This window comes from Amphibalanus amphitrite, unplaced genomic scaffold (assembly GCF_019059575.1).
Source record: "Amphibalanus amphitrite isolate SeventyFive unplaced genomic scaffold, NRLGWU_Aamphi_draft 000574F_arrow, whole genome shotgun sequence".
In the NCBI taxonomy this organism is placed as follows: domain Eukaryota; kingdom Metazoa; phylum Arthropoda; class Thecostraca; order Balanomorpha; family Balanidae; genus Amphibalanus; species Amphibalanus amphitrite.
The window spans coordinates 337,583-442,318 of NW_024882068.1; the positions used below are offsets into that span (position 1 = coordinate 337,583).

Below are 104,736 nucleotides of genomic sequence, written 5' to 3' on the forward strand. Positions count from 1 at the left end.
AAACATGTGTCACGGGGTGCGAATATCAGTTTTGATTTTCGGGGATAGGTATGTGCCTACCCGGTTGACCTGACCTTGACCCTGACCTATGCTTGACTGACCCCTACATGAAGCCGACACTCTTGTAGGCCTTATATGATGGATTGTGCACCGTTTTGACAGAGTTACTGACGAGAGGCGCCCATTGCGAAGTACTGAAGTCCATGCTACTGAAAGCCCGATTTTAGGTGTTTGACCTGACCTTGACCCGACCTGTGACCTCAACATTCAACTTTAAAGTACTCATCTGAAGCGTCTTGTCGCGTTCTTTCGTTTGCCGCCTCGTGCGTTTCGCTGCGCCTATTGGTTCTCGAGTTATCGGCTGGGGGCGTTTAACGCCCCCAGCCCCCAGCAAACGGTGGGTGGCGAAATACCCCAGCAACTGCCGGGTTAATGTATTTAGGCCAGGTCGGGTCAGGTCAGGTCAGGTCAACCATTAGGTGACCTGCCGGCCATCCATAGCAGGTGTTGACCACTATTGACAGCTTCGTAGCATACGAGGGCACCAAAACTATTTCATAAATCTCCAAATGGGAATTCGAAATCAGCCCCAGAAACTACCCTAGAAACATGTAAAACTCGAAATAGTGAGGCAAGGTCATCAAAGGTCAGACTTTGACCTGACCTTCACGGGACCTTGAAACCCACACCAAAAAAAGATTGGAAATTGCGCGGATAATGTGAGCCTCAGCCGACATACGCCAATTCGCAATTCCGGTCGAACATGGTCTCGAGAATCAGACCACAGGTCAAAGGTCATTGGGGTCAGGGTCATTAAATTTTAAGAGTATGTGTAAAATTGATTAAATCGAGGGTACTGAAAGTTTCGTCGCGATCGGCCGCTTTTTGCGCGAATTATTCGCGTAAAACCGGGAGGGGGTCCATTCGACCCCGCTATACCTATGTAAGTGCGAGTGTTAAGTCACTAAAAATCTGTCTTTAAAGTAAAAAAGTTTATTCCTCGAGCTGAGAGGCCAAAGTTGTACAGTTAGAGTAGGTACTTTAACACATCATGTAGGTATGTGCTTACATGCATGCATACATTCTTTTTTTATAAATTTAGTCCGAACCTTTTGATGGGAAGGATTCACAAGGACAGAGCCACCGCTAAGCGAAGCTTGTTGCGATGACCCTGCCCTCTACTCTCCGATCGCGCAATTCCGATTCTATGGCAGAATTTAGAGTCCAAAGTTTAACGTGCGCACAAAGCCGCGCACGGCCGGTCCCCTCGCTGACTTCGCCTGGCTACGGCCTGCCACCAACCGCAACCATACCTGTCAGGAGGCCCATAAATGTCGAGCGCCCGTCGCGCTTCGAACCCGGACTGTCATAACCGGGAACGCGTGCTCTCACCACGCGGAATCCAACGCTCTAACCAACTGAGCTACGGGACCGGCAAATTCTCGAATTAAACATCAATAATACCCACTAAAGACATATTGCTCTTTGGAACGTCGCTTTCGGTATGGGGATATCGTGGGTCTGAGCCAGCTGACACGGGTGACACCCCCTCAGTGGGGTTCTGGCATGGTCTGCGTTGGATCACCCACCACAACAATGGGTGGTTCCTCAAAACCAGCGTAATTCAGACCGGTGTGAGGCGGCGACGTGAGGCACGCAAGTGCGGGACCGTCCCCATGCCGTGGCGGTCCGGGTCAGGGGAGCAGCCCCCTCCCCGCGCGGCGGGCGGTCGCCCATTCATCCGCGACCCCTGCCCCATGACTGAGGGGTTGACAGAGGGCAAACATCACGTATTTAAACTGGGCAAACGCCAAACAGACGGTGTTCTACGCTAGGGACATCTCGCGGCTGTGATTCACGATACTGCTTCGCCAAACTGCCTTTAGATGGTGGGTCAGTCGGTGTCCGTCTGCTGCTGTGCGCCGAGAATTAGCCCTATAAATTACCATGAATTACACCTTCTAGTGTGACGATACAGTCACATTATCATATAGGTCGCGTTTAGATGCAAATGAAGAAACGACTGCGTTGAAAAAATATGTCATTTCATCGAACGCTGAAATGCTCGAAGTGCTCGCTAAAAAATGAGCTCGCTAACTGAGCCCTCAAGGTCGGCTGCCGTGTTGCATTGCATTTAAGCCAAAAACGCGGACTGGGTGTAAGTTGTCGAGAAACAATTTTTGGCCTGAAGTGTTGGCTAAAGTATTATCTACATAGATCCAGGGAACATATTTGCTATCTGTGATGGCTTAGGAGATATTGAATCGTAAGTCCTCCGGTGTACCCTGTTTTGCGGCGGCCCACGTGTTAAAAGCTGCTGAACATTTTTACTTTGACCAAAAAACGCGGGCACAGTTTTGTCTGTACGAAAATGACTTTTGTCCTATCGCATTCCACGTGGGCTGAAAATTCAGAAACCAGGGAACATATTTGCTACGACCAGTACTTTTCACGATTCAGACCGAAACGTGAAAAAATAGCCCCAAAACCCTATGACGGGCACGTCTCCGCGGCGCCCGGCCGCGGGTCGCTAGTTCCCGAAACGACACACCATGCAATGGTGAAGTCTGTTTTTCGCCACATATTATACTTTGGCTCCTAGAGGCATTCAAAGTTTTTTTTGGGGCGAAGGGGGACCCCCTTAGATTTTCATTAAAACTGGTCCATGTGTACAGTTTTGGACGCTGATTCCAACGGTGAAGTCTGTTTTTCGCCACATATTATACTTTGGCCCCTAGAGGCATTCAAAGTTTTTTGGGGAAGGGGGACCCCCTTAGATTTTCATAAGAACTGGTCCATGTGCACAGTTTTGGACGCTGATTCCAATGGTGAAGTCTGTTTTTCGCCACATATTATACTTTGGCCCCTAGAGGCATTCAAAGTTTTTTTTTGGGCGAAGGGGGACCCCCTTAGATTTTCATAAAAACTTGTCCATTGATACAGTTTTGGACGCTGATTCCAATGGTGAAGTCTGTTTTTCGCCACATATTATACTTTGGCCCCTAGAGGCATTCACAGTTTTTTTTTTGGGCGAAGGGGGACCCCCTTAGATTTTCATAAAAACTGGTCCATGGGTACAGTTTTGGACGCTGATTCCAATGGTGAAGTCTGTTTTTCGCCACATATTATACTTTGGCCCCTAGAGGCATTCAAAATTTTTTTGGGAACGGGGACCCCCTTAGATTTTCATAAAAACTGGTCCATGAGTACAGTTTTGGACGCTGATTCCAATGGTGAAGTCTGTTTTTCGCCACATATTATACTTTGGCCCCTAAAGGCATTCAAAGTTTTTTTGGGGCGAAGGGGGACCCCCTTAGATTTTCATAAAAACTGGTCCATGGGTACAGTTTTGGACGCTGATTCCAACGGTGAAGTCTGTTTTTCGCCACATATTATACTTTGGCCCCTAGAGGCATTCAAAGTTTTTTGGGGAAGGGGGACCCCCTTAGATTTTCATAAAAACTGGTCTATGGGTACAGTTTTGGACGCTGATTCCAATGGTGAAGTCTGTTTTTCGCCACATATTATACTTTGGCCCCTAGAGGCATTCAAAGTTTTTTTGGGGCGAAGGGGGACCCCCTTAGATTTTCATAAAAACTGGTCCATGTGTACAGTTTTGGACGCTGATTCCAACGGTGAAGTCTGTTTTTCGCCACATATTATACTTTGGCCCCTAGAGGCATTCAAAATTTTTTGGGGGAAGGGGGACCCCCTTAGATTTCCATAAAAACAGGTCCATGGGTATAGTTTTGGACGCTGATTCCAACGGTGAAGTCTGTTTTTCGCCACATATTATACTTTGGCCCCTAGAGGCATTCAAAATTTTTTGGGGAAGGGGGACCCCCTTAGATTTCCATAAAAACAGGTCCATGGGTATAGTTTTGGACGCTGGTTCCAATGGTGAAGTCTGTTTCTCGCCACATATTATACTTTGGCCCCTAGAGGCATTCAAAGTTTTTTTGGGGCGAAGGGGGACCCCCTTAGATTTTCATAAAAACTAGTCCATGTGTACAGTTTTGGACGCTGATTCCAACGGTGAAGTCTGTTTTTCGCCACATATTATACTTTGGCCCCTAGAGGCATTCAAAGTTTTTTGGGGGAAGGGGGACCCCTTAGATTTTCATAAAAACTAGTCCATGGGTACAGTTTTGGACGCTGATTCCCATGGTGAAGTCTGTTTTTCGCCACATATTATACTTTGCCCCTAGAGGCATTCAGATTCACTTTCAGAATCACATTCGGACCCCCTTAGATTTTCATAAAAACTGGTCCATGGGTACAGTTTTGGACGCTGATTCCAATGGTGAAGTCTGTTTTTCGCCACATATTATACTTTGGCCCCTAGAGGCATTCAAAGTTTTTTTGGGGCGAAGGGGGACCCCCTTAGATTTTCACTAAAACTGGTCCATGTGTACAGTTTTGGACGCTGATTCCAACGGTGAAGTCTGTTTTTCGCCACAGATTATACTTTGGCCCCTAGAGGCATTCAAAGTTTTTTTGGGGGAAGGGGGACCCCCTTAGATTTTCATAAAAACTGGTCCATGTGTACAGTTTTGGACGCTGATTCCAATGGTGAAGTCTGTTTTTCGCCACATATTATACTTTGGCCCCTAGAGGCATTCAAAGTTTTTTTTTTGGGCGAAGGGGGACCCCCTTAGATTTTCATAAAAACTGGTCCATGGGTACAGTTTTGGACGCTGATTCCAACGGTGAAGTCTGTTTTTCGCCACATATTATACTTTGGCCCCTAGAGGCATTCAAAGTTTTTTGGGGCGGAGGGGGACCCCCTTAGATTTTCATAAAAACTGGTCCATGGGTAGGTACAGTTTTGGACGCTGATTCCAATGGTGAAGTCTGTTTTACGCCACATATTTTACTTTGGCCCCTAGAGACATTCCAAGTTTTTTTGGGGCGAAGGGGGACCCCCTTTGATTTTCATAAAAACTGGTCCATGTGTACAATTTTGGACGCTGATTCCAACGGTGAAGTCTGTTTTTCGCCACATATTATACTTTGGCCCCTAGAGGCATTCAAAGGTTTTTGGGGCGAAGGGGGACCCCCTTAGATTTTCATAAAAACTGGTCCATGGGTACAGTTTTGGACGCTGATTCCAATGGTGATGTCTGTTTTTCGCCACATATTATACTTTGGCCCCTAGAGGCATTCAAAGTTTTTTGGGGGAAGGGGGACCCCCTTAGATTTTCATAAAAACTGGTCTATGGGTACAGTTTTGGACGCTGATTCCAATGGTGAAGTCTGTTTTTCGCCACATATTATACTTTGGCCCCTAGAGGCATTCAAAGTTTTTTTGGGGCGAAGGGGGACCCCCTTAGATTTTCATAAAAACTGGTCCATGTGTACAGTTTTGGACGCTGATTCCAACGGTGAAGTCTGTTTTTCGCCACATATTATACTTTGGCCCCTAGAGGCATTCAAAATTTTTTGGGGGAAGGGGGACCCCCTTAGATTTCCATAAAAACAGGTCCATGGGTATAGTTTTGGACGCTGATTCCAATGGTGAAGTCTGTTTCTCGCCACATATTATACTTTGGCCCCTAGAGGCATTCAAAGTTTTTTTGGGGCGAAGGGGGACCCCCTTAGATTTTCATAAAAACTGGTCCATGTGTACAGTTTTGGACGCTGATTCCAACGGTGAAGTCTGTTTTTCGCCATATATTATACTTTGGCCCCTAGATGCATTCAAAGTTTTTTGGGGGAAGGGGGACCCCTTAGATTTTCATAAAAACTAGTCCATGGGTACAGTTTTGGACGCTGATTCCCATGGTGAAGTCTGTTTTTCGCCACATATTATACTTTGCCCCTAGAGGCATTCAGATTCACTTTCAGAATCACATTCGGACCCCCTTAGATTTTCATAAAAACTGGTCCATGGGTACAGTTTTGGACGCTGATTCCAATGGTGAAGTCTGTTTTTCGCCACATATTATACTTTGGCCCCTAGAGGCATTCAAAGTTTTTTTGGGGCGAAGGGGGACCCCCTTAGATTTTCACTAAAACTGGTCAATGTGTACAGTTTTGGACGCTGATTCCAACGGTGAAGTCTGTTTTTCGCCACAGATTATACTTTGGCCCCTAGAGGCATTCAAAGTTTTTTTGGGGAAGGGGGACCCCCTTAGATTTTCATAAAAACTGGTCCATGTGTACAGTTTTGGACGCTGATTCCAATGGTGAAGTCTGTTTTTCGCCACATATTATACTTTGGCCCCTAGAGGCATTCAAAGTTTTTTTTGGGGCGAAGGGGGACCCCTTAGATTTTCATAAAAACTGGTCTATGTGTACAGTTTTGGACGCTGATTCCAACGGTGAAGTCTGTTTTTCGCCACATATTATACTTTGGCCCCTAGAGGCATTCAAAGTTTTTTGGGAGAAGGGGGACCCCCTTGGATTTTCATAAAAAACTGGTCCATGTGTACAGTTTTGGACGCTGATTCCAATGGTGAAGTCTGTTTTTCGTCACATATTATACTTTGGCCCCTAGAGGCATTCAAAGTTTTTTGGGGCGAAGGGGGACCCCCTTAGATTTTCATAAAAACTGGTCCATGGGTACAGTTTTGGACGCTGATTCCAATGGTGAAGTCTGTTTTTCGCCACATATTATACTTTGGCCCCTAGAGACATTTAAAGTTTTTTTAGGGCGAAGGGGGACCCCCTTAGATTTTCATGAAAACTGGTCCAGGTGTACAGTTTTGGACGCTGATTCTAACGGTGAAGTCTGTTTTTCGCCACATATTATACTTTGGCCCCTAGAGGCATTCAAAGTTTTTTTGGGGGAAGGGGGACCCCCTTAGATTTTCATAAAAACTGGTCCATGTGTACAGTTTTGGACGCTGATTCCCATGGTGAAGTCTGTTTTTCGCCACATATTATACTTTGGCCCCTAGGGCATTCAGATTCACTTTCAGAATCACATTCGGACCCCCTTAGATTTTCATAAAAACTGGTCCATGGGTACAGTTTTGGACGCTGATTCCAATGGTGAAGTCTGTTTTTCGCCACATATTATACTTTGGCTCCTAGAGGCATTCAAAGTTTTTTTTGGGGCGAAGGGGGACCCCCTTAGATTTTCATTAAAACTGGTCCATGTGTACAGTTTTGGACGCTGATTCCAACGGTGAAGTCTGTTTTTCGCCACATATTATACTTTGGCCCCTAGAGGCATTCAAAGTTTTTTGGGGGAAGGGGGACCCCCTTAGATTTTCATAAGAACTGGTCCATGTGCACAGTTTCGGACGCTGATTCCAATGGTGAAGTCTGTTTTTCGCCACATATTATACTTTGGCCCCTAGAGGCATTCAAAGTTTTTTTTGGGCGAAGGGGGACCCCCTTAGATTTTCATAAAAACTTGTCCATTGATACAGTTTTGGACGCTGATTCCAATGGTGAAGTCTGTTTTTCGCCACATATAATACTTTGGCCCCTAGAGGCATTCAAAGTTTTTTTTGGGGCGAAGGGGGACCCCCTTCGATTGGACCCCCTTAGATTTTCATAAAAACTGGTCCATGGGTACAGTTTTGGACGCTGATTCCAATGGTGAAGTCTGTTTTTCGCCACATATTATACTTTGGCCCCTAGAGGCATTCAAAGTTTTTTTTTGGGCGAAGGGGGACCCCCTTAGATTTTATTATAATATGTAGTGATTTTAAGTATAATATGTGGCGAAAAACAGACTTCACCATTGGAATCAGCGTCCAAAACTGTACACATGGACCATTTTTTATGAAAATCTAAGGGGGTCCCCCTTCCCCCAAAAAACTTTGAATGCCTCTAGGGGCCAAAGTATAATCTGTGGCGAAAAACAGACTTCACCGTTGGAATCAGCGTCCAAAACTGTACACATGGACCAGTTTTAGTGAAAATCTAAGGGGGTCCCCCTTCGCCCAAAAAAAACTTTGAATGCCTCTAGGGGCCAAAGTATAATATGTGGCGAAAAACAGACTTCACCATTGGAATCAGCGTCCAAAACTGTACCCATGGACCAGTTTTTATGAAAATCTAAGGGGGTCCGAATGTGATTCTGAAAGTGAATCTGAATGCCTCTAGGGGCAAAGTATAATATGTGGCGAAAAACAGACTTCACCATGGGAATCAGCGTCCAAAACTGTACCCATGGACTAGTTTTTATGAAAATCTAAGGGGTCCACCTTCCCCCAAAAGACTTTGAATGCCTCTAGGGGCCAAAGTATAATATGTGGCGAAAAACAGACTTCACCGTTGGAATCAGCGTCCGAAACTGTACACATGGACCAGTTTTTATGAAAATCTAAGGGGGTCCCCCTTCGCCCCAAAAAAACTTTGAATGCCTCTAGGGGCCAAAGTATAATATGTGGCGAAAAACAGACTTCACCATTGGAATCAGCGTCCAAAACTGTACCCATAGACCAGTTTTTATGAAAATCTAAGGGGGTCCCCCTTCCCCCAAAAAACTTTGAATGCCTCTAGGGGCCAAAGCATAATTGTGGCGAAAAACAGACTTCACCGTTGGAATCAGCGTCCAAAACTGTACCCATGGACCAGTTTTTATGAAAATCTAAGGGGGTCCCCCTTCGCCCCAAAAAAACTTTGAATGCCTTTAGGGGCCAAAGTATAATATGTGGCGAAAACAGACTTCACCATTGGAATCAGCGTCCAAAACTGTACTCATGGACCAGTTTTTATGAAAATCTAAGGGGGTCCCCGTTCCCCAAAAAAATTTGAATGCCTCTAGGGGCCAAAGTATAATATGTGGCGAAAAACAGACTTCACCATTGGAATCAGCGTCCAAAACTGTACCCATGGACCAGTTTTTATGAAAATCTAAGGGGGTCCCCCTTCGCCCAAAAAAAAAAATTTTGAATGCCTCTAGGGGCCAAAGTATAATATGTGGCGAAAAACAGACTTCACCATTGGAATCAGCGTCCAAAACTGTATCAATGGACAAGTTTTTATGAAAATCTAAGGGGGTCCCCCTTCGCCCAAAAAAACTTTGAATGCCTCTAGGGGCCAAAGTATAATATGTGGCGAAAAACAGACTTCACCATTGGAATCAGCGTCCAAAACTGTGCACATGGACCAGTTCTTATGAAAATCTAAGGGGGTCCCCCTTCCCCCAAAAAACTTTGAATGCCTCTAGGGGCCAAAGTATAATATGTGGCGAAAAACAGACTTCACCGTTGGAATCAGCGTCCAAAACTGTACACATGGACCAGTTTTAATGAAAATCTAAGGGGGTCCCCCTTCGCCCCAAAAAAACTTTGAATGCCTCTAGGAGCCAAAGTATAATATGTGGCGAAAAACAGACTTCACCATTGGAATCAGCGTCCAAAACTGTACCCATGGACCAGTTTTTATGAAAATCTAAGGGGGTCCGAATGTGATTCTGAAAGTGAATCTGAATCTGAGGCTGTCTTGACAGACGTGTAACCAATGCTCCTTCCAGTATATATTAGAGTTCAGTGGTCTCAGTAAATGCCGTGAATATCAAAATATATTGGCTTGTTTTTACTCGTGGGAAAGTTGTAAGGGTTGTAAGACTTTGGTCACGAAAAAAGAGCAGTGGAGCATACCTTCAGGTTCCAAAGGTATGCTTGGATAGTGGATACCTTTGGTAGGTATCCAAAGGTATGCTTGGATACCTAAAAATTCAATTTTAGGCATGTACTGAAAAGTTGGCGTTAATTAGATAATAATGGCGTGAGACATTTGCGAGAAAAAAAAAACAGGAGGAGTTGGCGAAATCCCCCCCCCCCCTCCTCCACTGCGGTAAGGTCCTGCACCTTCTCCGAAGGTTCAGGTGACATCCTTCACCAATATTTTTGGCGCTCCTACACCCATGGCGCTACCGTTCAGCGCCTGCAGGTATGCTGCACCGCATTACTTCATCCGTAATTCCAGAGCATATTTTCGTCTGGACAGCGAGTTGCGGTGAAGAGTCCGGAAACGGCGGCGATTTCAGGACAGCAAGAATCGACCGCCATTGGAATGATTCCTTTACAAACCGTGCAAATGCAGATGAATACCCGGTCCAATGTAGGCCTAGCTCCAATGCCGGTTCAATGCTTTTAAAGGAAATAGTTCACTTTTTAACATGGGTTTTGAACTGGAATAGCAGTTCCGTAGCTTGGGCTGAGACGAGCATAAATCAGGAGCTTTTACAGCCCAACGATCACCCTAGGCAAAGATATTCTATTTCTCGTCCCGAAAAAGGTGTCTTGCGTTGAGGATGTGTGCCTTGCATATATTTCCATCCAGTATGAAAAGAGCATGGGTCCCGAAAATTCTTCAGAAACTAGAGAAATTATCTACGAGAACTCTAGAGAAATTCTCGTACTGATCAATTAGGACATTCAGGGGAACATTATCAGATCGAGCAGATCGCCCAAATGCCGGTGGCTGCGATAATTTCTCTGTTTCTGAAGAATTTTCGGGACCCATGCTCTTTTCATACTGGATCGCGTGTGCCTTACAGAAACTGAAAAGTTCTTCCTATATCAAAATATAGAAAAAAAAATTTTGTTATAAAAAGGTTTTATTTTCTTTGCTGATTATTTTGAACATAAAAAATCATAAATCGTTGCAAAAAAAAAATAATTTCGTGAAAGTGAACTATTTCCTTTAAGTCTCTTACAGGGCCCGGTCACCTGTCCTGTCAGAGGCTCTTGAGAGCATTTACTGTGAAAGCGACCAAGAGTAGGTACGCACCATTCAGATATAATTAACATCTGCTAATTGACCAAAACTAAAATGTCCTATCCACCCGCACTGGGACGAATATGTATCCTACATTGAGCACATACCTGTTATTTTTTCGCAATTTCCTAACGAGCGGAGATAATTATTGCTCGAATTAATGGGCCGTAACCGAAATTCCGAGAGTCGCATTCACAAAGCCCATGTGTTGAAAACCGCCAAACTTATTTCTCGCCTATTTTGTAAACGTCACGACTCACGGTACAGTTTTCGAAGCATCATCATCGAGAAGTAAGGCCACCTCATCTCGATAACGATGACGGTCACACAATGATTACGCCCCTGACGAGTATGATATTGCTCCAATTCATGAATTTTAAAAGAAAGCGCCGGTGGCATTGCTTAGCATACGTAGGTTATGCGTAGGAGGCTGGTACGTTTTTTTAAATACAGTAGTACCTATCCAGTACCTATCCAGTACCCAGCCAGCCTTCCCAAGTGGGGCCCCAAAATGGGACCCATCTGGGCTGCCCACCTTGGACCCAGATGGGAATGTCATGGGCGTCCAGCTGGGTCCCATCTGGGCACCCATCTGAGGCCCGTATTGAGCCCGCATATGGGCTTTCCCAGTTGGGACCCACATGGGCAGCCCAAGTGGGGCCTATATGGGACCCAGCTGGGATATATGCATATATATGGGTCCCACACGGGCTTTCCCAGTTGGGACTCACACGGACACATGCAAAAAGCGCACATGGAATTTAATTGGGATTTGGTGCCTAGCTTATGTCGTCCACTATTTCCGCTTGAATCCCAAAAACTAGCAATATGGTCAGACGTGGGAGAACCGCGTACCCTTTACCTCTCACTAGATCCCCAGAGATTCGAAATCAACGACCTATGGAACATGATGCGGGGACCCTAACCACTACACTACGCTACCACTGCAGGTAGGCGGCCGGCGGCCGGTAGAGAACGGAAGCGTGGATGCGTACCTATTGTGAAAAAGGAGAAGAGTTTGTAACGATAGTGATAGAGGCCCGAGCGGTCCGTCAGCGCCGTATTGCGTCTATTTATAGTCACCAACTGCCGGCGCGGCCGCCCCGCGGCCGCGCCATCACACAACGAACGCCGGCGACACAGTATCAGCGACCTCGCAGGGACGCGGGCAGGTGTGTGCCCAGGCGGCTGTCAGATCAGGAGTCTGTCAGGGTGGCGGCACAGATCAGGCAGAGTAGCGGCACAGTGGAGGCGCTGGCCAAGTCCAGCACGTAAAGTTAGCACATCTAGCCCATCTGGGACCCAGTTGGACGCCCATGACATACCCAGATGAAGCCCAGCCCACATTCGCCCAGATGTACCACTTCCAGCCCATGTGGGCCCCATTTGGGATGGCTGGCTGGGGTATAGTCTATAACTAAGTAGTCAGCATGCTAATACCTTGTTTAAACAAAAAACGAAAAATGGTCAAGTTGACTCGCAGCCATCAACTCCAGTACTAGCGTAAGCATTTCAGTGGACAACAAAATATGCGATCTTAATTCACTACTATCGAGTAACGACTCCACGAGCCTGGTAAAAAGATCAGCTAACTAAAAGATTATCACGCCTTAGCATCAAACCTGATAACTGGCAGGACTACCGTTCGCATTGTGCACTATCACACAATCCATTTATTTTGACTGGACATGCATGATAAGAATACAAAGCTCTGCACGACGCAATAAATCGATCAAAGACATCGGCCATACACAGTCAAATACAAACAAGGACAGCGGCACGAGGAGCACGGAGCAGCCGCCGACCGGCAGTTGAGAGCCATAACCCTCCCGCCCCTCCCAGGGCAGGGCACCGTCCCCTACGGCAGGGCACTCCCTCCCAGGGCAGGGCACCGTCCCCTACGGCAGGGCACTCCCTCCCAGGGCAGGGCACCGTCCCCTACGGCAGGGTACTCCCTCCCAGGGCAGGGCACCGTCCGCTACGGCAGGGCATCGTCCCCTACGACAGGGCACCGTTCCCTACGGCAGGGCACTCCCTCCCAGGGCAGGGCACCGTCCCCTGCGGCAGGGCATCGTCCCCTACGGCAGGGCACTGTCCCCTACGGCAGGGCATCGTCCCCTACGGCAGGGCATCGTCCCCTACGGCAGGGCATCGTCCCCTACGGCAGGGCATCGTCCCCTACGACAGGGCACCGTTCCCTACGGCAGGGCACTCCCTCCCAGGGCAGGGCACCGTCCCCTGCGGCAGGGCATCGTCCCCTACGGCAGGGCACTGTCCCCTACGGCAGGGCATCGTCCCCTACGGCAGGGCATCGTCCCCTACGGCAGGGCATCGTCCCCTACGGCAGGGCATCGTCCCCTACGGCAGGGCATCGTCCCCTACGGCAGGGCATCGTCCCCTACGGCAGGGCACTCCCTCCCAGGGCAGGGCACCGTCCCCTACGGCAGGGCATCGTCACCTGCGGCGGGGCATCGTCCCTTTCGGCAAGACACGGCCCCAGACAGTGGTCATCGACCCCAACGGATGGGTAACATCTCCCAAAGTAAGGACACTAGCCCAATCTGACTGAGGCATCCCCAGCGACATGGCACCATCACTCTGGCCCTCCCACCCGACAAGGGTACCAGCCAGGCGTACAGAATACCGACCCCAGCGACCGCGCGCCATCTCCCACCCACATAACACGACCACTCCCCTTCCCGGCAAAGGGTTACCGTCCCGGTCTGCAGGGTGTCGGTCCCAGTAACAACGTACCATCCCTGATCCCTTCCACTGCTGTCTATTGCACGGGTCCCTCAGTCGTGGTCAGAGAAGGCCAGACAGGTGAGCGCCTTGGTGTGCCCCTTGTAGGTGCGCACCACACTGCCCGTCTCCAGGTTCCACAGGCGCGCCTGCTCGTCGGACGAGGCGGTGAACAGGTACTTTGAGTCCGACGAGAACGCGCAGTCCCACACCCAGCGCTGCGTCTCGTCCTTGTTGCGCCACTCGAGCGTCTTTACCAGCGAGTAGTCTTTGGTGGACCATATTTTGGCCGTGTGGTCGGCCGAGGTAGTGCACAGCAGCTGGCCGTCTGCCGAGAAGCGGCACTTGAGTCCGTATCGGGTGTGCGCCTCCAGCCGGCGTTTGGGCGTGATCTGCACGGGCGCCTGGTCGGTGGCGCCGTCCGACAGGCTCCAGATATAGCAGCTGCCGCGCGAGTTGATGGCGGCCATCTGACGGCCGCTGCTGTCGATGTCGATGTGCTGGAACGCCGCGTCCGGCTCGGGGATGAGTTTGTCGTGCTGGTCGGAGCGCAGGTCCCACTGGTGGATGGTGCCCGCCTGGTCGCCGATAAACAGCTCCACCTGGTTCGGGTGGAGCACGATGCACGTCATCGGCTGGTCCACCTGAAACACGCGCTGGCAGTGCAGCCCACCGGTCTTCACGTCCCAGATTTTGGCCGAGCGGTCCTCGCTAGCAGTGAACATACACCGGCCGTCGCGCAGGAAGCCCACGCCCACCACGTTCTTACTGACGCCCTCGAAGTTGATGATGGGGCTCATGTCTGTGGAGTTGACGTCGTACATGCGCACGTGCTGGTAGCCGGCGGCGGCCAGCAGCGTGCGGTCCGGCTGGAACGTGAGCGCGTTCACCTGCGAGTCCTGGTGCTGGCAGGTGCGCTTGCACACGCCCGTGTGCGGCTCCCAGAACTTGATGGTGTGGTCGTAGCCGGCGGTGGCCAGCAGAATGGCGTCTGACGAGGACACCCCGTCGGAACAGACGCTCATGGTGGCGGCGAGCTGGCGACCTGAGACAGACGGGGACACCGGCGGGTCGTCAGAACACTGGGAAGGGATGGCATCTTAGGATGGATCTCACTGTAGGCCTAAAATTGATGATCAAACAGTATTGAAGGTGACAATTTGTGCAAGAACACCGCCCAATGACCATTTTAATTACTGTTTTTTCTAACTAAAAATTAAACTATGGTAAATAAAAATATCACATTAAACATTTTCAGTATCAAATTGAAGTATGTCTATTGTCTACTGTCTAGCATGCCAACTAATGTCATCCTAATCCAAATGACATATGTAGGTTGCCATCTGAATAATAAATGTGAACAACAAACTGTTGACAGTTGACAGTATACCCAATCCCATCATTCACAGGATACAAAGCGATACTTTATCACATCAAATTGTATGCCCATGGTCAAGGGACAAGGGTATCTTAGGGGAACAGAGTATCTTAGGGGAACACAAGAGAGAGAAAGAGAGAGAGAGAGAGAGAGAGAGAGAGAGAGAGAGAGAGAGAGAGAGAGAGAGAGAGAGAGAGAGAGAGAGAGAGAGAGAGAGAGAGAGAGCAAGAGGAAGAGTGGATCAGGGGGGTGAATTGGTTCTATCCATTACTACATTTATACTTTGATTATGGATAAAAACTGGGAGACACATAGGCATACAACATCACATGTAAGGCCACATGTAAGGTAAGGCTACACTGTGCATGACCGTCCAGAAAAGTATGTGCATATTCTGCAGACCAAGATCTGTGCTTTTATGATTTCCTCAATATCAGTGTCTGCAGTTTTCCAGAACTTATGTGAAGTAGGCATTGTATGCAAACCTCAGCATGACATCTAGCAAGTGTTAAGCCAATAAATGTAGTTTTGCTAGTTGTTATTACATTTACTTCAAAACATATTCATTTTGTAATATAATTGGTAAGCACTAGCCACTAGGCAGTTAATTAAACATGAAAAATTATTTATTATTAGATAAGTCACTTGGATTTCCATTGTGTGCACCAAGTGCACCAACATCTATCTCATCTCAAGTAAGCATGCAGATTCTGCAAAAAAGTTTAGACATCTGAAGTTCATAGTTGATATGGACACTCCTGACCATCCAACATTTTCCTGGACTGAACATCCATGATTTCCTTGACTGAATGTCAGTGACCTGCAGGGTAGCCTAGTGTTGCCCACCCAGTGTATTTCCTAGGTAAGTTGAAGTACCTGGCCCTGCTGAACTTTATCTGTTTAACAATTTCCTGCAATACCCGACATAATGTAGGTCACAGGCTTAATTTCCTGGAAGCTGGAGGATCACAAATAGTGCAGCTTGGGCTTAAATATAGTATCAGGCACCTCATTGGCTACATCTCAATGACCATGTATCCGCGGCACAAGTTAATCCAACTTTTCAAAGCGGATTTTCTCAATCATATTTAGCAGGGGTGTGGAGCCGGAGCCGGCACATTTTTGCCCGGAACCGGAGCTGGAAATGGAGCCACCATGACATTTCACTTGGAGCCAGAGCCGGAGCCGGAGCCAATTTCTTTTCTCTGAAGCCAGAGCCGAAGCTGTCTGAAATTTCCACGGCTCCGCATCCCTAATATTCAGCCATAATTCAAAGCTGTAAATATGAGAGTAAGCGTGAGGTAAAATCACAAATACGCTCTTTTTTGCACAAGATGAATAAAATGCTAAAAAAACGCACGTGATAACGTGATATTTCGCTAAATTGATTTAAGAGTGTCATGTCATGGAACCGCAGACTCAGATTGGAATGATAATAGACCAAAACTAGGAAGATACATTGCCTGGAGATTCCCTAACTGCCTACCTAAGCAATTTGATGCATGCCTCCAATGTGCAAATTTTGTTAGAATCAACTTATTTTAATAAAAATCGAATAACTGCTTCTAACCAAGCCAACCCACAACAACCACGAATGCCAACAGCATAGTTACGTCTGGACAACGAGTTGCGTTGGAGAGGCCGGAAATAGTGGCGATTTCAGGACCGCAAGAATGGACCGTCCAGGGGGTGTCGAAGTCTAGTAGGAAAATCTGGCAAATTCCCTGCGTGACGTCACGTCGGGGATGACCGACGGTACCTTGCACTGAAAGATACGGCAGAACGGCTATTTTTGAAAAATGATTAAAAATACTTTTGTGCTGTTATGACGCATAAAACGCTTATCAGCATGTTCCTCATCATGTGATAAAGGCATATCCGTGGTCGAAAATAGCTGAGCCCCTCCCAATTTTCAACCACCGACCTCATAAGCAAAGGATGTAAGCGTAATCCTTAAGGGCGACTTTCCTATACATATCCGTACATATGCGTCCTTATGGAAATCGGTAGTGTGGCGATTGGCGACGCGCGCGACATCTGTGTGGCGACCAAGTGGTGACTGTGGCGACACCTGGTGGCTGCTTTTCTGCTGTATGTAGGCATTGGGGTTTTGCCAGATGTGGTTCCTACTGCTACACTACTATGTTGACCCAATACTAGAAAAGTTATTTTGCTAGTAAAAGGCAAGCAAATTAAAAGTTGATTTATAAAATTGCTTATAAATGATTACGAGATAATAATAAAGAAATTTTGATTGAATAATAATTTAAATATTAAACCGTGAAACTATATTCTGGTAGGTTTAGTAGAAATAAGTCCGTGCAACCTTGTATTTAGCAACTGTCGGCCAAATGTCACGTGACATTTGACCTTGACTCGGCACCAAAATTTGATGACAAATACTGCGCGGTTGATACATTTGATGGCGTCAACAAACTGCTTGCTCCAAATCTTATACAATTTTAAGCTTGTATCAGATTTTCAATCTTTTCTCTTGTATTTTGCTGTGACCTGCCTAGTATTTTATTGCAGATTGCAGAGCTCTTACTCTGATTCAGTTTTGTGTTGCTGCAAGATGTAGGTACATTTAGGAGGTTTCCAAGAGAGGAGAAGATGAGGGTCGCTTGGGTGAGGGCTGTCAGGTAAGATCCAGATGTGTCCTTGGTAAGATCCAGATGTGTCCTTGTTAGCTGTATTGATAAATGCAATACATTATGTAGTAATGATAAATGTAATAAATGTTATGTAATGACAAGCACAAACCAGGAGCTTTTACAGCCCAATGATCACCATAGGCAAAGATTCCATTTCTCGTCCTGAAAAGTGCCTTCTTGAGGAATTTGCTGAGGAATGCAGCCATGTCATCGTCAGCTAATCAGCATTGGCATGCTGCCCAGAAAAACCAATGCCAATACCAATACCAATGCGCATACCAATGCGCCAATGGGTTTGAATTTTACAACATGATTAATCAATGCAAGCTTCCGCGTCAAACAATATTTTCTATAGAATATTGGGTAGTTGTAAAGCAGGCGTCACACTACTTTTAGCAATGAAGGAGAGGTGCTATACCCAGAGATGCTTTCTAATTGAACCAAGCCAAAACAAACCTAACTAAACCTGACCTAGCCATACCTACAACCTAAACTCTACAACCTAGGTACCTACAACTTAGAACCTACAACCTAACCTACAGCACCTCTCCTTGGTTGCAAAAAGAAGTGTGACGCCTGCTTTACTACTACCAAATATAGTTCTTCTTTTATTAAAATACAGAAAATATTATTTATATAAAGGTTTTATTTTTGTGCTGATCATAATGAGCATAACAAATCAAATCCATTGCATAAAACTAATTACAGGAAAGAGAACATGAAATCCATTAAAAGCTTATCATGTTTACCACAAGTTACCTAATGAAGGTAATGCTTTGACCTGGTAATCCGTTGAGTGTAATGCCGCAGGCAGCTCTAAGGGATGTGTTGGGATGGGTAAGGAAAATATTTTTGGTTGAAGAGGTGTGTTATAGGCTACAGGCCAAATGCATACCTCTTTAACAAAAAAAAAGAAAAGATGTAGGTACTCTTACCTAGCATATATTCCAGTTACTATGTACAAAAAAGACGTGCTACGAATGTTGCTAGCGAACCACTGTAGGTTGGGTTAGTTAAGGTTTGACCATGTTCTGAAGCATTGTAAATAATCATAATTGTTCACTCTTAGCACCTCACATTGATATAAAGCCAATTAACTACATTTTGATTGCTAGGTGAGGATGTCAACCTTCTGATTCTGGATTCTGGAGCCAAAATAACATGATACAGTGTCAGTGATACCATCTTGTTTAGAAGCTGTGGCTGTGCTGTCTGAGTCAATATCTTACCTCTAAACACAAGGCATTTTGTATGTAAAAGTCCACGTGCAAGAACAGTATGCCAGTTGTTACATTTGTTGCATCTGTCATTTACAGACGTGCAGATGCAGTTCCCAGGAGCACTTCCCAGCTCTGTTCCTGTCATTTTGAGGAGGGCAGCTGCATCCCAACACTCTTCCAGTACAACGGGACATCGGGTACCAGATTGCTCATTTCCGGTAAGCACTAGCCACTTAACTTCATTGTTTGAGTCCAACTCATATGCCAGGTTGCTTACCATACCAGTATATGCATAGTAATGATGCAAGTCTTGAGCCTACGGGCCCGGGCGGTGTTTCACGGGACGCTGCTACCACGCTGCTATCAAATTGCGCGAGCTGACGTCACACTTGTGGTAGTGTTGGAGCAATGGGCCTGTTCATGTCTCCATGGAAACCCAATTTGACACGTGTAAAAGCATCGTGCTGCTATCACCGGTGAAACAGGGCCCCGGTGTCGGGCTTAAAATCGGACCCGCCGGACTTTTGCCGGGCCTAAGCTCGAGGAGGCCGGGCATATGCCGGGCTCGGCAAGGGCTTGCCTGTGTTAAAGGGACAATGCCACCTTCCAAAAAGTTAATAAATTGGCATAAAAGTGATGTGCCATAAATCAGAAAGAGCGAAATTTTTAGGTTTACATTTTGCACGAAGCCATCAAAGCGATGCAGCAGGCTAGTCATATGTATTACTTGTTGCACACTCATATCTTGGGCAAAATGTATTGATGACAAGTGGAAGAAGTGGAAAAACGGTTTTAGCCTTTATTTGTGTATTATGTGTATACCTGTCAGCGCAGTGTGGAAGTTGAAATTGTTGGTTTGGTAAATCTTCATAAAAAAACATAATAGTTGTGGTTCAGTTCAAAGTTGATTCAAATTCACAAACTCAGTTTTTGTGATGTGGTTGCAGGTCGCCTGTGCTACACCAAGCTCAGAAAGGGAAAGCGGATCACACAGCCACCATCAGCGCGCTAGAACTCCAAGGAGGATCTGCGAGCGGCGCGCCAGGCGCCGTCGGAGCAGCCCCTGGTAGCGACAGCCGCCGCGCCGTCGGAGCAGTCCCTGGGAGCCACGGCCAGCCGCTGTCGGAGCAGCCTCTGGGAGCCGGCCGGCCGCCGTCGGAGAGGCCTCTGGGAACTTACCTGTAACTGACTGCGGCTGACGTGTGTGTCCGTGTGCGCGCGTGTGTGTGTGCGTTTCCACTGGCAGTGATAGTGACAGGTGAACGGTGTTCATGACCGATGGCCGGCGGTCTTTGTTGTTATTCTGATAATACGTATGAGACATTGTTTTAATATGTTTTGTTCTGAAACGTTTCCAAAAACTGAATCACTTCATTATCATTCTACTTAATTAAAGCATGTTTACCAGATAAAAGGATTTGCAAATCAAAGGAAGTAAAATTGTGTGAAAATTTACTCAGTTGCGCAGCTAGCCAACACACATTTGCTACTGTCAGGCCGCTATGGAACATGTTCAAAGTAGCTCAACGTATTGAATGACTCACTGCTCCCCCCCCCCCCCCCGCCAACGTTGGCGCGCATTGGGCGCAGGCACAAGAGTGGTATCAACGACCGCCGTCTTGAGCTGCACCAGGGTCTGCTGGCTCTTCGTCATGTATGGTGCATTGTTCAGATATCCCCGCTGCACGCTGTACGCTGTACGCCGCTGTTTCGTTATAATATTTTCTGCTCGATTTGTTTGAAATATGGAAATATGTATAGACACTGGATGTGCAAAGCGTCCGTGTAGGACATCTACTTGTTTCAAACTGTCCCGGAGCATCCATGTTTCGGAAGTGCACGGCGTCGATGATGGCGAAAACGAGAGGTGCAATAATGTTGTAGCGGAACACCGGGACTGCACACAACTCACTGCAGTTGTCGACGTTTACACCGAATTATCTTGCTCAGCTCAGGTTGGCTTTGAAAACGGCAGGGTCATCGGGCGGGCTTAAAGGCGGTTAATACAGAGGACGGGATGGAGTGAAGGTTCCCGTTCAGGCGGTAAAGGGGGGGGGGGCGTCAAAATACCGGACTGTGACCCCTCAACGTGCGGCCGCCTCCCCCCTCCCCCAACTTTCATGACAACCATGTTAAGGACGGGCGTACAACTGTAAGCACATGTTGCATTTCGGATGTTGTGCCTGTAACAAATGCAAAGTTTTGCATTTTTTGACAATCAAAGCTCATTTCCTCCCAGCGAAGTAGATATTGAAACAATTTTTGAAGAGTTGATCTACCATTTGCCTATTCCGGCGACCGCCATAAAAGCCTCAAAAGCGTGTGAAATTCAATGGGCCTGAGCTGGGCTGGGTTCGGCGCCCATGGGCCCCGCTTGGGATGGGCTGTGTTCTGTGGGTTGGCTGGCCCGTGACGAACACTGCACCCTCGAGCCCGGCATAAACTAAACATGGCCGGTTCATAGTATAAAAGTCCGGCTGAGCCTTCTTTCAGCTTAGCAGCAGCATTCTAGTATTTGCAGATACCGTGCATGTTTCATACAAGACACAATTATACCTACAGATTCGCCCATGACAACCCCGATTCGTTGTTTGCCCGCATCAATAGAACGGAACACCTATCAACTACTAGCTCCAGCATAAACGTATCAACATGGATGCTCGTATAGTCCTATTTACCTTCGTATCCATATTTGATCTAACTGCTCTTTCTGGCACAGTTCAACACAAAACCTTAGTTTGTTGTCTGGAATAGATCAGAACAATACCTATGGGTGTTGTTGGTAGGTAGTTAAAAAGTAATACCTAACGGTAACGGGTGACCTAATACACCGATCACTTCCACTCATCGGTTGCAGTGACTGAAAATGGCTTTAATGTAATTCAAAACTGCATTTATACTCCGGTTTTCAACACTTGTTCGTTGTATTTATAATTAGTGGTGGCTTCTCTTCCGTCATAAGCGCGAATCGAACCTAAAATGGGCCTGTACTTATTCAATTTTGCCGATAAAAATATATTTTTGGTACCGTTAGAAAGCTTACACACGACTGCATGTGGTGCTAGTTGTATCTTTGAAAAATTCGTCCTAGTTTAGTCAGGAGAGCTAATCAAAAAGTAGGTCCCATTGTATCCCTATGGGGGCCGAGAGCGAGTCGGCACCACAGTTACCGGGAGGTGCCCCCGCCACAACCGCACGTGCGGATCCCTCGAAAAACAGCGAGTCCGCCGGTCACGTGACCAGGCTCATTTGCCGACACTGTATTTATATACACTGTGGTATTTAGGGCCTTGGGACCGTCATTGGAATGATTCTATCAACAGCGAAAATTGTTTAGAAGCGAAAACTGCGCAGTCATGACAAACATTGAACCATCTCTAAAACACTGCCTTAAAACACTGCTAATAAAAAGCACACAATTAGATTTTCCAACCGTTTCCAATCAACCCCAAACCCACATATAACTTATAAGGTTAAAGGGACCCTCCCACCTTCAAAAAAGTTTATGAATTGGCATGAAAGTGATGTCGCTCGGTTCAGAAAGAGCGAAAACGAATATCTACCAAATTTCACCGACAAATATTCACCGGTTTTCAAGATATTAAGCCTAAGCTACACTAGCATGAATTTCGACGTTTTTTCGGTTTCTGCGGGATTTCGGTTCGCGTCGTAAAGTTCGCCTCATAGCGAAAGCATTGCGCAAGCTACACTGCCAGTCTGGCGTCCCGTGGAACGAAAACCCGCAAAAACCGACGAGTCGGAACCGAAAAAAAGTTCAGAGCCGTGAACTTTTTTTCGATTTCTGCGGGATATCGTTCCACGCGACATTTTATGGCGCACAGCGGCATTCTTTTGTTTTGTTTACTTCTGCCTTTTTTGAAGTGACAGAAGGTTGAGTAGGTGTCAGTTTTCATCCGATTTGTGTAGATTATAGTCGTATTTTCTGTGTTAAGTTGTTCTGGATATTCACCTACCTACGCATCAGTATGGAACGTGCAATGAGAGATGAAGATGGAGAAATGAGTGGAGGTAATTTGAATGTTGTTATAATCAAATGAAAATCAATCTGTAACCTCACCCTACTAATGTGTTTCACATGAATTGAATTGTTATAATTAAATTAATTGGGTAGTTTGGTGGCTCCAGCATTTCAGTTGCACTGATGGTGTGGAAAATTCAAGGAGAAATATGAAGCTCAAGCTTTGATTTGTATTATTTTTGCACGCATTAACTAAGCACATGAAAAGAATGTGAAATCGCCCTTTGTGAAGTCTCCCGAAATTGCACCTTGGGCTCCATACTGAATGAAGACAACACCATATTGTCACAAACCAACTATCAATCTAGAACATTGTTCACATGATCATGTAAAGCTAAAAAATTAGCTACATCATGAGCAGAAATAACAAAACCTAAGCTAACCTGACCTAATTTTACCAACGTAACATAACCTAGCCTGACAACAGTAGCGGCGGAACACCTTCAATTAAGGGGGGGGGGGGGCACTGCTGACTTTTGGTCCCATTCTTTCCATGCAATGCCCATAGGGCTAATGTTAAAATGCCAGAATCAAAGGGGGGCATGGTGCCCTCCCCGTTCCGCCGCCTATGCCTGACAACATGTGGCTGGGTGTTAAGATATAAATGTTTTGTGTAAATAGTAACAATTATAAATGTGTGGTCTTATTCGTCAACCTTGGAAGGATGTGTTTTTTTCCATTTTAAGAATTAAAGTTAATAAATGGTGCAGAAGGAGAAAATCACTAAAATAATTGTTGTTATTAGGTACTGAATGTTTGACAACCTCCAGATCACTGGCATTTCTTTGTTGCAGAAATGGACTTCAACGAATCAATAATTGAAGCAGTCAGGAAGTACCCAGGTTTGTGGGACAAAAAGTCGAAGGACTATGCAAAGAAAAAGACTGTAAAAGATCTTGATTGGCAAAGAGTGGCAGCTGAGTGCAGATGTGATGGTGAGTGCTGACTGCTGGCTACCTACGCAGCTGAGGTTTTCAGTTGATATCACTTGAGCTTGCAATAATTGGTGGTTACATGCCTTGAAATGGGCTTTTTCAAGTACACTATTGAACTTAAATGGTCTAAACATCATAGTCACGAAGAAGAAAGGGTATTTAGATTGAATTTAGAAGATCAAGATACATAGAGATGCCTTTATTGATTGGTTTGGCACAATCAGTGTGTTTTATTTTGCAATATATTATACATTGATATCGATCCAGACTGGAAAGCATCAATGCACTATGCCTGACGCCTGTTAGACCCTCATCCGCTGAAAACTGAAATTCTGCGCAGTTGGTTTTGCGCCGAAATTTCTCTGTTGTTTTAGCCGACAGTTTGATGCCTGTTTGCGCCAAAATTAAGCCGTTTTTATATTCTGCACAGTGCACACCAATTTAGTTCTATTGGTGACATTTTGTTCTGTTGGATGAAATGAAATGGTAACAATACTCTCCTTCCATCATCAGTGCAAGCTGCCAAAGAGAGGTGGAAGTCTTTGCGGGACTACTATCTGGCCAGAAAAAGGAAGACTCTGCCCAGTGGATCAGCAGCACCTGCAGGTGGCCATCAGCACCTAGGACCCTATGGGAATATGCTCAGATTTCTGGACCCCAGCACCCAGCGTGGGCCGTGAGTATTAAACAGATGTGCAATATCCATACCTACTTTGTCCTCCATCCAGCCATCCTTTGACTTTGTCCATCATTCTATATTGTCACACAGGTCAGAATTGACAGTTTGTCATTGTCCTGCTGAAATATTCAAGGTAATAGTTCCATGCATAGTAACTTGGATGTACCTTTTGTTACCATGACCTCCCATAGTGTTTATTTTATATTTCTTATCACTCGATTACTTATGTTCCTTGTTCTGAAATGCAACCATGATTTCCTCCATGACTTCATCAGCTCGCCTGCCTGAAATATGTACTGAAGCCATGTTCTCTCATTTTGTACCCAATGCATATTTCACATCAGTTCCTTTCCCTTATCTGCCGAAACGTTAGTGTGTTTCTATCCAAACTTAATCATCAGAGTTAAGGAATTGCCCCATATTGATTTAACCCGCTCCAGACTGGGGAGAGGGTGGGGGTGGGGGGGGGGGTGGACAGTGGACACCCCCGAGTGGTTTTTCGCAGATATCTGAAAAATGGCCCCGCCGTTTGTCGCTACGTTGGTCCAGGAGCCGAGACTGGGTGATTTTCAGAACCCCACCCCCGCCGGTCCGGCGCGGTTTTCTCCATTCCACATTCAACGTCCCAAACCTTTCCTTATTTCCATATTTTTTCCTTTTCAGTACAACCTCATCCATGACCTTCCGGCTGGATTCACATGGAGGCGGAGATGATCCTGGAGGTGATCCTGGGGCTGAGACCAACACTCACCCTCACATCCTGTATCTTGAAGATACCCAATATGAAATTGAAGTGACTGAGGAGAACACAGACGACACACCGCACTCACATGATACAACACAAAACACATCGCGCGCTGACTACACTGAAAACACACCGCGCGCTCTGAGCACACGAAACGCACCGGCACAAAACACATCGCGCGCTCACCACACTCAGCACACAACGCGCGCTCTGGGCACACAACACACACCGGGCACACAAGGCACACGGCTCGTGCACGACACAACGCACGCTCTGGGCGCACAAAACGCACCGACACAAAACACGCAGCGCGCCCACCAGACTCAACACACAACACGCGCTCCGAGCACACAACACACACCTGGCACACAAGATACACCGTCCGCTGACGACACACACACACCGCGTGGCCAGGACACACAAGGTACATCGGATACACAAGGTACACCGCGCACCACATCGGGCACACGAAGCAAGCGCAAAACAACAGACATAGACTATGCTATCTTGGAGGAGCTAGATAGGAGCAGGAGACAACAATCTGACAGGGACTACACATTCTGTATGAATGTGTATGCTGAGCTGCAGCACAGGAGTGAGGCCACCAAAAAACTGATCAAACGTGCGTTCCAGCAGATCCTTGATGAATACGAGGACTGAAGGACACCCATAAGTCACTGAGACTGCGACGTGTTTGTATGTGTGGCTGTGGTTGATTTTTTTTTTTTTTTGTTTAACTAACTGGTGCCTTGACGTTGATGCCTACGTGTGCAGACAACCTGTTTTGCCGTATGTATCTCTATGGATATTTATTTTGTAGCTGACGACGTTTGTTATGTATTGTCCTGGCGTTTATATCCGCAGGGATGAAGGACAGACTGCCTTTTCTGCGATATTTACCTATGGCTGTTATTGTTCAATTTGGAGTTGACAACGTTTGTTTTGTCGTTGCGTTGATAGCCACAGCCCACAAGGACAGACAGCTTTCGTTAAGTCGTCTGTCCCTGTGATATAAGTTGTTCGTTTTGGTTAGCAACAGCCAACAGTAGTTTGTTGCTGACATTCATTCAATACATGGCTTTGCCGTGCTTGTTGATTGTTTTTGAGAGCAATTGCCGGTAACAGTGACATCATCTTTACGATATACACATTCAATCGTAACCATCGTCAGCTTATATTTCAAACTTCACGACACATTGAATCGATGCTTGAATCGTCAAGTAAACGGCGTGAAACAGTCAATCCGTTTCGACCAGGCACTGAATAGTTCAAAATTCAAATCATCACTTTTACAAGAACGGCACATCCAACATCATACCGCTTCTTATGCGCTCTCGCCATGGGAGTCACAGCGGCAGTGGTTACACACACACGGCGTACACGCACACATGATACACCCACAGTTCTTCACTAGCGGCGAATGCTGTTCAGCTGCCAGGGGACACTGCCGACGCCGCTGAAGTACTCGACGTACTTCTCTCGTACTTGGGCCGCCTGCTGAGGGTGATTGTGAGACGCGCCTGCGTCACGTAGGTCACGGAGACCGGGGATGTCTCGTCGCTCTTCAGGCGTGACGTAGCCGTAGGCCGCTGGCCCTCCACGTCTGGTCTCGATGTCCTTCTCTCTCAGGAAGTTATGCAGGACGCAGGTTGCCAGGACGATGAGTTTAACGGCCTCCACGTCACACCCGATCGGACCCCGGAACACCCGCCACCGTTGTGCGAGGATCCCGAACGCGTTCTCGGAGGTCCGACGGGCGCGGCTGAGTCTGTAGTTAAAGACACGTCGTTGGTCGTTCGTCAGGCGCGACCCAGGAAATGGCCTCATCATATGTTGCCGCAGCGGAAAAGCCTCATCTGCCACGAACACGTGAGGCACGGTCACTGCGGAGCCAGGGAGCGGCTCTGGGCCTGGCAGAACAGGCGGCCCGCCGTTGTCTTGGTCCTCCAGCAGCCGACCCAGGTCGCTTCCTCCCCACACTCCCCCGTCACTCTCCTGACCGTGGCTGCCCACGCTGATGTAGCGAAAGCGACACTTCGCGTCCACCACAGCCATCAGCACGATGCTGAAGAACCCTTTATAGTTAAAGTTCATTGAGCCACTGTTGGCAGGCTTGTCGACCATGATATGCTTTCCATCAACCGCCCCACAGCAGTTGGGAAACTGCCACTCCTCCTCGTAATCCAGGGCGTGCTGGCGCCACTGCTCGGGCGACGGTAGCCCCATCAGCCCTGGTCCGAGCTCCTCCCAGATGGCGCGGCATGTCTCAGGGACGATCAGGCGGATCGTGGCGAAGCCTATGCGGTAAGATTCTGCCACAGACTTCATAGTCCCACCTGACGCCAGGTAACTGCAAAAGGTGTACACATATGTAGTAATTAAAAAATGTCAGTCCTTTGTTACGTCATTGCGCCTATGTCATATTCGTAATTAGTCGATTGGAAATTGAGGCACCTTTTCTGGTTATGCAAGCTTATGTGTTTCATTGAGAATTATACGCGCATTGAAAGTATGAAGAGGCTTCAGGTCTTACCGCAGCGTTGCCGCCAGGCGCTCTGCTGCCGAGATCGGCTTCCTCAGGTGCGTGATCTCCTTCGTGATGACGGGCTCGATCTTGCCGAGCACCTCGTCAAATTCATTGACGCTCATCCTGAAGTAGCGCCGATGGCCCTCAGGATCATTCTGGCGCAGTTCCTGTACTAGCGTGTGGAACTCGCCGCACTCTTCTCGGCGCAACAGCACCGGGCGAACCCACAGGCTTCGTCGCTGTCTCTCGCGTTCACGGCGCAAAAATAAAACTCTTAATAATGTTTGACGATCCATTTACTGCGGCTCAACTTCAACAGATCAGACAATACGACGTACACAAATGCGGCTGCTGCATAGCACGCATTCGCAGAGGCCGCTCCGATTGGAACGAAAAAACGCAGAAACCGAAAAAACGCAGAAACCGAAAAAACGCGGAAACCGAAATCCCGCAGAAACCGAAAAAACGTCGCTAGTGTAGCCTGAGCTTTAGACTTTCACTTTTGTTTACTTTTTTGGGATCTCCGCTGTTTCTAGCGACTTTATTTTAGAAGTGCGGCGTTTGCGGCAGATGTTGCGCGCAAATAGCATATACCACCGCGTGCTACAAAACATTTTAGTCAAACATTTAAAAATCGTTAGATATCTGCGCTGACGTCACACATTCAGAGGGGTATTCCTAAGCATTAGCCCCTCTGAATCAAAATGCTGCAATTTTGAAATTCAATATTTCCGATTTAAGGCATTTCTCGATGTTGTGAGTGCCGAAACCGGTAATTGTGAGCCAGGGACCCCATTTTGGCTATCTCAACTCAAATCTAATGTTAAGGTGGGAGGGTCCCTTTAAGTAATTATAAATTATAATGTCAATGAATTGCAAATGAGCCACTCAATCATACATTTGAAGACACCGTAAGGTTATTTCCGCGGCCTTCAGAGGCCAGCATCACAGCCTGCCTTTGCAGGGGCTCTCCGTCGCCCCGAGGCCAGCGTGAGCCCTTGGACCTGCGATGGGTCCTAGACTCCTAGAGGCCCTCGTGAAGACCCTTGGAGACTCACATGGAGCCGTGAGAGGCCAGCGTGGCCCCTGGGGCCTCCGTGGGGTCCCTCAGCGCTCGTCGTGAGGCCCCTTAATGTTTCAGGGGCCGTAGAGGTCACCGTTTAAGGGCCCTGAGAGACCGTCGTGGGGCCTTCAGAAGCCAACGTACAGCCCCTGGAGCTACGTGGGATCTTCAGAGGTTATTGTGAGGGGCGAGGGCCCTCATAGACCGTCGTGAAACCCTCAAAGATTAGCATGAACCCTGGAGCCTGCGTTGAATCCTAGGGGCGTCGCGCGAGGGCCCTCAGAGACCAGCGTGTCCTCTGAAGCCTGCGTAAGAGCCCTCAGCTATCGTCGTGAGGGCCCTCAGAAGTATCATCTCGAGAACCCTCAGAGACCGTTCGTTGTTGAACCCTTAGAGGCCAGCGTGGCCTTTGGAGTCTCCGTGGGAACCTCCATGGGAGTTTGCTGTGAGGGCCCTCATAGGCTGTTGTGGGGCCCTTCGGGGGACATTATGGGACACCAAACGCGGCTTGGAGCGCTGAAAGCCGGTGTGGTAGGTACCTACCCATAGACCGGCGTGGGCGCTCCTGGGTCCTGGCCGTAATCGACTTTCCCGATTATTCCAAATCGGCTTTCGTTTCCCGATCGGCTAGCTTTCAGGAGAAAACGTAAGGGTTCGACGGGCCCCTGCATGGAATCTCTCTCCCCTCCCAGTAAATGGATGGGGTGCAGCTGCACCCTCTGCACCCCTTCTTCCGCCGCCCCTGCAGTGGTTCTCTTGAGTTGAAGGATGGGTGCAACAATGGCGGCCAAACCTAAAATATTTTTGTCCCTAGGCTCTGGTATTTGGCGGTCCTGTGCCCTTACATCCTCGGCAACCACTACTGGCTGACATGGTTTCGATACCAGTGTCCGTCAACCACTTTCTCAGATCCGTCTACACTATCCCCGCGTTCGATGTCTCTCGGACGACGAAGATTCTACGTCGTCCGGCCAATCCCGTCCAAGGTCAGCGGGGGCTCGGTTGCGGTTATGGAACGTGATTGGCCGGACGGCGTAGAGTCTTCGCCGTCCGAGAGACATCGAACGCGGGATTTATCTATCCTCAAGACCAGTCCATTCGCATCAAGGGACCATGTTCTCACTTCTCACTATTCTGTCCGGGATGGGATGGCGGTCAGGCCGGTCACTTGGAGTTCCCAAGGCATTGTAAGATAGTTTCCTCATAAATAGTTATATCTATTATAGCCACCAGTGGACGGTATTATGCCGAAAAAGTCAGTCGTTCAATTCAATTATATGCTTATCATGTGAACAGATGATGGGTTAGATAAAGCTTTCAGCAACGATTTTCAACAATGTGTATTGACTAGCCTCATTGAATGGCGCTCGACCACACCACAGCATTCCACGTGAGCCCACGTCGAGTCGAGACGAACAGTTGACCGGCTCACTCATGGCTCATCCTGAACCCCGCCCACTACTCATGAGCAGTAACGTTGAGGGAGCAAACGCACTGAATGGCGAGTCAGGACACTGGGCGGTGAGCACCCAGCCAAGAAATATCCAGATGATAAATTATCCGAGTATCCACCGGCCCTACGGCTCACGACATGAACGGTACGGGCCCGAACTCCCAGCGACCAGCGCCGCCTCGCAGCAACAGAACCGGTAAACGGCTGCGGTTGTTGATCTGCCGAGCTATTGCGGAGCTGTAGCGCCCGGGGCAACATACTTAGCCCGGGGCGCGGTCGGGCAGAGGAGCTCAGCCGGCCGCCGCGAACAGTCAACTGTTTACCGGGCCGATAACGAGGGGCACGCGTGCTTGAACCGGGCGAGCGGCTCGGTTGGCGGATGAATGGGCAGCCTGCTCCGAGTCGTACCGACTGCGAACGGCACTAATCGAGCGCTAATCGTCCGAGGAGCGAGCCTGCCCGACGGGTGGAGAGACACCCGTTTTTTGGGTCATATACCACCAGCACCATAGGCAGGTAAAACACTGTGTGGTTGCTAGACGGAGAGGGATACACTTCTACTCATAGCTCTAATAATTCTGATTCATGACTCATGACCTGACCCAACAAGGTCACTAAACCATCCCCATATTGGCCTTACAGCGTCTAACGTATATGCTAGGAGGGTTCGTATGACCCATCCCCCGGCCGTTCGGCCCCTGATCGAGCTAGATCGAGGAAAAAAACGTGTTGCTTGTGACGAGAGGAAAGCGAGGGGGAGGGGTACGAATAGACCACCTATGTTTGTTACAAATGTCTTGCGAAAAAAAGCGGCGGATCACAACGAAACTTTCAGTACCCTCGAATCATCAATTTTACCAGCACCTTCCCTGAACATTCCCTGACCCATGTGACCCTTTTAGTTTTTATCGAGAACAGGCCAGGATAGTCGGGGCCCGATGAGAGATCAGCGGACCAGAGTCGACAGATAATCTCCGAGTCCCAGGCCCCCGGGCCCAGACCCGGCTCAGTGAGCTGTGGGAACTAGCCACCAGCGCACACACCACACAGGACACGGGTGTTTCACGGTTCCGGTTTACCCACCCAGCACGGATCCGTCCGTCCGCCTCTCACCGAGCAATCGTTTACTTTTTTTTTTTTGAATGGACGTAAATCAAAGCAGCGAATAACTCATCAGGTCTTACGGATGTGTTCGACAAATATTGTAGACGCGCACGGCGCAACATAATATATTTAACAGTATTTTTATTCGGAAAGAGTATTAACGATGAATTGTTTATTGATAAAACTTAACTAAACGTCCCGTCCCCGCCCCCCGTCTCCCATGATCGGCAAACGGCGAGACTAAACGGCACGCTGCAAGGGAGAAAAACCAGCCAGCCTGGCAAAGAGAAACACACGGGAATAAACCAAACAGGCGAACACGGGATAAAAAACAACCGTCTGATGGGAATGCAACAAACTAGGCCAACCGGCCGTTTTACAGCTAACCTTACCTACGGGACGGATCTAAGGCCAACCATTCGTGTTTTTGGAACATGCAGCACTGACCTAGACCGACCAACCAACCCTAATCCGAAATGGTACTTAAGGAATGTGACGTCTTTTTGGCATTCATATGAAAAACAAATCAGCCGTAAGATATTAGATATGAAACAGCACAGTACAAAACCTAACGTCGCCACGATCGCTTACGGCAAGCACACATTAACACGATGACGAGCGAACTGAACGGACAGCACTTCGCACCTACTACCGCGCCACCTGGGTAAAGCAAGCGACCTTAGGTTGTGCAGCGTAGGTGGCAGCATCCGCGGGAGCCCGCAGGTCAGACGGTTGTAGCGTGAGGACGAGGAGTAGTCGGGGCAAACATCAACCGACATACCTCCCAAGTCTGGCGATCGAGATTGGAAATGATACTGAACAGTGTAACATGCAGACAGTACCTACCATCTCAGCAGTACAAACAATGTCGAAAAATGAAGGTAAGGAATGCTGAATAAGGCCCTGGGTCGGGAAATGATCGTAGCCACGTAACATAACATAATGTCACGCTAATAATATACTCGTATCTATGGCAAAAGGGCAACAAAGCTCATCTGTTAAGAGTTTATCACTGCACCGAATTGCTTCAGTTCAGTCCAATGCCATGGCGCACAGAGTATAGATCGTGTGCGTCAATGCTAAGCATTTTTGTACCGTGTGGAGGTCGATTCGGTAGGAAGCAAAGTGCCGACCTTCGTACCGCGTGCAAGCCAGTTCGACCCGCAGTCTGTGCCGTGTGCACTGTGCAGGTCGATTGGTACCTTCTCTATACCGTGTGCCCTGTACAGTGCGCAGGTCAGCTTGGTGGGCGCGTGGACTCCGCTGTGTCCGGCACTCAGTACGCCCTCGGTGCCCCGCCACCGGATCGATGGTCCCCCGTCTCCCAGCAGCGCCCTGTGTGTCCATCGGTGTCCTGGCGACCAACACGGCCACAGCCACGGCGTCCTGCGCGGCTAGGGTCAGTCGCTGCAGCCGGGGACGGGACAGTCGCCGCAGCCAGAGACGGGACAGTCGCCGCACCTGGAGACGGGACAGTCGCCGCAGCCATGCCAGACGTCGGTCTGATCGTGGGCGCCAGCCTGATGGGCGTCGGCGGCCTCTCCGTCCTCTACGGCACCATCATGTGCTACAAGTCGCCGGTGAGCCTGCCGCGCCGATCGGGTCGAGAAGGGGGGTGTTTACTTGTTTTACCTCGTAATTGACGATGTGACCGTTCTAAGCTCGTGGCTAGCTGGCGGGGTAAAATGGTTGGCAAATGTACGATGCAGACTATAAATGCTCTTTAACTTCTGATTCATTTATATGGTTTCGTATGAAGCTATTTCGATAGGTGACAGGTATCCAAGGAAAGGGCCGGACATTTGCCCTACCACAACAACCGAAACCAACGCAATTTTGTCGTTTTCTTCGCACTGAAAGACTCGAACACTCTTTTGGAATAGTTCCTTTAATTTATATTCAGCAAAGCGTAACTTCGAAAGCGAAATCCGAGTATCTTTTAATCAACAACCTTTAATGGAATACGACCCCGCAGCGCTAAATGCCGCCTTTCTGAATCCGCCAGTGCCGGTATGGAGGTTGTGGAAATACGACGCGTTATTCAAAAGCTTCAAGTTCATTGAGAACTGCGTGTTCGGCGCCGTGTGCCACACCGCGTGGTGAGCCGCGACCTCGAGGCCGTGCGGCATCGAGGCCAAACGGTAACGCTGGGCGACATATCGACCGGCCGGTAACCGGCATGGAAGGGGCATTACTGCGTTAAAAGACCCCGCTTAGTTTGGTGTTCGGCTCGGTCTTAGGCAACGCAATTGCCAGGCAATGATTTAGATATTGCTAGGAAGTGGGATGGTAAAACTCGTTAGGTAAAGTCACGTGAACGTTACATACAGAGATGGACATTGAGCCGTGTTGAATAGACAAAAGTTCACGTGTGTGCTTTGGAAAGTTCGCCGCATGGATGAGCGATCCTGTTTACAGAATGACAGTTTACTGTTAGGACTCGGCAATTCGATCACATCACGCATACACGAAGTAAATCCTACAGGGTTTGCGCCGCGTGAATTCCATTTCTGACACGCCTGCCCGCTTTTGTATCAATTTGTAATAAATATTGAAGCTGGGTAGCCCTCCGGTCTTCCCCGAAACCAGCGAGCCATTCAATCGCCTCGATTGGTCAGTCATGAGCAACAATGTTCTGTCAGCACCGGCCGATTACTGCCGTAAATCGACACTGACATCTGGCTGACCAACTGCATTTGGTTTAGCACGATTGTTGAGATCACCAGCGTGTTTAACACATAGATCTTACAAACAAGGGCAATTATTAGGATTTCCCTTTGGTCGCAGTAAAAAGAGAACAAATTGTCTAAGATGACTGAAATCTTGCAAAGTGCCTAAGATGTCGTAAACCGTATCGCTCAGAAGATGAATGTACACGCCAAAAATCACATCAGTTATCAAAAAGTTTCATCTCCGCACTCAGCAGACCAGCAGAATTCACGTCGTGCAAAACGACTTGCATAGTAAATAGTCGTGGACTGTTCACGGTGCCGATTGATCCTCTTGACGCGCACTTGAATAAGGAATATTCCGTAATGCGGTTAACCAGGGAAGGAGAGAGGCGAAGGGCTCTACAGAACCTCTCTTGCGCGACCCTACTCGCCAGAGCGCACCTTCTGATAATGTGTCCCGCCCCATCGTGCCCACAGAATCAGTACTACAACAAAGAGGATATGGAGGCTATGGTCGCCGCCACTGTGCTGGCAGAGAAGACGTCTCAGGAGAAGAACGACAAGTATTTCGACGACCCTATCGAGAAAGACGTCGCCCAGAAGAAGCGGAAGGTGCTGTCGTCCTAAACGAACGGCTGTCATGTCCCTTCTCGGAATTCTTGCGATCAGTCATTTTAGTTGTGTCTGGCGTGGGACGAAGATGGAGTCAAGGCAGATGACGGGGACAATGCCTGTGTTCACAATACCCCCAGTTCGCTCGGCGCTGCCGGTCACCCGTGACACAGGCTCGCAGCTATCGGCCACGAACACGACTATCTTACGGAAATAATGACAAATAACACGAGAATGCATTACTACATAGAATCCTCGTTCAAGTGACCGTCTTGGGCATTATTTTTGGTGGGTGTTCATGTTTATCCCTCAAGAGATTTGAAGCTCAAGATAAAATAAAAAATATAAAATACAATGTTGTTTATTGAAATATGGACACTAAAGTGGCAACCTAGTTACAGGTGAAATGCACTTTTTCCTTTTGTACTGTCACGCACTAGCAAGTCAAGACATAAGACGGACGGCCAGCAGAAAATATGAGCACGATCCACACTACCCTCCTTCACGACAGTGTAGACCAGGCACAACCGATACACGACGCTGCGACACACCTTCACTTTCTGGCCGGTTGACGTGATGATATAACGAAGAGATTAGGTGAACGAGGAACCTCTCAGTCGTCCCGTTCACTGCGCCTGCTCCTGTTCGTCTGACCACTCCTGAAAGAAAGGCGGACATCAGTACAAACGACAACAGCGGCTCACAGCTCAGTATGAGCTGGTCATAAGTCAGACACATCAATGGTCGCTTGTGAATCACCGAAGGAAATTTATTTTGTGCACGATATACTGTCAATCAATTTACATCAATAATCACCTTCCGAACCCGAACTTCCGAACCCGCGATGGTCGTAGAAAGACGGGGTAAACGGCAATAAAAAGCTCTCAACAAGGCGGATCTTAAGAGCCCAAATTATTTTGCTTAAGTAGGTCAGAGGTCAGGTCAAAGTCAGGTCAAGGGTACAAAATGCAAGTTTCTACAGTATCGGCCTTGCACCGTAGTTGCCGAAGAATGGACTGAGACTGATTGCCCAAAACGTGTTTTAGACTACCAAGACAATATTCGTTGCATACAATGTCATTCAAAGGTCAAGGTCAAGGTCAGGTCAGGTCAGGTCACCAAAAACAAAATATAGAAAAGGGCATGTGCGACACATGCTTTATGGGTCATTTTACTCATAGAATTCCATGGGCACACTCAATAAGTGATATGGACCACCTCTGGATGAATTTCAGGTCAAAGTCAGGTCAAGGTCAGGTCAAGTGAGGTCAAATTTTAAAGTTGGTTGTTAAGGCCTAAAAAGGTGTCTATCTGATGCAGTTTTTCACGGCGAATCGAATGGTGCTACTTTTGTTTCCGTAAGAGGTCTAGAACTTCCAAAAAATCATTTTTTTTTTCAAAATTTTGAGTGTCGTGATGTCATAAAATTTTGAATAACTCCCACATTTTTGAACCGATTCTTCTAAAAATTGGTATGTAGGTGCACATAAACCAGTTCTCTGACATATATTCCGTTTTTTTCGATACACTACTCACAATTTTGGATTTTATAATTATTTTCAAAAAAGTTTTTTTGAAAAAATATTGGGCCAAAATCCAAAACTTTCAAAAACCGAGATAGCCATTTGATAGACAAAGTAGAATCACGTATAACCTTTTTTGTTTCGTCTTGATTCCTTTAAAAATGAAGATGTTAGCGGCGCTTGAAATTTTGCCGTTTTTGAGGCGAAAATGGCGAACATGACGTCACTAAAACGTCAATTTCTCAAAGTTTTCCGACGGATTTCGCTCAAATTTTCAGGGAAAGTGTCAAATTGACGTATGATAAGGCACTGAAAGACGTCGCTGGCGTAACGCGTTTAGAAGTTATTGGCGAAAAACGGGAGGGGGGCAGATTCTGCCCCCTCCCCCAAGCGGGGCGCAGGTTAACCCTCGCCCGCCGAGGGGGAGGGGGGCCGGGGGTGACGACTGCCGCCCCCTTCCCCCATAGGGTCTTTTTCGCAATAGCTCCGAACACGCTGGCGATAAAGAGAGATGAAACTTGGCATTCCACGATAGATCGACGAAAGCCGTACACCCTCATATTTTATTTTTTGCTTAAAATTGGTCTAATGGCTTGTTATGGGCGGGGAAGCCAGCTGTGCCAAGGATTTTTTCTTCGAACAACTGTTTCCGAGATATAGCCTCAGGCAATTCCTGGAGGTCACGCTGCAACCCTATGTTTGGCGGCTTATAACTCAGAAACTATTGGTTTTCTATGGTAAAAACTTTATATGGTTCAACTTGCAATCAACCAGCAAACGTTTTGGCTATCCCGGATTTTCGATTTTTGAAAATTTTGATCACGTGACATCTTGATCTTTTTTTCGAAGAGTGACATTGATATTTTCCCAGCTGAAAGTCGCAATTTTGTCTGATGACGATTAAAGCCTTATCAATTGTCATTCATATGCGACAATAAAAAAGTGGCTTTCGGCCTGCATCAGGTCTGCATCGGCCTGAGATCAGGTCATTTTTTGACCTGTCCTTTATAAGTCAATGGCAGAAATATCGGCTACCACCGAAACGCATCTGACCGGTTCAAATACTTTTGAATCATGTTGAGTTAGGCTATTATTGATGACACTGGTGCAGCCTTGCATCAGTGACCCGCTGAAAGGTCATCCTAGGTCACGCGTTGAACACACAATAATTTTCCGTTTTTGGCTGTACCTTTTGATCTAATAAAGAAAGGGACGTAGAATAGGCACCAATCCGTTTGCTTTCACCTAGCGCCAGTTCGTTTTGAATCTCGATACCGATGACCTGTGGTCAGGTCAATTTCTTGACCACCCTATTATAAGTCAATTGGGGAAAAATCAGCTCCCTTATTTTTACACTAAAACGCGTCAGAATTGCCTAATATACCATGAGTGACTCCATATGCGACTAACTTTGACTACCTTGAGACCTTTTTTGCTCTTGGTCAACTGTGACGTTGGTCTTGGGTCATGTGACGTTATTAAAGGTCACCAAATGTTTTTTTGCTAATAACTCCTTACAGGTTTGAGATACAGCCGCGCGGATAGGCTCATTGTGTTCAGCTCGTCATGGCCCATCGAATGATATATATGATGACCTTAAGGTCACGTGACCTAAGGTCAACTTTTGACCTTGACCCTTCGAGGTCAACATACACATGTTTCGATGCGGATCGACGAGAGGATCACGATGGTGCTATTAGTTTGTTCCTAGCTGGGATACTTCGAAAGTTATTCGAGAAAAACTTCATATACATGTAGTGCCGCCATTTAGACTTTCTTTTTACCCCTGTGACGTCATCTTTGACCTGACCTGAAAATGACCTGAGTAAAAATTGTAGACCTTATCCATGTGTACCCTGTGCCGTATACCGCTTGTCGCTATCTTGCTTTGTTCTCGAGATCTCGCTGTCGGTCCCGCTCGTAATAATGGGAAGGTCATAAAAATGACCTGACCTGAGGTCAACGCAGGCCGAAAGCCACTTTTTTATTATCGCATATGAATGACAATTGATAAGGCTTTAATCGTCATCAGACAAAATTGCGACTTTCAGTTAGGAAAATATCAAGGTCACTCTTCGAAAAAAAGTCAAGATGTCACGTGATCAAAATTTTCAAAAATCGAAAATCCGAGATAGCCAAAACGTTTTTTGGTTGATTGCGAGTTGAACCATATCAAGTTTTTACCATAGAAAACCAATAGTTTCTGAGTTATAAGCCGTCAAACATAGGGTTGCAGCGTGACCTCCAGGAACTGCCCGAGGCTATATCTCGGATACCGTTGTTCGAAGAAAAAAATCCTTGCCACAGCTGGGTTCCCCGCCCATCACAACCCATTAGACCAATTTTAAGCAAAAAATAAAATATGCGGGTGTAAATTTTAAGTTTTTTTGGTCGATCTATCGTGGAATGCCCCATTATACCTGACCTTTGATTCAAGCTAAATCCTTTGACACCAACCGCATTTTCGGGTCAGTCACTGACCTATGGCGTCATAGACGAACCTCTGCACGGTCTTCAGATGTCGCAACTTCGTAACGCCCTCAGTGCCAGATGAGCAGAGGTCTCACAGCTTGTCTATCTCGTTTTTTTTCTTTCTAAAGGTCACATGAGGTCAGGTCGATCACGTGACTTCACCATTATAAGTCAATGGGGAAAAATTATTCTGGCGTCGGGAACGATATCAAATTATCCTGCCCACACGGAATCGTGATATCATGCACTCCTTGCAAGTTAAGATGCTTTACTTTTGCATTGTTGATCTTGCATGGCGTCATTTATGACGTCACAAGGGTCATAAGTTATTCGTCAATAACCCCTGATCAAATTGAGCTAGCGAGTCGGGAAAGACACCAATGGACTCTGGAGACTGGAAGGCCAGCCGAATCGAATGATATGCAACACCACCTCCTTCGACCAGCTTCGTGACTTTGAGGCTTCTGACCTGACCATGACCCGAGGTCAACACCTTAAGTTGACTTCACCCAAACAAAAAGTATACCATTCGACGCGCCTGTGCGAGACGAACACGATGATGCCAAAATCGCGGCTCTGCGGCCGTTTTTTTTGCGAAGTTATTTACCAAAAACCAAACCCGTACCTTGGGCCACTTGACCTGACCTCAGAGGTCACCGGTTGACCTGAGATCTTAAAATCAGGTATCAGTCGGTGCGTCTCGTAACGGCGCACAGGGTCGTTTCTTCCGCGATGCACTAGCTCCACCAGGGGACGCTCTAGCTCCACCATGCTTAAACTCACGCTTCCAAAATCAGATGATAACTTTGTGACACGGGCGGTTTCGCGCCACTCACCTGAACAGCGGCCACGACTCCCTCGGCCTGTTCGAGCACCTCGCGCATGAGCCGGATCTCCTCTCGGGCGGTGTCCAGCTGCTCGTGCAGCTGCTGGTTCTCCTGGAGGGCCTCATCCAGCGCCTGCTGCCGGCTCTCGGCCAGCTGCCGCCAGTACTCCCCACTGGGCTCCTCGGCAGCTGCACGGCACACCCGCACACCACTTCACTTATACGGACACACACCGCTTTACTCGTACAAACCTACACTCACGCCACCAAATGAAAACCGTGAGAAACTAGCTACACGCCAGATGGATCGTAACTAGTGTCGCCACGCCAAAGCCGTAATCACCACGCCATATGTGGAAGGCTTTTGATGTCAATACATACATACATACATACATACATACATACATACATACATACATACATACGTACATACATACATGCATACATACATACAACTAGGCACGATAGCATATGTGACACTTAAGCGTAGGTACTATCAGCTTATTAGAAAAGCGAACGGTAGGTTGCGTCTGATTTTGCACAGAATATCTCTATTAGCATAATAATGGTCTAGGTCATAAAGAGACCAGAATAGTATTAACTTCAACTAATTCATCCCCAAGTCGTTCATATCGATATAAACGCTGCGCTGTTACAACCAGCGACAAAAAGAGCCAAACAGATGTGAAAATAACTCCCAACCAACGTTAAGCCCTCAACGTCGTAGCTACGGTAGCTACTATCAGGCCGGAGCGAGCACAGTGGCCACGCAGCCATGACACAGTGACCCAGTCCAGGTGGGCTACTCACCGGCGCACATATCGGCCACCAGCCGGTCGACGGCCGACTCCTGGCCTCGCGGCGGCTCATAGGGATCGGTCTGAGTGCTCACGGTGCAGCGGGTGACCGGCCGGGCGGCAGGAGCGGCGCGCTCCTCAGCGGCCGTCTCCTCAAACACCCGGAGCCTGGTGACAGCAACGTACATCAGTTATCAGAGAATGCATGGCGCTCTAGCTAGGAAATGGTGGTAGGACAGTCTCCCAGGGTTCTGAAAGAAAGGTCTGCGGCCGGAATTCTGACTTGTCACTGATCATCAATACCTAACTGGCCCAGGGTATGTACTATAGTGCGACCTGGACAAAATGCAGCTGAATGCCTTCAAAAATCCACTCGTAAGCGGACTGCAGAAGACTTGGAGTTTTATCAGTGTCAAGATCTCAGATGCTGGACAATCTGGTGTGCGGGATGCTTTAACATATTAATCATGAAGTGTGTCAGGATAGGAGGAAAATGAGTTGCAGACACACGAGGGACCGATCATCACATGTTTAACTACAAAGCGGTGGTAGAAGAAATCAATTTCGAGACACACCGTGGAGTATCAGACTCCCGAGAGCAAAAGCAGATTCGTGTTGCGCTCCGGTGTTCGACAGGTGTGATCAAAGTAAAGGTGTAACAATAATTTCACATGACTGAGATGGTGTGTCGCTGGTGGGATCATCCACGGTCAGTTGAGGTCGGTGGGCAAAACAGATCATGCTCAGCTATGTGGCCATGGTAAACTTTGACTTCAAAGTTCCCGCGAGCTCGGAATTTGACGATCAGTAAACAGATTAAGACACATTGAACAAGCTGTGTATGTATATGGTGGGCTCTGAATTCCTCAATCTATCGACTAAAAAGAACTGAAAATAGCAGCTAGCACCCAACTTTCCCTATCACAGTAGATGAAAGCAACATTTATTGTTGACCTGACCTGAGACTGAGAGGGTTTGACAGGTTTGACATTTGACAGGTAAAATGGGGTATCTTTCACTTGCAACATGACAAAGGATCTGTGAGTTCTATTGCTCAGTCATTGCATTATTTGTAACGAAATGAAATACTACATAGGCTGACCCATAGTCCTGGGGAGTGCCCTTCTCCCCTGGACTGTCAACAATGATGAAATCATGAGGTGCCACCAATGCTCCTTCCAAAATTTATACAACTAAGCATTGTTAAAGGCTCAGACAGATAACATTCAATGCTTATGTTTATGCCAAATGTTACATATATTAGATAGCATGCCAAACAAACACAAACACATCTTACAGTTCACAAACAAATGCCAATACACATATGCATTTTAGAGGACAAAACTGGTATATATGTAGATGAAATCTGACTCTGAATGGAGGGTTAGTAGGTTGTAGGTTGTAGGTTTTGGGTTAGTAGCTTGTAGAATTAGATCTGTAGGTTGTAGGTTGGTAGGTCCAAGGTTGAAAGTTAGTTGGTAGGGTCAGGTCAGGTTAGATATGCTTTTTATCTTCACTGTACTTCATCTTCACACTTACCAGCAAAAACTTGATCAGCATTACCTAAAATACAATGACCCGACACATCTAGAGAACAAACTGGTTAGGAACATGATTGTTTGCTACTTGTACTTACCCATGGTGTTTTCTGGGTTTCAGCAAAAGTGTGCTACTGGCATCATTTTGTCCCTGAAATGTAATGAGGATTTTACATGTCAACATCAGCAATAAAACACAAAAAAACATATTCTCTGTGCTGAACACATGACCAGCATTATTAAGTAGGTAAACAAATTCATCACATTTGTCCATACACTAGACAATGCTGAGTTCATTTGGCAAATTTAAAAAATAACAGTAGCTCAGTAAAATAAGCAAGTATATGTACACTTAACAGTTTTCAGCTACCCATAATTCTCATCTTAAGACTCGACTGACTATAGGTACAAAATAAAATAAGTGATTATTTCTAATATAACCACTTACCAGTTTGTTGGTTTTGTTAGACAAAGGAGTTCTCCTAGAACTCTTAGTCATCTTCCCTTCCTTACTACTAGCTGGCAAAGCATTCTCATTTTGGACTTGCAGCTCCTTCATTGTATATTTTTTAACTTTCCCTCTGGACTTGAATCTGATTCTGAAATGCACAACTTTGTAATGATAGTAAAGAATCAAATATATATGCCTATGCCTGGAAAACTTGGCTTTAAGTGGTGGGCTACCTACCCTCTTCTCAAGCTTCAAGTGGTGTCCCCTGGTCCTTGTAAGTAGGTAGGGTTGGGTCAGGTTAGATTATGTTTTGTTCTTATCTTCACACTTCATGTAACATATTTGGATATAGAAGGTCAAAACATATATATATATATATGTTGTGTTATGGTCCAACCCCCGCACGGCTGCTGGCCGCGCCTGCGCGCGCCCCTGCCGCCGCCACCGCTGGCCGCCCCGGCTACATGCCTGTGAGCGCCTCTGCCGCCGCCAGCTGACTGCGCGCCGAGCGGCAGAGCTGGCGCGGGCGACGAGGCGCGGCGCTCGCCATACTTGTTATCTTTTTGGACTCTTTCGGCCTGAACGTATCGCAGTAAAATAAATCGCGTTTTCCATTGATTGTGTGCTCTTTCACTCAAACGAACCAAAACATAACATGGCGCGCTCGGTTTTGTAATTACGTGACTGAGCAGCTTACAGCGCGATGAAGAAAATTTTGATTCAAGAACTGACGGCGCTGCTGGAGAGGCAGACGGAGAGAGCCGCCGAGGCCGACAAGCGCCTGGAGCGTTTGGAGAGGCTGCTGTACAGAGAGCCCTCCGCGGGGACCGGGACGGGCACGACGGCCGGAGTGTCAGAGTCGGGGGCTGAGCGAGGCGCTGATGAATCCGTTGGACCAGCTGCCGCCGCCCGCCGGACTGTCTGCCTGCCGGCGTCGGCGACTCCGGCCCCGCACCTGAAGTCGACCTCGACGTGCAAAGCCCGTGTCGAGTGCAGTGTGCGCGACAGTGAGACAAGAGCGGTGAGCAGGCTGGAGGACTCTGAGCCGACGCTCAGACACGCCGTGACAGTGGGGGAAACGTGGAGTGCCCATGCCACGTGCCAAGACCTCTGCGGCACCAAGGGACATTTCGTGGCCCACCTGCCGGCCTACAAGAGGGGCCGCAGGCGGCCGAATGTCGCCCATGCCGCCGCCGAAACATCTCGTCAGTTTCTTGAGCGTTGCCCTACCTGTGGCCGTCGCCAGCACGCCGGCGGAGACACGTGTCGCGCCGCTGGCGCCATCTGTCGTGCGTGTGGCGAACCAGGACATTTTGAGGTAGTGTGCCACGAGAGGGCCACCGCCGCGGCCGATCGTCCAGTGGCGACCTCTGCAGTGACGAGAGTACGCGACTCGCCGGTGGTGGCGCCAGTAACGGTAGCCGCCGGCACTGCCGTGTTGCCGCCGCAGGCGGACACGGGCCGCACCGGGAGTACTGCAGCGCAGCCCACAGAGCCGGACGGAGCTACGGACGCCTACGGAGCCTCGCCGCCGCCGGCGGGAGGCATCCCAACTTGGAGCACGGACCGAGTGCACGGAGCCTCGCCGCCGCCGGCGGGAGGCCCATCGGTAGCCACCGGCGCCGCCGTGTCGGTGCCGCCGGCAGACACGGGCCGAGGAGCCGGCCGTACCGCGGCGCAGCCCACCGAGCCGGCTGGCGCGCGCGGAGCCTGCCCGCCGCCGGCGGGAGGCTGGCCGGCGCAGACCATGGAGGCAGCCCCCGGCGTGTCACCGCCGCAGGCGGACACGGACCGCACCGGCCGTACCGCGGCGCAGCCCACCGAGCCGGCTGGCGCGCGCGGAGCCTGCCCGCCGCCGGCGGGAGGCTGGCCGGCACAGACCATGGAGGCAGCCCCCGGCGTGTCACCGCCGCAGGCGGACACGGACCGAGCTGGATGTACCGCGGCGCAGCCTACAGAGCCGGCTGACGCCCACGGAGCTTCGCCGTCGCCGACGGGAAGCCTTCCAACGCGGACCAGCCACGGAAACGAAGCCGCTGGTGACCGGCTCAAGCGTCCAACCCGAAACAACTCAACAACTCAACAACTCAACTCTCGCAGCACCGCGCTCAAAAACGTTAGCTTGATTTGGCAGCACCTATGTTTGATATGGTAGCAACTCTTCCCTAAAATAGAAATGACACTTTTACATTGGCAGTATGAGTTACTGCACACTCAGCAGAAAAGCTGGAAATAATTTTTCCTTTCCATTAATTAAATAGAAAAATAAAATAGAAAACTTATAAAAATGACAATAAATATCTAGTCTTTGGTTCAACTCTTGTGGAGTTGTTCTTTTACGATGTCATGAAACGCTGATTGGCTGTTTTCTGCTACGTATGGGTGCCTGTGACCAGTGGGGTTCCTCAAGGGTCACTCCTCGGGCCAATGCTGTTCATCATATTTATCAATGACTTACCCGAATCCGTGCAGAGCTCCATCAAGGTCTTTGCAGATGATACCAAAATCTTCGGAACACCATCGTCCACTGGAACAAGCTCAATCCAGCGAGACATTGAAGAAGTGGCCAAGTGGTCGGAGAAGTGGCAACTGCCGTTCAATGAATCAAAGTGCAAGGTCCTTCATCTCGGCCCTAGGAATCCTGGGCACTCATACACCATGAATGGTCTCCAGCTGAATACGGTTGAAGTAGAGAAGGACCTGGGGGTTCAGCTGGATTCTGACCTGAAGTTTCGTAAGCAGGCCGCGTCTGCAGCTGCAAAGGGCAACCAAATGCTCGCACTGATAAAAAGATCGTTCATTTGCATTGATGCGACTACCCTGCCGATTCTCTTCAAAACGCTGGTACGACCCCATCTAGAATATGGGAACCTCATCTGGGGGCCCTTCAACCGAGCTGATCAGAGGCTGATTGAACGAGTGCAGCGGAGAGCAACCAAACTGGTCCGTGAGCTAAGACACTTGCCCTACCAGGAACGCCTCCGGCGACTCAAGCTCCCATCACTATATCACCGAAGACGGAGAGGAGACGTAATCGCCATCTTCCAGATTTTGACGGGAGGAGTCAACGTTCGGCCGGACCAGTTTTTCGAGCAGGCAGTCTCATCTGTCACCAGAGGACATGCTCTGAAGCTGCTGAAGCCTCAAGCTGCTTCAAGACCCAGGAGACACACTCTGTCGGTCCGCGCCATCAACGACTGGAATGCGCTTCCTGCCTCTGTGGTCCTCTCTACGTCTGTCAATATCTTCAAAGCCCGTCTCGACTCTCACTGGGGTGATGCATCCTTTGACATCCCAGCCCAAGATTCATGACTGTCTCTAGTAAGGAGCTCGATGAGATCAGATCCCTACAGGCCTTATAGGCCTCAAAATTCTGTATTGGTAAGGTAAGGTAAGGTAAGGTATGCAACTGCTGCAATTGCCCACTCCGAATCAAACAGGTGAGCGAAATAATTGAAAGAACTGCGCTGAAATTGAGTCATTTTGAGTCATTTTCAGCTAGCTTTGGGGCAACATCAAGGCCATAAATGGCAACATAAACAATACATTAGGAGCTTGGCACCCCGTTGGTCAGTTTATAATTAAGTGCGAATTCAAATTTGGCATCCGGAAAATCGAATAATTTTCCGGGATCAACGGTGTTAAAAAAACGGTGTCTTAGGCTGACACTGCCCATGCTGATGCGTACAGCCAACCAAAACTGAAACTCATCCATTCAGACAAAAATCTGGCGAAGTGCCAAACAAATTACAAATCAATATCAATATACCAATATCAATATATATTGGTCATACAATACCAATATCAATTAAACCATTGTCCCCTGACAGACCCTGGACCCATCACAGGTTGAGTTGGCGATCACAATGAGAGGCAATTTAGATCGACAAAAAGCATGACGAATATGGAGATGTTTATTTTGCCCATGCGCCTACCGTCAAGAAACGTTTGTTGTAAACATAGGGGGCAGAATGGGGAGGGCACCGGGGCACCGTGCCCCCTTTGATTTTGGCATTTTAACATTCATTAGCCCTATGGGCGTTGCATGGAAAGAATGGGACCAAAAGTCGGCAGTGCCCCCCTCCCCTTAATTGAAGGTGTTCCGTCGCTACTGGTTGCAAAGGATGCCACATACTTCTTTTTTTATGAATTTAGCCCAAACCTATTGAAGGGAAGGATTGACGGTACTCTTAAAAGTTAAAGCAGGCATCATTGTTTTTTGCCACCAAGGAGAGGCCTATACCCAGAGATGCTTTCTAACCAAACCAAACTTAACCAAACCTTACCTGCAACCTACAACCTAAAACCTAAGCTACAGCACCTCTCCTGACCCTGCCCTCTACCCTCTGATCACACAATTCCTGTTCTATGGCAGAATTTGGAGTCTGTAGCACATGGGCCCTAAGTATGTGCAGGTGAGGCACATACTTAGGGCCCATAGGGGTGTGCTCACACCAGCCGTGCAGCCTGCAGGCGAGATTATTCACCAGGTGATAGCCGCGCACAGCCGGTTCCCTCACTGACTTTGCCTGGCTACGGCCTGCCACCAACCGCAACCTTCTTGTGTTACATGATGCATCTGATGTAATAGTTTGGTTTGCAGGATGAATTTTGGATTTGTATTTTGAAGAATTTTTAAGCATTAATAGGGAGACATGGAGGGAGCGCTAAGCAAGTGGACCAATGTGATGAAGGGCTGGCAAATCCGCTGGTTTGTTCTTGATGAACAAGCGGGGCTTTTTTCCTACTATACGGTAAGGCATTATTACATCTGGGTATGTTGCTGCTGATTTCCTTATTACGTATATTCAATATTGTTAGTTGAAAATGCAAATTCATTGTCTTTATGATGTTAAGTGTATATTCATTTTGACAAATGCTATTCAAATAACCCAAAAATGTGGGCATACAGGTTATCACTCCTAACTCTTGTATCTTGCCTGCACTTATAACTGGAGGGGGGGGGAGGGTTAGGGGCGCGCCGATTACGAGGTCATTTTGGCACTTATAACTGTATCATAAAGACATTCTCCAGTGTCTTTTTTGTGAGCGTATATATTGAGCTTGTAACTCAACACCTTTTCCTCGCTGCCCTCCGCAGTCCAAGGAGAAGATGATGCGCAACGCGCGCCGCGGCTGCGTCCGGCTCAAGGGCGCCGTCATCGGCATCGACGACGAGGACGACACGCTCTTCACCATCACCGTCGACGGCAAGACGTTCCACCTGCAGGCCCGAGACGGCGACGAGCGGGACGGCTGGATCCGCGCGCTCGAGAACGCCATCTCCCTGCTGACGCACAACAACCACCGCATCAAGGTGTGTGTGTGTGTGCCCCGGCGTCTGGAAGAGGTGCTCAGAGTTCCAAATTTAGATATCTACGATTAAGTTTCTTCATTCTTGCCTGCACTAGGGTGGGGATCGGGCAATACAATTTGTCCCAAGTTTTTTTTATACGAATCCTGAAGACGCGGAAAGAGATAGGGTCTAAATTTGCCATGGCACTGTGTTCATTTTTTTTCTTTAACATGGCCTGGAATTTTGTTTGCACTGCCTGGTCACTGGGCTAGTTCATCATGCATGAGGTCATGGTCGGCCCCAAATCGACGAACGTTGTGATATAGCTGTTCAGCTCCCATCTTTGTGCTTTGCCGGCTGCACTGTTTTCCCTATTTAACTCCCATTTATGTACCCTGCCGGCCGCGCTGGGCCCCGCAGTTCCCGTCCAACTCCTATATACCCTGCTAGGCGCTGGGACCCCCGGTTTCCCGTCTAACTCGTCTATACCTCTCCGACAGCGCTGGGACCCGCGGCTGCCGCAGCCGACGATGGCCGACTTTGACCGTCAGCTGGTGGAGAGTGACGCCTACCTCCAGCTGCTGATTCAGCAGGCTCAGGCGCTCGAGCGCCGACAGGCAGCCTGCACCTCCAGCCAGGAGCGCAACCGGCTGACCACTATCATCGACAATGTTAATGTGAGTGGCGGAACGCTATCTGTGGTCTCACCTAAGGCGTGTGGCAGTCGAAATTGGGTACCAAACATTTTATGTAAAACATTTTATGGAACATCTAACTACGCCTGACACATGATGTTTCAAAATACACTGACTCAAAACATACGACCGTTTGGTGGATAACTGTGTATAACGTCAGTCATTCAATTATACGAGCCTTTCGAGCAGCCCCTAGCTCTGAGAAGCTGTTGGGCTGGTGTGTAGGAGTGTTGACCGGTAGTTATCAGTACCGGCCGTCGGTGTCCTGTCCGTGACCGAGGCTGGCTCTGTTCCAGGACATGCTGGATGCCATCAAACATACGATCGTACGCCTTCAAATAGCCAAGGTGAGCGGGTCGCTGGCATTCGGGGTCAGTCCAAATAACTTCGTTTGTGTTCTACCTGACCATGACCGCGGACAAGACTCGCTATCTAACTCCGACCGTCGATTGTTACCCTCTTTTTAATACCGATATTTGAAACGTTGTATTAGCTAGGACCATCGCACATTTATTTGATCCGGGCCGTCATAGGGAAGGGAGAGGTCTTTCATTTGACCCAAATAGTCGTAACCCACAGCGCTCACTATATGACCTCGACCGCCACTAATGGACGTCATTTTATGACCCCGACCGTCCTGCGTACGACCCTCACGGACGAGCAAAAGTCATTTATCCAACCCTGACCGAGGAGTACCCCATATTTCTGTGTCGGCCGTAAGGGATCCTTTATCGGCTGCCAGCCGCCGGACGGATGGCCCGGACGGATGACCGACCCTGACCGTCTCCGGAGATCATAGGTCCTCTATCGACCTGCGTGCTCTGTATGTTTGTATGTCTGTGTGCGGGCCGGCGGTCAGAGCATCGATCGGGCGCGGTGCGCAGGCGCGCGCCGCTGGCTGTGTGTGACCGTGCTGGGTGCCCGTGTGTGCTCAGAACGAGGTGCAGCCGGTGGTGGGCGTGTACCAGCCGAGCAACGCCACGCCGCTGCCGCCGTCCGCCGCCCGGTCCGATGCCGCCGTCCGCCGCGCCATCAAAGAAGGTCAGTGCACCGGCGGCGCAGCACGGAGCGGTCGCTGCGGGGAGGGGGGGGATGGGATGGAACTAGTGCTTCCTCATTAACCCGCGCCCTGGTGGGGTCTGTTTATAACGCGACCTGGTGGGGGGGGGGGGCTATTTTTTGCCCCCCCCCCCTCGTATCTCCGAAACTACTGGACGGATCCGCAAAATTCAAACGGCGTTCGAAAGGCCTGTCAAATTTGTCGAAGGAAACCAAATTTCATTGACCTCGGGGTCACCGATGACGTCACAGGTCAGGTCAAAGATGAAATGTTTCACCGTTCACGGGTCTTCTAGGGAATGCGCTATAACACCGAGGAAAACGCATTTTGTCGAGAATCAGCGGTAGGGCGTCAGTTGCCTAGTAGATATGTTGCTATTAGAGGTCACTGGCAATACCAGGTCAGGTCACAGGTCAGGTCACCAAGGGTCACAGGTCAGGTCACATGAGCCCAACTTTACTAAGGTTGTGTGATACATGTTTTATGGCCAATTTTTCATTTCCAACTCAATGGTGTGGGTTATAAGACTATCAGGTACGTCTTAGGTCACTTTCTGGTGAAGTTCAGGTCAAGGTCAGGTCAAGGTCAGGCCAAGAAGGTCAAATTTTAAAGTTGATAGTTTTGCATAAAATGGGTATTGATTCGATGCAGCTCGTCACGGGGAGTCTAATGGTGGTCTTTGTTTTGCGCTACGGGGTCTAGAATTGCTAAAAATTGAGTTTGAAAATTTGACGTCATCAATTTTGAACAGTTTTTTCACTATAACTTCGCCAAAAAAAGAGGTATCAATCTCAAATTTGGTATGTGGATGGAAGGTGGTAAGGACTATCACATATATTCCGGTTTTTGCGAAATTCAAAAAACTTTTTGGATTTTTCGATTATAATATCCAAAAAATCTATTTTTTGATTTTTGGGGGTTAAAATCCAAAAATTTCAAAAATCCGAGATAGCAGTTTTGTAGCCCTGTCCAATCTACAGCTTTTATGTCTATATCATTTTTCTGTATTTGCGAAGCTATAGGCCTGACAGCTCTTCCCGCGAAACCCTTTTTTGGGTCGAAAACGGCAGAACATGACGTCACTCTGACGTCATTTCCGGTCAACCTATCATAGACTTTGGAAAAATTTTTGGTCACAATGTGTAAAATTGATGTCCGGGAGGGTACTGAAAGTTTGGTGACGATCGGCGCAGCGGTTCTGGAGATATATCGAAAAGTCTGGAGGGGGGGGGGCAAAAAATAGCCCCCCCCCACCAGGTCGCGGGTTAACGGGTCCGTGGCCTGGGATGAAGATTAAAGATAGCGTGTGATGGCGCCATCGTGTTTTAGACGTGTGGCTTTTCCTTTTAGTTATCTGGTCATAACTGGGTCATCGTTGAGAAATATTTATAAAGGAGTGTGTTAAATTGTTAACAGCAGCTTATGTCGCTTATGAAATAATCCAATTTTACATACGGGTATAGTTCTGCGTAAGCGCAGCACTTTATACCTTCCACCATACGGTCTATTGCCATAATTACGACCGTCATTAATCACGCTGATCAACTTCGTCCAGGGTTGCGGTCGTATTCTGATGATGGCACTTAGCGTACAACGTGAGCTCAACGAAGGTACTTTTGCGAGATAGGATATGTGCGTAGGTTCCAGCGGGCGGACGAAGATGTGTGGGGAGTATCACACTAGGACAGGATGCGTATTCTTCCTGTGGCGGAGCTGTGACCACTCAGGACTGCGTGTGCTGGTCCCGTTTGTCGATCGAGTGGCGCACGCTGAGCTCGGGTGCCTTTTGTTTTGTTTGCCGGACGAGTTTGTGTGGTCCTCGGCGTTAGCCGGGCGCAATATCCGGTGGTAGTGCCCTGTTTTCCTGGTGTGGTAGTCTATCTTTCGTCGACCCAAAGGGAGTGAGGCGCCAGAGCCATGTCCGTGCTGAGGCTGGCCAGTCAGCCGGCGCACCCAGGTGGGGAGGACAGGGAGGGAGGGGCACCGTAGTGCCAGCTGACCCAGCAGCTGAGTGTGTTTTCCGTGCCGGAGATGCGTAATCTGTGTGACTTACGTGCTGTTCTCCTACCGGATAACTATTATTAAAGTTAGCCCGAGTTGGATTTATGTCTCCATCAGCTCTCATTGTGAGTTGTGACTTATCCGTACATTGGCCGTGGTCGGTGCAGTTTATTTTATGTACCTCTTGGTGGTCAATGTCGTGCTGCCTCCATCCATCCAATGTCCAGCGACCGGTGCGTGCGGCTCGTCTTTCGTGACGGGAAAGTGCTCTGTATTTCCTTGTACCGCCCGCGGCCGATCTGGGACGCCTTGGGCAGGTTTGTGTGGTCTGTGATGCCCGTAACATGTGTGTGCCCGGAGCCAGTCCGTAATACCCTGGACCTGTCTGTGACCTGTCGCCCTGGGCCTGTCTGCGACGCCCCAGGCCGGTCTATGATCTCACTGTGACCAGTCTGTGACGCCATGTAACCCGTAAGTGACCCTCCTGTGACCTCCTGTGCCCGCTGTGTGACCCCGTGTTACCGCTGTGACCTCCTATGACCGCTGTGTGACCCCGCAGCCGACGAGAACGCGCCAGGAGTGCTGCGAGACACCGAGGTCGGCACCGGAGTGGAGATCGGCTCGGAGGTGCGCGAGGCAGCCGCCTCCTCTCGGGAGCCACCAGGCCGTCCGACAGGTAAGGACCGACCGGGTGATGGTGGGATGAGACTTACACACGCTCCGACTGCGGGCGGTGCTCGTTGTCGCTTCTGGTATGTCAAACCAAGGAAATGTTATCTTTTATGCGAGTCTCGGCTACCCGACCAATGCATGGCGATCGCCAAGGCTCAGTCACTTGTTTGCACACTGGCTAGTTTTGCACTGCTAGTTTTCCTTTCTATCGTGCGATATTAGTTTGTCCGATGTCTTCCCAGCCCGTGCCGAGCCGTGTTCGTGTCGTGTGGTAATATTGTTCGTGTGGATTATCCTCCTTCCCTTTCCGGGCCGTAAACGATCGTCCGCCGTGGGCGGGCCTGCTGCGATAGTTGCGACGGTTCGTTGCCATGACAACGGCCATCTCTGAGCGCGACTTGGTCCGGTAGTACTTGTGCCGCTTGTGTTAACCTGTCCTGACTGTCAATGACTGTCAAATGTTTACTATTCTCCGCCCGCTATGACTGTAGTGACCCCCTCGCCCCGGCTGTGACCCTTTGGTGAGTGCCTCCACTCGTTGTAATGCTTCAATGACACTATCCCCGTCCACTACGACGTGTGGCGACCCCTCTCCCACTGTGACCGTCGTTGACACTACCCCGTCTGCTATGCGCCCTCAGTGACACCACCCCACCATGTGTGACCGGCAGCAGCGACCACTCTGGCCCCGACCTCGATCACACGATTCGTCCAGGAGGTTCCTGAGACGTCCTACTCGAGCTCGGAAGACGAGGATTGGTTCGACACGGAGGACGCCGCTGGCAGGTCAGATGGGTGAGGGGGAGGACTGGCACGGGTAGGACACCACGGACAGGTCAGAGAGGTTGTGGGGAAGCCGGGGGAGGAGTGACACAGCGGGTGTGCGGCGTGTGGCAGGTCAGAGCACTCGGCAGGGTCTGTGTTGTGCCTGCTGATAGAGTATAGAGGACGCTCCTGGTATGCTCACTGGGTAGTGGGTAGTAATGATATGCGGCGCAGTCTAGAGAGGTTTACAAGCTCGGATTACACATCTAGAAGGCCAAAGGAGGGAAAGGACTTGAATGATGGGTGGATGAATATGTGGTACACGACAAAGTTAGAGTGAATGCTCAGCAGGTGCTTCCTGATAAACATATAAAAATGCATTATCATTTATTTGTCCGTGCCTCAATCACCAACGCCCTGATCCCCGACCCGTTCCGTCAGATACCCGCCCTGAGCTCTGACCACCAGACCAACCACAGCCACCACCGACCTGACCTCTGACCTACCCTCAGTCTCACCGCTCTGACCTGACCCGCGCCCTTCCCAGACCCAACAGCCACCATACCTGATCTGACCCACCCCACCCCGCAGCGGGCAGCCACCACCGTTCTGACCAGATCCCCACCCTCCCCACAGTCACCACCGCGCTGACCTCTGACCCGCCCCGCCCCCTCCCTCCAGCCACCACCGGCCGGCATCCCCGGCGCGGCCCGTCCGTCCTCCGGCGGCCGACGGCGCCGCTGCGGGAGCGCCGCCCACCCCGGCGCCGGAGGCGGGCCCGCCCAGCGGCGCCGACTATGACGCCGCCTACGAGGAGGAGGAGGGCGACCTGGGCTCGATGGAGGGCCACGGCTCGGTGGTCAGCCACCTGCTCAGCCAGCTGCGCATCGGCATGGACCTGACGCGCGTCGTGCTGCCCACCTTCATCCTGGAGCGGCGATCGCTGCTCGAGATGTACGCCGACTTTTTCTCGCACTCGGACCTGTTTGCCAGGTGGGTGTGTGTTGGCCTGTCCTGTCGCTGGTAATTATGTCGGGTGGGTTTTTCTCCACTGGTATTAGCGGACTGAGTACTGACCCTCTGCCGACACTGGTGGGACCGATTGTCCCGCCACCTCCGGACGTGGCACCGTTGGCGTGTCCTGCCTCCCCAGCCGCTGGTAGTGGCGCCACTGGCGACAGAGGATACTAATCGCGCCGGTTCTACTCTACATTTAAATTATCTGAACTTTATCATCTGAAATTCGTCATGCTGCCAAACAGTTCTCACGGTTTTATATGTAAATATCCTTTGTTATTAATTGGAAGGTTATCGATATTGATAGGCATGGCGCACTGTCTTTTCAGTATTGGTTTCGCTGTAAAAAAGAAGCATTCATCAGGCATTCATGGAAGGGACCTGTCTCTTTGTTTCAAACTTGGTTATCAATAAGAGGTCTTTAAAAAGTTAAGAGGCCCATGTCTCTCCCGCGAGGTGCAGCTGATTTGCGCGGAGTAACCAACCTTCTGATGGAATCCCCTCCCCTGAGGTGAAATTAGTGCTACGTGCGTTGTGCATTGCGCTATTGCGAACTCACTTCCGCTGCTTTTACCGGTCTGACCCTAGCCGTTCCTGGCCGGAGCAGACTGACTTCCCTCCCCTACATAGTCTTCCTGACAGTCTGCACCGACCCGGCTGTCACTACCCGGATGGGTCTGATTCGCTGACTGACGGAGGGGAGGGGGACACGATTCGATCCCAGGGAGCGCCCTGGCGGCGCAAATGGTACGGTGCACGGTCTAAATGCCAGATCACATCGAACACGTCGTGTCCAACTGATATAGCTCGCCGAAAAAGAGTGTGTCGTAAATGTGTCAGTGCGTGCGGTAGCTCCACGCAGCTCATATTGCCCACGCACTATTTCGAAATTCCTCCGCGGAACCTTTAGTCGCTGCCGGCTTTAACTCAATGTCATTCTAAAGGTCGCTGAATCCCGAAGCAGTTTGGTGATGGATAATGTGCACTTGAGGTTTCTTTTTACATGCCACCCGTTGATTCAATGTCATTGCGGTTAAATAAAACCATCTGTTAGATTTACATGCATATACAGAGCAAGCATTGATGTTTCAATATTCCATCAACATGCGTTGCTTTCTGAACATTTTCCCCAAGATTCCCTTACTACTCAGGTTGGCTCACTAGGGAAATAAAGGTGCCGTGGTGACGTCATCAGAGGAAATCCTTCACGTTCAAATGAAGGGGTCATTTGAATTGCTGATTCTGGCTCGATATAGTCCTGTTTTCTTTTTTAGTTTCAGCTTTATTTATCGTAATTAGGCGAACTCATTGTTACATTGGTACAACTTTTGATGACACATAATCCTTGTTTTTTCTCCAGCTCGCTCGAAAGATGATGAAATTTGCATGCATGCCTATGGGTGAAGGGAGATTCTACCGCCTTGGTGACGTCACGGTAAAGGGATTCTCGAGCTCGTGAACGGGGGCTGATTTTCCCTTATGATACCGTGCCTTGTTCAGATCTCGCATGACAGTTTATTTATATATCTGAGGAAGGAAATGCTTTCTTGAAGCCATAGGGCATCGAACATACCAAAAGTGTTGGGATAAATACTGACGCGTAAATACTGATAAATACTCTACGATTTGAGTATTTTTTATGGGCTTATTATTGGCTCGTAGACGAATGAGGTGTAAAGTTTGCGATCTGGTTATCTATCCCAAGCGCGATATGTGTGCGATATGTGTCGACCGCTGCATTATTGGATCAGAGGTGCGATCAATAAAGTACAGGGGTGTGCACTAGAATCCGGAAAACTTAAACTTGGTGTATCATATAAACTTTTTTAAATATATCACTCTTCTTTTCCTCATAGGTTTGTGATTTGAGTCGCCTTCGATCGGAAACAAAATAAGTAGAAATGTCCTCTGAGTTAGAGCGCCGCACCGCAATTTTTGTGGCCCTCCGTTGCGGCCGCGCGCCCAAGGAAATTTTGGACTTATTTCAGTTCCCGAAATTGACCGTGTACGACTTTGCGAAGCTGCTCAAAGAGTCTGAAGAGACGATGAGTGAGTCTCTGACTCCCAAGAGGAAGGAACAGGGCCGATTCGAGGTTCGGAAGCGGAATAAGGACTTCTTGGAGCAGCCCGAGGCCATTATTGGAGAAGGTCCGAGCCTGCCCATGCAGAAGGTGACCTCGAGGCTCAATCTGCGCAGGGCAACAGTTCTTCGTGCCATTCACGAGGATCTCCGATATCATGAGCTACGTTCTCGAGGTGAGGCAGATGCTCTCAGAAGTCATAAAGACCAGGAAACTCAGAGATGTGAGCTGCTCATCACTTCTTTGAAGCACAGAACTGCCGGCCGGATCTGCTTCTTTCTCTGCGAGAAGATCTTCTGTGTCCGACTCCGGTCGACCACTAGCTGTGGGGCGTCCTTGAGACTTGAGAGAGAGTCCAACAAAGGAACTCACAACACTTTCGACTCCCTGAGGACCGCCATTATCCAGGCCGTGACCAACTTGACCCGGGAGCAGGTCACCAACGCCTGCGGCAGGTTCCGGCTTCCTGTGGAGACTGTGATTGGAGCTGGAGGGGGTTAAGTCGAACGATAGTGCAGAGGAAGGATCAGTCTTCGCTATAAAAGTAAAAATTTTGAAGTGAAGCCTTGCGATACCAAATAAACACTTCAGTTCTTTTCCTTAGTTTTTTTTTCCGGATTCTAGCGCACACCCCTGTAAAGTCTAATTCAACCTTCGTGCATAGTGCATGTGGATTGTGGAACAACAAAAAGGCATCGCATTTCTTGTCTAAAATGGCACATCTAGATGTAATAAAATGTTCGAAGCGCATCACCATTGCATGAAACATTTTTATGCGACCTGACCTGTGACGTCATCAGTCGTCAGTGATATCCAGTTAATTGAAACCTGGCTTATTTCGTCACATTCCTCAAGATAACCTGTTTCTGGATTAGCCTCGCACATCAGGATGGCTAACCCATCTCTCCCCCAGTAAGTCGCGCTGTGTAAAGCGTGGGTTAATGGATGGAAACTGTTGGCATTTCTCGTCAAATCTTTTCGAGCGTTTGCCCCATCTTTTCCGCGTAAAATGTGTAACATCGTCTCTTGGTGTTAACTACGCTATCTGAGCATGTCAGTGGGTCTGATTTATGTAAAAACTAGAAATTGTCCATGCAACCTAAAGCATTAATTGGTTTTTGACTTTCCACAAAAAGGTAAAAAAGGTATTCCACGCACATTAACCCGAGTTTATATCACGGGCACAAAGATGTTCTGATGTCAGATGTGGAATGATGTGAATAAACAACATCGTATCCTCTTTGCTTCATTTGTTTTTGTTTCGAATGAAAGAAACATGACTACTGACAGTCAAGTAATGTTCACAATCACGGTGGTCGGCGGATGATGTTTCCGTATATTTGTTACAAGACAAACGAAAGGAAACCTCAGAAAGCTGCCATTTGAAAGCCATCTTTGTAAGTAGTTTGGATTCTGGTAAGATGGTTTATTCTCAGTTTTCCTTGACCATTTATTTCAGTTGGATTATGACTCAGTTACGTAGATGAAAACGTTGAGCTTTGGTGGACAGTTTGTATTTTACTTGTGTATATACAATCGGACCAGTGAGTGTCACACATGAGATGGACTATCCACCCGTCAGAGGCACTGCTGCGGTTCCGTTTGAGAGCCGCGCGCGAATACAGTCCTCCTGAACAGTGGACACAACGCTCCTGATATACTCAGCGGTAGGCGTGGCGCCATTGAGGCGATGGCGCAGCGCCCACATGGGGATGAGACTACATAAGGTGTGCCGTCGCGCGGCGCGACGGTGCCTAGCCGGTGAGCGGATCAGTCAGCTGGACCTTGGTGCCGCGGTCATTCTCGGTCTTGAAGCGGCCGTCTCCGCTGCTGGACGCTCCGTGGCCGCTGCTGGAGGCAGAGGTGCCCTGCGCCTTGCTGCCCACGCGCACGGCCGGAGCCTGCTTGCCCTTGCCCTTGGGCAGCGACACGCCGAGAGCCTCTCCCGGCAGCTGGGCGACGATGTCGCGACGCGCCTTGATCGCGCCGTTAGCGCCTGTCTTCTGCGCGGTGGCGGCCCGTCCTTCGGTCACTCCCCGGCCGCCGGTCCTGGTCCTGGTCTCGATGCCGTCGGCGTTAGCGATGGCGTCGGTGCGCGCGTTGGCATCCTGTCCGAACAGGCCGTGTCCCTGGGAGCCGGCGGTGCCGGAGACGCCCGAGTTGGCCACCACCTCTCCGTCGAGCTGCAGGTGCGGCGTGTCCAGGTCGACCGTGCCCAGACCGGAGCCCTGCGTGGAGCCGGCGCCGGAGACGGCCGCGCCACCCTGACTGCCGCCCTTCTGCAGTATGTCGGACGTGCTGGTCAGCTTGAAGACGGGCGTGTCGGCTGGCGCCGACGGCAGGCCCCCCTGGCCGGGCAGCGCCAGGTCGGGACTGGGCACGTCGAACTTGACGTCCGTGCCAACGGCGTTGATGGCCGAGAACGAGCCGGTGCCATCGGTGGAGGCCGAATGGCCGATGGAGCCCTTGGCGGCGCCCTTGTGCTTGCCCTTGATACTGAACTTGCCGTCTGGCGTGCCGAGGCCGGTGACGATTGAGCCCGAGATGCCGCCGCTGGTGGAGCCGCCCTGGCGGGTGGCCACCTTGCCGACGGCGCTGCCACGGCCGTTCGACCTGGACTTGACGCTTAGGCCGTCCGACCGGCCGCTGGACGAAGTGCCGGCAATGCTCTCCTGCGCGAATCCGCCGTCTCCGACCAGCGCGCCGGCGCCGGACACGCCCGACTTGGCGGCGGCGCTGCCGTCGATCTGGAGTCCTGGCGCGCGGAGGCCGGCCACCAGACTGCCGCCGCCCTGCGTGCCGCCGTTGGTCGAGATGCTGGCGTCGCCGACGGCGCCGCCCTGCTGCTTCAGCAGCGAGTCGGAGTCGACACCGATGTTGGGCGCCACGCCGCTGGGCAGCGCGTCGTCCGGGCTGGGTACGTTGAATTTGACAGACGTCTTGCCGGCGTTGGCGCCCTTGAACTTGCTGTCTCCCGAGCTGGTGGCGTCCAGTCCGCTGGACGAGGTGGCAGAGCCCTTCAGCGCGCCGGCCACCTTGGCGTGACCAGACTTTCCGCCGACGCGCGCCGCGCCGCTGACACCGCCGTTAGCGCCCTGCTTCTGGGTGACACCGGCCGTGCCGAATGATTTTCCTGCGCCGCGGCTCGATGTGCTGATGTCCAGGCCCTGCAGTCCAACGGTGCCCACCGTCTCCGACTCGGACTTTTGCTTGAAGCCGCCATTGCCGGCGGCCACGGCGGCGCCGGAGACGCCCGAGTTGACGAGCGCCTTGCTGCGCGCCTTGAAGCCGCCCGGTCCGTCGATGGCCAGGTCGAGGCTGCCGGCGCCCTGTGTGGCGCCGGTGGAGCTGACCGCGGCGCCGCCGCGCGTGTAGCCCGTCTGGCGCTGTCTGGACTTGCTGGATAGGCCGAGCTGGGGCTGCGCCCGGGGAGCGGGCGGCTCCTCTGACGGCGGCGGCGGTGGCGGCGGCTCGGTGGGCGGCGCCTGGTCCTTGTACGACGGCACCGGCACGGCCGCCGCGCACGCCACGCAGATCAGCAGGAGATGGGCCGAGAACATAGTGACGCTGGCGACTGGCTCTGGCAACGTGTCGCCGCCGGGGCCGCTATATAGGGTGGCGCCGGCGCCGCCCACGCCGCCCACGGACCGCCGCCGCCGCGCGCTGCGACGTATATCCATCAGCGCGGCCGCCAACGGCTGTCGCCAGGTGGCGCCGTTGCGGCCGGCCCAGAAAAGGTCAAGGCTACCCGGACATAGGGCCGGCGCTCGAGCCGCCGTTTTCATTGGCGGCTCTGCGAAACTTCCTGAGGTCGCGCCCGACAATTATAATGTCAGGTTAATAATCTGCTGAAAGGCAGAAATGGAGTTTAACCTTACGTAAGCGCGAACCACGACGTGAATTCAACGTTATTTGCCTACTAATGATTGCTCTTAGCGATATTTTTCTCGAGATTTGTGTAGTTTTATGTATTTAAAGACTTATTTTTGTTGCAGGAATTAAACATAATATCATTGAGTGTCCTCAAATTCACCGAGCAGTGTTACACCCTCCGACTGTAATTCTTTCTACCCCGCAGTATCTCCGACTTTTGAACACCGTGCAGTGCTACACCCTCTGGCTTTCCCTTCTCTGTTTATGCTGCAGTATCCCCGAGTCCCGACTATTGAACACCGTGCAGTGTTACACCCTCCGACTGTATTCTCTGTGCACCCTGCAGCATCCCCGACTGTCCATCGCCGCGTGGCAGTGTTATACAATCTGATTGTACGAGTATTCTGTTTACCCCGCAGTATCCCAGACTATTAAACACCGTGCAGTGTTCCACACTCTGACTGTATTATCTGCCTGCAGCATACCCGACTGCCCTACGCCGCGCGACCGGCTGGTGCAGGTGCTCAAATGGTACCTGTCGGCGTTCCACGCTGGACGCAAGTCCGAGGTCGCCAAGAAGCCCTACAACCCCATCATCGGCGAGACGTTCAGGTCAGTTGAAGCGCGTCGAAAGACGGATGGGTATAGAAAAGTGTGTATCTACCGAAAGGTAGCGCAAGCCTCAAGCTATTCTATTCTCTAACTAATGTCTGTTGATGTCGGTGTACTCTTATTGGGCGGTGTCTCGAGTTGTATTCGGTCTTTTCCGTGTCTTTAACAAATACGGAGCCTGTGGTGGACCCCTCGCAGGAACCGTCACAGGGTCCGCGGGTGCCACGGTCTCTGTAACCGTCACGCCGTGTCTGTCTGTCACGACACCGTCACTGTGGCGGCCGTGACATTTGTCGGCGCTGATCTGCCGGCGGCTCGGTTCTGCTCCGTCACGCGGGTCGTGACGGGCTGTTTCGTCACGCGGTTCGGTGGCCTGTGCCGCGGTGACGGTGACGGTCCCACGAGTCGTCACCGTTACCGAGATGTCGGCCGGTCGAATCGAACTCCGTCCCTGCAACTTAGCAGACGTGGAAATCTGCTCAACAGCGTATCGGAGATTCTTTTAAATACGCGTTTAGGAAATAGCTCACTGCTAGTTTGTGTTGTGGCCGATTGTGCCATTATCAAAATTGCAGCAGGCCCAACCGAACAGTGGGGCAGTGCTCGAATTGGCACCGATGGCTGGTGAACTTCGAGGGCGCATAAAACTTTAGTGATCACCGGACATTTATCGATCCTTTTCAACCTTATCGCTCGACATTCTTGCGAAAAGAAGTCATCGGACTCTCAGATTGCCCAGATTTTTAGAGTAACAGATAATTACAAGTCAATGAAAACTGGCTAAGGTCACCAATTGTGCTACCACACACCCTTATAGCTATGACAAAGATCACTGGTCTCGTGATCTTTGTGGCCGGCCCGGTGAACCGTCCCCCCTTCCGTTCGCCTTTATATTTCCCCTTGACTGTGGAGCTGTTCGTTCGCCGTTTTTCATCAGTAGGCTACCAGCTTGCTGGCGTTTTTCGGCCTCTCATAGGCTGAACCCACGTTGTCTTTGCGCCTTGCGGTTCACTAATTGAGGTCAAGAAACGCCAGCATGGGTAAACCGATAAATTTGGTACAGCATGGGTAAATTTAGGTAAACCGGCAGGATGCTGAAAAAATGACAACGAGCGGCGTACATGTCTCTGCCGCGTCACTAGCGTCGCCCCGACCTCATGTCACTGTGCGCTGTCAGCCGACCGACCCGGATATCCGCGTGTGATCTGACTGCGCCACCCTCGCTGACTGCGCCACCCTGGCTGCCGCCCTCAGGTGTGTGTTTGACGTTCCGGACCAACCGGCGACGGCCGGCCGGCCGCCGGTCACCGATGGACCAGTGCCCTGGGGAGGCCGGCACCAGGTCTGCTTCGTGGCCGAGCAGGTGTCACACCATCCGCCCGGTGAGTGAGGGCATGCTCAGCTTATTCAGTGAGTGAAGGTTCCCTTACCGCGCAATTTTGGGTCCACTCACCCAGTGAATGAGGGCTCACTTAACCCATGAGGACTCGCTCGCCTACTGCAGTCCGCTCTTTCGATAAGTGCGGGTCCGCTCACCCGATAAGTGAGGACCCGCTCACCCGATAAGGGAGGGCCCGCTCACCCGGTGAATATGGGTGTGCTACGTTGATTGGGAGGGGTCCCGGTTCATGAGGGATATATGAGGGATAACGTTGCTTATCACGTCTGAGAAGGATGGCGCGGAGCTCTACCATCCTTGCGTGAGCTACGCACGTTGAGTTAATTCCAAATCGACTGATGCATTACCAAAGCTGGCTTTTGGCTGGCTCAGCAGCAGTTACCAGCGCCGCCGGCTGACTGACCCAGCAGTCAGCACTGTGCCCCTCAGCGGGCTGGGCTGGCGGCGCCGTGTGGGCGGCCGGCTAAGGTCAGCGCCGGCCGATGTGACAGTGCCGACCGGTTCGGTGTCACGCGGCTGGCCCCTGGCGCCAGATCGCCCGACGGGCCAACGGTCGGAGGGAATCAACTGTCTGGCTAACCCTCAGTCCTCAGGGAACCCTGCAGCCCTGAATGGAACAGACATTCTACCCGTATGCTCAGCAAGCTCTGTTGTCTTGTGTCATGTGTATTGAATCATGAATGTGTCATAGATGACCACTTTGCTCCAAAATCCAAACATTCGCTATTTTCCGAGTTTTTTTTTAAATTAAAACGCTTAGTTTATAAACAGTTTTCAACTTTTCAGCGTGGTCAGATTTCTTCACGCAACTTATTAGTACCTAAAACCTTTTAACTCGTTCCAATGGGTTGAAGAATGGTTTCGCTTAGACGATAGAACTGTTCAAAAGAGGTGTCTGGCTGAGCTACTAAGTTCCTGAGCTTCCTATAGTCACTGAATGCCTATAGATGTCGGTTCTATCGTCGGGTCGTGACACGGACGTAGGCTCACCCTTCCAATCCCCCACCTTTCTCCTCCCACCTTAGCTTTTCGCCTGCCACTTGTCATTTATTATGACACTGGTGCCTGTCATAATTGATGCCTGTCAGTATATACGGTTAAACTCGGATGTGTGCTTGTATCCCTGACTAGATTACAGTATTATCGCCTGTATTATCCAAGTCTACTTAATTGTATCCATTCCACATAGTTGACGTGTTCCTGTTCCGATTGCAGTGTCTGCGTTCTACGCGGAGCATTACGACAAGCGCGTGTCGCTGTGCGGCCACATCTGGACCAAGTCAAAGTTCCTCGGCCTCAGTATCGGCGTCCATAACATCGGTCAGGCGTGCGTCTCCGTGTTGGACAGGGATGAGGAGTACATCCTCAGCTTCCCCAGCGGCTACGGCAGGTGGGTGCTCCGGCTCCGGCTCTTGGTGGGACTAGTCTATGGTCAGTGGCAGTGACCATACGTCAGCGTCTTGTATGATTTAGCCTCAGTTTCACGAACAACAACGCTTTTGTTCGCACCATGCTTCCATCAGCAACACTGTTGATGACGCTGTTGAGTCAAAAGAACATTATGACTGCCTTTTACGACATATGGGCAGACTGAATCGACGAAAGACTAATGTCTCAATAATTAACCATTGTTTTTATCTCGTCCTAATCGTATTATTTGTTTACGAGTTGGAACCCACAAGACTACCAGTCCTTTCGGTGTCCTGTTCTGTCAGAACTGACCCGGCCGGCCTCATCTCTAGGTCGATCCTGAGCGTGCCGTGGGTGGAGCTCGGAGGAGCCATCACCATCTCCTGTAACAAGACCGGCTACTACGCCAACGTTGAGTTCCTCACCAAGCCCTTCTACGGCGGCAAGAAGCACCGGATCGTGGCCGAGGCGTTCGAGCCGGGCGCGCGGCGGCCCTTCCTGCGCGTGGAGGGCGCCTGGAACGGTGTGATGCAGATTAAACAGGACGGCGCGGTGAGTGGGGCGGAGAGGACGGAGCCTGTGGTAGGGCGGCTAGAATGTCGGGGACGGTGTTGGTAACCAGAGGTGTTAAAGGAGTGTCAGAGATAGTGTGGGAGAGCCAGGGACGATGAGGAAGAATTATGGTGGCTGTGGGAAAGCCAGGAACACTGGGGATGGACGCCAGGACGTGCATCAGGGTTGGAGGAGCGGGAGGATAGGAGAACAGGAGGTCGTAGTGAAATAAGGAAGAAATGCGTGCACCGGGTGCGGTCGAGTTACTCACCACCACTGGCTTCCTACCAGGGTTGTGCTCGACTCAAAAAAATTTGCCGACTCGACTCATCATTCAACTTCAGAAAGCCCTGACTCAACTCTGACTCAAACAAGGAGCTGATTTTTTCCTTTGACTCGACTCATGACTCAAGCGGCTCAATGAAAATATGAGTTGACTCAAACTTGACTCAAATTTTTTGTTGAGTCAAGTGTGGACTCAAAATTGACTCAGATAAAAAAGTTGTTAAGCGGGGGGGGATGAAAAAAAATCTGGTAGCAGGGGCCTAAGTTATTTAGGGGGGGGGGGGGTAGATGAAAAGCTTATATATGTTGTTTCTAGAAAGATGAGTCAGCTGACTCATGTTCCTAAATGTTTTTGACTCAACTCAATGTCAAAAGTTATTTTACTGACTCAACTCTGACTCAACTCAACACCTTAATATTTTTGTCCGACTCAACTCTGACTCAACTCAACAGCTCAACATTTTATCCGACTCGACTCAAACCTGACTCATTTGAGTCAGAGTTGAGTCAAATTTCTGACTCGACTCATGAGTCAAGCACAACCCTGCTTCCTACACAGCTCTACCCCTGCTCTAGTTAGCTTATGTGTCCACGGTCTCCATTTGACTTCCCTCTACCCCTCTCTCGGCTTCAGGAGCCGACCACGTTCATCGACACGCACACGGCGCCGCTGACCAAGAAGAAGGTTCTGCCAATCGCCGAACAGGACGAGTACGAGTCGCGCCGGCTCTGGAAGGAGGTCACCTACAACCTCAAGTGAGCGACGCCGGCCGGCAGACATGCTCGACCACTCGGCCGCGCTGGTGTCCCTGGGTTTCCCAGAATAAATTGTAGTGGGCTAAAGATGTGGGACGGCAAGGGTTCTGAATTAAGATGTCTACGTCAAACTACTTACAAACTATGCAGTTTTATTCAACGCTTAGACTATGCTATTTTTCTCAATATTGTTTGTACATCCTGAGCGCTCGTTGAATGACACTGTCCCTGTATGTAGATGGCCGTTTCTGATGGCCTAGACGCATATGGACGCCTAGCCTGTCTGATGGGCGATCTTGCTCCATTTCTTAGGTATAACAACATAGACGCGGCCACGGACGCCAAGTGTTTCCTGGAGCAGCGTCAGAGGGACGAGGCCAAGCAGCGGAAGGAGCGAAACCTACAGTGGGAGACCAAGGTACGTAATCGGGGAATGTTTAGGGGATGGTGTGTCTGGTATTGCGGGTTATCCATCTCGGACTTGGATAAACATAGGGACTGAATGCTGCGCCGAGAGCACAGGCCGGCAAGATAGGGATAAGTCATGCTGTTCTGGCTGTCGAGTGGCGCCTGGACCACCAGCTTCAGTCAGCTGTGTTGTTCAGCTCGATCTAAATCACCTGCTTTCGTCGAGCTCCGCCAAAGCCGGCCTAATCAGAGCCCCACTCTCCCTCACTTCCTCCTTGTACAGTGTCTATCGTCTTCATACCCATCAACACCTTACCTCCCTCTGACCCGCGCCGCCCTCTGCGCCCTCAGCTGTTCCACAAGTTCGACGAGAACTGGATCTACGACCGTCCACTGCAGCAGCGGCTGGCGGCCGGCGGCGGTACGGCGTGAAACCGGCGGCGGCGGCCGGCGGCCCACAGCACCGTCTCCGACCAGCACCACAGCTGAGTGGGCGGCACGGGGCTCCGGCCGGACCGCTCGGGGCGGGGCACTGAGCTCTCATACGGAGCCGGAGACCACTGCAGACTCCGGCGCGTGCAATGGATTAATATGTACTTGTTGAGTACTACCTGGTCAAGAAGAATTACTGCCGCGGAGAGGCAGGATTGTTCCTTCAGTTTAGTATCATGAGTAGGAATCAATATTCTCCCTTCCATTTGTGGAGCGGTCAGTTATGTGACTGGCCGTTGAGTGAGGCCGGCCTGCGGTCACCGGCGACTGTGATCTGTCTCCGGAGGGCGGCCATCCGCCGACAGACTCCTGAGAGGCTTCCTCTGCTCCGAAATGGAGGGACCCACTGTAGTCAGGTCCGTTATACCGAGTATGGTCCTCAGTTGTGAGTTATTTGGGTACCGCTGGAGGCTCGCTGTATCGAATACGGCCCCACGTAGCGGAGGTAGTGTCCTGTGCGGAGGCTATCCAAGGGCGGGCGTACCGAGGGCCGCCCGCCGGGTCACTGGTGTGTATCTGGGGTACGGTTATCGATCGAAGGGACCGTGACAGTGTCCCGGGCGGTTATTCTGCGCATCTCAGCGCCGTCAGGGACAGGGGGTGTATCGCGTGGCGGTCGTGATGGGCACAGTCTGCAGTTTATTCCATTTGATGGAGGCATTTTAGCGAGTGATGGGCGCGGCCGGGTGGCGGTGGTGGTCGCCTCTGTATCAGTCAGTTACGGACGCGCGCGGCCGACCACCCTGTATCGGAGGTGGAATGGTCTACCGCACTATTCCGGTGGCTTATCATTGTTCCGTATGTGCTGTGATATGTGAATACGAATTGAGACATGAGATCGAGCTTGTTTCTACGTGCGGAGTTTTACATTGTGGAACCAATGGCGCGTCACCTCGTATTGAATGGATGTGCTGTGTCAGTCGGCAACGGGTAGCTAAAACACAAAGTTGGTGATGTTGCATATTGCATGATGCTACTGTCCGATTCGGAAACTACAGTTAGCCTGCAGAACTGCAGGTGAAAGTTCAACCTATCCACGTAGCCTCAAACGACCCGTTCTATTGACTCTCGGACCTGGTCAAATTGTGACTTCAAACGGCTACAGATGTTCTCATCAGCCGCGCACCAGGGTCAGCTATGCATCATGCACGAACTTCACAATATTGTATTTAGGACAGGAACACCTCGAGCACCACCCGGCTATTCCCACAGAGTCGGATGCTCTGCCGGTTTCAGTCGACTAGACCTGCATAATTAAATCTGCTTTATCTCGATACTTGCGCCGAGTTATTCATGTTTCCTCAAGCAGTATCGACGTAACGGGATCCTGGAACACTGTTCCGTAACAGTCGGTGTAGGATGACCTGAACAGTGTTAAAGAAAACAATGTTGGCGACAACTCGGTCTGCTTCCAATTCTAAAGAAAGCGTTATCCCCCTTGGCTCTCTATGCAAGATTTAGGAAATTTGGCGTGTAGGTACTACGTGCTGCGGCGCTACGCAAAGACAAAACAGGGCTCATTGGAGACGATAATATATATTTTTTCACGGAAGATATGAAAAGAAAATAACGAGTAGTTGGTACGATAATGTTATATGGAGCCCCAAATTTAAGAAGGATAAAGACGCACTCGAGCAGGTGCAACGGCGGGCAACGAGACTGGTGAAGGGGCTGTCTCACCTGTCATACTCAGATCGTCTCAGAAGCCTCAATTTGCCTACCCTTGAATTCCGAAGGCAAAGATCAGATATTATCGAGACATTCAAAATCTTAAAAGGCTTCGACACGGTGAACTACCAAAGAGAGTGCTCGTGTTGTCGCAACAGCATGTTCAAGAACTCTCTTAGCCGTACCACCCGAAGTCATGGTCAAAAGCTGCAGGTTCAGCATCAGTTGGGACCTAGGAAAGCCTTCTTCGCGGCACGAGTGACTCGGGCGTGGAACAAGCTGTCTAGGAACACTATTGAAGCACCAAATGTCGATGTCTTTAAGTTCAGACTTGGGAAAGAATGGAAGGACCACCCCGACAAGTTTAACTACAACTTCTCCTACTAATGCTCAAGAGTGGCTACTCATCGTATTAACAACAGTAGCTACTGTCACTAACAACAGTGGTCGTCATTTTATGGCGACAACAAGCATGGCAGCCAACTCGTCTTCATCAGAAGAGGAGGAGGCGCCTCTTGAGTAAAGGGTCTTATTACTCGAAAGGGTATCTAATGACCTTTACTTAAGGTAAATACTTAAATAATGCCTACCCACTAACCGCTCATCGTAATGCGCATGAGAATAAGACACGTGTAAGTGCACTGTCAATGTTCACTTTATGCAGGTTTTTATTGCAACGACAGAAAACCTTAGCTTGACAAGTATTCGCTTTATTAACCGACAAGTACCGTAAAGTGGGGCTATTTGAAACGGGTTTTACAGTTTTTGGCCTCTCCCTTTAAGGCGGTTCATATTTCTTATAGCATGTAAATTGCAAAAATGTAGTTCCCTGTGAGCTCTTTCATATAGGTGCATTTTGCTTCAGCTAGTGATAGTAATTAAGGATATTTTGTTAGTTAAAGCCTGTCTCAAATAGCCCCATAGGGTGGGGCTATTTGAGACACTTTTAGTTACGAAGAAATTGAAGAAAATTGGTCACGCTAGAGATAATTTTTTAAACGCCATGCGATTGGAAGTTAAATTTTGATCATTCTGGCAAAAATTATTTTTGCAAAGACAGTAATATTTCCTTTGTATTCGATCTTTTCCTTTTTCGTAGGATGCTTCATTTCGGTAGGTTATAAAATTGCATCACTTTATGCTAAGGCTATCATAATATGATGTGACACTAAACTTTCAAAATGACAGGATGATCATTGAGGACCATTTCAAAGTCAACGACAGTAAAATTTTGAAAGAAAGTTTTCGTATATAACCCTGGTGGCGTGAAAACAGATATACTGAAAGTCGGTGGGGCTATTTGAGACAGGCTCGCTACCTAATGAAGCACACTGTAATGAATCAAACGAGCTAAAATCTTTCCCAAAACATTTAAGTGAATGGTCTGCATGATTCCTTGTTCAATTGCACATCTTCGTGCGAAGAAATAACAGAAAAATGTTAAGCGGTTTTGATTTTATGCCGATTTTCCTCGATCACTGCACGCTGTATCAATTGGCCGGTTACCCTACCACATCAAGTGTACTTGCATAGGCTCACCTAACAGGACGTTCTTGTGTTAAGTAATCTTCAATGGTGTTTCTGGTCAACCAAGGCAGACATGTGTTGATTGTCACTAAGTCAGTGACTGATGAAGCACATTTTAAGCACATATTCATCAGAATAACTAGTTTGGTCACCAGCTAAAGGGTCATTATGTTATACTACGAACATGTAAATATTGCTTGCTGCTAAAAGTACCCAACATGAACCCACTGCACGTTTATGGCCACGACCGATTCAGCGGTGTTGCTCATGTCGAACGTTCGATGCACTTCAAGTCGATGGTGATAAGTCTTCTCGGGTGCAATGGCATCACCATTATCAGTAGTTATTAGGCATATCGGTTGAGGTTTGACCAGGTGGGCATCATCGGGATTCTGAGACAATGGGTTACGCAATCGGCAGTAACGTTAACAATGTATAATATTTTCATGAAAAATGTGCTTAGCCTATAAGTAAAACGCTAGTAACGATAGATCCAGTAGCGAAGCTGTCAAAACTTCAACCATGTTAAGCTGCAGGTAGGGGTCCTTTTCGAGCAACTTAAATTGTGCGTTTTTCTGTATTTCGTATTCTATGCTAAATTTCTTTCAAAACTTTTCGAAATTTTCAAAAATGCTATTCAGGTCATTCACTGTCCAATTCCACATCAGCCTAAGCAAAAATGACGAAAAATATCAAACGGTTTTCATTTTACAGCGGTTTTAATAAACCACTACCTTACTGTCTCAAATAGCCCCACTGTCTCAAATAGCCCCACTTTACGGTACCTAAACGATGAATCCATCGCCCGTGTTTTGCAAGTGACATAGACTGCATCGAAAATCGTGTCATGGTTAGAATAACGGTCTGAGTGAATCAAATCATCTCAATTTCCCAGCACGTTATTATTCACGCTAACCGCTGTAACCAAAATGCGTAGGTAAATTGACGGTGGCATCAGTAATCCAGCCACTGGGTATTCGCGGCGTTACATAAGCCATTTAGGTAGTAAAGACACTCTTCGCTCACGCTCTGACGGCCGCCGGTCGCTGCCGACGGTATTATACTCCACTCTCCAGTGACGCCTACAGCACCGGCCGCCGGCGCAGTTCACCGCATTGTGCGCAGCGGTGCACACTGCACACTGCACAGCGAGCGGCAGCGCCTCTCGCACTGCTCACACGGTGATTAAGCGCTCACTGTTCACACCGAGTTCACGGTGAGCGCCGATCTCACAGCCTCACACAGTGGCTTAATGTTTACTGTTCACACCGAGTGCACACTGCCCAGACAGCCGTCACTGGATCACTGCTCAAACAGTGAATTCGCCACTCACACCATGCACCGTGCACACCGCTGCGCCGGTGGTCGCCGCACGGTGCAGACGAACGCCGCCCGTCGGAGCCAACTCGGTCATCCATGCCATCCCACGGTTCGCTTAGCTAGCGGCTCGGTTCCATTGCAGGTCAGCCGGCCGGTAATGGCTAACGGTCCGGTCGGAGGCGCCTGCGGCGGTGTGCAGAAGCGCCGCGCCCGGCTGTTGCAGAGCGCCAGTGACCGACACGGTCAGCGAAGCAGCGCAGGTGGTAGGAGGAAGTGGAGAGGCTCAGGGCTTCACGCCCCGTCCAAGTGCTAGTCACGAAGGCGAAGTCGAGCAGAGCGCAGCGGTCGCAGTGGCAATGTGGCGATAGCAAGGATGATGTCAGTGTCAGTGCTCTGTGTTCTCTGTGTTCCAGTGGCAGTGCCGGTGACCGTACGGGTCACTTAGTGACTAAGTGGAGACTGTGTTTAATAATTGGTGTCAATGGATCGGCATCGTTAACAGCGTACCAGTAGGTACCGGGCTTGGTGTATCTGCTGGAATGAGGAGTTATCAGTGACAGTGATCCGCTGTACGGGTCACCAGTATCGGTGAAATGGGTGAATTGCAGTGTCGCTGTCAGTGAACAGGTGACTGACAGTGCTGTGGTATCAGTGACCGTACTGACAGCGAGCCACTGTAAGTGACAGTGTACCGCCCTCGGTGACCTGCGGGGTCACGTACTTCAGTGAACCAGTGACGATAAAAGTGCATAGTTTTCGGTGGCTGTGTGGGACGTGGATTTACTACGTGCGCTGTCGCAGCTTGGGGTCACCTGCTACGGACAGCCACTGTCGCTGACCGTGTAGCGGCCTCAGTGACCTGCGGTGTCACCTGCCAGTGACAGTGTACTGCTGTCAGTGACCTGCGGGGTCAGGTGACATGGCGTCGATCCTGCGTCGGCTGGTGACCACTATCCGGCCGCGGCAGCTCGCTCTGGCTATCGCCGTGTCGGTGCTGCTGATCAACGTGTGGACCATCAGCCGCTCGCCACGCTTCAAAAGGTTAGAACATAACGGGAGTGGATGTGTAATCAATCGGTATTGGCATCATGTAGAGCAGTCCGGATGCGGGATGTGTCAAGGCGACCATACCCGACTATGTATGTTGATTTGCCAGCTAGATTGTCTACTTTGTTGAGTTTGGCTCTTTCGGTCTATCGAAACCATCTCAAAGCCGTATGCTGAGAAGGAAGGGGGGGGGGGGTAGACATTTGACTGGGTCGACAGCCGACACTGCAGTGACGAAGCACCTCTTGATGAAACGGGAATGCTCCGGTGGGACGGTGTTTGAGTGACGGAGTCACTCAAACGGTCGGTTCTGAGAGATATGTATATTTTTAGCACCGCTGAACTTCACTGTTAGTCCCGTGCTCTAAAGCTATTCGCTAACTCCATCGTTCTCATACACTTGCCACCAGTGTCCACACTATCCGATCGTTCACTAGCTAGTACCGTTCGTGGCTAGCTCGACGGCCCTGGACCCCTGGCCGTCCGTTTCTACAGAATAGCCTGGTTGTCCGCCACCTATCGTCTGCCCAAAGACCAACTCGGTCGATCGGTAACCGCTTTCACAGAATAAACTCGGTCGTTCGCAAACTCCTATCGCCTGGCCACAAATTAACCCGGTCGTTGACTAACCCCTGCCGGCAGTGCCTACATGCTAATTCGGTAGTTTGTTGCCCCTTACCGCCAGTGTTCACAGCCTGACTCCATTGTTTTGTAGCCCCTACCGCCTGCCTCCACAAACTGCCGTTCGCTCACCTCTACCGCCCGTGCTCTCAGGCTAGCTCGATCATTGGCTGATCCCTGCCGCCCGCGGCCCGCATCCACACCTTAATTCGACAGTTTGGTGATGACCCCTGCACTTCCCGTTTCTATAAGCTAACTCGATTATTCAACCTCTCGAGCCGAACGTGCCCAAGGGCTAGCCCGATCGTTCCTCAACTCCTACCGCCCATGTCCACAGGATGACTCGGTCGTTTTCTAACCCCTGCCTCCCGTTTTCACAGGCTAACCCGAACGACAGCGCCACCGGACGACTTCTCTCTCAGACTGAATGTAGATGGCGTCGCCGTCAGTCAGGATATAAGCTCGCAGTTCCCGGCTGGTGCATCCAATGATAAGAGAGAACAACTGTCCCGTGTGGTCAGAATGTTCAACTTGGTTGAGACGGAGCCGTCGAGTAATATTTGGTAAGTGGCTAATAAAAAGATAATGTCCGAGGCTCTTGGTAATTACTGAGCCTCATGTAGTTCCTAATTGAGATTCGGGGATTAAATTCTTGAGTTCCGTCACTTTGTCCATAACACCGATGAGCTGTTTTTTTTCTGCCATCTGCCGTTTTACGGTAAAATCCCTCCGGAAGTTCATCGATTCTCTCCCAGTTGAGCCACGCCACTGACCTCCCCTCCGCCCGTCTCCCCCTCCCCTCCCCAGGTACGCCAGTCGTGCTAGCGAGAAGTCATTCTTGGAGGACGAGCTGGCTGCACTTCGGGAGGTGTTCGACTTCTTGGAGCACCCGACAGCACACTGTGCCAACCTGACGCGCCTCGGCGGCCGACAGTACCCGGAGGGTGGCCACGACGGCGACAAGATGGCCTGTCTGGACCGGCCGCTGACACTGGGACAGCCCGGCTGCCTCGTCTACTCGATCGGCATCAACAACGAGTGGTCGTTCGACCGGGCGGCCGCCGCGCTCGGCTGTGAGGTGCACAGCTTCGACCCCAGCATGAAGGACCAGGCGGAGGGCCGGTTCGAGCCGGGCATCACCTTCCACCGGATCGGCATCGGAAGGAACAACCACACGAGCGTCGACGGCTGGTCGATCCTGGTGCTGGACCACCTGATGGCCTCGTTGGGCCACCGGCGGCGCACCATCCAGTACCTCAAGGCGGACGCCGAGGGCGGCGAGATGGACATGCTCATCGACCAGCTGGTCGACCTCAAGAGCATGTACCGCATGTTCGTGCTGGACCGGGTGGAGCAGCTCGGCCTGGAGCTGCACATGCGGCTGCTGCCCGAGCGCGAGGCGGCCTTCTATCGCGAGGTCCGCGCCGTGTTCCGCCAGCTGCGCCGGCTCGGGTTCGATGTAGTCCATTCGGAGCCGAACCAGATAGTGCCGGAGAGGTACCGGTTCCCCGGCGTGGACCGGCCCGTCAGCCTGCTGTATGAGGTGCTGCTGGTGCGTCGGCGCCGCGCCGCGCCGCACTTTGACGCCAACGTTCACTACCCGTGTGGCTCCAAAGAGCGCTGCGACCTCATCGATGGTGTAAAGAAGTCGGTACGCGCGGTAGTGCCGGGCACGTGAGGGTGGATGGTGCCGCCCCGGCACACCGCTCTCACCATAACTAGCAGAGAGAGCGCCAGACGGCCCTCGGTGCTCTGCCCGTCGACCGCCACCTAACGAGCAGAGCGACCGTGGCGCCGACAGCGGCTGATCGGGGTACTACGCCGCCTTGGATCAGGGATGCCGAGTGAGACATGTTATAAGCGGGTGAAAACCAATGTCATCGAATAAAATAAACATGCAGGGATAGAGTTGAGTGAAGTCCGGAGAAAACGCTAACCCACCGCCCGAGTCGCAAGTGTTCGTCTCCCTCGCGACATCGTGTATGAATGCTCAGTGTGCGGCGAATAGCCCGACTTGCCATCTTCCTAAACTATACTCTGGATACAGAGTTTCATTGCCGCTAAGACCGACCTATCTCTAATACACTGCCCGGAGCACGACGGAACCTATATGCGTGGACAGCGTGGATCGCACCGATTTGGTGATTGTAAAATGTTGTCGCCAGCGTGATGAACTGTCGCTAAGTAACTCGTTCCCCACAGATATTTTTCAATCTAATTATTTGCACATTCACTACAATCAAACGTTTTACGTAGTGTAACGTGTCACTTATTCGTATTACGCGTCACCACGAGTCACCGCATCTAGGGACGATGATGCCCCGCAGCCCCACAATCCTCTGAACTATAGCAAACCATGATGACAGGGCGGATTCAGTCGAGTTCGATCGTCATCTACACAAGATCACGATCCGGGCCAGTAGAGCGCCAGATTCCCACTCAGTCATCGTTGCCAATACCGAATTCGGAGCTCGTCGTGACGAGCTGCTAACAAAAACCCGCCCGGCGAATGGGTCACATTTTTATTTTTAGAAATCTAAAAAAAAAATATGCGCCTTTCACATTGAAAGTCATTGTGAAAGGCGCGGAGTATTTTTAATAGTTTATTGTGAACATATAACATTTCTTTTCATTTGAACAATCTAATATTATTTGAACTCCACCCAAGCAGTCAATGGAGAAGCGCACTGAAGGGGTATAAATAAGGCGACAGGTAGGCACTGCTGAAGCTAGATCGCGACGGACGGCAGGCTTTAAGTTTCGATTAGGAACGTCTACAACTGTACGAAAAGCACGAATATGTCGAATATCAACTGTTTTTACACTAGCTAAATCACAGGTCGCCTCTGTGACAGGCTACCCATCTTACAAATCCTGCTTCAGAAAGGATCGACATGGACAGACATGGTATCGTACACATAGAATAGAGGCACGACACAGAAACATAGCAGGCGACATCTCACACACTGCACCTAAGTACGTCAACAGACAACACAGCAGAAAACAGACTGCCGCACCTACAGCAGCACAGTGACAATAAAGTGAATGAGAAACACCTCATGACCGAACCAATAACGACACAGCAACAACTGGAGTGATTAGTGACGCATCACATAGTGGATTGAATGCCAATGACACACCGTCACGATATTTCACAATCTTGCACCAATAGCATCACAGTAACAATGAACGAAGCACATACCTACAGGCTACATTGCACCCAAAGAGACTCAGAATGGCACCACCGCGGCTGCCGAAGTGCCCTGCGGCACACAGCAGCCCTATCTACCACGCATTTGTCAGAAGCTGCCGCTGGACTCTGGCTCGGGTTGACCGTCCTCGCAGCGCTCCCGGTTCTCAGAGATGGAGGGCTGAGGAAGTAAGTGCACGGCTCTGGCCACACGGTCCAATCAACAGGCAGGCAGCAGCGGTGGCCGTAGCCCGTAGCCAGCCGGGAGCGTCACGTTGTCACTCGCTGTCATCCGTGTTGAAGTAGAGATCTGGCAGCCGCCGAGTTCAGGCAGCACCTAAGGTCTTCTCTCGGGCGAGCAGGATGGCTCGCCCGATGAAGAGAGCACTGTGATTATCATATAACTCATTTTTCACTACACTCCCCTACCAGGCATGACCCAACCTTCGCTTAGCTACACGTGGTGCTATCTAGCGAGAGCATACAATAACTACGTGTCATGCGGTACAGCATATCAGGCGCTTACACCTAGCGCTATCTAGCGGCAAGAACAGGAACTTCAAGTTGCCAGTTCTGCAGACCGTTGACTATGATCGAATCGTTTCAGTCGGGGACTCGGGACGCGACCAGAGCCCACCCCGTGGTTGCTCGGGCTCCGCTCGCTCGCCGCACATCAAGCTATTGCTTCAGCGCTAGCCACGGCAGTCAAGTCAGGACCAGTAATACCGGCAGCACCGGACAGTGTACGCAGTACAGCCCACGCTACCAGTGCAAACAACACACATACCTAACCCCACGGTCCACTCAACTAGCGCTGCTAACGACCCAATCAAAACTAACAAAAAGCAACAAAGAAGGTATCTAAACTAGCCTTTAGCTTCTTCCGGACGCTTTTCGCTTCTCTCGCAGACATTGTCACGCTCAAAAGTGTTTTGGTCACAGCCAGTAGGTGAAGAGCAAATAACAACAAACGGAAACAAAATATAGGCAATAACCGCTAGGCAGCGTAAAACGGTAATCGCATTCGTCACTTACCTACCGTACATATCACATTTTCTTTTCGCTCCAATAAACGTATGTTTAACCATCGTGATACAAACGTCAGGTACAAACGTCCTGATGCTACCTACACCCTAAAAAAGTTACGCAGCTTTGGAGCATTTTCCAGGGCGTATTTTAACATGTTAACTGGGTCGGCAATTGCCGACCCAGTCACGGAGAATGCCGACCCAGTGACAGCCGTTTGCCGACCCAGTTGCCGCCCCCTCTAGGCATGCAGGCTAGGTGCTGTCATTCATAGTGAGGCTGCTGCCCTCCGAAATGATAATGCCGCCTCTTAAAGTGAAGCAGCCGTCTATAGAAAGTGATGATCCCGCAACTCAATGTGACAGTGCCGCCCCTAAATATGTTAGTAGCCCCACTCAATGTAATGGTGCCGCCCTTCTAAGCATCTGTGGAGCCCCTCAATGTGATGATACCGCCCCTCAAGAAGATGATGCGGCCCCTTTCAGTATCGGTGGCGCCCCTCAATGTGATGGTGCCGCCCTCAAAGTGCCGTTGGCGCCCCTGAATGTGATGGTGCTGCCCGCCAACGAGTCGGTGGCGCCCCTCAAAATGATGCTGCCGCCCCTTAAAGTGTTGGCGCCGCCCCTCAAGCAGATGATGCCGCCCCTCAAGAAGATGATGCCGCCCCTCAAGAAGATGATGCCGCCCCTCAAGAAGATGATGCCGTCCCTCAAGAAGATGATGCCGCCCCTGAATGTGATGGTGCTGCCCGCCAACGAGTCGGTGGCGCCCCTCAAAATGATGCTGCCGCCCCTAAAAGTGTTAGTGCCGCCCCTTTATAGTGTCAGTGACGCTCTTCGAAGTGTCAGAGGAACCCACCAATATAATGGTGCCGCCCCTCTAGGTATCCACATAGCCCCTCATTGTGATGGAGCTGCCCCTCAAGCAGATGATGCCGCCCCTCAAGAAGATGATGCCGCCACTTTCAGTATCGGTGGCGCCCCTCAATGTGATGGTGCCTCCCTCAAAGTGCCAGTGGCGCCCCTAAATGTGATGGTGTCTCCTGTCAACGAGTCGTTGGCGCCCCTCAAAATGATGCTGCCGCCCCTAAAAGTGCTGGTGCCGCCCTTTACAGTGTCTGTGGCGCCCTTCAAAGTTTTGGAGGAACTCATCAATACAATGTTGCGGCCCTCTAACTTTCTGTAGCGCCCCTCCATATACATAATGGTGCCGCTTCTCAAACCATCCGTGGCGCCCCTCAAAGTGATGGTGCCGCCCCTTACAGTGTCGGTGGTGTCTCCTCAAAAGTCAAGGTGCCGCCTCTCAAAGAAATGCTGGTGTCCCTCGAAGTGTCGGAGGCGCTCCTCAATGTCATGTTGCCGCCCCTCAAACCTTCCGTAACGCCCCTCCACGTCATGGTGCCGCCCCCAATGTGCTCACGGCGCCCTTAAATGTGATAGTAACGCCGGTCAAAGTGCTCCTGGCAGTGTCGGTGGCGCCCCTTATAATGTCGGTGGCGCCCCGAACAATATCGGTGGTGCCCCTTAAAGTGATGATGTAACCCTCAAACAAACGGTGGCGCCCTTCGAAGTATCGGAGTCCCTAAATAACTATCATACCTATTGCCGTCCATTAACGATCTGTAGCGCCCCTCCATATGATGGAGCCGCCCCTTAAAGTATCCGCGGCGGTCCTTAAAGTTACAGTGCCGCCCCTTACAATGTGGGTGGCGTCCTCAAAATAAAAGTGATGTTGCCCCCCCCCCCGAGTAATGGTGGCATCTCTTCTTTAAGTATCGGAGGCGCTCCTCATTGTCATTTTGCCCCACATCACTGCTCACATGGCGCCCTTCAATGTAATGGTGCCACCCCTCAACGCTCAACGAGATAATTGCGCTCCTCACAGTGTCGGTGGTGCCCCTCAAAGTGGTTAAAGTGCCCTAAAAAAAATTGGTGACGCGTCTCGAAATGATGTTGTCGTCCCTTAGCATATCTGCTGCGCCCCCAAAATGATAGTGCCTTCCCTTAACCCTCGCCCGCACATGGGGGTGGTGGTTGCAGTCCCCCCCCCCCCAGGTAGTCATTCTGCTCTGCACTCAACATTTTTAGAGCTAGAAGGCCGATTTTTCGTATAGCTGCTCCTCTATCCTTTCTTGATGTCCACTAAAAATTTCAAGTTTCTGTGATTTTTGGTTTCGGAGATATGACCTTGTTTTTCAGGTCATGTCATAACCCAAATGGCCAATTCTCAACATCTTGCGTTTGCCATGGGCCTTGTGAGCTTTTGACGGGGGACCATCAAAGCGTCCAAAACCGCAGCATCCAAAGTACGCAACATCCAAAACCGCAGCGTCCAAAGTACGCAACGTCCAAAATACGTCCAAAATCGGGTATATAGGGAGCATTCACAACGTCCAAAACCGAAACATCCAAAACCGCAACATCCAAAACGTATCATCCAAAACCGCAACATCCAAGGACGCATCATCCAAAGTACGCAACATCCAAAGTACGCAACATCCAAAGTACGCAACATCCAAAACCGTTAGGTTAGGCTAGGTTAGGCTAGGTTAGGTTAGGTTAGGTTTTCTTATCCCCGGTAGGCATAAATCAGTAGGTTAGGTTAGGTTAGGTTAGGTTAGGTTAGGTTTGGTTAGGTTAGGTTAGGTTAGGTTAGGTTAGGTTAGGTTGGGTTTCCTTATCCCCGGTAGGCAAAAATCAGTAGGTTAGGTTAGGTTAGGTTAGGTTGGGTTAGGGATAGGCAAAAATCAGTAGGTTAGGTTAGGTTAGGTTAGGTTAGGTTGGTTTTGGATGTTGCGTGCCTTGGATGTCGTGGTCTTGGACGTTGTGGTTTTGGAGATTACGTACTTTGGATGTTGCGTTTTTTGGATGATACGCTTTTGGACGTTGCGTTTTTGGATGTTTCGGTTTTGGACTTTGTGAATGCCCCCTATAAACCTGATTTTGGACGTATTTTGGACGTTGCGTACTTTGGACGCTGCGGTTTTGGATGTTGCGTACTTTGGATGCTGCGGTTTTGGACGCTTTGATACGGACCCCTTTTGACACCTTGATTTCGGTCTTTTTTGCCAGTCTTACCTCCCACCTATCATGGAACATGTTGTTCGACGAGGTACATGTGTCAAGGTCAGGGTCAAGGTCAACCTAGGTCATCTAAGATAATTGCGTTTTAGGCAAGCTGAATTTACTTTTTGTGATTTTTTTTTTTTTTGACAGCATTTTTGGTAAAAGCTTCTCAGATCATGATTTCATGTAATATGGACACAAAAACAATCGGTGCACACATCAGTATACACACAGACACACACAGACATACAAACACATATAATTGACCTTGACCTAACTTGACCTGAAATGACCTCAGCAGCAAAAATCTGGTCGAGTAGTGTGACAAAGAGGTTCTAGCTGGCTTGGCACCAGAAAACAGCATCGTCATCGGTATATGATAAGCAGCGCACTTGATATCCAGCGGTGACCCAAAACAGCAACATTTTTTAGTTTGACCTGACCTGGAAGGTCAATGACTGACCTGAGAAGGTAAAACTGGGTATCATTGGATTCGTCTCTTCCCAAAGAATCTTTTTGGTCTTACCGCTAAACTCTAACTCCAACAGGAACGAAATGGCGAGGGGGGGGGGGTGGCAACCACCCCCCCATGTGCGTTCTATGATGGGAAAATGGTATGTGCGGGCGAGGGTTAACCGACGCCGGGCTGAGGCTGTTTGAACCCCCCTCCCGACCCCTATAACTTGGCTACTGGGCCACTTAGCGACACGCGGTAAGCGGCATTCGAAAGAGTGTCAAAAACTACTTGGGTTAGTTGGTTAACCGTACTTTGGTTAGGTCAAGTCAAATGTCAAATATCAGGTAACCAGAGGTCATCAAAGGTGAAATGTGGGTGAAATGTTGTCTGTTTCAACATTTATTGACAAACTGGCGCATAACTCGGGGAAGAATAGAACTACAGCACCGCGAAAAAGCGCATTCGATAGCTCTTCAACGTTCCTACTTCCTATAAAGTCATCAGACTTGACCTAACATCAACGGCTTAAAGGGACCCTCCCGGCTCCCACCTTCAAAAAAGTTTATGAATTGGCATGAAAGTGATGTCGCTCGGTTCAGAAAGAGTGAAAACGAATATCTACTAAATTTCACCGAAAAATATTCACCGGTTTTCAAGATATTAGACTTTTACTTTTGTTTACTTTTTTGGGATCTCCGCTGCTTCTAGCGACTTTATTTTAGAAGTGCGGCGTTTGCGGCAGATGTTGCGCGCAAATAGCATATGCCACCGCGTGCTACAAAACGTTTTAGTCAAACATTTAAAAATCGTTAGATATCTGCGCTGACGTCACACATTCAGAGGGGTATTCCTAAGCATTAGCCCCTCTGAATCAAAATGCTGCAATTTTGAAATTCAATATTTCCGATTTAAGGCATTTCTCGATGTTGTGAGTGCCGAAACCGGTAATTGTGAGCCAGGGACCCCATTTTGGCTATCTCAACTCAAATCTAATGTTAAGGTGGGAGGGTCCCTTTAACCTCCAGAGCACAACTTGTTTAACCCGTGCCGGGCCGGGGAGGGTTCGAGGGGACAGTGGACCCCCTCCGCCCCTCTACTGAGCTGTTTTAATGAGGAACCTTTCTACTGTAATAATTATTGACTCATGAAAGTTATGACATTGTTTTTTTTTTAGTACTGTGCTCCTCTCGTCGAGATGCGTCGAATGAACTATTATTTGACATTCAAATGTCATTTGGGAAATTAGCGCTCAGGTCCAGGGCATTACCTGACTGGTAAAGGTCATGTTGCATATCAGTCGATTTGTATCGCCAAACTGAAATCATCTAAGGTGTTTTCATCGCTCAGGCATATCGCATGTCTCTATCAGAAGTTATTGAAAAAACTGCTGGAGGCCTTCCATGACCTGACATTACCTCAAGGACATAACGAGGGGTCGTGGGTGGCAATTTTCCGATTAAGTGTGTCATTTTTAATTGTTTTCTTATGTGATGTTTAAATTCGTTAACTTTGACATTTGTCTACCTATAAAAAGAGGCACATGCCCTTATTTCCTCCCATTTCATTATACCTAATGAAAGGGTCGCAAAATTGTCCTTATACCTTTGGTCAGGTCAAAGACATCGCAATTTCGAGACTTCCATTTTATATATACAGTTACACACTGTTTGTCTTATCAATCGCTGAAGTTATAAAGGGATCGTTCAGTCGGTATATCTATGGTGAGCATTTGCCTGTTCCGTAGCTCAGTTGGTAGCGCACCGGACTCCCCGCATTGTCTTCGCTTGCGTTTTGTCCGCCGGCCGAGCCGGAGAGAAAGTTACCGAGTGAAAGTCATTCAAATTTCAAAAACTCAATGACAATGTCACTGGGGTCACGAAAATGTTTGAGTAGTTAGGTATAACATTCATTAACTTGGGGGGGGGGGAGGGATGAACGTATCGTTGCAATACGCTGTTCATTACGCGAGTAACTAACAAATAAAAAATGTACGAGTTCATCATTACTCCACCCGCTCTCCCTCTCCATAAAAAAGAGAGTTAATTGTGTTGCATTTTATTCATACCTATGCAGAAAAATAGAGGCGTCAAAGGATATGGCCGAATATCAGCGACCCTTGCCGTGTAAGCAATTGGGTATGGCAAGTGGGGGTAATGGCCCCGTCCAGCGCCCATAAAGTGGGCACCACTCGTGCGACCTGCTGACCACTGTTCTAGATAGAGCCATAAAACACCGTGAATATTTTAAGCTGACGATACGGATCGACTGGTATGCAACATGTTTTGTTTCTGGTGAGGTCATGAACTTGACCTCAGTTAATTTTTTTTTTTGTAGTCAAATTATAGTTCATTTATCGCATTATGATGAGAGAAATACTATATCCCGGAAAAATAAACGTAATACTGCTGAGCTTAGGTTGAATCTGAAATCATTACTTAGAAATATTTATAAAAGAACCGTCGAACATGTCTTTTTTGGTCATTAAATATCAGTAGGTATGCCGCCCCCCTCAGATGCCAAGTGCCGCCCCTATGAGTGCAAAATGCCGCCCCTAATTGTGATTGCCGACCCAGTGAAAATCCCTTATAATACGCCCTGGCATTTTCTAAAGCCATTCGGCGTCGTATCATTTCGAATAAGAACAAATCATTTTTGTATTTAATATGACATGAGTACAATGCTTTTATTCGACTATAAATATCTATTTCCAGTTGCTCACTAATGCTATTATCCTACCTTACAAACGTCATCAAGAAACACATAGCACAGTGCACACACCGCGATGCACTGAGAACAGACACCGCTTGACGAACTCTCTTGACACGAGTCCCCGGATCCAATTGCGATCCATGGTCACCTTGACCAACTCACACAATATTAAATATAAACAACGCTGGAAAACACACGTCCCAGTCGTCCCCAAACTATTTGGGTCTGCATTACGGCGCGCGTCAGGATCTCCACTGGCGGCTGACCTGAGGGACTGCCGGCGCTGGATGACCTTATCAACTCCTCCGGTACTCTCTCCCGAGGTGGACACTATCACCTCTCTCTCTCTCTCTCTCTCTCTCTCTCTCTCTCTCTCTCTCTCTCTCTCTCTCTCTCTCTCTCTCTCTCTCTCCCGAGGTGTTCCGGTAGGCGGTCACCGGTGCCAACTCCCGAACTCCAGGAGTTCCCGAGCACGTGTCGGCAGGACGGCTGATGGCTGAACGGACCCAGCGCACACAGGGACCCGAGTTATCTCTCGGGCGGCCCGCGGGACTAGCAATGATCCGAGCCGCTACATGGCAGACGGACCCTATGACCCCCTGGACACGTCTCCGGGGGGGGGGGGGGACGACTATAATGGATACAGCACATTTGGGGACGATGCAATAGAATATATCTGCATAGGCATGAGCAGCTAGGTCATAAATAATTAAAAGATTTTATACTTAAGATACAGAAACAGGCCTGTGCATAGTCCAGGTAACTGAGGTTTCCTGACAAACGAGTGAGACAAAAGTGCACGTACGAAGAAGGAAATTATAAGTCGGAATAAAATGAAATAGCTTTAACGTGCGGGATGGAACGCTACGGCAGTTGACTGGAAGAGGAACAAGCGGTCGCAAAAATAAGATTGTACGCGGACAACTTAAGAATAGCTAAATAATTACGAGCACGACCGTTTCCCTATGAATAATGACTAAATGGGTAAAATGTTCGACCGCGTGCACCTCTAGCCGACGCCAGTCCGCCAGTCAAAACTACATAGTTGAGAACGAGGCACGCTTGTCTCGTACACTTACTCAAATCAAACTATACATATTCTGATTACATGTAAAAAAGTGTTGAAAGTTTAACCTCGCATTCCAAGGTTCTCGACGTGGGAAAAACAGGTCCTATAACTAACTTCTTCAATCGTATCAAACAGCTTCTGTGATCGAGCATTGAAAAATATAAAATCGTTACATAAGATGCTTTCAATAAGGCACAGGAGTTTATATACATATCTAACTTCAAGGCATGCACGACCCGACATGGTCAAGTACCTGTGAATGCAGGAAGTCATCGTATCCAGCTAGCTAGGTTAACTGCCCTTAAAACAAGATATTTGTGAAAAAGAAACTATCCTCCACCAGGCCGCCCGCCGCAGCCCGCCGCCGTGTGCCGGTCGGCGGGGCCGAGGTGCGGGGCGCGGGCCGGAGTGGGCGCCGGGCGGCGGGGCCGAGGTGCGGGCGCGGGCCGGGGTGGGCGCCGGGCGGTGCATCCACGTGACACACCAAACCGGTTTCGCACGGCGCGCGGACGCCCACGGACGTCGGCAGTGGGGTAGGTCAGGCACATCGGCTCGATATGGGAGCGGTGCAACTGCGGCAGCTCCGTACACATGCACGGGTACAATCGGACGGAAGTATGTATGTAACGGCACGGGTACAGTGGGACGGTATAATGCCTCACGGTACGGGTAAAATATAGTCAGACGGTACTGTGTCTAACGGCACGGGTAAGGGCAGATGAGCTGATGAAGACAGCATAGATTAGGAAAAGTGAGGTGAAGCAGTCGGCAAAGGAAGTTTATGATAAAACTGCAGGCAATAAATATACGCCCTAATCAGGTAAGAAGACAGACACGTTGAGACGGAAGGTGACAGCCAACTCTAACTAAAGTTAGTAACATTTGTTTCTAAGGTGACGACTCAGCACAAGCTGTGCCGAGTGCACGCCGCACAGTGAGCAGTTCACAGCTCACGGGGTTAATACGATCAATGTGCGCTGTGCAATCTGCTCGATGAAGCACGGCTCGGAATACCTCTGATCGAAACAATCGTTACAGAACAAGGCGAACAAAGACAATCACCCCAAAACGGCAGAAAATACTTCAGCTGAAACATTTTAGGAAACAAAGATTGATGTACCTATAAAGACTGGTTGTAAGCTTTTTCAATGAAATGCCAAAATTGGGCGTACTCCCATTCTCCTATCGCCATTCTTAAATTGGGCAGTTACACAAGCTGTAACTCAGAATTCCTTCTATAGCTACACCAAATTCATAATACCTTCAGTAATGCGTCTTGCTGTCCTGCTACGTTATCTGCCGTCCCCCGTCTTAACTATATCAAAAGCTGCGAAATAGTTTACACATCAACCCTGAAGGATACTGAGCTCTGCGGACGTGCACTTACAATTATACTTCTATGCAAAAACGAACACTCTTATTCCATCATATAATATACGTACTACCTATATTTGTCAATGACTAACGCCTACATAAGACCCGACACTAGTCCCGCAAAACTTGGCGATGAAGATTCTCTGCAGCCCCTACTGGGTAACTATCTGGCTGACAAGTTATCCGGGTTACTAATATTAGTAATGAACGGAAGCCCGACCGATTAAACAAGCTAATGGGAGCTAAAACTAAAGCTTGGAAGTGAAACTTGGCGGCGTCTCACCCAAAATCGATTCGACAGGTGGGAAACCCTAAAACAACGGGGTTCAAATGTTCGAGAATGATAAACTAATAAGTGGTTCTGGCCTAAACGTGAAGTACTTAATTAGCTACCAGTCCAAGCATACTTGATGCTTCTTAGGCAAAATCTGTCTGACCCTCTAACAGTCCTGCGCGCACTGTCTGAGTACCTACTCGTACAACTGAGCCGAATCTATCTGCTCTCTTCTGCTGGTATCGCTACAGGTGCTAAACTAGTCGCAGTTCAATATTCCCACAACTGCTCCCACCTATAGACGAGTACTGGCAGTTGGCACCGTCGGCCCTACCTATGGACGGCCACGACTGGCGGTGTCGACGCCCGGCCGCCGGTCACCTGCAGGAGAGACCACATTCCGAGTCTCACCGCGTGGCCACGCCAGCTGAGAGCTCCAGCTGGACACCGCGGCCCGCGCCGGGTACACTCCTGTGGCGCTCCCTCCGGACGGCCCAGCCCGGTGCGGCCCAGCAGCGACGGACACATGTAGGCCGGCTGGCCAGGGCCGCTCTCTACTAAGACAAAAACCCGTCCCGCCCGGCCTGATCTACCCTACCCTGCCAGCCCCGAGACTGCGGTCTGAAAGGGCCCGCCGGCCGACCCACTACTGGGCCGACCCGCGGACCCGACTACACAATACAACCAGCGCCGCTAGTCAACGTTTATTCTCTAGGGAGCACACACCGACACCGTCCGCTAGGCCGGACGTTGCGCCTACATATTGCACGCCTATGTCGATCCTCTATATAGGAAATCACAACCAGGAGTTTCTACTGGCAGCCGGACCGGCGAGGGTGGGCGGCAGCTCGCGGCGCCGCGGCCGCCGCCCCCCTCCGACCGGCCGGCAGCTCGCGACTAGGAACGTGCCCGGCGCGTCGCAGCCCGCGTCCGGTCCTAGAGAATATACCAGCACACGCACCGCACACACTGCAAAGATAAGGCAGAGCTGTCTGGAAGCTGGGTGATCGGTGCCGGCGCCGCCGGCGGAGGCGCCCACCTCGACCGCACTAGGGGGCGGCGTCGGCGCCTCCGCGCGGGCCACCAGCTCACCCAAGTTCGGCGGCCGACCGAATTGCGCCCGGGGCGATAAATCATCGGCGTCGCCATGGCAACACGACTGTCCGGTGTGATTTGTGGGCGGCTGGCGATGGCCGCCCTGAGTCGGCGGCCGCTGCGCCCCGGAGCTGAGAGGTCGCCTACGGGACCATTGCCCCCCGTATCGGTCCAGTATGAGACCGACTGCGGGCGCCAGCGCAGGCCAATACTGGTCTGCTCGACACCCCTACACACGCCCTCCCTCATACCAACACAGACTTTTGATTATCTCATCAAAAACTGCCGTCTACAGAGAGCTAATCGACCTCTAGCTGCCGCGGCTAGACTAGATAGAAGAGCACCTCTGGAATGTCGCTCCCTCTTACCGGCCCGGCTGGCTCAGCACACCCGGTGAGCGCACAGATACTGAAAATAAGGCAGACTTAGTTCGATGGTCGTCGCGACGGAGCAGCAACGGCTGGCTCCGCGGTCCAATAGACACCTCATACAAACACAGTGCATACAAAACGGTACAAACGCTCCCCGCCCAATCCCTGAAAATAACCGGTCCCTGAGCGAACCGGCGTGGTCCTCTGAGTGTCAGCGAGTCTCTGAGTGAGTGTCAGGAGTTCTCTGAGTGTCGGAGTGTTCAGTGTTGGCGGCGAGTGTCGGGTGGGAACTGCTACCGCGCCGGCTGCCGCCCGGCGCCGGCAGCATGGGCACGCACAGACACAGAGAGACAGAAACAGAGATAGAGAGAGCATGCTGGCTGGGCGGCGGGCGGCCGCCAAGCGCTCACTAGGCTGGCTGTTAGGCACGGCACTGCCGGTACTGTAGCTGGAAGCACTACCGGTAGGCGGTACACTGGCCGGCCCGACTCGCCGGCCAGCTACCTGACGAGCAGACGGGTGCGGGCGCCCTGGCCGGCGCCGCCCGCCCATGCCCCCCGACCCTGGTTAACCGCCGCTCGAGAAGAGCCCACAAGCCTCACTACGTATCTACGTTTATTCACCGAGAACTACTACAATGCTTGGAAACTAGGATAAAAGGAGAAACGAAAGTTCAGCCACTGAACAACTACATAGCGATCTACACGACACGACTGACCCATGCCAGGTCCGCGGCGGCGACGGCGACGGGGCCGGCCGCGCGCCGAGTCCCGACCGCAGGGTTATATACAAAACAGCCGGCGTCGGCGCAGCCCGCCGCGCGGCCTCTACGACTAACTAGTCACAAAGTTGACCACTATAGTAATAGGAGGGCTACACAGAGGGCTCAGAGAGATAGACAGAGAGACTGCTGAACGGAGGGCGGCCGCGGGAGGCCCTCGCACGGCCGCAACGGGGACACGGCCAAGAAAGACCTACGGCTATGGAGGCAGCGGCGGGCGCGGCCGACCGCTGCGGACCCGCCGCGGCCGCCGCTGCCGCCCCAAACACATTCCTTTCGAATACAGAGGGAGATCGGGCGCGGCCACGGCCGGCCGAACACCGAGTACGCATTTACAAAACTAAACGACTATCTGCGAGTTATTGCTATGACGACATGTTAGACAGAGATGGGCAGACAGGGGAGTATTTGGCACTGAGACAGTTTGTGCTCTGCACGTGGGCGCGCCGTGCTGGTTGGCACCGGAGGGCGCGCGGCGCGGCGGCCGGCGGGCGGCGGCGGCAGCTCAGAGTGGGTGGTGACCGGTCCGCCGCCGCCGCCGCCCGGCCGCCGAGCCGAGCCGCGCGGGTGGGTGGCCAGGAGCGGCGTCAGGGTACGGCCGGCTCGCCGGCAGGCACCGCCGCCGCCCCTTATTGCCATGGTTATTACTACAACACGTGAGGTCCAGTGACTGATATGCTGTGCACACGAGGGTTCGCGCAAGAATACTGCGGCGGCGGCCGGGGACAAACAGAGGCGTCCACGGGTCCGCCGGAGCGCGGCCAGGCGCCCAGACAGTGGAAGACCTGCTATACATGAACAGCTCGTGACTACACTCAAGCTCGGCAAGCGGCGCACAACAGTTAAACACACTGTTCTGGGCGACACCGCGCGTAGGAATCGGAGATGGCCGTTTGGCAAGATGCGGATGTGACGCTTTGTTGTACTACCTGACTCTACATGAGATCTGAGCGGACACCTTTCTTCCTTCCCGGCCCTGCCTGTCGGTAGTCGGAAGTACGCGCACACCACCGCGACGGATCGACAATAAATAACTTAAAACCCCTGAGAAAACTTATGCTTATTGTCTCGAAATCTCTGTCCGCCACGGTCCGGCCGTCTGGAGTCGGGCGCCGGCTGAGCAAACGTTCGCGGCTACTCTACGCTGCTGCCTGTCTACCACAACCATGAAAGACATCCAGCATACACACCTCGTCGGTGAGCGACGTCGCCGCTCCGGCGCGCCACTAGGCTGTGTACATGCCGTAGAGGGGCGCGGCGGCCGCGCTCCAGTCCAGGCCCTGCAGGCCCGAGACGTCGATGTTGGCGAACTGGTAGGGCATGGCGGCGGCGGTGGGCTGCAGGGCGGCCGCCGAGAGCGCCGCCGGGCCGCCCATGGCGCCCACGCCGGACGGCAGGCCGCCGGCCAGCTGCTGGCCCAGCGAGGGGGACGGCGCCGCCACCGGCACAGAGTACGGCGAGTACCGGAAGCTGGAGAGGCCCGAGAAGGCCGGCCCGCCGGCGGTCATCACCCGCGAGTAGTGCTGCTGCACCTGCTGCATCTGAGCCGCCAGCGGGGAGAGCGGGCCGCTGGCCGCCGCCGCCGACTGCATCACAGAGATCAGCTGCGCCCGCTTGGCCCGCTCCGTCGCCTGGATCGTCTCCTTCGGCTGCGCGTACTTGCACTCGACCGTCTTGTTCTTGATGACGTGGTGGTGCTTCTTGACGACGCGCGCGCTGTTCTCTTCATTCTCGTACGTTACGAACGCGAAGCCGCGGTGCCGCTTGGTGTTGTTGTCCATCTGTAGTGAGCACTCCAGCACCTTGCCGAACTGTGTGAAGTACTCGAGCAGCTCCTGCGAGTTGGTCTCCTGGCTGACTCCGCCGACAAACACCTTCCTCGGGATGAGCAGCTCGCCGGCCGCCTTCTGGCCCTTGGGCGTGGCCAGCTTCGGGTCGATCTTCTTGCCGTCCAGCATGTGCTCCTCCTGGTTGAGCACCTTGTTCACCGACTCGATGTCGGCGAACGTGACGAAGCCGAAGCCGCGATTTCTCTGTAACACACGACCGTGCGGTGAGAGGCCCGCCCGCGCCGCCGCTCCCCCGAGAGCGCAACTACCACTACGCCAGCCGCCACAACGCTACCCACGGCCCCATCTAGCATAGCGCGGCGCGCCGTAGCGCGCCTCTACCCCGCTCATCTACCCCAGTCGCTAGCGAGACCGAGCCGCCGCCGCCAACACTCACGTTTGTAGCCGGATCCTTGAGAACCATCACATCCAGGATGGTACCGTACGGCGCGAAGTAGGCCCGCAGTTTCTCCGGCGTCGTCTGGAAGCTGATGCCGCCCACGAAGATCTTGTTGGGCGCGTGCTCCTCCGTGGTACTGTTGCTGGAGCTGTGTGTGGAGCGCGCCTCGGAGTCGCCGCTGTCGCGCCGCTTGGCGTCCAACCTCGCCAGGCCGACGGGCGGCAGGGCGACAGTGGGAGGCGGCGGAGGCGGCGCGGCCGGCCCCGGCGCGCTGCCCAGCAGACCGTTACTGGCCACCATCAGAGACATGTCACCTGACGGCAGACGGCGGAACGGCAAGGTCAGAAACGGAGCACGAGACTCACGGGCAAGGTCATTCACGGGGCACGGGAGACACGGGCGCGGCCAGACACAGAAACAACATTCATTCAGGCATTCAGAAACAAGGCACGGTAAGACACAGATGCGGGACACGGGTCATACATGATCAGACACGGACCGACACGGAGCATGGTCAGACACCAGACTACTGGGTGCCGTCCATAAATTACGTTACGCTTTTTTGGGCCAATTCTTGACCCCTCCCCTTGTTATGCTAATGAAAACCGTAACGTGAAAAACTTCACTGTTCTTGCTTTTTATGAGATATATCATGCTCCACACAACATTTTTTTTTTACATTGAAAGTAAACCGACCATTTTGCTCAATTATTGATAATGTCCCGCTATTTGCGTTCTGAGTCTGTTACGTCGCAGAAACGCCAGTATTGCAGCCTAAGTAAAATTGATAGTGACTACTAATTTAAACTTGGCTTTATGTTGGTGTTCACGGTTCTCCGGTACATTTGTGTAGGAATTGATTTATTCGCCTACGTCGATCACTAAGTTTAAATGGTGCTTTTGTAACGTTACAGTGTACCCAAACCCCCTCCCCTTGTTACGCTATCGTTACGTTCGGTCGAAAGCCCTCCCTCCCCCTTCATGCGTACAGCGTTGCGTAATTTATGGACGGCCTCTGGAAGAAATAAGAAATACCAAGTTGACTCATTCCATCCTCCATAGACGCACACTGGACAGATAACGGCAAAAGTTGTCCTCTTTACCAGACAAGTCACGCGGCGCACATCCCCACCAGCCCACCACCACATCCCGCCTCACAAGGCGAATAACCGGCCGCCGACTACCAAGGCCGGATCAGGGATCTGGTATAACCTTCACTCGGTCGTGTTACTAACGGGCCACTTTCCAATGGCTGCGGCGGCCGGCTGCCCGACACGACCCGTCACTCGAATCATCCCGTCTGGGCCCACAAATCAACACCGACTGGACGTGGTTCTCCGTAAACATCGAACCCTCTCACACCCTCCCACCGCTGCTCTACAGATGACCCAAGACGGACGAGGAACATCACTGACCCTGACAAGCGTCAATACGGAGCTGGGGCGGGCAGCGGTCAGGCCAGACCGATACTGACAGCCAGGTGGGGCCGGAGGGTGTCTGGCACGTTACCTAGTTACCGACTGCTGATACAGATCACCCACGGTGGGCGACCTGTCCCTAGAGACGGACCGGGGACAGGGTGGGATGGACCAATTCGTCAGCTAGCCGATCCAGTGAACTGGGACGAACCAGGACGGACCACGGCGGACCGAGCCGCGTTGGACTGATCTGTCCGCCAGTCGGTCCAGTAAACTGGAGCGGATCAGGACGGGCCACGACGGACCAGGACAGACCGCGCAGGGTCGGACCAATCTATACGCCAGTCGGCCCATCGAACTGAGGCGGGCCAGGACGGACCCCGGCGGACCGAGCCGGGTCGGACCGATCTATAGTCTGGTCCAGCGAACTGGGGCGGGCTAGGACCGAGCCGGGTCGGACCGATCTGTCTCCCAGTCGGCCGATCCGGGGCAGGGCGGGGGCGGATCGAGGCGACAGGGACGCGGTGCCAACACCGACACCGACACCCACCCACACCACACGACTGATGGTCCCGACGGCAGACGGATGTGTTGACTCGGTGAGTCACGCGCCCCAGCTGGCTGCTCTGCGGTGACCTAGCTCAGCACGGCAGCGCAGAGACTCAGCTCAGCTCGGAGAGACACCACTCAGCGGCAACTCAACGTTAGTCAGCTCAGCCCAATTTAGCAAGCGGTTCAGCTCAGCAGCGCCAACTCAGCAGCGGCACAGCTCGGCAGCGCGGAGACTCAGTTCACATCAGCAGGGACACGACTCAGCCCAACTCAGAAGCGCCAACTCAGCAGCGGCTCAGCTCGGCAGGTCAGCTCAATGACAGCCAGCTCATTATCAGCCAAGCTTCTCTACAGCTGAGACTACAGCCCAGCCGGCCGCTGATGGGCCCGGCACATCCGGCGGGCTGCCCGGCCGTCCGGACCGGCTCACGGCAGAAGCTACTCAGCGGCACCGTCAGCGGCCGGGCCGCACGCCAGACCCGACTGGAGACAGCGCGGCTCACGAACAGTGCGTTCCCTCGGGGTCCGAACGGACGGACAGGCGGAGACGGCTGGCCGCCGGTCGATATACCGGTACCGGTCCGCCGACCTACCTCACTGCCCGCCCACCGCCGCCGCCGCCGCCGCCGCCGCCGGTTTACAAGGTCGCCGCCGCGCCGCCGACCGCTGCGGAACGCAACAAGAGCGCCGGCCGGCCGGCGGGACCACGTGGAGCCGGCCGTGGCGCGGGGTTTATTTGCAGGAGGCGTGCCGGAGAGGTCGTCCGAACTATATCACAGCGGGCGCCGCGGCGGCTGACCGGTAGTTCCGGCAGCTGCTTATTTGGAGAGCAGTGCCGAGCCATCTGTGTGGACCCTACCGAGCGTCCATCACAGCACTAACTGACCGGCAGTCTATGCTCGGCATCCAAACTCTCTCCAGCCGGCATCCGATACAGACATTCCGTCCGGCATCCAGACACGGTCTGCCGACGGCGTAATGGCCGTCACAGATCCAGGAGACCTGCCACAATCCCATCATTCCAGTCACACACATCGGACCTATGAGTTGTGACAGCCAGACGCACCGACCCCCGAGTCAAACCGGTCCTGTCCTCTCCTCCGTCCTATAGTCACCAGTGACCACCATATCGGGTATGGCCGGGCTGAACGATCCGCCGACCCAGTCAGCCAAAAACGGGCCGCGGCTCTCACCACGAGACCCGGCGTCAGCACTGCGGTCCTCCCTTCAGACGGAGCGACCCGCCGGGGAGGCCAGCTCCGCAGAAAGCTGAGAGCAGCACTCGATATTCGCGGCGGCTCTTACCTCGGCCCCGGCCGGCTCGGCCGCTCGCTGACTCGCCGAACGGGGCCGGGATGATCTGAGACCGTCCCGTCCCTGGCCGGGGAGCGGCCGCTACCCACTCGGCCTCGATCCCGGACCGGGGGCAGGGGTGAGGGGCGGACGGAGCAGCTCTCTGATGGCGGCCGGCATGCGAGCCTGCAGCCTCCGTCGCCGGTTAGTTAATGCCGAAATCGATGCGCCGCCGGCAGCTAATGAAGCCGGTACTGCGTCAGAGGCCGGCCGAGCAGCCGATGGACCCGGACATTGAGCACGAGATGGGAGGATTGACGTGGGACACGAGACAAAGAGGACAAATCTGTGACACGAGACGAGAGGACAAATCTGTGACACCAGACGAGAGGACGGCACTGCGACACCAGACGAGAAGACAGAGCTGCGACACGAGACGAGAGGACAGAGCTGCGACACGAGACGAGAGGACAAAGCTGTGACACCAGACGAGAAGACAGAGCTGCGACACACGAGACGAGAGGACAGAGATGCGACACCAGACGAGAGGACAGAGCTGTGACACCAGACGAGAGGACAGGGCTGCGACACGAGACAGAAGACCAGAGCTGCGACACGAGACAAGAGAGCACGGAACCGTAATATGATACTAGAGCCTAGAGGGCAGTCCTGGGAAACGAGACAAGAGGATAACACTGCGACAACACAGAGATCACGGAACCATGACGCGAGACTAGATAACAATACCGGGACATGAAATACGGGGATTTGTAAGCACATGTTGCTTAGGCTTGACCTAACGTCAGGGGAAAAGATGAGTTTCCAGAAATGTGTCGTGTTACGTAAAACTAATAATTCCGGGTTATTGCCGGGACTGATTGACTGCAAAGCGAAGTAGATGCTTCATACCATTCGAGTTTACAACCATTTCCTGGGTATATAACTTTAACTATGACCTAGCTTGGTAGCATCCCCAATATTCATAGGTGTTAAAAGAATACAAAATAACTGGGTACTCGTAGCGTGTAAGGCACTCGTCCCCAAGATCACTCACGAGTCACAGATCATTCCAAGGAACCAGCCTCATCCCCCTTCCAGCACCCCCAGTCGACCCAAAGCGACCCGGCGGCGTCCGCCGACGCACGCCAATCCATCCCAGTATTAGACTAGTCACTCAATGCCTCCAGACGCAAATCAGCGAGCAGCGGCCGCGCAGAAAAACAGCCGGCGAGTCAGAGAGCGGCGGGCGGGGGCGGGGGCGGCGCCAGCTGGGCGTCAGCCACCGCGCGAGTCTCAAATCACTGTCAATAACATCACACCGCTCCAGACCCAGCCAGACTAGTCTCAAAACATCTCTGACCGGCAGCGGCGATAAGCCGACGATGGTCGCAGAATGATCGGCGGCAACCGCCCGACGATCAACAAATGGGCCGTGTCAAAGGCTGGCGGCGAATGCAGCGTTGTTGAGCAAACGACCGTTTAAATTCTGCAGTGGCAATTGCGCCTCTGAAGTGAAACGCGATGCAGCAAAAGCAATACCAGTGATCTAGCAATCAATAGAAGTAATGCCACAGCGCCGAGCATAGCAGCTACAAACTTGGCAAAAACTGCCGGCGGACGAACCAAGCGACCGACCGAGCGGGCGGACCGGCAGGTCAGAGGACATCGGACACAGATTCCGCCAACGGCTGGAAACCGGCCCTGCTCGTCTGCAGAGTGAGCTCTATCATAACAGAGGGCGGCGCTGCTGGACCACATAAACAGCGCGTCCGGCCGGCGCGGCGGTGACCGACAGACACCTCAGCTCTGTGCGACCACCACGGCCGCCTACCGGCCCCCGGAGACCGGCCATCGGGCCACAGCTGACCCGTGTGAACGGTATCAGTGGCACCCAGCAGCCACCGCGAACGGGTTAGACGTGATGCCGTCCATTAATCTGCCCCGGCTTCCGCCGAGGTACGACGCTTCATTGCATTCAGTAAATAAAATCTGCGCCCTGGAAATCCGCCGTACATTAGGTGGCGGTCATTATGTCGGGTTTGACGTTTTCATAAGCCCAATTACCGGGCGACACGCTCTCTTCACTGGAGCACGACGAGCAGCTGGCACGCACGTCCGCCCCCGACCCCGCCCGGCGGCGGGCGGCGGGCGGCGGGCGGCGGGCGGAGGGCGGCCTTCTGGGAAGGGTGCCGGCTGCCCAGGGCGGTCCACGGCAGAACATCTGCCCTTCTGCTCCTGCAGACCGATACGGCCAGAGCCCAAAGGACCACCGCGGCCGGTGACTGAACGCCAGTCTGCAGCTGCCCCGAGCCGGCCGGCCGCCCAGACCAGCAGCCGTGTGTTACGCGCCTGTCGCACGGGCCCAGTCTCCGCTCCCCGCGGCTGTCTGTAGTGGGCCCCTGTCACAGCTCCCCGCTCCCCTTCGGCCGTGTGTAGGATGTGTAATGTGTACCGCGCCCCTGTCTCATCCCAGCCCTCCGCAGCCGTCTGTAGTGTGCTCCTGTAGCAGAGTGGCCGTATGTAGCATGCGTAATGTGTACCATGCCCCTGTCGCACCATTCCCGTCCTACCCTCCACGTCCGTCTGTGACGTCACCATACTCGCGCGCCGCCGCCGCTCGGTCGTCCCCTCGGTGTTTTTCTCGGCGCCGGCCGGCCGAGTGCCGCGCGCCTTTGTGCGACTCCAGCGGCCGGCCGGCGCCTACACAGGGGACAGGAGCGGCGGTCTCCCCTGGGCTCCCCTCCGTCCGACCTTCCCAACAATACCAGTCGGCAGACGCGGCGGGGAGCCGGGCTTAGCGCACCCGTCTGGTTGGGGCCCGCCGCTGAGCCCGGAGCCAGCCACAGCCAGCGGAGCACACAGGGCAGGCCAGACACCGTTTCAAGAGCCGTTTTTCGCAGCTCCGCGAGAGCGATGAACGACCGACTGAACAACGACCGACCAAGCAAGCAAGCAAGCATTTATCAGAGGTAAAAATATTGACATTACCGGCCATTCGTCCGTCCATCAACGGCGACAGGGAACGGACAATATCCGACTACCATGCAGACAGCCAGAGCTAGACAAGATAGCTGGCAGACCAGACAGACTGCGTGTGGACTATGGACAGGAGGGAGCCGCTGTTCTGGCAGAGAACCATCACGTGCTAGGTTGGTGGCACACGCACCCATACTGCGCACCACACAAGGTCAGCATGCCCACTGTGTGTGGCTCGTACGAGCAGGCATCATTGCGTGTCTGCGGCGGGTACCGCACACTGCCAGCTCTGTGGCGCGGTGCCACGCAGCCGGGCGCCGTCTTACCTCTCGTGGCTGAGCTCTCCGTCGGCGGTGAGCCTGTGCGCTGCACGGCCGCCCGCCTGGTATCGATCACACACACACACACACACGCCCGCGCCGGGTGCACCCAGCCGGCTCGGCTGCTCGGCGACAGCTCTCTCCGCGCACACAGACACACACAGACCGACACTGACTCGACCGAGCTCGACTGGAGCGGCGCCCGGACTGACGAGGGGACGCCGGGCGCCGCCGCCGCCGCCGCTGGAGCGAAGGCCATCTGGCGAGTGGCAAAAACAGCCCCACCTGGCGGGCGGGCGGGTGGCGGGCCTAGGGGTGCGGACCGGCGGAGACGGGGTCGACCCTTCTGCCCGCCCGCCGACCCCCGGAAGCGATGGGCGAGGGAAGCGCCCGCGCCGGGAGGAATGCGGGATTGGGGACAGCGCCGACACCGAAAATACCGCAAACAGCTACTGAATGGCGAGTCGCCGGCCGCGGCCGCAGCGGCCAAGGGTCGGAGGCAGTGGGCAGGGTGGTGGGGTAGGATGGACGAACAGGGTATCAGCAGGGACCAGACGCACCACCGGCCTTATCATCGCGCGTGCAGGCCTGCTGCGGCGAGCGCGACGCAGGCACACACCGCCCTCGGCCCTCCTCTGGACAGAGGGCAAATTACGGATCGAACGCATCAGGCAACACAGTCACCCGACGCCGGCTGACGACACGGTCATGTCTTCACCATCGCAGTACCACCCACACACTCTCCACCCCCTCCCCCCCAAAGCACGCACAGACCCGAAGCAACATGATGCCCGTCGAGACATTCAACAGACTCAAACATTCAAACACAGAACATTTTCAAAGCAAAGTTCGCCGGCTGAAAGCATTCCATGTAGTGGCACTGGGCTACATTCAGCTGATGCAGCCGAAGCAGTTGTGCAATGTGCAATGTGCATTAGATCGGATTCCCCAAATTATGTCGGAATTGAGGTGCGAGTGACAGCTCGTTTTCGACGTAAATCGCCTCATAAGTCGGTAACCACCGACTAAACCACCAATACAAATGTGTTGGTGAGCATTCAGTCAGAAAAAAGATTAATAGGTGCCGTGTCATGAATAGGTGCCTACCTCTTTCGTGTCAATGGCTGCTTCCTCGACCGTCCTGGGCAGGTCCGACAACCGGACCACGGCTGGCGCTCAGAGGCTACGGCGTGGTGCTGCACCGGTTCCCATTGGTCCCGTGTCAGTCTCCCACCGGTTTCCTCACCTACCCTCCATCGGTCCCCCCCCCCACCCCACCCCCACCGGTTCCCTCAACGTTTCGCTCACCGATCCCTCCCCTTGTCCCCTGCTACACCGGTCGGCCTTCGGTCACCGTTTGAAGGCCGGGCTCTCGGTAATTTCACACGGTACCGCTGCCCCGCCCAGCAGTTTGCTACTGCCCCTGAGCCGTCCAGACCAGACCCGCCGTCCACCGCTGTCCAGCCCAGCCTCGCTACCGATCGCGACCATGGTCCAGCCCCGATCAATCTCCATACGGGAGAGCGGAGCCGCCGGACTGTGCAACTCCCACGGCTAGAGCGAGTGGGCCGCCGGCGTCCGCCCTCGGCCGGCAGGGGTCCCGAACCCCCGGCTGGACCCGTGCTCCTCTATTGGGGAGGGGATTTAAATAGACGGGAGGGGGCAGCGGTGAGGCGGGGAGGGGGGGGGCAGATGACCTCACGAGACGCGGGTTATTATACGTATGTACAGTCTGTCTTAAAAGTACCGCGCAAAGTGACGGTGGATCCATCAAGCCTGACCGAAGAAGGGCCTGCTATAATTTAAAAAGTCACCAAACCAATTCACCTGGGGGATGGACGAGGCTGTCATTAGCTTCGGTGACTCAACTTTAGCAGGCATTTCCTCGGTCAGGCTTGATGGATCCACAGTTACTTTGCGCGGTACTTTTAAGACAGACGGTACAGTCACCGGGCATTGAGGTCAGATCAGTGGCCGGTGACCATTGACCGGCAACTGAAGACCAAGCGACCACTGACCAGCGACTGCTAACCACTGACCAATGACGACCAGCGGTTAAACCATGGAGGCCAGAGTCATTGACCAGTCACCCCCAGCAGCGAAAATCTCGCCAGTGCAAGCACTGCGGTCCATATCGAGTAAATCAGGCAGGTGGTGCAACCACCAGCAGTTCGTCAGCTGCCAGTCCAAACGAGAAACGAGACCCGGCCGCACGGAAGTGGAACACTTCAGTGCGTTATTGATCACGCCACCCAGACAGTTTTAATCCAGATGATGATGAAAGGTCACGGAGCACAAACATTCATTCATCAAAGTGCGGGGCACTGAGGGATTCGGGCTGCCGGCAAACTTCCCAATCCGTTTTACGGTGGCAATAAAGAACAGCCGAAACTGGCAGCCGTGAGTCGAATGTCACACGTCGGCGGACGTGCTCATAAAACCCCCTCAGGCTGTCACGCCGGGCAGATATTTGCAAATATCGCCAGTCCCCTACAGTTGCAGCGGTGCTCAATCAGCCGGCGGAGAGGTTCTCATTAACAAACACGTTTCGAGCCAGATGGATGTTAGCAGACTCCGGCTAACTACATACATTAGCGCGCCCAGCCGGCAGCGCAGGCCTGGCCATGGCCAATGAGGTACTGGGCCGCAAGCCGGCAAAGAACGTGGAAATGAGCGCCGTCACTCAGGCTAGGAGACGGACCATACGGGTTCCGACTCACGCGAAAAGTGCGGAGCGAGCGGTGAGCACCGGGCAGGGCTCTCATTGCCGGCGCTCTGCAATGAAACATCCAGCTCGCAGTTCCTGACCATTTTGACCAGCCAGCCGGTCGGTCGGTCCAGAGCTGACCTTTCCAGGTCAGACGAGAAGCCATGGTGGGCCGGAAGGAACACAGGCTACCCAGCCATGTGAGCCGCAAAGGAGCCACAGCGCCTGTCTGTCGGGAGCCACAGCAGCCCCAGCGGCCAGCACCATGGCCGTCCGTCAGCGCACCGAGACCGCCATGCCATTGTCCACTCCGACAGCCCGCCGGCCGACGTCTGGGAGCTGACGGCACAATGGACCGGTCGACTGGCATGGCGTGCCGCGCTCCTCCCCATCCCAGGGACAGGTCACGAGCATCAGCTGCCGGCGGAAGCGACAGCCATCAATCGGTCCACTCGGCCGGAACTAGCCACGTCGACCGCCGCCCGACCCGGGCTGACCGTCAGAGTACAAGTACAAACACGGTCCGTGCCCGCCGTGATTCATATCGCGTGTCAGAGCAGCCGCCCGGCCAGACAGCAGAGACAGCACAATGAGAGCACTTCAATAGTTCATCTGACTCTGCCCCTATCGTGGCGGCTTGTGTGTGGGCGTGAGCGGGCATCATTCCGCGACACACGAAGGAAAGAACAACACTGCAACAGTGGCTGACCTCTCGCTAGGGAAGCCGGCCAATTACACTTCTTTGATAAGCACGCTGCACCGTGCCAAGCACTGCAAAGATCAATATGTCGAGCAGAGTCGGGTGAACCACAACAGGAGAATTCAGTGGCGGGGTGGCTCTTTAACCTTTAATTTAATTGATAAAAAGAAATAAATGTTGAGATATATCACAAACAGCGCAGCATAATGGCATCAATAAACAGTTCAGAGCTGTCCTTCCAAAATTGTCCTTACTGACAGTGATGACCCGTTCTACCTAAGACGGCGGGCACGACTGACCACGAACTGACCTGCTCTGTAGGAGGCAGCGGACACCAGCTGGTAGGGCGACACCAGCGGCAGAAACCCCTTCAGCTGTTCCCGGGCGCGAGCTGCTGCTCGACGCAGCCGACCCATTCGCACACGGGGAGGTGGCACAAACATTGTCGGCCCACGTGATAATCGATTTTCACACACGCGCCCCGCTCGATCACTGAGCTCGCATTGCGCGCGCGGCCGGCCCCGCGCGGCGGGCGGCGCGACCCGGCGCCTCTGATTGGACGTCTCGGTCACGTGGGCGACCGCCCCGGGGTCGCAGTGGTGACGTCACACCAGCTTAGCGACAGGTCGGGAAGGAGTGGAGCAGAAATAGCCGGTAAAGGGAAGACCGGGCGTGGCAGCACGGGTCAGAAGCCAAGGCACACTCAAGACTGCAAATAAGCGATAGGCATTGGTGGCAACGACAAATAAATGATAGCTGTAACCGGCAACAGCTTCGAAATGTTTCATGCACATCAGTGTTAATCAGAGCTTTCCGTTGTCAGAAAAAAAAAATGTTACTGTAATGAATAAATATGTGATATGATAAATTGGGTCCAGACTCCATTTTGATGTTCTACACCAGAGTTCCCACAGATATTATTCAGTGGTAGCATGGGCATAGAGTGGTTAAAACCAAGCATTTCGTTAGAAGGTTATTTAGACAAGTCATTGCTGGTTGAGCTGACGCATGCCCAACACATGTCTGGGTTCACTGTCAGTTAACGGCAGCTTTATTCCGATCGTTACCGTTAAATCAATTCACATAATTTTGTAGGAAACAGCGATACATCGACGAACTGGACGGAACATCACACAGCCCGGCGGGACAGGGTGAGCTGGCCGGCACAGTGCAGGGCCGGCAGACGGCGGCGCCGCGCCGGGCACCTGGCAGGCCGCCGGGGACGGTCTCGGTAGTGCACGAGCACAGCAGCGGCACTGCAGCGCGACAACGGCACGCGCGCCAGCTGGCACCTGCGGCCGATCGGGCGACACGGCGAAATCCAGCAGAGCTCCCGGGCGGCGCGCCCAGAGATCCAGCAGAGCTCCCGGGCGGCGGGCCCAGAGATCCAGCACGGCTCCCCGGGCGGCGGGCCCAGAGATCCAGCAGAGGTAGGTTCCCGGGCGGCGGGGCCAGAGATCCAGCAGAGGTAGGCTCCCGGTCGGCGGGCCCAGGGATCCAGCAGCGCTCCCCGGATGCACTCACAGATCCACCGGCTGGGCGGCACGTTCAGAGGGATCCAGCAGAGGTAGGTCCCCGGGCGGTGCGCCCAAACTCAGCTCTAGCGCTGAGTGCCGGGGCACCCAGAGACAGCGAGCCTTTTTTAGACAAGGATCCAGCAAAGTTCCCTAGCCGACGAGCCCGGAGGGATCCAGCAAAGTTCCCTGCAGGGTCCACCATCGCTCCGACTCCTATCGGTAGCTGGCAGACCCCCTCCCCTCCTCAGCGGTGGTATACCCCGGGACGGCCCGGCGCGCGTCCCAACCGGACGCAGTCCAATGGTGCGTGTCTCCGGAATTTAGCGAAATGAAGCCGACAGAATTCTACCGCAGACGGTGTGAAATTACACTTACTGTAATGCCAGGGATGTAAAACTAACGACGAACGTGAAACTTACCAACCATCGCAGACCGTTAAAAAATCAGTGTACTGTAATTGCGCCCAATTAGCAACGCTGCGGCGATGTTTTTGAGTAAACATAAAAGCGAGCACCTTAAAAAACACCCGTGCACACGATACGCATTAGACACTTGGAAGTTCAAACAAGTTCAAGTTAGCAAACTTCATGCCATGCATTAAAATACCTCAATTAAAATTCCTTGAGCATCCGATGAACGCAAACAACTGAGCACTCACAGCGAGCTCGGCAAAAACATCCGACAGGAAACGTAAAAAGACCGGGCTCGGCGCCACCCAGTTAATTTGGCGGCCCAAATCAGGCGTGCAATGTCACTGAGCGGGTTAATGACTCGGCTCGGCAGGAGTGGAGGGATTACCCCGGGGGGCGGGCGGGCCAATGGAGCGGCTCGGTGAGGAGAACTACCCTCGGGCTGGGCTGGTGCTGCGGTTGGGCAGGTGTGGAAGGGTTACCACAGAGGGCGGCTATTGGTGCTGCCCGGCAGGTGGTGATGGTGGAACCCCTGCTGACCCGTCCGGCACCTCCCACCCATCAGTTTAGTGGAGAGGGCACCCCTCAACCCTCCATCCATCCGGTGGGCAGGGCCGTCACTCCCGGGCGCACCCGTCATCCCACCCGGCGCCGTCTGCCGCGGCTGAATCACATCTGCTCGCACCAGCCGTGCGGACCGAGACTCGGCCGGCGGTGGCCACTGGCCAGTGGAAGCGAGGCGAGGGACACTTGGCGACGCGCCCGGCCCGACACCCACCTGACGCCATCAACATACCAGGCCGGCCCTGTGGTGTGCGATCTGTCGCCGCCACGTGCCGGCGCCGGCGCCACCGAGTACCGACGTTGGCACTCCTCAGATACGGCGGCAGGAGTGCCGGACCTCATCAAGAGGAGTGCTGAGTGTCAGCGTGGCAGTTGGCACTCTTCAGATACAGCGGTATGAGTGCCGGACCTTATAGACAGGAGTGCCGAGTGCCGACGTCAGCACTCGCCGCATACAATGGTGTGCGCCGGACATTCTCTATATACGTTCCTGAGTGCTTCTGTTGGCACTCCTCGATATAGCAACAAGAGTGCTCGCTGCCATCACACCGGTAGTCATTGGTCTTCCAAATCCGATTACGTTCCAACATTTCCAACATATGCTTATCATCCCGCCGTCCGTGCAATGGAGACGCTGCACCATATAACACACTGTCGGAAGTAGATTACATAACACTCCTTTGTTATCCTTTACAACTCCAGCCTTTCCATCGTCTTTCCTCTATCTAATTCCACTCGACCTACTGCCTATCCTTTCTCTCCGGCCCTCCACAGTATGTCAGTGTCATCGTATCTGCCAGTGCTCCCCATTACCGGCGGCTCCTCTCCGTCTTGGTCGCTATCTATCACCGGTATCCTCCCGTCCGGCCGAGTCCATCATCTCGGTCCCAGCTCCCCCACTCTCTCCGCTCTCTCCCAGTCTGCTCGGCAGCTCTGGGGACCGGCTCGCGAGGTCAGCAGCCCAGCCCATATCCCGATACAGAGCCGGCCGGCAGCCTGTGCGGCCGCCGAGCTATTTGTCAATAGGGCGGCCTTGTCCCCGGCGGATCAGAGTGCGCCGAGCGCCGCATAGAGCGGCGGTGGCATACAGGGCGGCATCGATCGGCCACGCGCCGCGCCGCGACGGACGACGGACGGCCGAGCGGCGCGTATGGTGATGCACAGCGGAACAGGGCATTCATCGCTGTAACACAGGCCAAAGCTGCAGAGCAGAGCAGGACATACACAGCCGTAACACAAGACTACATTGCAGAGGACGGAGCGGCACATGTAGGGTTGCACTGTTGTGCGACAGAGCGGCTTATATTTCATACACTGCTCCAGAGTATAGGGCCGTAAAACGCACCAAAGGGCACGCGCTCCTATTCGAGCTAAAGAGCAGCATCTCTACCACTTTACAGAGCCTTCGAGTGCCTCGTTTGGAACGAGCTGTCAGTAATTGACAGTTGGTATGGATGGTCTGTGCAACATAAATATCAAAGGTTCAGCTGTGAATTTCCACTGAAGGCTGACGGGTCCGACCGCTCTGAGTCAGGAGTCAGCACGTGGGGACGGGTCGGGGGGTCGCCACCGCGCCCCGTCGCCCTGTCCTCCGCGGAGTACTCTGTCCTCCACAGCCGTCCCCCCGATACTCGCGCAGTGTTTATGAGACATCCAATTTCCAGTAAGTCCGCCTGGTCGCACGGCCGACATCTGTTCTCGATCTGGCGTGCTGTGCAGAAGATTACTTCATTTGGCGACGGCTCTCTGAAAGGATTCGGGGAGGCCTAGGGAGTGATAACTGCCGTTCCAGGGAAGAGTTCATACTGTTATTTGCAGTTCTCTTCTACTATTTGAGATAGCGTTGAAGGTCAGTTTAGATAGGATATCTCGTTTAGGATCGTCCAGGGATTATCGGAGGTTACTCAATCGTCGAGCTTCGTTTAGTTTGTGTGGATTCCCTTCTACCTGAGACCACCGATAAAGGTCATCAGCGCGGTGCCTGGAACAGTGAGGCCATCGAGTTCACAGGACGAGTTCCTGACTGTCCACTCGTTCCATACACGTTATGTGCGGCAAATCCCACTGACCGGAGCGGCAGTGTTGTGGCCACCGTCCGAGGGCCGGAGGTGGGAGCGGCAGGTGTGCAGGGAGCTGGGCGGCGGACAGGTGTAGCTGCCGGCCGCCGCGGAACTGCCTCGTCAGGATGGGCAGTGAGGGGCACCGCACGCCCCTCGTAGGACGGACAGGGCGGAACAGGCCTCAGCCACCGCCCGACTCCCCTGTCAACACGCCGGGTGTCGACCGCTGTCAACACACGGCCCGGGGGAGGGGACCGCACTGGCCACACTCAGCGCCGGCCGGCTGCCCTGCGTCCGGCGCACAGACGGGCGCCCCGCGACCACCGCGGCAGACACTCCGTGCGGCCGCGCCGGACGCCCGTACCGCCCAGCCGAGCGGGGGCAGTTCTTGGCATACTCCTCGATAGTTACACATCAGTTCATGCATGGTAGTCCTAAACAAGGCCATGTCTGGGAGATTTTCCTGATGGACAATCCCTAAGGGACAATGGCTGCACAGTCCATAGCACAGACAAGCTCCTCGGACGCCGGATCTCTTTAAAAAGCATACACGGCCGGATCCAGCCGCCTGCTTTATTTTTATTCATTTCGCGCGGAGCAAAGTTCAACGCCACCAAGCAAGTGGGTCCAGGAACTGTAGACTATGTCCTGCATTTATTTTGCAATATTCGCGGTATGAAAATATCTTGTATAAGCCTTACTTCGTTACGTGATGCATGGAAAATATTCAGTGGCTCTGCCGCTGGCGAATCGAATCTTTTCCGGGGGCCAGGGTAGCCGACCAGTCTGGCATTTCAGCGACGGTCGCTTTTCACAGCTTTCCACGTCTTTCTCCTTCTCGTACAAAGGGCCGTATCGGACCACCCATACTCGTACAGCTCCCAACGTTGCATAAACAAGGACACC

At 51.7% G+C, this 104,736-nt stretch overlaps 7 protein-coding genes and 1 long non-coding RNA gene across 19 annotated transcripts; 5 read left to right on the forward strand and 3 right to left on the reverse strand.

The window, feature by feature from the left end:
• Positions 1–12,325: 12,325 nt before the first annotated feature.
• On the reverse strand, positions 12,326–16,491 carry LOC122394118 (target of rapamycin complex subunit lst8-like). 4 transcript variants are annotated; one of them, XM_043390730.1, is made up of 2 exons: positions 16,293–16,491; positions 12,326–14,473 (listed from the first exon to the last, which is right to left on the reverse strand). In XM_043390730.1, the coding sequence occupies exon 2, from the start codon at positions 14,451–14,453 to the stop codon at positions 13,482–13,484; it is 972 nt and encodes a 323-aa protein (XP_043246665.1). In that variant the 5' UTR covers positions 14,454–14,473; positions 16,293–16,491; the 3' UTR covers positions 12,326–13,481. The 4 variants fall into 4 exon arrangements, with proteins under 4 accessions (XP_043246665.1, XP_043246666.1, XP_043246667.1 ...); XM_043390731.1 differs by having other exon boundaries at positions 16,420–16,489; XM_043390732.1 differs by having other exon boundaries at positions 16,390–16,424.
• A 741-nt stretch (positions 16,492–17,232) lies between these two features.
• LOC122394119 lies at positions 17,233–20,474 on the forward strand. The gene is made up of 3 exons (XR_006258801.1): positions 17,233–17,448; positions 18,777–18,898; positions 19,628–20,474. It is a non-coding gene; the product is annotated as an uncharacterized LOC122394119 (long non-coding RNA).
• Positions 20,475–22,330: 1,856 nt separating this feature from the next.
• Positions 22,331–26,164, forward strand: LOC122394120. 2 transcript variants are annotated; one of them, XM_043390736.1, is made up of 5 exons: positions 22,331–22,340; positions 22,563–22,709; positions 23,514–23,654; positions 24,168–24,330; positions 24,997–26,164. In XM_043390736.1, the coding sequence occupies exons 2-5, from the start codon at positions 22,667–22,669 to the stop codon at positions 25,736–25,738; spliced, it is 1,089 nt and encodes a 362-aa protein (XP_043246671.1). In that variant the 5' UTR covers positions 22,331–22,340; positions 22,563–22,666; the 3' UTR covers positions 25,739–26,164. The 2 variants fall into 2 exon arrangements, with proteins under 2 accessions (XP_043246671.1, XP_043246670.1); XM_043390735.1 differs by lacking the exon at positions 22,331–22,340 and having other exon boundaries at positions 22,420–22,709.
• Positions 26,165–31,565: 5,401 nt separating this feature from the next.
• Positions 31,566–34,864, forward strand: LOC122394124. The gene is made up of 2 exons (XM_043390745.1): positions 31,566–32,805; positions 34,375–34,864. The coding sequence occupies exons 1-2, from the start codon at positions 32,266–32,268 to the stop codon at positions 34,522–34,524; spliced, it is 690 nt and encodes a 229-aa protein (XP_043246680.1). The 5' UTR covers positions 31,566–32,265; the 3' UTR covers positions 34,525–34,864.
• On the reverse strand, positions 34,855–42,562 carry LOC122394122 (geminin-like). 2 transcript variants are annotated; one of them, XM_043390743.1, is made up of 6 exons: positions 42,514–42,562; positions 42,114–42,264; positions 41,764–41,816; positions 40,141–40,295; positions 39,341–39,519; positions 34,855–35,168 (listed from the first exon to the last, which is right to left on the reverse strand). In XM_043390743.1, exons 2-6 carry the CDS (start codon positions 42,222–42,224, stop codon positions 35,136–35,138), a joined length of 531 nt encoding a protein of 176 aa, XP_043246678.1. In that variant the 5' UTR covers positions 42,225–42,264; positions 42,514–42,562; the 3' UTR covers positions 34,855–35,135. The 2 variants fall into 2 exon arrangements, with proteins under 2 accessions (XP_043246678.1, XP_043246679.1); XM_043390744.1 differs by having other exon boundaries at positions 42,114–42,535.
• A 104-nt stretch (positions 42,563–42,666) lies between these two features.
• LOC122394121 (oxysterol-binding protein-related protein 9-like) lies at positions 42,667–66,328 on the forward strand. 6 transcript variants are annotated; one of them, XM_043390737.1, is made up of 16 exons: positions 42,667–42,708; positions 46,720–46,870; positions 47,218–47,433; positions 47,913–48,089; positions 48,404–48,454; positions 49,043–49,148; positions 51,728–51,844; positions 52,512–52,626; positions 53,287–53,598; positions 60,057–60,188; positions 61,443–61,570; positions 62,803–62,977; positions 63,330–63,549; positions 64,469–64,590; positions 64,903–65,008; positions 65,350–66,328. In XM_043390737.1, the coding sequence occupies exons 2-16, from the start codon at positions 46,772–46,774 to the stop codon at positions 65,428–65,430; spliced, it is 2,157 nt and encodes a 718-aa protein (XP_043246672.1). In that variant the 5' UTR covers positions 42,667–42,708; positions 46,720–46,771; the 3' UTR covers positions 65,431–66,328. The 6 variants fall into 6 exon arrangements, with proteins under 6 accessions (XP_043246672.1, XP_043246677.1, XP_043246675.1 ...); XM_043390742.1 differs by having other exon boundaries at positions 42,670–42,708; positions 52,515–52,626; XM_043390740.1 differs by lacking the exon at positions 42,667–42,708 and adding an exon at positions 44,117–44,232 and having other exon boundaries at positions 52,515–52,626.
• A 3,930-nt stretch (positions 66,329–70,258) lies between these two features.
• On the forward strand, positions 70,259–73,756 carry LOC122394125. Its single transcript, XM_043390746.1, has 3 exons — positions 70,259–71,046; positions 72,054–72,236; positions 72,481–73,756. The coding sequence occupies exons 1-3, from the start codon at positions 70,925–70,927 to the stop codon at positions 73,349–73,351; spliced, it is 1,176 nt and encodes a 391-aa protein (XP_043246681.1). The 5' UTR covers positions 70,259–70,924; the 3' UTR covers positions 73,352–73,756.
• An 11,770-nt stretch (positions 73,757–85,526) lies between these two features.
• LOC122394126 (RNA-binding protein Musashi homolog 2-like) lies at positions 85,527–99,804 on the reverse strand. Of its 2 annotated transcripts, XM_043390748.1 has the most exons (4): positions 99,590–99,779; positions 89,311–89,627; positions 88,275–89,117; positions 85,527–86,340 (listed from the first exon to the last, which is right to left on the reverse strand). In XM_043390748.1, exons 1-3 carry the CDS (start codon positions 99,720–99,722, stop codon positions 88,311–88,313), a joined length of 1,257 nt encoding a protein of 418 aa, XP_043246683.1. In that variant the 5' UTR covers positions 99,723–99,779; the 3' UTR covers positions 85,527–86,340; positions 88,275–88,310. The 2 variants fall into 2 exon arrangements, with proteins under 2 accessions (XP_043246683.1, XP_043246682.1); XM_043390747.1 differs by having other exon boundaries at positions 85,527–89,117; positions 99,590–99,804.
• Between the last annotated feature and the right edge of the window lie 4,932 nt (positions 99,805–104,736).

Excerpts from the sequence above, each read along its gene's own strand:
- LOC122394121 (XM_043390737.1), top strand. The coding sequence starts at position 46,772 with ATGGAGGGAGCGCTAAGCAAGTGGACCAATGTGATGAAGGGCTGGCAA. Across the intron at positions 46,871-47,217 it reads GGCTTTTTTCCTACTATACG|TCCAAGGAGAAGATGATGCG; the intron begins GTAAGGCATTAT and ends TGCCCTCCGCAG. Across the intron at positions 48,090-48,403 it reads CTATCATCGACAATGTTAAT|GACATGCTGGATGCCATCAA; the intron begins GTGAGTGGCGGA and ends GCTCTGTTCCAG.
- LOC122394126 (XM_043390747.1), bottom strand. The coding sequence starts at position 99,722 with ATGTTTGTGCCACCTCCCCGTGTGCGAATGGGTCGGCTGCGTCGAGCA. Across the intron at positions 89,628-99,589 it reads CGCTGCCTCCTACAGAGCAG|GTGACATGTCTCTGATGGTG; the intron begins GTCAGTTCGTGG and ends GTCTGCCGTCAG. Across the intron at positions 89,118-89,310 it reads TCAAGGATCCGGCTACAAAC|AGAAATCGCGGCTTCGGCTT; the intron begins GTGAGTGTTGGC and ends CGTGTGTTACAG.
- LOC122394120 (XM_043390736.1), top strand. The coding sequence starts at position 22,667 with ATGGAACGTGCAATGAGAGATGAAGATGGAGAAATGAGTGGAG. Across the intron at positions 22,710-23,513 it reads AGATGGAGAAATGAGTGGAG|AAATGGACTTCAACGAATCA; the intron begins GTAATTTGAATG and ends TCTTTGTTGCAG. Across the intron at positions 23,655-24,167 it reads AGCTGAGTGCAGATGTGATG|TGCAAGCTGCCAAAGAGAGG; the intron begins GTGAGTGCTGAC and ends TTCCATCATCAG.
- LOC122394122 (XM_043390743.1), bottom strand. The coding sequence starts at position 42,224 with ATGAAGGAGCTGCAAGTCCAAAATGAGAATGCTTTGCCAGCTAGTAGT. Across the intron at positions 41,817-42,113 it reads CTAACAAAACCAACAAACTG|GGACAAAATGATGCCAGTAG; the intron begins GTAAGTGGTTAT and ends ATTACATTTCAG. Across the intron at positions 35,169-39,340 it reads GAGTCGTGGCCGCTGTTCAG|GAGTGGTCAGACGAACAGGA; the intron begins GTGAGTGGCGCG and ends CCTTTCTTTCAG.
- LOC122394124 (XM_043390745.1), top strand. The coding sequence starts at position 32,266 with ATGCCATGGCGCACAGAGTATAGATCGTGTGCGTCAATGCTAAGCATT. Across the intron at positions 32,806-34,374 it reads TCATGTGCTACAAGTCGCCG|AATCAGTACTACAACAAAGA; the intron begins GTGAGCCTGCCG and ends TCGTGCCCACAG.
- LOC122394118 (XM_043390730.1), bottom strand. The coding sequence starts at position 14,453 with ATGAGCGTCTGTTCCGACGGGGTGTCCTCGTCAGACGCCATTCTGCTG.
- LOC122394125 (XM_043390746.1), top strand. The coding sequence starts at position 70,925 with ATGGCGTCGATCCTGCGTCGGCTGGTGACCACTATCCGGCCGCGGCAG. Across the intron at positions 71,047-72,053 it reads CGCTCGCCACGCTTCAAAAG|GCTAACCCGAACGACAGCGC; the intron begins GTTAGAACATAA and ends CCGTTTTCACAG. Across the intron at positions 72,237-72,480 it reads GAGCCGTCGAGTAATATTTG|GTACGCCAGTCGTGCTAGCG; the intron begins GTAAGTGGCTAA and ends TCCCCTCCCCAG.